The sequence below is a fragment of the Balaenoptera physalus genome (genome assembly GCF_965194825.1).
Source record: "Balaenoptera physalus genome assembly, chromosome: 3".
Taxonomy (NCBI): Eukaryota; Metazoa; Chordata; class Mammalia; order Artiodactyla; family Balaenopteridae; genus Balaenoptera; species Balaenoptera physalus.
Window position 1 is genome coordinate 111,239,812 of NC_138890.1, and position 121,896 is coordinate 111,361,707.

At 37.8% G+C, this 121,896-nt stretch overlaps 1 protein-coding gene across 2 annotated transcripts; it reads right to left on the reverse strand.

The window, feature by feature from the left end:
- Positions 1-5,322: 5,322 nt before the first annotated feature.
- On the reverse strand, positions 5,323-121,076 carry VCAN (versican). Of its 2 annotated transcripts, XM_082457979.1 has the most exons (15): positions 120,525-121,076; positions 108,564-108,639; positions 93,021-93,398; positions 89,687-89,861; positions 89,475-89,602; positions 74,944-75,237; positions 65,090-68,074; positions 41,534-46,765; positions 38,073-38,186; positions 35,720-35,833; positions 30,672-30,830; positions 29,326-29,408; positions 11,885-12,029; positions 6,600-6,782; positions 5,323-6,453 (listed from the first exon to the last, which is right to left on the reverse strand). In XM_082457979.1, the coding sequence occupies exons 2-15, from the start codon at positions 108,631-108,633 to the stop codon at positions 6,326-6,328; spliced, it is 10,188 nt and encodes a 3,395-aa protein (XP_082314105.1). In that variant the 5' UTR covers positions 108,634-108,639; positions 120,525-121,076; the 3' UTR covers positions 5,323-6,325. The 2 variants fall into 2 exon arrangements, with proteins under 2 accessions (XP_082314105.1, XP_082314106.1); XM_082457980.1 differs by lacking the exon at positions 65,090-68,074 and having other exon boundaries at positions 120,525-121,066.
- Between the last annotated feature and the right edge of the window lie 820 nt (positions 121,077-121,896).

A 121,896-nucleotide genomic window follows, 5' to 3' on the forward strand; every position in this document is an offset into this window, starting at 1 on the left:
TAATATGAGAAACTTTTGGAGGTGGAATTAATAGAATTTGGTTCTTGACTGAATATGGGCATAACTTAGGAGTCCAGGATGACTCTTAGACTCCTAGTTTAAAAAAAAATGTGTAGACAATTAGTAGGATGGGTGGATAATATTTCAATTTGGGACATATAGAACTTAATGTACCTCTGAAACCCAACCAGCTGGATACATACCTTTCCCACAGAAGAAAGAGATATGGAAGTTATAATGTAGGAGTGAGTTAAGGCCTATGGTTATGGTTGGAATCAGGTGAAGATGGAGAGCAGAGCAAAGAGATGGCCAAGAATGGAGACTTTAGCAACAACATTTTGAGAATTCAGATCTCTTCCTGCTTTAGTGCCATTGATAATCTTTCCTAACAGACAGTAAATTCCAGTGAGGACAGGGACTTGGCCTATCTTGTTTATAACAGTATCCCCGATATCTAGCAGAGTGCTTGGCACATGGTAAGTCTCAATATACATTATTGAATGAACGATGAGTTCAATCTGGCTAATGGGCATTGGAGAGGGTCATCTGATTTAGGAACTGGAGTTACTTATAGATCAATTCACTCTGAAGGATTCTCCCATCTAGACCTCTTTTAGGGCTCCCCACTGAATTTGAAGTTCCTTTTCTTGGCTAGCTATTGTTAGGAAGTCTTACCTTTTTTGCTTCTATTTCTCAGTTTTTAAATTTGTCTTAATTCTTTCATTTCAAGCTTTGTTTCAGGTCTGTCTTTTAAGAAATGATTATTTTTAACCATGCCTCTTTATTCAGCTTTCCCTGTAGAGAAAGCTTTTCTCACTTTTTTCTTGCATAACCAGAGGCCCATTCAATATTTGGAAAGCAATCACCAAACATGCTCACAAGTACAGATAGATAAAGTACTAAAAATCTAAAAATACTTTAAGGACTGTGTATCTTAGAGCAGTGGTCTCCAAATCAGGGTTGCTTGATCAGAACTTTGCTGATCTTAAGTGAATTTTTAATACAGGACAGTAAGTAGGAACCGGATTAGCCTTGAGATAATTGTCCAGAAGTCATGTATCATGCAAAATAAAGACTCGGGGGTGGGGTGGGGTGGGGTGGGGTGGGCGGGTGGCATACATGGGCACACAAAAGGAAGAAATTTCCAGAACTTCAACTTTTTTGATATCATCTTCTTTATACCAGTTCTCATAAACTTTAGAATTCATCAGACTCATCCCGGGTGCTTGTGAAAACCCAGGTTGCTCTCCTCATTCCCCAAAATTTCTATTTCAGTACGGCAGGGCCTGAGGATTTGCATTTCTTACAAGTTCCTAGGTGATGTTAATGTTGTTGTTTCAGGAAACAAGCTTTGAAAACCAAAGGCTTTAGACTCCGACTTCATAAAAAACAACCACCACATCGAACACACCTTTCATCCATCCTGAGTCTTAGGATGCATTGACACGGGATGCAAAAATTATGAACAGAGAAAAGGACGAATCAAAATGAATGACTCTGGTGACAGTGTACAAATCAAAACCTTTTTTAAGTCAGGTGTTTACCAAAAAAATTTAAGAAGGACTTCATTGAGATGTCAACTGAAAGGTAATTGAAAGTAATTTTTGACAGACCACTGTATGATTTTTGGCATATAATTCAGAAAGAATTTTAAAAATATTGAGTAGCTCTGCATAATAAAACTATCATTTCCATTTACTTATTTAAGTGAGAAAGTTTTCTCAATGTTTAAATCTGTAAGAATAAAATAGGAATAGAATTGATGCTAAGCCATGACACATTCCAGTTTTAGGTAATATTTACTCGTGGAAATGTGAATTGGGAAAAACAGCCCTAATCATCTCATTGAGATACATTTCTAATAAAATGTTACAATTTGTGTAATTAGCTTTCAAATTTTGTAAGAGTGTAGTATTGTTTGGATCAATTGTATATCTGTAAATTACAATGATAACTTAATCCAGGAGAGGATTTTTAACTTTTATACCTTTATGTTTATGTTCATAAGACAAAATTAATTTTCCACTTGAAAGTACAAATTTTGATGTATATATGTTGATAGCTTAATCAATAGAAGACTTTCAAGCACATAAATGTATAATATTTAGATACAATTCCATGGGGGAACTGAAATAAAAAAGCAAGTCCAAAAATAAAAACATAAAATGTCTGACTATTAAAAGAATATTTTTCTTCAAGTATTTTTTAGATGGATGATAGTGGGAATCAAACTATTATGGTATTTAGAATCCACTGACTATATTTAAGAGAGTGATGTTACATGTTTATTTTAGAACGGCAATATTTAGAATATGCCAAAACTAAAATCCTTTACAATTGTTTTGCTTTATGATGAAAAACATTTTGGTTGACAGCTTAAAATGTGATGGATACATAGTTTAAAATTTTATTTTAGAGTACACACTATCAAAAAATCACGACTTACTGCCTTAAGGCAATCAACTTTTAATCTTCAGCAGGGATCATTTGATGGACTCAGACAGAACTGTGAATTTAAATTCCAATGAAAACCCAGGCTTTGCCTATTCTGTAAACATCTCAACAAAAACCATTCTTGTTCTTGTTTGGCATTTTCTCTTTCTTGTCCAGATGGGATCCAAACACTCAGAAATGAGTAATAATGGGAAAAGATTATACACTCTTGAATGACTCATTCAAAGACCTTTATAAACTTTGTATATAGACTTGTTTTAGAAAAGAATCATTTGGGTGAATTCTGGTTTGTTTAGCAAATGGGAATTGCAGCACAGTTAAAAGAAAAAACGAAAGGATGCACAAATGGTACAAAACCATCACTGCAGGCCTTTTCCTTCAAAAACCACTTCACTGAATTTGTAATACTGGGAAACATAAAAAGAAACACATTAAAAAATGTTGAAGTCATCACTGAGTCTTTAGCTTCTTGATAATAACATCTTTTGCTTTTATCTAAGATATATTTTCTCTTGGAGATTCTTTTCTTGGGAGACAGTCTTGCACAGGCATGCACAAAATCAACTCTGAACTTTTTTGAAACCTATTATATTTTTTCTGTCCATTTTCAAACTCCACAACTTTATTTTGCATGATATATGACTCCTGCACAATTAGCTCAAGGCTAATCCAGTTCCTAATTCCTGTACTGTAATTGAAAATTCACTTAAGATCAGCAAAGTTCTACTTGCTATCACATTAAAATGATGTATTCCTCCCGATATAATCTCTCATACCTCTTTTCCATTTCAGCTACCCCAGAAGACCACCTCTTCTTCCCCTGATATGCAACCTAGCTTTTAGAGATGAATAGAAAACCACCTCTGGCTGACTTTTAGTGTTGAGTCTCCTTAAACTTCTCACTCTGTTCCAGCATTGTGGGTAATGGAACATCCCATAGACTCTATTATTTGCACCTAGATCAATAAAAATTTATCTGATGGATTTATAAACATCTAATAAGGGTGTATATGCACAAGTAATACAAATTCTTATATACTCCCTTGGATAATTTCTATTTAAAGTTCTGTATAAAGATATGACAGATTGCACATTAAAAGGACAAGCTAAGCAAGGAAAAGAATCTCTTCTGTATCTATTCATGCCTAACTTCCCATATATTTTTGACATTCCAAGAAAGAAACCTCAGAATAATTTTCCACTCACCTTTGTCCTTTATGATATCTTCTATACCACTGCAGAATATATAATGGATTTGTTCTTCCAAATTATCAATAAAGATATTGAATAGAATGGGCTGTAAAATAACTCCCATGGGATGCATCCAGTATAAAAATCTTACATTGGCACAGACCTGTCTAGCTCATTTACTGCTGAATATCCAGGGCCTAGTACAGTGCCTAATACACAGTAAGTACTTAGTAATAGTGAATGAATGAAAATAAAGGGATGGATGAGTATCTGGATGGATAGGAACTTGGTGTTTTTGACATCTTCTGATCTTTTTTTTAGATATGATCTTCTAGCCAGTAAATTACCCTCCTAAACGTATAACAATCGAGAACATAATATTTTATGTTTTTATTGAGAGTATTATGCAGGTTCTGGAGATTACCTGCATCCACTACAAACAAACTATGTAACTTGGGACAAATGACTTGAATTCTCTATGCTTGATCCCTCATCAATCAGACATTAACAGCCTCTCTCTTAGGCTTGTTGAAAGATGATGCACATAAAACACTTGGCCTGGTTGATAGGAAGAATTCTGTAAGTGTGACCTATCACTTTTCCTATTGCATGTTTCCTTCATATTTGAGATTAATGCCTAAGAATGTATATGTAAACATTATCAGAATTACTATCTCAGTTTTTGCAGGGACATTTATAATCACCTCTCTGCTAGCCATAAAATCATTTCATCCAAGCCAGCAGCTTGTACTTCATGATAGATCTAGAATGTAAAAATGTTGGTGCACATTAGGGTTTAAAGTTGTAAATAACCAGACCAGTCACAGTATAGTAAAAGAAGGATTTTAGGTTTCTTTGGTGAAACAAAAGCAGGTATAAAAAGTTACAAAGATTTTTAGATTTTCATTCACAAAAAAAAAAAAAAACAGTCATTCACATTTTACACTATACACGTTATAATATAAATACAGGAACGTATTATGTGCATTGTAATGAAAGAGGAAAAATTAAAACCTAATAGGTAGACACAGAACTGTTCTGTGCTCTAGAACACCCAAAGGTGGATCACATTTAATGCAGCAACCAAGAGAACTTGCCTAAAGACAGTGTGTATGATTGTGCCTACTGTGGTTCCTTCTAAGTCAAAAGAGGTTCTGTGAAAAAGAATCCATGTTGGGTCTGCTCTTCTTCTATTTGCATTTTATTTGTTGTCTTCTCAAGATCATTCTAACTAAAATTAGGGAAAGACTCCTAAATGCTTTCTTTCCATTACAGGGTTTTCTTTAAACATTAAATTAAGTGGATAATGATTCAAAGTCATCTTCAGCGTCATTTTATTCAAATTAAGGGGAGAAAACAGAGTGGGAAGAGATAGGGAGAAATTTTAACACATACACTCCACCTAATAGGAAGCAACGCCCACACTATTTCTATATATATGCTCCTTGCTTAGAATGGGCAAACATCATTTGCTGAAAGCTATACACTTTTCCACTCTTTTTATAATAAACACTTGATGCATTCTATCCGTCACATTATTTAATCAGGGACAGAGTACCTAGATTATATTGTTCCAAACTGTGTGAGGGAAGTATAAAGGCTAACACTGAAAAATAACTAGCATACTATGTCGATGTTCAGGTTTGGGGTAAAATAACATCCAATAAATTAAATCAGTATGGCTTACTTCATTTATTTATGTATGCTTCACAGCTGCAGCATTCATACATGAACATTCAAAACTTTATAAAAGATTAAAATGGTTATATATACAAAATTTCTTTCTTTGAATGTGTGTTGTTTTAACAAATCCCCCTCCCTCCAGAACCCTAGGTCTATATCCATTTGAAATGTTGTTGATCTGTAATCTTGCAAGTTAGTGTTATAAAAGCCATTAAAAAGGAGACCCAGTTGAGTTAATAATTAGCACTTTGACCCCTAAAAAATGCTCCTAGTCATAGAAAAGTCCTCCATTCAGGCCTTTCTTGTAAGTGAGGAAAAAGGAATGCAGCAAAAAAAGAGTTCCACATTGCAGTCTCTAGTTCCGTTGGGATCCCATTAGCCAGCCAGGCTTCAGCATCACATGGAAGCCGGCTGTACCTAGGGCGGAAATGGTGCGGTGACCTACAAAACTTTGTGTTTGTTAATTGTCCAGGAAAAGCCATCCTCCATCTTGCTGAGAAAGGGCAAGGGAAACCATTTCCAGCCTAAACAAACTACCAAAAGCAGCCCAACAAATGATTAAAGACCTGTAAGGCTCCATAATCATCATTAAATATGCCCGAACTCAGTGTGACTTTTTATTTTATATACAGGATTAAAATCAACATTAAATCATCTTATTTACATTGCCATTGGTGCTGAAATGGAGCTTTTTAAATAGTACAGTAGGCTGGTATACATTATAAAATGGTCTGCACTGGAGGCAAATAGAAAACTAAAGAAATTAGATAGTCTGGAAATGGTTACGTTCTGCCCTTATTTTCTTTCCTTTTGTTTGCTTTCTTTTTGAATGCCAATACTTTCATTTAAAATGTTTTCGAGCACAGCAACCCAAAATGACTGGATGGTGGTCCAAAAATCCAAACCAACTGATAATACTTCTCGAGGTGATAGGAAAGGCACAGGAAGTTAGGACTTTGGCTGAAATGATGAAAACACATGTTCGCCAGTTTAGGGATCAGCGCCTTGTTTCTTGCCACCTCCTGCTCCAACGGTGATCATGTTTTGATGTATTTATTGAATTGTCCTTTGCTGATGAGGAATTTTTAAAGTATTTCTTAGAATAAGTCCTTTGGTATGCAGATGCTACATGGAAGGAAAGAAAGAAAGAAAAGAAAACACAACAATATTACTTGCTCCATACCCTAAACTACCAATACCGTAGCCGTAAAATGAGGGTGTCTAGTAGTTGTTATAGCATGGTTGTCCACTCTTTCTAAAGGACCACTTACGGTTCAGGCAGGTAATTTTAGGCATAGCCCATCTTCCATTTCCTAGGCAACGGATGGTTGGAAGGTGGCGTTGAATGAAACCATCTTTGCAGTGATATCTAATCAGGGAGTTGATTTCATAACGAGGTTTCATCTTTCCAAAGGTCTTGGCATTTTCTACAACAGGGGGCTGGCCGCAAGCAACTAAAGAAAAGTAAATTGGGTTATTTCCAAATAATCTAAATATTTCTATTGGCATGAGTTTCTCTTTTTTTTTCCTCTCTTTCCTTCTTTATTATACCCAATCAAGCACCTTCAGCAGTCATTTAGATTAAGAAATTGAAAATTTTCAAGACAAAACTAAATAGTAAGGCTCTGGGCCTAGTTTGAATCTCAGATTCTGTCATCTTGAATTGTGCTTTTTTTTTTTTTTTTTTAAAGAACCATAGGGCATATGTTCATACATTCATCTGTCCATTTGGAGGTGCTACTTTTCTGAAAAAAGTTCCAAATTAAAAGGAATTTGGAATTTCCTGTCTCATGCCACCATGTGGCCTGTTGATGTTATCTTCATCACCATCCCAAAGTTTTTATTTATTACCCACCTTCACTTCAAATAATAATAGATTTGTAATAATTAACTATTATTGTCACTTCCCTGAAAAAAACTTACAATCTATAATAACATCATAGCTTCAAAATGCGGACAAAATATGTCCAAAATATGGATAAAATACGGACTCTTCACTATAAATAAAATATCTCCAGGTTCAATTATGTTTATTTGCTCTTTTCTGTCTTCTGTACAGAGACAGGGAGCAAGTCAGGACATAGTATTCATGCTTCAATTTTGTAATTACCTTATAAATATAAATTTCAACTCTTAAGCAGGGTAAGTAAAGGTAAATCTTGGAATATATAACCATCATTTTTAACCCACAATAAAAAATTCTGTATATCAACAAACTTAGTGATGGTAGAAATAGTAAAAAGGAAATAGTAGTAAAAGAAACTTCACAATTTTGAAATTCAAGAAGCTGGGAAAATTGGTTCAACTGAATTTGTATTAATTTGTAATTTTATTCAATATTAGTGTACTTGTTTTAAATGATATATTTTAAAAATTAACTTTTATTAAGTGATTGTGTTTTGCTATACATCTCTAATAAAAATATAACTTAACTTCAATATAATTTCCCTAAATGACATTTCCTATCAATAGTTTACTTTAAGAATGCCATCATGAGGCCCACCTGATAAGCATGTCATATTCTCTCATGAAATAATGTAAATCTTCAATGGGAGGATGATTACCAGAAACCTTGGTACCAAGATGTTTGGATGTCAAAAGTTCACGAATATTAAATTTATTTACATATTCAAAAGGCAGTTTATAACCATATTCTTTTGCAATGACAAATGTAGGTTTAACTTAAATATTTAGTTCCTTTAATTTACTTCTGCCTGACAAAACAGCTTAGAATGTACTGACCCATAGCAAACAAAACTGTCTTTAATGAAACACAATCCAAGCATATATTTTCGTTCACATAAGAAATTGTCACTCAGATAGACATAACCTAAAAATAGATTATAAAGTCCTACTATCTATAACTAAGAAATTAGAAACATTTGTGTATGTATTTGATTTTTACAAATTCCTAGAAGATAAACTGAGATTTCTATAATAATATGTCATTTTCACTTAATAATCTACACTATGCATATAGTTCAATGAAAACCCCCATCTGGATATCTACACTTCTTTTATTGTAATATGGAAAGTCTATACTAGGGTCCAGATACTAGCAAGTATCAGATAGAATGAGATGGAAGGTTAAAAATTATCAATTAGATAACTCATTATACTTGATTCTGACAAATTAGAAGTTGTCTTTAAATTTGAGAGGAAAGCAATATACAGATTTCTTCCAAAACTATAAATGAAGACTTATTATAAAGTTAAAATAATTCAGGGAGTGTGGTACTAGCAAGGACAGGCAAACAGACCAGAAATAGATCCACATACATATGCTTGATATTTGACAGAAGCAACATGGCAGAGCAGTGGGGAAAAGGTAGTTTTTTTCACTTGGACAATTGGGTATTCATATGGAAAAAATATGTATTTGGTTCCCTACCTCAGAGAATCCATGGGAGATCAATTCTAGATGGTTTAAATATATAAATGTAAAAGACAAACTATAAAACATTTAAAAACAACATAGGATAGCTTTCTGACTTTAGGATAGGTAAAGATTTCTTAAGACACAAAAAGGTTTAAACCATAAAGGAAAATTCAACAAAATGAAGAACTCTGTTCATTAAAAAATGCCATGGGGAAAGACGAGCTACAAACTGGGAGTAGATATTTGCAACATATAATTTTCAAGGGATTAATAACCAGGACATTTTTAAAAACTCTCACAAATCAATGTATAAAAGAGAAGCAATCAATTTTAAAGAATACACAATAGACATGAACAGAAACCTTACAAAAAGAAGAGCTATAAATAAAAGTATATGAAAAGATATCCAGGGAGAAGTATCCAAGACAACGCAAATTAAATCACAAGAGATAACATTTTATACCCACCAGATTGGCAAAAATTTCAAAATCCATTAATATCAAATGTTGGAGAAGATGTGGAGTAATGGGACCTTTCACACATTGCTGGTGGGAGTGACAATTGGTACAACCACTTTGGAAAATAATTTGGCATTTTCTAGTGAATTTGATGGTGCATTTATCCTATGACTCTGCACTTCACTCCTGGAAAAACACCCTATGGAAACTTGCAGAGATCTACCACAAACAAGTTCAAGAATATTCGTAGAAACATTGTTTATAATAGTGAAAACACTGAATGTAACCCAAATGTCCACTGGCAGGAGAACTGATAAATAAGATGTTATATAGTCATATACTGTAATACTACACAGCAGCCAAAATGAAGAAATACAGCTACATGCATCAACATGGATAAATCTCACAAACATAATGCTGAACAAAAAAAGCAATGCACAAAATACAAACAGTATGATTCTACTTAAAGTTCAAAAATGTGCAAAACTAAACAATTTGTTTACAGATACAAGCATATGTGATAATTCTAACGAGAAAAGAAAGGGTATTAAGTCATTATCTATGGCTGGATTTGGGAAGTAAATGGATGGGATTGAAAGGAACCTGCAGGATGCTGCAAAGATGTGTAGATAGTATGCAACGAGGTGGTGTTTTTTTTTTTTTTAAAAAAGTCTTTTATATATAATATAATCCTTCTTTGCAAGTATTTAATTAAAACGACCTAGGTCTGTATGTTTAAAGATGTCTAAAATATCTGAAAGGAAAAATAAGTGTCATTTATAAAAGTCTACAGACATTTATAAAATTCGTAACAGTCCCCAGAGTACTGATTAACAAAGAATTAAGCCTACACAAATAAAATTCAGACAGTAGGGAGATAAAATATATGAATCATTTTGTTTTGTTTTATTTTTCTCCTTTAATGAGGTAGACCTAATGTTTTGTAAATCTTTCCCCATTGGGAAATGTCTACCATGATGTTACTTTTGTGAATCCTTTTTAGATAAGGCAGTGGTCCTCAACCTGGGGCAGTTTTCCTCCTCTCCCTCCTTTCCCAGGGATAGTTGGCGATGGCTAGAGACATGGATGGTTGTCACAAAGCAAAGGAGGATGTGGAGTGGAGGAGAATGTTACTGGCATTCAGTGCATAGAGGGCAGAGATGACGCTAAACATTCTGCAACGCACAGGGCAGCTCCCACAAGTAAGAACTGTCTGGCCCAAAATGTTAATAGTGCTGCTGCTAATAAACCCTGGCATAGGAAAAAATAACACCGGAAATAAAAGAATGTTTGGATCACAAAATGAAAAGCATGACTCCAGGGAACATTTGGAGATCTAAGAGGGCAAACATGACATTTGGATAAAGACAAACAGTTCTTTAAAGACTTCTTACACTAGAAACAGGGAAAAGAGCAAATAACTTGATTTGCTGTTTTCACAAGTTCCATCGCATAAGTGCGGAAGTAACGTACATAGTCGGGAAAGCTGCTCACACATAAAAGATATTCAGAATGAATTCTGCTTTAGACAAGAGAATGGCAGAGTATAGTAGTCATGGATAACAGCTGAGTTTCATCTCAGCTTTGTGTATCTTACTGTTCTCTTTCTTTTGATAGAATTTCTCTAGTGGTGTTTGTCTTTCCTAAAATATCTATAGAGTGTATTATTAGTTTTATTATTTTTATATTCAAAAATAAGTCAAATGGATTTTGTATTTTGCGTTTGTACTTCGTATGTTTAATTGAGGTGGGTAAAATCTGGGTATAGAGATTAAATACTCATGTTCTAACACCATTATCAATTGCAAATAGGTTTATAAATTTTTATGGAATTCCTATTTTTTAAGGAAGAAGTCTATACAGTGTGCCTTAGAATTCAAACATATTGGTCAATGATAAACACTTTCAAAAATCAGCTTTCTTAATTTTATCTGTTTAATATCAACTAAGCAATTCTCATTATATTATTAACATAAACATATTATAAATGTTTTTATTGTATCATATTTTGAAGGTATTCAACAATAGATATAGAGATGGATTTTTGTTCTATGGTTTATGTGTATAGATGGAGCTTCTAAGGGAATGAGTGAAAAACTCAAATGTCTATAAAGACCAGGAACTTAACCAAAAAGGAGGAAAGGTCTGAATGAGGACTGCAATGAATTGGAGACCACAGTCCCACCAAGGGAGGGCGGTAGTTTTCAGCTGCAGTATTTAAACCACTGATAAACTTGAACATGGGCCAGATGGCACCAGGTGTTCTTTTTTTTTCTTAAGTAAAAACTTCACATTATTTTATGATACATACCAGTTTTTTATTGTTGCCAACTAATTAAAATTTTTTTTGTTTCTTTAACATTTTTATTTATTTATTTATTCTACAACTAATTTTTTTTTTTTTTTTTTAATGCTCTCCTCATCAAAATAAACAGGTTTATAGGCCCTCGGGCTGGCAATTGTTTTTCTTAAAAATACTGCCAGGTAGTTTTTCTACATAAATGCTACATTGTTATCTTAAGCACTTGAAATCTAAGGTGAACACATTACTGAAAACAAACTTTTCAATTATATTGAAAAAGTAAAACATTCCAGAGCAATAAGAGATGCCATATGTGACATCCAGCTTATGTCTTAAAGAATGACATTTATTCTTCCTGAATTTACTTGATAATTGAAATGCAGATTAAGTATACATTATTAATGGGGTAATCATTACCTGTTCCTTTCTTGCAGGTATAGGTGAGATGGTAATTGCAGGGAACATCATTCCACTGGCCATTCTCATGCCATATAATTACAACACAATCTTCTCCAGCAGAAAAGAAACTATCTGGCTGATTGGGCCTCCAGTTCTCATATTGCTGTAAAAATGGAGGGAGAAGATAACTATTGACAGTCAAAGAGAAGCATATTATAAAAGCGACAGTGCCATTACTGCACGATTAAATTAGAATGGACTCAACAATTTCTGTTGAACCATCTAGCTGAAATAATTCTGGTGGTAAAGAAAAAGATTTTTACACTCTGAGTGGAAAATGTATATATCTCAAAGTCTCTCTTCAACAAATACATATTTTTTTCCTTTGGCGATGAGATACATCTAAGGAATCAATGCTCAATTTAAGAATTTTAACCACGTCATTATTATTAATTGTAACAGCATTATGGAAGTGGAACAACTAGAGAAAAAAATTCATAATCTCGTCACTCTAATCTGTCATGTTTTCTTCCAAACCCTATGTGCACATATAATTTTATGTAGAGGTGATTATAGTGCAATAAAATGGTCATTCCTTCTTTTATATTTTTACCACTATAAAGTACCTTTGTCTTATTGAATGTAATTGTTTTCATCCAAATTCTTTGTTATGTCGATATACATATAAATTGATATATTTGCTATATTTATTTTTTTGTTTACCCGATATACCTATGCCCATCATTTTATATTCAACCTTTCTGAGTAATTCTGTTTTAGATATGATTCTTACGTGCATCATCCAGTTGTGTTTTGCTTTATGATCTAATCTGGAAGTTGTTTTAATAGGAACATTTATCACATTTATGCATATTAATATACAAGATAATGCTTTAAAAAATATGTCTTACTATAAATATATGTTTGCTTTTCTTTAATGTGTGTTCAGATAATTAAAAGGAATTTTATTGACCTGATGTTTTTCTACTGGTTACCTTTATATCTACATCTTCAGATGATACCTCTTGATTCCCTAGTTTGAGCAATGACATATAACCAGAAATATCTTTTGCCTTCCATCACAGTAATACATGTCTTTTATTCAGCACCAGTAATGAATGAAGCCCTCTTCTGGTACTTGGTATGCATTATCTCTTACAGTAATCCAGCAAGACTGGGAATAACTTGAAACTTAGCAATGTTAAACACCCAGGACTTCTAGGTTTACATTCAATTTTTTGTTACCTTAAAATGTGACCTCCATATCAACCAATAATTATATGAAAAACACAGTCCTTATGCCTATTCAAAAATAACAAACTTTAGTGAGATGAAAATAATATTGGACCATAAATGAGAGAGAAGCTTTCTAGCCTCCGGTCTCTTAACTCGAATGTGATATGGGATATGTTTGTTCATTGTCTCTCTGGCTCAACTTGGGTATCACTTTCCCAATATGCTTTGCCTACTGTCACATTTAAATCACATCTAATGCTGACCAGACTGGTGGAGACAAATTTCCTTCATATGAAAGAAATACGTATTCAGATTTATGTGACAATGGCAAATGTGACTGTTTCTTCTGGGCCTACAGATCTATTAGTCTTTCCTTGAATTAAATTTAAAATAAGTCTGTGTGTAGAAAACAAACTTACGGTTACCAAGGGGGAAAGGGGGAGGAGGGATAAATTGGGAGGTTGGGATGGACATATACACACTACTATATATAAAATAGATAACTAATAAGGACCTACTGTATAGCACAGGGAACCCTACTCAATACTCTGTAATGACCTATATGGGAAAAGAATCTAAAAGAGTGGATATATGTGTATGTATAACTGATTCACTTTGCTGTACACCTGAAACTAACACAACATTGTAAATCAACTATACTCCAATAAAAATTAAAAAAAAAAAAAAACCAAGGGGGGAAAAAAATAAGTCTGTGGCTGAAACAGTGAGTTAAGAGATTTTATGTGAAAAAGACAAAGTCAGAGAAGAAAGAACTGTATATGAGATAAGGTAATTGTTTCCAATTCAGAGCATGCCAAAAAACGGTCCTCCTAGTTACTCCCAAAAGCACCATGGCTATCTTTATGTCTTTTAAAAAGGTATAATAAATATATTACAGAATGGCTCTAATTTTTCTTTCTTCTCAGAAAATAATGCAGTTTTTAAAGCTTTAAAATATGGTAAAAACCTAGATCTTTGATAAAATAATTTGTGAGAAGAAGACCTAAAGTTTGAAAACCTCAGGATTAAGAGACCTTCTACTTTTCCTTCAATCTCTTTGCTTAGCTTTGCTTTGAAATACACCTCAATCATGCCAAAATTAAGAGAGGAGACAAGAGACCTCTGCTATGTAAAGAAGAGTCTCTGAAAAGTGATAAAACTTCAAAGAACCAAGGGAAGATTAATAAAGACTTTTTTTCCAAAACACAGAATTAAGGGTGTTTTTATTTCTCTGGTGGAAATCCAGAAATTATATGGATTTAAATTCAACTCTAGTAGCCTGAATGGTACCACTGAGTTACCCCCTAGGTGGCCCTGGGAAAGATGCTGAGAGGACCATACTCACCAAAGCACTCTGTCTGGCAGGTCTTCCTGCGACCGGGAAATGACATTTGATCTGACCTGGGTTTCTAATTATTTCTTTATTTTCCTTTTCTTTGCCTATTTCCCTTTTCTTATCATCTCTTACCCTCCACCCACCACGCCTTATTTTTTGCCTTTTTTTTTTTCTTTCCGGCTACCCTCCTTTAATAGATAACAGAAAAGGAAATGGAGTAACAATGCAGATATAAACGTCACATTCAGCCTGCTGCTGCTGTATAACTAAGCTGTCTTTAACAGATGAATTAAAGCAGGATAAAATTAAAAATTAAATTAATAAAAGAATAAGAATTCCTTAAAACTAACAAAGATCTACATTTAATACTTTTTATGGTGAAAGATCCCAGAGTTCCTCATATACTTAATTTGGATTTTGGAGCTCAATACTTTCTAGTTTACTTTCTAACTAACCTCTTTCAGGAAACCAGTGAATGTCCTCAAAGGTGGAAAATTTTCCAGCATCCCAATACCACGTGTAAACTGTGCAGTGCTCCCCTTTCCTTGTCCTTACCGCACTATTCATCTCCCTTCTTTGCTTTATTTTTCTTCATAACACTTATTACCTTCTAATATCCTATGCATTTTACTTACTTATTATATTTTTTCTCCTTAGTAGAGTGTAAGCTCATTGAGGACAGGGATTTTGGCTTCTTTTGTTTACTCCTGTATCCTCAGTGCCAGGAGCTATGCCTGGCACATACTGGTGTTGTTTAATAAATAATTTCATATTTAGAAATAATGAACCACAGAGTGTGCTGCGTTCCTCCCTATTCATACCTGCCCCTGATCGGAGATGTTGTTTGCTGCTGGCAAACAGCAAGCAAGACAATCGCAAAGTCAGCAGAAGTAAATAACCGGCCTGGAAAACAGTTGGCAATACATACCAAGAGCCTTAAAAAGTTCCTACCCTTGGACCTCATAATTCTACTTCTAAAATGCTATCCTAAAAAATAATCAGAGGTGTGAACAACATTTTATCTAAAATATTATACTAGCAGTAAGTGGGAAAAATCTATCGAGCAAATATATATTCAATAAATCATGGTATAGCCAGACAAATGGGACAGTATATAACCATCAAATATCTTGTCTTTGAGCACTATACAAGGAGATGGAAGATACTAAAGGAAGTGTTAAGTTAAATAAAAAGTAAAGTCCTAAAAATGTACAATAATCCAAATTTTACGCATACTCTCAAGATGCAGGTGTGTGTGTGTGTGTGTGTGTATGCAAAAGACCAAAAGAAAATGCAGTAAAATGTTATAAAGTTTATATCTAGTGATATGAGACTAAGGTAATATTTTATTCTATATATTCTTACAGATTTTCCAACTTCCCTTGAATGAGCATGAATTATTTTTCTACTCAGTAAAAATGAACAATATAACATGAGCTATGCAGTGATCAGAAAGAACTTACCGATTTCTTAGCTAACCTTTTTTAATCTAACCTCAACAAACATCACTTCAAGCCATCCAAGTCCCTCGACTGCCATGTATTTTGCAGCTGACATTTCCTCCTGATCTGAACAATAACCATCTCATTTTCACACTGAAATGAGATTCTGATTCCATGCCACCAAAGTAATTCTCAGGCCTTAAGCTTCCCAGGCTCAGACCTCTGGTAAAAGATTTAATTGTTTTGGGTGGGAATTGCATTTGGCTCGCCGCAGTGATTTAAAACCCGTGTTCTGTGTTGTTGCTTGGCAGAACTGTGGCTTAATGGTGCAGGACCAAATTTTAAGTCTGTGGTTTTTACAAGAATGTTTGATACCCACAGGCATGTCACACTATTACCTCATATCTGATTGCTCCATTGTGCAGATTTATTTTGGCTAGGATGCTTTGATTTTGCTCCATGTTACTGCCAAACTGACTTAGCAAAGGAAACTCCAGTTTTCTGAACAACTTTCTTTGTTTCCTCCTGAATTCTTATAGCCTTATTTAATATCACTTGCAGAGAAAAAGAGTAGAAAAAATAAATCATTGATTTTAGGTTCAATAATGTATTTTTTTCACTAAAGCTAAATGTTAGGAAGAGATCTCTCCTCAGGAAATCAATTCTGAGCTATAAGAATGTAATCGAGCCTCTCTCACATAGACGGTGTCTCATACATACAGAAATGTAGACTATTGGAATGAGCAGAGAAAAATTCTCTGCTCCCATCTGGATTTTTTTCTCCTCGCTGGGATTATAAGCAAACATCCTGGGTGATCTAGCCCAGGTCGACCCTCTTCTAGGGCTGGATGGGCAAACTAAAATTATTCCAAAAAGCCAGCATGGCTTGGGGAGAATTCATTTTAACACTGTTGACAAAAATAAATGCTGATCAGACCTCAGCCTGTTTTTGTCTCAGAGACTCATGTTCTCCATTCCAAACCTTGAACTCTCGTTGTTTCCCCCAGAGACCAGAATTAGATCAATCCCATGTCTGAAAAGAAACCCCTAAATTACTGTGCATTTTTGTTCTCTTCTGATGGCAGAGAAAATTATGACATAAAAGTCACATAGTTGATGTAAAGGAAAGCCAGCTGAGATGTAAACTTTTCTACATGTTCTATAACAAACATGCATTTTATTAAGAGCTAATTTTTTATACCTAGTATGAACTGCTTAATGCTGTACAGTATATGAAAAAGTTACTTGTAGTGTTCCAATTAAATGATTACCTCTCTGTATGTGTAAAAAATAAAAATAAAAAGTGCCCCAAAAGACAACCATTTCAACTAAACTGGATTTATTAACTTTTCAATTATTGTTTTCTCTTTCCTTTCCCCCCAATCAGATTCAAGCAAGTTAGCTGCCAAAGGCATAAAATGATTCTAAAAATCCTGGCCAAAATCTAACAGCTAAGTACCATTCTCTTGAATGACAATTGTCTCCACAAACCAGAGAATTCATTTTGAACCAATCCTAATATTGAGAGGACAAAGTCAGAGCAGACTGAAGTTATTCATTACAATCTATCAAACTTTACAAATGCTTAGATTATTTTATTCCAAATAATCTGTATATTATTGTCAAAAATTTACTTCTGTCTTATATTAACATAAAAGTGGAGAATTATCCTGTAGGTCTTCTGGAGCATACGGGACTCCCCTGCCTGCCAATATTCTCCACTCTCGGAGAGTGACCTCAATTCCACAGATCTAAGACAAACTTGACTTAGGTTTCTCAAGCAGAATGGCTGAAGAGTTATTCTCTCCTTCCCAGCTCTTTGCAAAGTCTCCAACTTAATTCAATCAACATGCGGGGAGGGAAAAGGTGTGTGTTGTGTTTGGGGATGGGGGTAGGGTCTCTGCTTTTGAGTTACCAGCAGTCTACTAAAGTCAGACAGGGTTTATATCCTTTCAAGGTGACTCTCTGATTATATAGTATCTAGGAGTCCCAACTGTCATTCAGAGATACCAGATGATCTTTTATCTTTAAAATACACACCACCATGATCAATGGACCTGAAATCTCAGCAGATAACTAGTATCACAAGCATGTACAAAATAAATGGAAGATAAAACTGTAATGTAATTGAACTAGAGATGGACCACTGTCTCTTTTTCTAAGGTTAAAAAAGTGTTATTCCATAGACTCACAGACATAGAAAAGAAACTTATGGTTACCAAAGGGGAAAGGGCGGGGAGGGATAACTTAGGAGTTTGGGATTAAGAGATATACACTACTGTATATAAAATAAACAGCAAGGACCTACTGTATAGCACAGGGTACTATGTTCACTATCTTGTAATAAACTATAATGGAAAAGAATCTGAAAAAGAATACACACACACACACACATATAACTGAGTTACTTTGCTGTACACTTGAAAGTAACACAACATTGTAAATCAACTATACTTCAGTTTTTAAAAAAGCATTATTTCAGAAATACACAAGATTTAAAAATAAATCAGGTGCTTTGCTTTGCTTTACAAAAGGAGTTTGCTTGGTTCAGCTTTGAGCACTGCTTTCAGTTCAAGAAAGGAAACAAGACCATCCAGTATTAGTCAGTTAACTGCCGTGACAGTCACGTCCCAGCTGGTCCTTTATATGATACATATATAAGCAAATCGATTTATGAGGAAATATGCAAGCAGCTGGATGGTGAAAAGAAAGGGCTGGATCAGGGAAGGCTCTTGAACCGTAGAATGACTTACCCTTCATGCAACATTCCAAAATAGTATTTGTTTTTCCACATCAAGATTTTTTTTGTCTTTAAAAGATAACGTCAATTCAAAATTCAAAACCCTGAAGATAATAAGGTCATGCTTCAACCTCTAGTAGAGAAAGAATTCCCGAAACATGAAAGAGTTTTGTTTTTAAATCCCTTTTATCAGAATTTAAAGCTAAGAAGTTTTCAAAGCAACTGGGCTTATCAAAACTTAGTTGATAGCTAGCCCTTCTCCATAATATTTGACCCATTTCAAGTTCTTTTCATTGAGATTTTACGATTTAATTTGGTCAAATAGCTATAAAGGATAATCGATGGGCACTAACTAGTTCTCCTAAACAGTTAGACACCCTGTTTAGAATCTCTTGGTTTCTTTTCCTCTCTAATAACAAGAAAATGGAATTTTCACACACTAGATAAAATTAAAGTCCATCTTTTTGTGGGACACAAATCTGAGATTTACTACCATCACACACACATACACACACCCCTGCAAATACAGTATTTCTTGGCAGCAAGGAAGGATATATCTAGGATAGACCTTTGGGAATGCCCCTGTTCACACAGACCTGTGTAGCAGAGAGGTCCCCACCATAAACACAATAGAGAAGGTCCAAAATGGTTAAATAGTTAGTAGAATAAACATCAACAGACCCCTAGAGATGGGAAAACTGAGCTGTCCATTGGACAAACTTGCTAGCTAATTGAACGATTTTTACTTACTAGCCAGCCATTGGGTACAGTTCACATTTGTGCCTGAGCAAAAAGTACGAATTATTTCATATTGTGAATCTTCAGGGTCTCTCATGTATATTTGAAACTACAAATCTTGAATCTGCATCTGCCAAGGGCCTGCTCTATCAGCGACCTTGTACCTACCCACATATTTACCTATAGTTTTTCAGCTTAGATTGAGTCACCTTTTATTCTTTAAAATTCACTGTAATTTAGATTATCTTAAATGGCCAATTAAAGGCTTTATGTTTTAGAACTATTATGAGTTTTGCCAAGTATGTTTAAACAATTAGCCACACACATTCCATTGATAAAAACCGCTCTTGACATTTGTCCAGTAAAGCCATGCTCTGACATAATATATTATGGTAATTGTTGGGAGAATTTAAGGCTTCAAGCTATAATTTGGAGTTTTTTTCCATGAACAGTCCAGTCTCTGCTTTCTACCTACTCTCTATTCCCCCAAACACTGCTGATTTAATTCACTGTAAAAAAATTTTCATAAGAAAACCAAAAATGTCCTCTAGGTTCACATGCCAAGGGAACCAGCCAAGGAAAACTTTCCACTGCTATTACTGTGTATAAAGTGAAGATATGGGAAAGATTGGTCCTAATGCTTGCCTCAGTTGCTAGGATTTTACTAAGCATGTGACTCCATGTATTAGCTTTACGCTGCATTTGAAAAATCATCTCATTTCACGTTTAACTTTCTGGTTCATGATATAATGCAATTCATACTAGAATTTTAAAACCCAAAGCTATAGGGACTTAATTCACAGAGAATATTATTCCTGCAGAGACCTAAGTGGAGTTCTGGGAATGTGAAGTTTTGAAACGCAAAATACTATATGGCCACTAGGCGGCGATATCCATCCATCATTAGATTTTGAATTACCAACTAAGTCACTGTTAACAAAGCAATGTAGATGTCCCCCCACCCCCGCCCTGCCCCAAACCATGATTATTTCCTCCATATGGAAAAAAAGATTAAAGGATTATCTGTGATACGTCCCCTCAGTTTTGTGAGGAAAAGTAAGAAGAGAACACTTTGCTAAAAGATAGACCTCAGCTAAACAGTATTTACCAATCCCATTCCATTTAGCTACAGGCCAATGTAGCTATAATCTGAATTTTCTAGTTGACTAAAACGTTCAACTACAATATTTATTTTTTTCTATTTGTCCTTTTAAAATTATCAGATGATTTACATCAACAGTGAAGCTGCATCAGAAGCAAAGCCAAATCTATAATAGACACCTAAAATCCTTAGGACAGGGCAGATCATAAATAAACACCAATGCACACAATTAATGTCTGCATGTGATTTAGTCTGTTTTTAGGTAAAACCTTATGTAGATTAGCTATAAAAACATGACACCTGTACTAAAAGCTGACTTCTCTGTGTTCAAACTCCTTTTATCACCTGGAACCGGTAGCGCCAGTGCTGTACTCACATGGCCACAAATAACATCCAAATGCAGTCGATGCCAGGGGTAAGCAGATAACCACCAAAGGATAAAAGCAAACTCCAAATAGAAAACACAGCCCCTAGAGGACGGCTTACCCTTTCGAAACATATGCTGATAAGAAACCACCTTTGCACTAAATAAAGAACTCAGAATAACCACTCTGGGTTTATCCCCTGGCCCTCACCTTTCAGAACACAGGTCAAACAGTTATCTGCCGGGAGCTTAGAAGGACTGCTTATTAGAGAAATCAAAACATGTGTTAACTTTAAAATGTCTTTTTTCCCTAGATGGCTGTGGTCACAAGAGGCATTTGTTTGCAGTCTGTGGGGGATTATATTTAATTTTTTTTCTTTAAATTGTTGGGGCAAATGACCTCACTGCAAGGTAGAAATATACCCTCCTCTGCTCCGCGTACTTGCTGCAGGTTACTCTGGGCTGGGTCCTTGTTTATTTATGTTTTAAAGGAGGTTATGGTTTGGCTGTTGTCTTTTAGTTGAACAACCAAAAGGAAAAGAGCAGCTTTGTTTTAAAGGAGAAAGAGACGTTTGTTTTGGTGTCACTGCCCAAGGCTGGCAGCCTGGAGTGGGATCCTACAAACATGAATATGTCGAAGGGAAAAAAACTAACTCGGGGTCTCCTGATAGTCGTTAAAGTGGCAATATGCCCACTATTTTCCTAGCTGGCAAATCTCTGTGCGGGAGAGACAATCTGCCAGCTCTGGAGCACAGCACTAATCTTGTGTAATAGCGTGAGCTCACTGCCCTACAAAGTAGTAATTATCCACAGCAGTTTCCAAAGGATGTGAGTTCCTCCCACTGTGAGACCCCTCGAGACGGGGTCCCAGGCACAGCCCCACTAAGCCACTTGCATTTAATCTCCACCGTGAATGGTGCCAGCGGGTTCCTTCGCCCCAAGTTTGTTTGTACAGGTCTTCAGTCAGGAAGTGCTCACGATCCAAATGCAACTTGAAACTGCCAAACCCATTCAACATTTTCTTGGCCTTTTCCATGGTTATGCGTTGCCTTAAACTAATTAGCAATTAAATTTAAATAACCGTGTGTGATTTTTAAGGTTTCACAGAACGCTGTTGGAAAAGCATCTGCGAAAAGGAACTACCACGCTGATAAATTCTTCTTTTTTTCAAGGAGAATCTTGTCAAATATGAAATGATTTTCCAGTGGTGGGTAAATACTGTTCTTCCAGCTGTTTGCCCGTCAAGAGCCATCTGCACTCAAGGAAGGGAAAGGCGGAGATGAGGGTTTTGTGTTCTAGAACTGCTCTATGGCTCGATATATTTTATGTGAAGAATCAGAAGAACCAGTTCTTGGTTTCAAATCAAACTGAACTGCAACACAAGTAAAAATTTTCACTAAGAGCTCAATGGTCTTTCAGAAAAGAAACTGAAAATTCTTCTACTGGTGAGTAATGTGTGAAAGGATGAAGAAACAGCATATGTTTTCCTTGGCTTTTAGATTAATGAAGCCTGTGAGATTTAACATAATTAAATTAATGTTGATATGCGGTGTGACTTGCTCACAGAGAAGTGGCATTTGACTTGGAGCTAAAACCACAGCACAGCCAACACACACCCATCTGCAAACATTTTACAGGAAGTCTTCTAAGATTTTCAGGTAGAAAAAGTAAAACTTAAGGTTTTGGTTTGGGGGTTTTGTTTTGCATCATTGTTTTCTGCCAAATCATTCGCAATCCTTCAAACCTACAAACCAGCTTAGAAAACACAAGGAATTAGTTAATACTCTTGATTCTCTTTTCAATGTCCAAGACATCTGGGTGAGGGAGGAGGATATGAACCTTTGTGTCTATAAAAGGGTAATAATAATACATTCCTGCAGAAAAAAGAATAATGGTTTATGGCCTGCGAGTTACTCCTTTTTAGGTGTCTCTTCCTGGGTTAAGGGCTATTTCTTTATTGTTTCTATCTTTTTAAAAGCTGTTTTTTTTCTCACCATACTTTGCTTGACAGACTGACATGTTTATTTATGAAAGAAGAGAAGGGGTCTCTGGATTTAAAGTCAATTTCACATCCAATTTGGCTATTTTCCTTCACTAACTCTGCAGCATAACCAGGAGGGCAAGTGGGTGTCCCAAATTCTAGGTGTGCCAGTTTGCCAATGCTGGACCATGTTTATCAAAATGAAAAAAAAAAAAAGCCAAATTCAGTTATCTTCCAGAAATATTTTTTTCAAGTAACATTTTTTAAGCACAAAAGGCTATCAATTAGCCTTTTGGAATCTATATCATAACTAACAAGGGGCAAGATAAGTTGGTTAGAGCTAGAAAATAAGACATTTATGGATCTGTGAGTTAGTAACTTGTTTGAGAACTTTCTGACTAGATCCAGAAAGTGCAGAGGAAAGGAGGTCTCTGTTTTCTACAAACAGGACACTGGAGAGTGAGAAGGAGGCCGTGACTACTCCCTAGGAAGCTGACAAGCCAGCAGCCTTGCATGGGTTGACACTGAGTGCTGACAAAATAGAGCTGACAGATGGAAAATGTAAAAGAGATGTAGAAAATGTTCTTCTTAATGTATAAGGATAAAGTCAGAGGTTTTTTTGGTTGTTTTTTTTTCCTTACAAATCAAACTTTCCTAAAGCTCCTCAACATTTTTAAAAGAGAACTGGATTGTCAGTTCTACTCAGTCCTTAACCTCTGGACAACACAACCTAAGGTGACATTTTCCTTTGAAGTAACTGCATCTGATCCACTGAAGCATCCGATCCCCAGTGGTGAGGGCTGAGCTTTGGGGTGCTGCAGGAGCTCGCTAAAGAGAAGACAGAAGGGAGCAATACAGACCTCGGGAGAATTGCCCCTACGAGAATCTTATTCCTGGGGCTCAGGGAGAGAGGAGGGGGCAAGACGGTAACAGCTTTAAATCTCTGAGGTCCACAGCTTGATTTTAAACCATTGGCTAGGGAGTCATGTTATAAAAAGTAGTGTGATTAAGGCATCTACTGGTTTCCAGTATCTCCCTAACTGTGCTGTCCATGGACACACTACAGTCTGTAGTTGAAAAGCAAGTTGTAAAAATGATTTTGCCAGGATGTATATAGGTGGAGAAACATAAATGATTCCATGGTGTTCCCTGATGTCTGGCTCCCTCTGTGCTTGAAAGAACAGACTCAGATAGTGGATAAATAAAGGAAGCCCTGTCCAACCTTAGGCAACCAAGTCATCCTTGGTCAAGCAACCTATAAAAAATGAAATGAGCTGATAACACTTAGGAGTGAGATTTCCTTTTGCTTGTTTCACTACATTTTGGATTTGGATAATAAGGTTTTTTAAAGTCAAAGTTTTGAATAATTGTCAGTTTCCTAAAACTTCATGGAAAATCTGCCCTGATATAACTTAATCCTTCGAAAAGTTTGCTTTCCATCTTCTCTTCCCAAAGCTTATGTATTCTTGGGACAACCATGGACAAAATTGTCATCATTTCCAGTAGGAACATCTGTTTTCCTTTGGGTTAATAACTTTTGTAAGATGCATTATGCTCAGCTACATACTTCTGTTTCTGAGAAACATTTGTTTTCTTTTCGTCATATCTGAAGTACCACCTATTATGTTTTAATGTTTTTCATACTGATACGACTTTAAATAAAATATTTAATTTAGATAAACAAGAATTGTCATATAGAGATTCAGCCAAAAGGCTTAATTGGTCCTTTCAGGATTGAAAAGATAACAAAGTGAATTGGTTGAGCAATGTATGGATATTGATTATCATTCAAATATCTATTTTTGTCAACCGCTCTGCTAGGTGCAGAAAAAATAGAGATGACAGTTAATCCCTGTCTCAGAAAGCTCAGTGTCCGGAAATTAACACCACAGAGGCCAGTGGCAGGATGGGAAGAGGGTACAAAGGGCTTCTAGAACACAGAGGAGGAGCTCTTAGTCACACCCAGCTAGAAAGGCTTCCTGGAAGAAGGTGACTCTTGGCTAAGCAATGTATTCAAACATTTATCAAATGAAATTAGGGCAAGAGGTGAGGATATTCTAAGCACGAGGGCAAGTGGACGCAAAGACCAGCAGAAGTGAGATGTCATGGCTTAGTCCTGGAACGGTGGGTATTTTGAGATGAGACAGCTTAGGAAGTAGCAGATGGAATAAGTGGGCTTGGTATGCCTTGATAATAATTACAGAATTTTCTACTGAAGTCAAGAGGAAGACATTTGCAGAATTAAAAAGGGAGTAACAAGAGTTCAGAGCAAGGGGAGAGGAAGGTCACAGGCACTGGAAAACAGATCTAGGGGAAAACACTTCAGACTAGTCATTCATTTAACAATAGGTTAAAGAAAGAACTTAAAAGTCAGCTAATAGTACAGAAGCTAGATAAGAAATGTTTGTTTAAGTTCGCCAGCTTTAATGTGTACTTAACTTGGATGGTTTAACTTAGTGTCTTTGAAGACATTACTTGGGTGACAAGTAAAGTAATTCATTATTGAAGTTATTTGTCAGGGTTTCTAATAAGCACTTGGGGCATTTTGCTGTTAGAAATCTATAGTCAAGTTAAAGAATGACCGGTGAGTAGAAAACCAAAGGACAAACTGAAATGTGACTGCTTAGTAGGAAACCAAGTGACAAAGTGAAAACTGAAATGTGTTAAGAGAAAATAACCTTAATAGAAATCACAAGGGTAAGGCTAGAACCAATTTTGTTCATGAGTACACTTTTGTGAAATTTACTGGGTAAACACCCCAAATAAATAATAAAAAAGATTTTAAAGATCCAATAAAATCAAGAATTTGGCATTTTATTAGTGATATCAACATCCTATTATAGAAACCAATAATGTGGGATGAATCCATCAGAATCTGAAGAATAAGGGCAAAGTAGATAACTTGGCCAAATAAAATTATTAATTTAGTAAAAGCATATAAATTGAATTAGTCTAGCTATAAAGGATAATCATATTAAATACGATACACTACAAGTTTATTGGAAGCAAAGTTTAATTATTTCAAGAAAAGAAATGATTGAAATTGAGACCTAATATAAACTTATTTGTTTTTACTCTAAGACTGAATAACAAAAGATAATATACGGTAAATATCAAAGGTTCTTTTTGTATTAATACTGCTCTACCTCCCAAGAAGGATAAGCTCTAATAAACCTTTCAAACAAAAACTGGGGGTGGAGGGGAGAGGGGAGAAATCACTCTAAAACATAAACAAAGTTCTTGAAATTGCACACAGTCAAGTTAACACCATTCCCAACTGTAAGCAGATACTGCTTTTCCCGATGAAGAGTTTACTATTAGGGATATTTTCAAAAGCAAGACACTTGGAGTAAACAGCGAAACAAAGGAGAACTATTTTATTCAAAGGCCTGAGCACATATGGAACCTGTTAAGGGGATGGTGGCTGTAGAGAGAACTACAAACAAGTTTAAGAGACACCTAGGCTGCCTCTGAAAGGAAGGGATGGAGGCAAGGGTGGTTAGAAAAGCAGACAGTGGGCCAGAGATCAGTCAAATGGGAGGGAGACAGGCTGTTGGGCAGATGGTCTCTTCTGTTCCAAAATATTCAAAGTTAAGGACACTCCTTAGCACACTTTTATTTTACACAAAGAGTGAATTAAGAAGAAACCAAGGCTCTGTCAGAGTTTTTCCTGGATTTACTTGTGTCCTTTCTTTGATAAACTTCGCCTTGTGTATGTAATTCATTTGCTACCCTCTTCAAATTGAGGCCCTTCCTTGGTGCTCTCTCCATAACCCTTAGGTTCCAATCAGAAAATGTGAATTAATTAAGGGTAAGTTTCTTGTTTATGTTGTAGAGTTATCTGTCTTAGGTTATGTTATCTTCCTCTGAAAATTTCATAGGAAGATCAATATTTCTCCTTCGACAAAGTGCAATGCCCACTTATTTACCAAATTTAGGACCAGTCTAGACTATGGAAATTGTAATTAAGTTATTTTTTTCTCAGTATATTTCACAGCACGGTCCATTAAAAATTAATGGACACAGACAAAAAAATGAGTTGAGTTGGCTTGCTTCAGCATAGTGGAATAATGACATCTGATTAAATCAAGCACACCTGGATGGCACCTGCCAGGCAAGATAAATTCCCTAAGATAATTTACAGACCTCACTCATCTGCCAGCTATAAGCCAATATTCAGTCCCATTAACCAAGCTCACAGGGAGCATAGGGCCTTATCCTACACACCTTCAGAAATAAAAAGCAGGCAAGAGAACCACTTCTTTAAAGAGCTGAATTGATAATGGAGAGACCAGAATAAACATCTAGTAAAACAGAAAAATGCTGAGAATGAAAATATACAAATCAATTCTATATAACCAACGACAGACTGGAAACAGTCAGGGACTTGGCCTATCAGGTCAGTATGTTGCAAATGACAGACTTTACATTCACTTCACTGCGGCAAATGCAACTATTTCAGGCTCAGGGCAGGACCATACAGGCACCCAGCCAACAGTTACACTTTGAGATAAGTCGTGGTCCAGGTCTGCAAGGCACAAGGAAGTAGCAACCGCAACTGGCCACCTGAGTCCTTGGCATTCTAGCTTCTGCACTACAGCTCACAAGAACCTGTACTTTTACTGGACCACTTATAAGGGAAAGTCTTTGGGAAGAAGACTTAATAGTGGGTATCCTAGACCTAATTTCTCCCACAGGAATGAAGCCTACGTTCAACAAGGGAAAACTTACTAAATGCCAATACTTTATAATATACATTAACAAAATTATAAAAAGTCTTAACTATCTGTAATATAAAGGAAAAAAATCCTTCTAATTTTTATGTTCACTTATAAATTAAATTAGTAAAAACAAAATAGTCTATCTTCAATTAAAATGAATACATAAGAAGTCATGCTATACCAACCACTATTAACCTGACCAAAATTATCTCCCTGAAATTATTATTCATTTCAGCAAAATGAAAACATACAGATACAACAATTGCAGATATACCATCCACCTAGGACAATTAGAAGAAAATGAGACTATTGATGTAGAAGATGTAATCCTATACCTTACGGGGAATATATTTTATGAACAATCTACTTTCCCTACTTTTTCTGCATCTTGCCAAAGAATCTACTTATGCACACAAGTGACAAACAGTGCTGATTAAACATAAGGAGTGATGACAGAGAGATGGCAAGCCAGGCTTTATTTTAGGGTTCCTAAAGGCAACATGTGATAAGGGATACCCTTTTTAAAGTCAAGGAGGTGCCAGCTAGGAGAAAGCCTATGGCTTCACCACTTAATAGCATTGTGACTGTGGGCAAATAGCTTAGCCTAACTGACCGTCCCTTGCCTTACCTATAAAACACTTAATGCCTCTCTTATAGGTTACTGTGGAGAATAAATGAGTGCAAAGCACTGAGTACAATGAGTGACACAGACATAAACTGAGGGGCATGTCCAGGAGAGCACAGAGAAGCTTTCCTGAACAGGCAGAGCAGAACTTCTGAAAACAATTATTCGTTTGGCCTCTGTTCTAGAATGAACTTTACGTTTTGCCAAACTCATTAAATCCAGATGAATGGCAGTAATGAATGAAACTTAATTTTTAAACTCTTTTTGTGTGTGCTTAATTTTCAAGTCTTCCTCTTGTTTATCTAAGTTAGAATTGAATTTACACTTAACTGTCTAGCCCAGTGGATCCCAACTCTGTCTGCATTTTAGAGTCACCCAGGGAACACTTAGAAAATATAGCTGCCAGAGGTTTTGCTTTAATGAATTTGAGCTGAGACCTAGACACCAGTTTTTTAATTATGCTCCCCAGGTGATTCTAATGAACAGCCAGAGCCCAGAACCACCACTATAGGTAACCACACTTGAACTAGTTATAAAGAATTAGACTTGTGTATTTACTAGTAGTGACTCAAAACAGCTTCACCCATCCTGACTTAAGAACCTTATTGCAGCTTACTCAAGGATGTGGGTATCAAATCACTCCTTTCTTCAAGAAGTAGAAAAAGCTAAAAAACCATATAATTAGTCAGCAGAGTGAATGGAAAGAAATTTACAAGATCATAATTCAACAATCTTTTTTAAGATGTAAAAAATGAGCATGTTTTGCTTGGATAAAAATGAGCCATGCCTTATAGCAGATTTCCAGTGCAATCATGTAAGAAGAAAAGATATTTTTTAAAGGACCTTTTCTCTTATGTGTATTATTTTCCTTTTTGCTTTGAAGCTATAAAAAACAAAGATAACCATCTGAAATACAGACCTGAGGCAATTCTGCTGAGCCTGCGGTTTACGGGTTCAATGGAAATCGGATACACTCTTCTTTTAAGAGAGCCACCTTGATTGGAGTACTAGTAGACGGATTATTTCTCAGGGAACTACCTCTATTTTTAACCCCCGTCTAGTTCACCGAGTGACCCTGAGCAAGATGTTTAACTGGTCTCCAGTCTAATGTGCCTCTGCAATCAACCCACAGTACCAAGTTCTAGAATCAGTATCATTTTCATCAGTAACTTACCAGTGTGCTGCCATCGGTCCAACGGAAGTCATGTTCAAACATCTTGTCATTGAGGCCTATCCACTGATAATCATGGCCCACACCTGAGAAGGAGAACAACACAGACATTTTATTATCTTTCCCACATATGAACGAAATGTATCAAAGCAAACTATTTTTGGCATGAATCATGCATCCTCTTTTCTGGCTGGATTTCTGTTTAGTTGCTCATAAAAATCTTTCATGGTCTAACTATCTTTTGTTCTTCTGCCCAATGTGTTTTAAACCAAAAAGCTAGTTTGCAAATATCATGAAACGTTAAAATATCAGACATGGACAATTATTTCCCTAGCAGTGCACTACAATTAAGTATTTTTTTCCATCTTTACTCATGATACAAACTTTCCACTTACTTTTTTATTAAACTGTGCAATTGGCAAAAATTCAGTGAACCAATAAAATGTGACAGATCTCACCCATGCTAGCCTCATTTTGGAAGCCACATGTTTCTTCTCAAAGCATTTTTAATAGTGAACACCTAGACTGGACAGATCTGCAAAACTTGCTCAAAAATAATTACTTTCACCATGAAATGAGTCACAGGCAAAGACACCATGAAAAAAAGTTAAATGAACCTCTACTCAGATTGCAAATTAACAAACTTCTAAGCGATAGCAGGAATCACGAGAACATATTTAATAGAGCATCAAAAAATGCTTCATGAGCAAAAAATTTCTACATATTTTCTACATAAAAGCTAGCTGTCTTCCTCTTTGCTGTAGTCTAAGGAGTTATTAAACAGCTCTGGTAATAAGTTTCATTAGCTTTCAGTCTCCGTCAATTCATGTTCTTAATATGACGTCCACTTTCTATGGTCTAAAATAATTAGAAACTTGGATGAGAACCAATTATGCACAGAGGATAAGATTAGGGTGCTATTTATAATTCAATTTTAATTAGTGGGATAAAAATAACTGAAAGCAATTTTCTCTTTTACTTTAGACAGCATATGTACATATTCAAAATAGAGACCAAAAGCCTGGGAAGAATTAGATTGGAAACATAAGAGGTGGTCATTTCTGTAAGTCAAAATATGATCAAATAGTAATTTCATATGATTTGACCTATAGCATGCTGTTTCAACTATTACTGCTGGCAAACCATGGAATGCCTTCCTATGTTACAGTTGAATGTTTTTCAAAGTAGGGGGCTCATGTAGTAGAGATGATTTTAGTTCACAGATGAAGGATTTAATAAGTTGAGTCACAACTGAGAAAGCTATTTGTTTTCAGTTAGATACAGGAAAAACTAAGAAGGTGGTAAGAATGAATGAAGCTTCAGAAAACCCATGTATATTTGGTACATACGATTCACAAACATTTGTTCTTCATGAGACAGAATGCTTGTGAGATGGGCGCCCTGCAGACGGCATTCCCGTTCAGCTGCATCCCACGTACGTCGATGGGCAAAGTACTTGTAGCACTGCCCTTGAAATTTGTGCCAGCCATAGTCACATGTCTCCGTGTCTGGGAAGAAACAAGGCAGGGGCTTATTAAACTCATCTATGTCATTCAGACTTGGTTCACCCATCCAAAAGTTCATAGAAGACCCAAGCCAATATCAACGCAATGTCCTCGAAGCAAGGGATTCACAAATTTTGGTCATGATGACAAAAAAATTATGATAAAGAGAGCCCTAACGATTCCTGCCAAGTGGGTGGCAATACATCTTAGGACTGGAAAGGCACTATCGAACTGCTCTTTCCTTGATGAAAGTCATTTTCAGCAGGAGAAAAACTGGAAAAGGGGCCATTCAAAACCTCCTTAGACTGCAGTGTCTACTGACTCACTTGTGAAGCAATTGGGGCTAATTCCTTACCAACACAACTTTTCTAAAGAGCATCATTCAAGTGATAAGATAAGAATTCTGGTTAAAAGGATTATGAATGCTCTATTTGCTTAAGGACTTCAAAGGCTCTGGAAATAGCCCTTTCCCACTTCCCGAAGAGAGAGCTGGATGGCCACAGGCTCTTGTAAGATTTACTAAGAGAAAAAAATTCTTCATCAGTCGGCAGCTTCTGGGCTATAGCTAAGGACTGTGAGACTTTTTCCCAAAATGAGAGGGAATATAGGTAACTCCCAGTGCCAAAGCATTGGGATTTGAAGTTTATCAAGAATGACTTTAACTTAGTACCCCTCATTCCATCACGCCATATACACATATGCATATGTGTATATGTATATGCATATATTTTTTTCTCTTTTGCAACAAGCACACTGTAACCAGTATCCTGGTGAGATGAAAACACTTTGCAAATATGTCTAAATTTTACACTGGCAGTAAGCTTCAGCTATACTTTCTAGATTGCCAGTTTTTAAGTATTCATAGGAAAGCAGTCTTGCTCATAAAACGGCATTCTCTCTCTCTTTTTTTTTTTTTTTTTTTTTGCCATGCCACACGGCATGCAGGATCTTAGTTCCCTGAAGCGTGGAGTCTTAACCACTGGACCGCCAGGGAAGTCCCTAGAACTGCATTCTCATTGGCAATCTTCCCTCAGACTTGCCCACTCACAGGTGAGATTAAACTGTATGTATTGATCAATCAATAGAAATAATTTTAACTTTCACAAAACATCTCACAAAGATACTGAACTAGTTACGTGTAAAAACTAACAAAACTGCAAAATTTATGAAATTGGAGACACTGTGAAAACTCCAGATTATCTAATGATCATCCTCCCCTCCCCTAATTTTACTGATTGATGAAGATAAAACTCTACTAGATGAAATGAATGCTCGTTTTATATGTCTGACTTGGTGGTCAAGTTGAAAGTCAGATTGTCTCCTGATTCTCACTGCATTTCCTCCTCGTCCTGTAATTCTGGGAAAGCTTGCATGGTGACAGAGTTAATTTTTTCCTGGCTTCAGTGACTTAGACCATAATCATACAACAGATGCAGCTTATCTCTGAGAGCAGTCTTTATTTCAGTTTAGTCTATCAGGCCTGTTGCTTAGTTAGAGCCAGCTGACTAATTGATTTAAACAATGTGCACCGGAAGTTTTGAGTTATATTACAGAGTTGTTTGGACACCACCAAATTTCACAGGAAAGGACTCAAGACACAGTTAGGTGGTTTGGTATAACAGTAGCACTTGGCACCCAAGAGTGAAGCATATTTTGGCTACTTGGATGTAGTGATTTTTGGGGGGGGAAGTTCACATGGAAGATTTCAGAAGTAAGGTAGGAAGGGTGGGGAGGAAACAGATCTTCACATATGAAGTGGTTAGTTTATAGGGGAGGAGAGTTGGAAAATTTTTTAGACTACTCTTACTGACAAAGTCAATGATATGATATTGTAATAGCATAGCTTCCCTTAACCTTGGAAATTATCATTTGTTTGAAGACACGCAGTTTAAAATTCTAGAGGAGCCATAACTTACTGAATAATATATCAGAAAAAAAATTATTCTATACACTCTTATCCTCTATTAACCCAAATGGTTTTAGTCTGGTTTTCTTTCTTTGTCTTTGATCACTAAGATAAATTAAGTATTTTTCCTCTTACACACAAAAAAACCAAAGGATCCTAAAATTTGGATGCATGACAACGACATTGTTATAATGCCTTCCTCAATTAGCAGGTGTGTATATTCCTATCAGGACATGGGTCCAAAACATAGAGGCAGTGGTTCTGCTAAAAGCAAATAGGGACAGATTATTTATCTGTACTCTCATAACTTCCCAATGATTGTAAATAATGTGCAAATCACACTTAACAGACGAGTTTTTATTTTTTAAAAAGCCAAATATCCACACTGATTCACCTAATTTTTACTACTCATGAATTCATCACATATGTAATTAAGGACTATGTGTAAAGCAGCATCTTCTAGGAGGCTATTCTGAAAGGAGAATTTCAGAAGCAGTCTGTTTTTTTCAATCTTACCTAAAAATAATGTGACATACAAATCATCTATTAAAAGGCAACTCTTTTGGATTGATGTTTTCTTAAGCGTTATCCTACACTGGGAAATATTTCTTATACTTTAAAACTCCCATAGTGCATAGGTTACATTACAAAGTCCCAGATTTAGTTTTGCCTGTGTGTTTCGGGGGAGGCGGGAAGGGTACGACAACGCTTGTTCATGACCACAGAAGCTGAAACTGTCACTCTTAAACAATCTCCCTAAAAATCTCTTCTCTTTATGCTATATAGGTAATGTTTTCAACACTTCTGACATATAGCCCTCAAGCCTTAAGAAACTGTCAACATTTCAGCACTTCTGGCTGGCAAGCTGTATCTTGACTTAGGGGGCAAACTGTGTGTACAGAACTGTCTCGCCAATGTTCTAAGACCTTCTTCTAGATTTTAAGATCTGTTATCATTCCACCAAATGTGTCCCCTATTTCAGAGGTATTGGGAGTTGTGAAGGTTCTAAAGCAGAGAACAGAATAGGTCAGCTGAAGAAACAACCACACGGTCATCTCCGAAATTTGGATAGAAAACTGTTTAGACAACAATGGTGCTGTGAATGAAGAAAACATTTGTTCTTAGGCAACCTGAAAAGAGGGAAAAAAAACCTTTCAGTGTCCTGGCAAGAAATCACAAGAGCACAGCTGCATCTGGTAAACAGACTGGGATAGCTGTTTCTCAGCAAATAATGTGGATGAAAGTTAAACTTGCTTTAAGATAAAATAGAATATACCTGACAGGTGGTACCAGAAATGGGAAAAAAATTAAAACTTTTCCTTTTTAATATTCTTTTAAAGAGAAGAAAAAGGTAATTGGTCCCAAACTCCCTTCCAAGGATGTTACTGCTGAATCTATCAGATTCACATATAAATAAAATGCTTATATTTAAAAGTTACTTTAGAAGAGTGAAGATACTGAGAAAAACCTGGGCTTTCCAAGGCCACTTAGGTTCATTTTGCCCACTGTCTAATTTACTAGCTTTGTGACCTTGAACACATCACTTTTCCTTCCTGAGCCTCAATTTCTGGCCCACTTAACCCACAGAAATACTGCTGTCAACCAAAGGAAATGGTGTACCCTGGAGGCATATGGTAAATTAAAAAGTATCCAACAAATACTATCTCTTTTTATTCCCTGCCAAGAATTATGCTGGGTTAGGAAGATCAGAGACATTGTTTTATTCAGAGCTCTATCTCCAGTGTCCAGAACAGTGCCTGGAAGACAGTAGGTTCTCAATAAACACTTGTTGAACAAATGATTTTTTGAATCACTCCTTGTACTTGGAACTAAGCGAAGCCAGAATCGTTTTTATCAATAAGATATATGAATGTCTCAAGTATCTCACCCTTTTGTTTTCTTCAACAAATAGCATCTTTCTTACTGTTTTTCTTAAAGAAGAGGATCTTGGCTGGTCAGTTATCATATTTACCTTTTAAAATTCTGAAACAGACCCATCCTATGCAATAAAGAAAAAGAAAAAAAAAACCCTATAAAACCCAAGCATCACCCATCCCCTTCCACTGGCAATTCAATGCATGCTCCTTTTAGTTTTGCTTTAATTGTGGTGCCATGCAGATTAATTCTGAAAAGCTGAATGTGAGGCCAGACCCAATGTGCCTGAGTTATCGGACACTCATTTTCATTTTGTCTGGTGGAATGGAAGTTTGGCATTAAGCGCTTTTGTCAAAGCCAAACCACCGTATGACTTTAAGTAGAGGAAATCGATGGTCCAAAACTGAGTGTGCTGAGTATGCAATCTGTTTCTGATTGATGGGTTCAGAAATGTTACCATTAACCACCCAAAATACACTCTCATGTTGGCCATAAAATGCAAATGACAGGGATCACGCCATTCAAGCCATCATGAATTTAAGCCTTTCTTTCATTCAGAAAAAGTAGATGTTTCTTCAGTAGGAAAGAAACCTGGTTCACAATATCTTTTCTGTAGTATTTGCCAAGCCAAGGCGAACGTATTCGCACAACTGTATTAACTCATTCTCCAGAGATGATTGACTATGAACAATAAGTCCATTGAGTCTCACGTGCTTAGGGGGAGAAAATAAAGGCAACTAACATTGAATTCAATACTCCTTGGTACAAGCCACACACATGGATTAAGATCAATGCCTAGTTTGTCCCCAGGAAGAATACATACAACAACATTCCTTTAGGTGGACAGATGTCCTTAAATTCAGCTCAGTGTGCCTGTCTGCAATTCCATTCTATCAGTAAAACAACAATGATCAAATCAACACTGTTGTTCATATGTTGTGAGCTACGAACACATCAGGAAACCTAATGTATTTAGGCAACCTCTGAATTTCCTCTGCAAAAAAAAATTTGCAGCATGGCCAAAATTGCTCAAAAAAAAAAAAGGGGCTGTCTAGAACTAACAGTTGAAGTATCAACCTGTTCATCATACAAATGTTGCAAGAGCTCTTACCTTGCTCGCAAAGTGCACCAACATAGCTTGGAAGGCAGAGACACCTGAAGGTATTAAACCCATCGACACACGTGGCTCCATTGCGACAAGGATTAGAGTGACATTCATCAAAATCTGAAATAAAATCGTAAAAGGCCACAAAAGTACTTTCAAAACAGGTCAAAGGATCTTATTTAGTGTAAGATTGCCAGGTGAAATACAGGATAGCCAGTTAAATTTTAATTTCAGATTAAAAAAAGGAGAAACTTTAGTATGTCACATGCTATATTTAGGGCATACTTATACTAAAAAAAACTATCTTTTTTTATCCGAAATTCAAATTTAACTGATCTTCTAATATTTTTATTTGCTAAATCTGGCAACCCAAAGAAAATTTCAAATATATTCAGAGTAGGGTCATTATCTCCACTGCTTTTAGATGAGTCACATGAGTCCTAAAACCAAAAAAGAATCCCCCTAGCCTTCCCACCCCCTATCCCAGCTCACACTCTGATGACCTCACATGTGAAACACTGAAAATACTTAACTGAGCATAGCCTCTGGGCTCTTCCCTCTCCAATATATCCTTCACTCTGCTGATTGTCATCTTCTTTAGACACAATCAAGATAATTTTACTCATTGGCTTCTAAACATTCCAAGGGCCCCAATTGTCCAGGGCAGTGGTCCTCAAAGTGTGGTCCCTGGACCAGCAGTATTGGCATCACCTGAGATTAGAAATGCATGTTCCCAGGCCCACCCCAGACCTACTGAATCCGATATTGTGGAGGATGGGAACAACAAACTGTAGTTTACCAAGCCCTATAAGGGATTCTCACGCATGCTAAAGTCTCAGAATCACTCGACTAGAGTATGAAGTAAACCTCTTCAGTACATTGGACCCAGGACCTTCTTAGACTTATCTAGATCCAACCAGTTTTCCAATATTCTTTCCCGGTGTTTCCCTCTCACAAACCCCTAAGTAGGCATCCTGAATACTCGTAGCCCCTAGGATGCATTCTGCAGTTTGTGGTCTCTGTGCTTTTGTTTGCTGTGTTGAGTCTCCCTCTCCCACTTATCAAAAGCTTCCCCAACTTTTATCTATATCAAATGCAACCTTTCTAACATAGACCTCTATGATCTCTTGTGATGAAATGAATGCCTTTATTCCATAGCATTTTGTAATTCCACTAAAAATTTAATTCATGTTTATATTAAGTATTAAAAATGAATATTCAAAGTAAATTAAATTTCTAAAAGGTATATACTGTATTCTTCCCTAAAGAAATGGCCTTAAGGAAAATATTATATAATAATGATGGCAAATACTTTTATAGTGTTCACTAAGTGCCCGCCACTGATCTAACAGCTTCACATATAATAACTCATTATTTTTAACTGATTGTAATGTGAAAAAGAATGGGGGCCACAGAAATGTTTTTATACATATATATGTAAATTTGATATTTAAAATATAATTACTTCTTAAATGTTATCTATTGCATCTCTATATCCTCACTGATTAGCACACAAATAGAGCTTACTAGCTCTGTTGACTTTTGTTTTTTTTTAAAGATAAGTATTCTTTTAACATGAATGCTGGGGGTTTTATCTCAATATTGCTGGGTAATCTAAAGTGTAATCCATGGGCCTTCCTTACTCGATCATTATGAGTAAACCATTATGGTGCTGCTAAAAGGAGCACCTAGTCAGTAGATCCCATCATTTCTCTCCTAGAGTCAACATCTATATTCAGCCAAATCAAAACTGGGGTCCTTTTTAAAAATTTTTTTAAGGAAAAGGAAACTTAAATAAGAATGGGAGTAAAAGGAACTGATTTAGTAAAGAGACAGTGATATTCTTTGGAACCCAAAAGAGAGGAGGAAGACACCAATGTCACAAGCCCTTGAGGCTGGTCTCTAGGGACAGCCAGAGAAGGAGCTTTCCCATTCCACATCAGAGCAACAAGTTATCTCAAAACATAAAAACTCCCTATTTTTTTAAAAGAGCTTTCTTTAAAAATTTGTATTGAAATTGATAATTTATTGATGTGCAGATGTGGGGACAGATTAAATTTTTTTGTCAATACTTAACGCAACTTTACATTTGTAAAGCCTCTGTGTAAAAAACACACAAAGACACAGCTGATCCCAGTAAGCTTCACTGAGTCTTGGGTATATCGACAAAATTCAGTAAATATCTATCCCTCTTTCCCACACCCTACTTAACTTACTCTATGATTTTAATTTCACTTAACATGTAATTCATCTACACATAGGTTTCTCCGAAATTCTCTGATTGATTCAAGCAATATAAATTCTCCCCCAGTACATCTTCTGGAAAAGCACTACAGTCTTTCACGTGAGAACATCTTACCAAGTTCACACTGGTCTCCACTGTATCCTGGCACACAGGTGCACACATAGGAAGTTTCAGTAGGATAACAGGTGCCCCCGTTAAGGCACGGGTTTGTTTTGCAACGATCAGGTCCTACCATGTTCAGGAAAGAAAGAAAAGCAATTAGGCTCATCTCTAAGTTTCAACATATTTTAGCATAAAATGCCACTTCTTGCTACCATAACATAAGCTTTACCATAGCAATTTAGAGATACTACACATTAAAAATTAACATTAACTTTTCTCTCTGGAGTGTTTCTTGGCATTATAACTAATTATTACAAATTGCATCTATTCATTTCTGGGATTCAATCATCATTATTTTAAACAATATTTTGTATGGTATCTGGCAACTAATACATTCTACTGCAGATTTAGTTGGCATGATAATGGCAATTGATTTTAGTCAAAATGATTACACGTATGTGCACAGTGAATGGAAAATGTATTCTTTTAAACGAGGTTAGTTCATGTGAAATGGCTGGATACACAGAACATGCATTCTTTTTAGCATTGGCTTGTTACCATCATTTGAATTATTATTGCCTTTTACCACTTAATGCTCAGAAACTTTTTCTTCGAAAGTGTGCACTGAAGTCTCTTCTGCTACATTAATATGCTTTTTCCAAAAACACGTTCCAAATGTACTCCTTTAAACTATACTTGAAGAAAAGCAACACATGGATTAAACTCTACTGTATAAAAACAAACCCAAATACAAAAACCTCACCTTAAATGAAACCCCAAATGTTTATTACAATTTTCTTATTAAAACACAAAATTGACACTCCTAGCGGATCAATATAAAGGCCAGAGATACAAATTTATGAGGAGAAAACAGTTTAATACGTATTTTCTAAATGCAAGTACTTTTACACTATGTATTATTCTGTAATATATTATTATTATTCTGTAATATATATATTATTACATATGTTATTCTGTAATATATATATTATATTATTCTGTAATATTGCATGGATAACTTTATTTACATTAATAGCTTATATATATATTATTTGAATACTTTTCCAGAATTGCTTGTTTCAAATGTTTAAGAATCCAAATGAGAGTTAAATGTTTTACAAAAGAATTGAAATAAATAGGTCATATATGGAATAAAAAACATATTGTCAAAAATTGAAGTCCTGAAAGTCTGAAATAATGTACACGAAGAAAAGATGTCTACTTATGAAACATGAATATTTGGATAAACAGGTACTGCTATAGAAGATAACTGAGCCTTTCCCACCCAGGAAAGTCAAACTCACACTTTCTGAGTGTTAAGAAAATTCTGGACTACTAGAAAGACTTGATAGATACACATTCGCATGTGTGGGTTCAACATGATAATTAGGTTAACTCAGATGGTTGCAACTATTTCTTCAAAAGCGACCCCAATTTTCCTAAGACTCTCCTATAGTTCTAAAGATATTTAAAATCACCCTAGCCATTTTAGCCTTCTGCTTTTGAAAGCACACTGCCTAGATGACAAGGCTATGGTCAACAGCACATCTACATGCTGCTCTTAGTGCAAAATCAAAATGACATTTAAGTGAAAGGGCTTGGTAAAGTGCGACGTGCCACACAAATGTGAAGTACAGCATTATTCCCACCACAGACACGAGAAACCATGCGAGAGTATGGGACAAGGACTTGACAAGGAAGGGGGCTGTGAACTTAAAGTAGTTTAGATTAGAATAGTTCTGTTTTTGTGCATTTTATTCTCCCCTAAACACTTTGTAGTCATCTCTGAAAGCTGAAACTGCAACAGATAGACCAGGCAATCCAACAGGAGCTACTGTTTACTGAATTAGCCTAAAGTGACAATGTGTTTTGCAATGAAGGTGCAAGCTCTGATTCTAGGTAAACATTGTGGACTGGATAACTGGTACACATTTCTCATTCATTTGTCAAATCCAACTCTCTCTCTATATATAGTTATTACCAGTGATTTCTATATCATATTTTCTCTAACCTGAAGTATATTTCAACTAAATTACAAAAGAATAAATATTGGCCAGATTACTAGGTTATCATTTACAGATTAAGTAAAGAGTGACAACAAAAAAATCCATCAGCCACCTTTGATCAATTTTATTCACGAAATACTTCAAGTCATTTATGAAAGTTACACTTTATGACTATTTCACTCTATCTGAAGCACAACAAACTGAAGCATTGGTAGCGCAAAAGATAAGTTTGAAACGATCAGAAGAATAATTCTAAGTACAGCCATGCTGTAAAACATATTCATGAAAATATTTTCATATATTTGATATCATATAAATATGATATCAAAATATCATATTTTCAACCAACACAATCCTAGAAGTACTGACTTCTTTTTCTTTTTCTAGGTAGCAACTAGGTGGTGATAGCTACTTGTGGTTTCCACTGACATTGTTATTTCCATTGTTCTTGGAAAACACCATTAAAGTGAACTTTTCAACATTATCAAGCTAGATTAAAAGGAAAGTAAATTCTACACAGTAAACAGTCCAAGATTTCTGACTTACATATCATTAAATATCAATTATTCATTTTTATACTATATTAATAGGAAACCACCAAAGACCAGTAGAAAAAACCACCTACTTTGCAGTGGGGCTGATTTGGGTTCAAATCCCACTTTTGCCATGATGTGTGTGGCTACAACCCCGGGCAAATTACAGAACTTCTCTGAACCTCCACGTCCTACCCTTTTAAATGGGGATAATAATGTGTGCATTGTAGCCTTTTTGTGAAGCTTAAATGACACAGTCTATATGAACCAGCATCAAATTCGTGCTTTCTGTCCATCCAGTAAAAAAACAGAAATCTTCTCTCAACAGGCAGAGCTTGAATATATACTGGATGAATTCTCCCTATGGCTAGGCACTGTGTTAAAAGCATTCTGCAGACTATCTGGAGTAAGGGAATTACACAAAAGTATGAACTGATAACCAATATTGCATGAACTATGTGAAGTGTTTATTAAAGTTATTTACTATTCTCATTTTTAAAGACCTGACAGATCTTGATATTGCCATAATTGCACCCATTCATGAGAGATATTTTAAAAATAAGATGTTTTTCCTGTTTTTAAAACTAAGATGTATAACTATGGGACATAAGACAAAGCAATACTTTAGTTGTGGGTAAAACCAAATTGAATTTTTATACCATTAACAATTTCAATTTTTCCATGTTGCAATTGTATGTTGTTTCTTACACCCAGAAAAATACAAAGCATATCTTTAAAGCCCCCAAATGGTCTATACTTACTTTCTTTGTATCTCATTATGGCATCAATACTATGGCCTGTCCTGCTGTTATATGAACAATACAAAAACCTTCACTGATTTTAACATCACAACAAAAATTACATACACATCTATGTTAGGACCAAGGGACTGTTTCCAAGCTTGGAAACAGATTTATCAGTGTTGTGCCCTTACCTGGTAAATAGATTGCTGTGCCTTCCACTGACTCTTCATTAATGCCAATCAGGAAACTGGTTTCATTAGAAGTTTCCAGAAGGGAAAATGATGGTGTTGCAAGCTCAGTATTTAACTCTGCGGTGCTTAGTGTTGCCTGATTATTAGAATCAAGAATCCTCACCGATACTTGCTGTTCTGGTGCTGCTACTGTGGCATCCTCCCCTCTGATCAAAGCTGCTTGTGTTTCAGGGTTTATTTCCAGAGGAGAAGGGACGGTGGGCCTCTCAGAAGTCTGTGGGCTGGCCTGAGGCACCACACCTGCCTCGACCCCATAAATCACAGAAGCAGAAGTAGAATGTGGCCACAGTGTAGCACCTTCTAACTTCATTTCACTTGCAGCTGTGACAACAGTCCCAGCCTCAGGTGCTTCAATACTGGGAAATACCTTGACTGTGTCTCCAGAAAGTTGAACACTGGTTTTGTTTTGAGAGTCTTGGAAAAACTCAGTTTCTTCTTGAGCAATTAGTTCTGTGGCAGAAGCCTCCATTTGTTCTAATAATTTAGGTTTACTTCCATCTTCTGAAGGCTCTGTGTCAGGAGATATGGATGGAGGCTCAGTTATGTGAAAGTCCTCTTCACTTGAGGGTTTGAAAGTCACTTCAATATTTGCAAGTTTTCCTGGGGGTATTGGGGACGTGCTGGCATCTGTACTTGGCAGAGCTCTTGGCTGGGGGTCCTCTGAGTGCTCAGAGGCCCCGCTGCCTAAGTGGACACTGAGTGGAGGAGATGATGGTGTCTGAGAGAACAGCTTTGCAACAGCTAAAACTGTTGATGTATCCGTGGAAGCTGGGGGATTGGATCCTTCCATCACATCAGGTGCCTCCGTTAAACTCTGAGCCGTAAGGTAGGTAGTACCAATACTTACGTAGGGGGTAGGATCTATCAGTGCCTCCTCGGCCCCGGAAGAGAATTCTGGTTGAAGAGAGGGACCTACATGTTTCTTTTCTTCATCCTCATTCTGTGTCCTTTCCAAATGGCCCAATGTTGATATTATTTCACTTTGGTCTGCAATAGCTTGACTGTCAGACAAGGTGCTTGATTCAAAGATGTCATCCAGGGTTTTTGCTTCAATTTTTGGTTCTTCAATCTCTGGATTAACTGTGGCAGACTTACTAGGAATGGGCAGGGATGTTGCTGTGGGAAGCAAAACATCTAATTCTGTTTCTGGGCTAGGGATGGGTATCCCAGGTGTGAAGATAAAGCCCGTGTGATCTAACTGACTTCTGTTTTCAGGAGGCATCGATTCGTTATGTGTTGCCTGAGTATAATTAGCCAGAAGAGTATCACCAGAGGCCTCAAAGTTTTCCTCGGTTGAAGAGAGGTTAACAGCTGCCTCATACTTCTCTAGAACTTGAGTGCTGTCTTCATTGCTGCCAGGTGGTCCTGAGGGTACCTCTGTATCTAAGTCCGTTTGCATTCCAAGGATGTCTTCATATATAGGTTTAGTGTGATCAATATCTATGATAGTATTTTTATCTGATGTCAGCTCGGGTAGAATTTCAAGGATGGTACTCTCTGTAATTGTCAATATTAAATCCTTGTCCTCTTTATCCAGATCTATAATAATATTTTCAGTGGCTTTTCTTCTGTCAGGTTTTAATGTGGAATCCTCGAATCCCCCAAAGTGGTCTTGGAAACTGTCTGCAGCACCTTCTGTGGACGTTTCATATGACACTGTACTTGACAGTGTGCTAGTTGGACGAGGGGAGCTTTCATTCTGCTCTGAATCAAGACGCAGCGCCACTGAAACTGTTGGGAATCCATCAAGAGTAACAGCTTCAGCACTTGGAGCCTCAGGATGTTTTTCCAGGGATCTGTCAGGAACAAATGTGGTGCTGCCTTGCCTAGTTGCCTGAGTAGTTCCAGAAATGTGGACTAAATCAACCACATCCAATTCCCCAGATCCTTCTCCAGAATGTTCATAAAACCAGTCAGATGGTTTTGGTGTTGATGTAACAAATCCTTTGGCCGTTTCAGGACCATAAGTTCTAGTCAGAAAATCAGTGGAAGGGGTTGCTGTTTCTTTAGTTTCTGCTGTTGAAGTGTTCTCGTTAGAGACTTGATCAGTCATAGTCTGTGGTCTCCTAGTCTGGATTTCTTCTGCCCAACTGTGTGTCTGATTTTGAGGATGTTCCGTGTCTGTAGAGAAAGTGAGAGTTGCCGTGAAGGGTCCTTCTGTTGTGGTGTCACTTAAAATTTCTAGTAAGGCTGTGCTGGGTGCTGTCTCACTGGCTTCGAAGATGCTGTCTACTTTGGAAATGAGTGGTCTGATTTCATTTGCCACATTTCCCATTCCCTCATCATCTCCAGTTGTGTCATTTAAGATGCTGGTTGCTAAACTTTGCACTTGAGAAGTCTGGGGATATAATGTGCTAATGACTTGTTCTATTTCAGTAAAGTTCACGGATCCTGTAGTGGGCGGAACTTCTCCTGATCCCAGTCCAGAGAATAAAAGATCCGTATATGACTCTTCAATTGTTGGTCTCATAACTTTGGGAAAGGGTTTTATACTTTCTTTCTCTTTGATTGTTGAACCTGTAATCACACTTTCAGCTGGTATTGATTCAGTCACTGAGGCAGTAGCTAAGAAAATATGGGATTTTTCAGTAACTTCAGGGAGAGTAGTATACGACTCTAAGCTCTCCGAATCTAGGTTTGGAGTAGACACGTCAACTGAGGAAATGCCTTCCCCCTCCATGTTCTTATTGTTACTGTAAGTTTTCTTTGTTGTTAGTGTAGAATAATCTGTGGTTCGGAGTCCAGTTTCAGGAAATGTTTGGGAATCGAAAGTTGTTTGTTCTGGTGCAACAGAGCTTTGAGGGGGTTCAGAAGATTTTTGTTCTTGAATCTTTTCCTCTGACACTATTTCACTTTCAATTCCTTGCCTTACAGGGTTGACTTCTTTCCTGGGCCATAATTTGTCCGGCTCCATAGTTGGAGGAAAGTCCATTGAAACTGTGCCATTGACCTTCACTTCCTCCTTTTCCTTTGAAGCTTTAGTACTTTCAGCTTCTGCTGTTGGCACGATGGTGGATCTTTTATCAGTTTCATTGATAGCACCTTCTTCACCCAATCTTTGGTCAATAAATGGGGAATCTGTCCCAGAGACTTTTCCCACAGCCCTGGAAAACACTTGGTCAACAGAGCTGCTTACTGAGACCAATTGCTCACCTGAGCCCTCAGCTGAGGCTGTGAACTCTTCCCAAGGGAAGGCTGAAGTGCTGACCAAGGTGCTACCAGGCTCTTCTGAGTCAGCTGTGTGATTACTGTGGTCTGAAGTAGGTATTACAGATGGTGCCATCTGGGTATCCTTAAATGCTGCATCCCCAGAGCCTTCCATCATTACCGTTTCTTCTTTTGTTATGGGATGAGATACTGTTGAGTATTCTCTGAAGTCACCACTGAAATCTTCCTCCAAAGGAAAATCTGTAGAAAAGCCTTTTATTTCTGCCCCAGGAGTTGGCTCTCCTGAGATCTCTGAAATCATGTTTTCCTTGGATGTTTGGCTTTTAATTTCAGCAACCTCTCTGTCCATTACAGTACTCAAAACTAGTCCAGTTGGCTCAAAAGGGAATACAATTTCCACGTGTGGAGACAAAGTGCCAGATGCTTCCTTTCTGGCTTGAATTTCAGGCTCTAAATTTAATGCAAATGAAGAAACAGTGGTGGTTTCTGGGTCAGCAGCAGCTTCTCCAGAACCCTGCTCCATAAAGACAGAGACAGGGCTACCTGGGACAGTGGGCGGCACTTCCCGAACCCCAGGTTGACTGCTAAGGCTGGGCTCAGCAGTCTGTGCCCCCAGATGGTCTAAAACATTAGTTTCTGTAAAGACAAGAGTAGAATTTGCTGTTTCCGTTTCAGACTCTGTGGGTGTCATCCAGGACATAAAACTCTTCCTGGTAGCAGATACTGAATCACTAGATGTAGCTTCATTTGAGCTTTCTAATTCAGAGGGTAAAGTTAATTGATCTGATCTCTGTGTGGGCGCATGTACCTCAGCTGTAGAAGCCGTACCTGTAGTTCCCTTCTCCTCATCGTTCCTTGTCTTTCCCTCAAGAGATGTACTGAAAGGCCACTCAGAAGTGTCTGTCTCCCTTGCAAATTTGGTAGGCACTACTGCAGGAGATTGTTCAGAAACCGAATATACGGTGGTTGCAGGAACATCCAAAAGGCTCTCTGTGATCATTATCTTGCTAGTGTCTAAAGTAACGAGAGAATCTGTAGTATTTTTCTGTGATAAATCAGTTACCATGGCAAACATTTGATCTTTATCTTCTTCTGCTTCCCCAGAGCCTTCTGGAATCGGAATTGAAGGACTTCCTGAGAACTCTACAATTTGTCTAGGGGTTATTTCCACCCAGCTTTCTACTGTGGACAATGGCTCATCAGGCCGTGGAGTCCCTGTTAAGGTAAATGATACATCCTCTGAAACATGCGCTGATACAGAACTTGCAACTATACTTGGAGTATATGTGGTAGAAGTACTTTTTTCTGCCTCTTCACCAAATGTTCCTTCTGTAGCCCTTGAAAAGACCATTTTTTGAGATTCTTGGTCAATGGCAGCATCTCCTGAAGACTCTTCAGGAAACAGAGGTACCGATTCAGTATGTTCATGTACCAGATTATCAAGGTCAGGACTTTTCTCTGTGATTAATTCTGGCCCCTCTGTGGCTTCTCCCTCACGGCCTGGGGCTGCGGTGAAAATATCAGGCTCACCACTTGAAAAATGCTCTGGTGCTTCAGGGTAAATCTCAGGTCTCCATGTAATTTCAAGGGATTCAGTTGTTTCTTTAGACTCATTAGGTTGCATGGCAGTAGGCATTCCAGTTTTGGTGATTACAAACTGATGACTATCACTTTCACTGCTGTCTGAAAAATTTTGAGAAGGTGCAACACTTTCGAACTGGCCACGCCTAGCTTCTGCCGCTTCTGGGTCCTTGGGCACAGTGGTAACCAGATGCTTTCCATTTATGTACTGCACAGATGGAGTGGTCGTGACGTCAGTGGCATTGGCACACTCCTCGTCTTCCCCTTCATCCTCTTCACTGTGGTATAGATCAATTTCAATTAGCTCAGGTAATATTTCAGCAATTAGATCATGCTCTGGATCTGTTTCTTCACTACAAGGCTCATCTTCTTTAGATTCTGAATCTATTGGATGACCAATTACACTCAAATCACTCATTCGACCTGAAAAAAACAAAGAGTTTTCACAATACTTAAATAGAAGATTTGGCAGTGTACGACAGAAGAAATCGATAGCAAGGCTGGCTGATCACACTCTCACACACAAAGAAGGATTCAAATCTTTTCACATTAAGAGCAATCACCCTTCTATACATGGTTCTCAGTCTTCGAATTTGCTCTTTGATATTAACAATGGGAAAAATAAATCCAATTTAAGATTGTAGCAATGGGTTATGAAAAGTCTTCAACATGTTTAACACAGCAACGTCCTTAAAATGGAACAAAGAATCACATACACACATTGTAATCATGAAATATAGGAATTGATCTTTCTGTGACCTGAAAAAAAGTTAAAAGTTAAGACCACTTCACCAGATCATACAGAAAAAGTAACTGATTGCTGTCCTTAATGTAGGAGGACGCTTAGATGCCCTGTATTCAATAAGGAAATGAGAAGCGATTCCTTCTGGCCTTTTGTCATAATTTGTCCTAAAGAAGACTGTTTTTAGAAAAGCAAAAGAGAGATTTCTTTATAGCCCTTTCACAGTGTGATGACAACCCCACCCCAATGCAACAGTGAGACAAGACTTAGCTGCGTAGGCTGCAGGCACATCCCATACACGAGGGCAGGAAGCCCTGGAGGGAGAGGGGGGTCTCCATGCAGGGATGGCTCACTGAAAGCACCAGGAAAGAAGAGCCCTCCACACCTTTACACCTTTATCCTTCATGAGGGGTGACCTGGATTCAGTCAGTTATCCTTCTTTTCATTAACCTTTTCTCCAAAGGAAGTTCAAGAGTCACAGCTAAACATTAGAACTAGCATACTTTAAATAACACTTATCCTCAGAACATTTCCTAGATTGTAGATTGCCACAGGGTACCAACCACTAAGCCCAATTGCCTTTTCTGTCTCCAGATATCCACCAGCAAAGCTCCTTGTCCAAATGCCAGGAGGGAGGCCATTCTGTACCCTCACTTTCATCAGAGAGGAATTCAGTCATCCTAGGAGAGGGTCCTGTCACTGCAGCTGTGCTAGTCTCAGTGTCATGGCAGTGCAAAAAGGTACCTGTGGGTGTGCTAACCCAGGAAGAAGACAAAGAGAAGCACAGAGGATGGCCCCGTGTCTCCTCCTCTGGCCCCAGGAACACTGTCGCAGAGTTAACTTTCAGCCTAGCCCTGATCCATGCCACACACACTTAGGCTGAACCTGAGAATTTAGAGGGGGAATAATTACGATGGAGTCACCCCTGCCCCCCATCGGTAGGGAGATGGCTCCTGTTGTAAGTAGCTGCTCCCAGGATGCTCCTGGTGGGCCAGAAGTCAAGACTTGGCGCTCCCAAGGCAGGGGCCTGGGTTCCATCCCTGGTCAGGGAACTAGAGCCCACATGCCACAACGAAAGATGGGGCATGCCGCCGCAACAAAGACTGGGGGCAGACTAATTAATTAATTAATTAATTAAAAAGCCGCACCCTTCCACGCATGAAAGGATCAGTATCTAGCATTTACCGATGTCAAAAAAGAAAAATATTCCATTGAGAAGGTAGCAATATTGTTTATATTCTTTATGTCAACATAAATACATAAGAAGTATATGAACTACCAATAAAAACTTTACGGGGCTTCCCTGGTGGCGCAGTGGTTAAGAATCCGCCTGCCAATGCAGGGGACACAGGTTCGATCCCTGGTCTGGGAAGATCCCAAATGCCGCGGAGCAACTAAGCCTGTGCACCACAGCTACTGATCCTGAGATCTAGAGCCCGTGTGCCACAACTACTGAGCCCACGTGCCTAGAACCCGTGCTCCACAACAAGAGAAGCCACTGCAATAAGAAGCCCACGCACCGCAAGGAAGAGTAGCCCCCGCTCACCACAACTAGAGAAAGCCTGCACACAGCAACGAAGACGCAACACAGCCAAAAAAAAAGGTAACTAAAAAAAAAAAAAAAAACAGAAACTTTACGGAGCTCCTTCTGTTTTTAACTATGGTTTGCTAAAAAAATCCCCAAAGACCATAAGAGTTTTATGTAACTGGAACATATACCATATTTACATTTATCCCTTTCACTCTAATAAAAACAAAAAAGAAAACTTTTTTTTTCTGTATCCATTTTCACTGTATTGTTTCCATAAAACACTATTTGTGTTGGAGTGGGATACTCTTCCCTAAATATATATATATATACATATATATGTCCATCCTATTTAACTTTCACACACTACAAATCATTCCTTATATCTCCACCCCATACGTTCAGCCTTTCAACTATGTAAACAAAGGAGTATAGGTATTCAAATGAATGAAAAATATTTCTACCATAAAGAGAAATGAGGTCAATACATAACTCCAGTATATTATAAAAATAGAAAATTAATACAGATGATTTCTGCCACAGATGTTACAACTACTCCTAACTGCCAAACTTAAGGAAATGGCTAAATGCTTTACCTTTTTTTACCAAAAAGAATAAGTTCGTTCAATATTAGATCACTGAAGTTGATACTGTGATCTTATATTGCCTCATGGTGTATATATTTTAAAAGAAAACATCTTCAGACGATAAACACCTTTTAATATGGCTTGTGTTGAAGGCTACCTTTCACTAAGAAAAAAGAATGTGAGAGACTGTACATGCATGTGCATATATAGGTATATGAGAGAATACATCTTTAAATGCCTTCTGTACAAATGAATCTCTTGAAATGTCACATTGAGAATCTTATCTAATCACCAAATCAAGTAGTCTCTCATTGTTAATACTATTTGAACATAGTAGAATTAAGCCACACTCAGTTAAACTATTCTGTTCAACTCTGTAGGGTTTAACAGGAACTTCAAAAATACGCCTATCTTATATTGCTTATAGTGTCATTTTACATACAACCCTTTTCATTAGGTTTCACTAGGTGTAAATGAGAATTCACTATTAAGAATTATCACACATACAGTTGCTAAATTCCCACAGCATCTTATATTTAAATACAGATAGAATTTCAATAAGAAGCATGGGTCTGTGTCAAGCATATAAAAAATCCCCACCACATTTTGTACCTTTTTACAAGTAGTTGAGATTAAACTAACCATTCAGCCAAGCTTCTCCAGCCAAACACAAGGATAAATAAGGAAATAACTGCTTGGTATTCTTTATTTATAAACTCCTAGGCTAGGAATAGGGTAAAAATACTCAATGTTATAGATTTGTATGGATTTCTAAATAAATTCCTTACTTTTTTAGAAAACAAAACTGATATAAACATATCCCACGATCTTCTTAGTGAATAATTATAGATAGAGGTTTCATTAAGTATCATGTTGGTAGCTCTAAAAATAAGTGGGGTGGAATAAAGCAGAAAGAGAAAAGACACAGAGGCATGTCAGTGTGTCAAATGTCAGCATGTCAAAGGAACTGACACCCTGATGCTCACTTACATGTTTCACAAAGGAATGAATAATTTAAAATAAAATGTTTTTCTAGCAAAGAAAACAAAGAAGTCATTGTAAATCAACAATTTATATAGTAATTTCATTGACTATCAACTCTTATTGTCTACTTAATTCAATTAATTAGTGTCCCTGACATTCACTTTATATTCTCTAGTTTTAGTTCAATGAACAAAGGATAATATTCTTTTAGTCCATTTTCCACTTGGGTAAGGAACTCTGACATTTCTTATTGCTCATAAATCTATGAGGACTTCTTAGTATTTCAGACCATTGTATTAGAAAATTTCACCAAAAGACTCAAATATTAGATGGAATATATTTTCTAACCTAAATAAATATCACAATATTTCAATCACAGCCATACAAACACAGCAGAGAGTGGTCTTTGCATATACTTCACAACACAGCTCGGCATCATACTGGTTTTTGCACGCAAAATTAAACGTACCACCACAAACATGCATGGCACCCAAACATGTTATCTCCCCAGGACCAACTGATTGCACAAAATTTACTGAGTACCTATTATCTATGAGACTATATGGCAGACACATGCTTACCAACTTTACAGAGACCTAAGACCTCCAAGGGTATCTTCCAAATCTCTCTCTCTCTGAAACAAATGCTCTTGCCAATAGGTTAGAGAAATGACCTTACTATAACTCTTTTCTCCCTATTTTTTTTTTAAAAAGGACACTTTTTCAGTGTACATATTGCAAATGTACCAATCATTAAATTTAAATTAGGATTCCTTTTTCCACTTGCCTTATAAGCATCTGATCTGACTTGCCTCAGAATGGTAGAAAACACAGAAATACCTTAAGCTGTTTCATCTTATACTTCTCATGGTACCTTGAAGCTGGCACTGACCAAAGAACTATCAGCACATCGTAATAAACAGTGATTTTAAAAGTGCTCATTGGAAAAAAAAAAAAAAAAGTGCTCACTGGATATGTACTGTAAAAATATTTCACTAAATGAGAATTCTTAAATAAAATGAAGATATGAAATGTGAGTTGGAAGTATTTTGTTTCCTTCTTCTTAAGGAAGATTCCCAAGGAAACTTCTCACAATTAAGTTACTAGTATTTATTATTAAAATAAGTTGTGTTCCAAATGGTTTCTTCCGTTTTCTTAGTATTGGTTTGAGGGTGACAAAAATATTCATTGCCCAGGGCTTTGAAGATAATTTTTTTCTGCCAACAGATTCTCTACAGATAAATCTACATTTCATTCTCAGCGTGGCTAGTTTGTTTCCATATTTTAAAAATTTCATGAAACCTACCTAGTATAGATAGGTGAATTCTTTCCTACTGCTGCCACCTACATCTCACCCATATTCCTATTTGCTCCACTTTGTTTATTTATTTTCTGAAATTACTTCTTCATCCCCCTTTCTTGTCACCACCATCACCCACCACGCATGCTATGAGAGAGTTGCAAGAGCTATAATTATTGCAAACCAGAAAAGTTTCTTTGTAGGGTGTGGCAGGGGGACACCTGTGCTATTGTGAAAGCAGGTATTTCATTACAAAGTTGTGATCTGCTCTACTTTGTGCCAACAGTGCAACCTCAGGGAGTAATTAATATTCCCAGCTCTTAGATGAACAAGTCCTTATAAAAGACGGCTCTATTTTAGAATTTTATTCTAAGGGTGATATAACTTTTATTTGGATTGCAAGAGTCAAACCACAAAACTCCACAAGGTGTATGTATAATCTTTTCTATGTTTACATGAATGTATTTTAACAGCTTGACTTGACTATACTGGTACCACGGTTAATAGATTTTTTTTTTAATGGCATTTCACACAAAGCTTTACTGCTAGCTGACCTCAAATTATTCACCAAGTATTTTTAAGTACTTCATGGCAGAGTTTTGTAGACATAGCACAAGTCTTCCAGTCTTAACTGTTAGCAGACACAAAACATAGTTGCTAAGATGCAGAGGCAGCTGGCTAAAGTTCATGTTCTCTATAGGGAATTTTACAATTTAAGAGCTTTTAATTAAATGTAATTATATACAAATCTACTCAGCAGAGAGATATCAGGATCACATTTCTTTATTAAAATAGATTTCATCTTAATGTGCATCAAAAAAGATTTTGGTTCTTTATTTAAAAAGTACAATAGACAGCCATACCGAAGTACTTAAGAAACACTTATAGAACTAAAATAGAGAGAACTTGACGTTCTCTAAGATGTTTAAGCTTTCTGACACATACCTATGAATCTAATAACCAGACATAAGCAAATGCTTCAATTTCATTCACCTTTGATATGTTCTTAATTAAAGTAAAATGCTAACTGGCACCTTATAAGGCAAAGAAAACCACCTAATGTGCATTTCAACTAGATTGTCTCAGACATCCTAAATTCCCCATCATTTTCAAAATCTGAGGCACTAAAAATGGTGCCAACTCAGGATGTTGAAAAAAGAATTGACATTAGTGATCAAGATATAAACATCCTCCCCAAATCTTGTCAGTTGTTTTTGCGTACTTAATTACATTAATAATTGAAAATCACGTGATATTTATATCAATACCCAATTCCTCCAGAGGTGAGAGATTACGCTAGAGGCTGGGAGATGAAGATTGGATTCTGTGACCTGCATCTCCCTATTAGCTCTGCTAGCTGAGGTTCATTTGGTGGACCACCCAAGCATGCTATCTTACTGACAGCTCCCTCTTGCTGAGCAAGGAGCTCCATATTTTTCAATTCATGAATTTTACACCCAGAAAGGGTAATAAACAAGATAAGTGTTTCTGATGGCCTCACTTTTGAGGCAGACATGATATGGGGATGATAAATGGGAATCATCTCTTTTCCCAAATTCAGATAATCCTCTAATAATGCTGTTCTTTCAAGTGGAAAGAATGTGTTTAGATACAGTCATCTGGTCTAAGTGCGCTTAAGGAGTTATCACTGAGTGTGGGCTTTTCTTGCTTATAGAAGAGGCTCAAGGGACTTCCTAACTTCCAAGTTTTAAAGAGTAAGGGCTTTCCTGGAGAGCTTAATCAAGGAATTTTGGGTCCTTCAAGCATTTTTGAACAATAAGATAAAGAGCTATATGAAAGAAAATCCAGGTTATTTTGGTTTCTAAGTGTTTCTCTGAAAGCAAAACAAATAAACAAAAACCAACCATACCGCAGTACTTTTCTTATCTTTTTCATGTTAGTTCTCTAAGATTGTCAAAGCTTTTCATAGATAAATAGATGCTAGAGAGATAGATAATAGACAAATAATTACCAGATGTCCTAACACCAGAAAAGTACTTTGGTCAAAATCAAGGATTTAAAATTTGAGTAAAAAAGCTTTGACTAAAGTAAAACAAATGCCTCTCATAAATACATACATACATACATATATACATATATATATGTGTGTGTGTGTATATATATATATATATATATATATATATATATATATATATACTTCCTTCTAAGCCTCCAAATTATAGTTACTAAACTAAACTTTCCAAACACCATTTTATTTTAATTACACCACCCCTTCTTCAAAAGTCATCTCTGCTACCTGACCTCTTCAGTAGGGTGTTCAAACAGCTCCATCACTGTACCCACATTTATCCTCTGCCTTTTATTCTCTGTTCTTATTCTCTGCATCTCTAAGTTGGATGCAGAGAATCCAAGCCCCCATCTCAAGGTCCTCCTCATTCCCAACTCACACTTCTGTTCAACAAGAACACTCCTGCCCCCAACTTGGAATCTTCATAAACCCTCCTTTGAACTTTATCCCTGCATTTATGAATGATCCAGCTGAAGCCCCTAGATACCTCTTCACTAAAACTCATCAGCCCAAATTGGCTGTATCTTTAATTTGTATGCCATAGGACTTATGTCATATTATTCTTATTTATAACTTCCCTAGTTGTTATTATATACTTGTTTCACCTTCCTTACTAACTTCTATATTCCATAATTAAAGTGAAGGGATCCTTTAAACATGTAATGCTCTCCTTACACTAGCCACTTAGCCCTTCTTTTGGGAATTTAGTTGGATGAATGCCTACACATTTATTTATCATCAAGAATGGAAAAGTTGGGGCTTCCCTGGTGGTGCAGTGGTTAAGAATCCGCCTGCCAATGCAGGGGACACAGGTTCGAGCCCTGGTCCGGGAAGATCCCACATGCTGTGGAGCAACTAAGCCCGTGCACCACAACTACTGAGCCTGCACTCTAGAGCCCATGAGCCACAACTACTGAAGCCCTCACGCCACAACTACTGAAGCCCATGCACCACAACTGCTGAAGTCTGCATGCCTAGAGCCTGTGCTCTGCAATGAGAAGCCTGCGCACCACAAGAAAGAGTGGCCCCTGCTCGCCGCAGCTAGAGAAAGCCCCTGTGCAGCAACGAAGACCCAACGCAGCCAAAAATAAATAAATTAATTTTAAAAAAAGAATGGAAAAGTTTACATTTACTACTTTGATACTTCCTTTGAAAGACTTGCCTTTTTTTTTGGACTGAAAAATTGTTGTTTTTTGGCTGCAATAATAGCTCAAATTCTGAGATACAACTAAAAGAGCATACAGATAACTCAAATACTAAAGACTTTTATGGTTATAAAAATCAGATAATGTAAATATGCAGGCACAGTCTCAATATTCTTTTTATCATTCTTTTTCTTTCCAAATCTAGAGGCTGTATAGGCTTATCACACACACTGTTTTTCTCAAATGTAAATATATAATGAACAAATTCACTTTGGCAGTATAGCCAAAAGAGTCCTTAAGCTATAAGCATATTTATTTCCTTTTAATTTCCATGTTGATAGAGAGAAGGTAATATGGGTACAGCAAAGTGAGGTATGCAGTTCCGGGTAATTCCAGATGTATTCTCCACTCTTCACTATCACTTTTGATTCAATTACAACTGTTCTGAGACTTTAAAAAACATATATTTCAATGATAGTTAATTCTACTTTCTTCCTTACTTACAGATGCCAAGGTTCATTTAACATTTGTGAGAAAAGCTACACTTCCCAAAACATGATCAAAGACCACAGTTTCACTCAGGGGAGACTAAATTAAGCATATTATTTTTCCTCCTTAAAAATGGTAAAATACAACTTAAACTTGCAGAGGCTTAAAGCAGCCCCTTCCCCAGGAATGTCTATAGTTCAGCCTCTGTCTGAGGTCAGAAAGCCTTTACTTTACCAGTAGAGTTCAACATTCTCTAGGCATCAAAATCACATGCATTTAACAATACAGACACCTAATATTAAAAAAAATTAAATAAAGCAAATTTAAGAAAAGAAACAAACAAACAAAAAAAGTACAAAGGCCTGAGCCTTATCACTAGAAATTCAGATTCAAATTATCTGGTGGAGGATGGGGTAGTGGATATTTTTATCTGGAGGCTCCCTGGTGATTCTGATATGGATCCAAGGTTGAGAAGCAGCGTGAGCAGTATTTATGCCCTGGGGGATTTCTTGGTGCTCCCCGAGCCCCTGTACAGAATGGCATCATTGTTGGTCAGCTGGCTGACACGTGGTCGGTGCTACTCTGGGTCTTCCTGAGTAAACTGGACAGCTGCTCAGTGAGGGGATAAACGCCCAGAGTTCCCTGCGAGCTCAATTCTGAGACTTTGCCTGCTAAAAGGTGCCGCTTATATTAACTTACTTCATATTACCTCTATTTTTCCTTTTATTAAAGCAACCAACTAGCCTTTATTGCATACTCTTGTTGCTTACTAATTATTTCAAGTTGCCTTCCCAACTAAGCTATGGATGACATTATTTTCTTTCCCCCAGCCGCAGAGTAGCTTGATTGAATGACTTTATTTCAACAAGCCTTTAAAATATTTCGTGGAGGTGAGTGTGAAGAGATGGGCAGAGAATGTTTTATCTGCAGAGAGTAAAATGGTTCCCCTATAGAGCAGAGCAGAGCAAGGTAAGATTGCAACACAATAAAAAATGATAATTTTAGTAGATTCCATTGTACTCTACAAAAGCATACATTAGTATATTTTCTTTTCCCTTTCTCAACTTAGAAAAACCAAAACCTACTATGCGCAGCATACGGCCAAAGAAACGAACTCACCCTGTGAGACGCCAGGAATACTGTGGTATTAAAATGAAAAGATAAAGTCACTAGAAGCCAGTCAAGGTAGTGTGTGCTGATTATATACTGGGTGCAAGAAAGTCCGGGTATAGTACTGTGACACAATACGTCAAATTTTCATAGACACGGATGCTGATATACAACTAAACTTTTCCTCTCACTCCACAGATTCTTTCTTTCCAGTTTCAGATCTCCTACTTAGACTTCAAATTATTTATGGAAAAATGCTTTATATATTATCACAATAATTCTAGCAAGTATTTAGAAGGTTCACCACAATTTATGTTCCTCCCCCAAATCAAACCACTCTTTTTAAGAATAATTGTAGCCTTCATGCCAATAGATCAATGTTTCCTTCCTGATCCATACTCAAAGTCTAAACACTGGCATATCTCTCTAAGGAGCACAGTTTCTAATGCAATAAAATAGGTTCTCAATTGTCCACATGATGCCCTAGGTTGAAAGAATAGTCTACCTTTTCTATTGCCTCAGTTGTGTTACTAAAAAAAAAAATCAAAGTACTTCCATACAAATGAAAAAAAATATACAACAGTTTTCACTAAAACACATCCCCACGCCCTCAACCAGGGCCCCATTCTTGGAATCCTTCTATCAATAAAGCCACTTATTAACCAGCTTTTCTATTTGTACGTGACAAACTGGCCTCACTGAGGTGCACTGTTATAAATTTTGTAAACTGACAAAAATAGGCAATGTCTTTTTCAAAATAAAATGTTCACTTTACCTCATTAAAATGGAACCTCACAAAGCATTTCTTTTTCCATTTCTTTTATCCCTATTGCTCCTCTCACCACACGTCTCTCCCCTTGGCTACGCCCCTCCCCCTCCCCCCCCAAAAGTTCTGAACACTGTCTGGGCCCGTGAATACATTTTTTATTCATTGCACAAATGAATGATCTAAGAGCTATTAAGAAAGAAGAATGTAATCCCTGTGTAGAGAACTGGGGGGTTTCCTTGACAACAACAAAAAGACAGCAGGGAATGCCCATGTTTTCTATGAATATGCAAGAAGAGGTCTGGCCCAGCACCTGGAAAAATTTATAAAGAATTCGTAAAAAGATCTTTTCTTTGAAACAAAATTAAATTGGTAGTTATCAAAAATCACAAGCCCAATTTTCACACATGAAAAAGAGCAGAAAGCTAATGAATTCTACATGTAGATACTATAGAATCAATACTATAACTATATTTAAATTTTAAATAAGGGCTGCAGCTGCTTCTGATTTGCACCCAAAATGGCATCACCCTAGACAAACACGATCCATAGAGGACTAAAATTTTAACAAGCTCTTGCAGTTAAGCAGATACTATAGTATAATTATATTTGGCTCCCTGGTATAAATCATCTCGAATTTTAAGATAATTCCATTTTTAACCTATTTAATACAAACCAGTCTAAATCTTCCTACATTTAGAAGTTCAGAATGAAATAAGTGCTAAAGCTGAGAGGGAATTAATTTGTACTAAGTCATTGCCATGTGCCAGGCACTGTGCTTGGTGCTTTCTAGTCACTTAAGGAGTGTTAAATGTGCGATGTGTCTGCCACCATGACTGGCAAGCCCTGGAAGAGATCCTTTCTCCTTTAAGCAATCTGGTGAGTTTGTAGTATTAGCATGTATTTTTAATGGTATAACAACTGAGGTCTATGGAGATCAAGCAATTTACTCAAGACCAAACAGATCACAAATAACAATGTTGACCATGAACCCAGGTCTGTTTCCAAAGGTTCTTTCCACTACATCAACTGCCTCTTCCATATATCCCATGGAGCAAACCAACTATTTATCCATGGTCGTTCAGAATATCAGACAGTGTGTGCTTCAAAAATCCAGTTCTAGTGTAGTACTTAGTGCATGGCAATTATTTGACTATTTGTTGAATACGTGTATATTATATATATGTTTGGATACATATATGTGTTTATATATATATATAATCATCTTTTTATTTCATAATCCCTGTGGTTTGGAAAAAAGAATATGGGTCAGAATTTAGGAAATATTATTCTTTTTATACAATAATCACCACTACATCCATTTTACTGGGAAAAAATTCTGACAGAAAATTTAAGAAATTCCTGGGCCCACATTGCCGAGAATCAAAGGAGAGACTGACTCTAGATTCCCCAGCACTTGCTTCTGTAATATTAGTGATTCAAATTTCACTTGAATTAAGATGTCATAAACCTATAGATCACCATTTAGAACATGCAGCCCACTCTTTAAAATGTAGTTTTCTGTCATTTAACTTTTCAAGTGTGTAACTCTGAACCATGATACTTCATAGGGATGTATTTTGAAAAGTTCAACGTATTTAACTTACAGAAGATACTATCTTTATCAAAAAGTATCAGTCATTAAAAAACAGAAAAATGTGAGAACAATCCCTCCTGAGGAAGTTGCCTGAATATCTCTGGTATTCATGAATCTGTATAGGTTTCTAGGTGAATCCTAAGAAGGCATTCATCTTCTGAAGGAGGGATGCCCGCTCTGTCATCCCAGCCCTATCTGGAAAAATGCCTGATTGTACTTGGGGCTCCTTAGCCCCACTGGTGAGCCTCTGTTGGGAAGCAATTGGCTAATAACTAGTTTCTGGTAATTTCTATTTGATCTACCCCTCCAACAAGGACTAACTTATATATCTTCCTCCTCATGAACTATTCTCTGAATCCCCTGCATTCACTGATCCCTTCTTTGCTGACCTCATCTGTCATTCACAATTAGTACCTCGTACCAAGTGTGTAATTATGTGTTTCTGTACTGCAATTATATTTGATTGTGTTAATATTGGCTCCCCAAAATACATTTCAAATCCTTGGGAGCAGGGCCTATGGTTTATGTTTATTTTTTGCCCCTTTTAATTCTGTTAAAGAACAAGGCATGTTGTAGCTTTACCTGAAGAGAACCCTCGATTGACTGTACTCTGTTGGAAGACAGTGTATGCCTTTCTCTAGATGTCACTGCCAATAAGAACTAAGTGGTATCTGCCTTTGGTTAACGCACCACCTCAGTAGTAGTTTTGATAATAGCAACTTGTAATTGCAAATGCCATTTTCAGAAAGAATAGGCATTGGTTCATGTTAGGAAGAAGACAACAAGTTCCTTTTAGCTATCTATGGAACATCTCTTTTATTAGTAAAACTCAACCTGTGAGAAATACAATTTCAATTTCTTAAATTTTTCCTTGAGATTAGTGGGTTAATAAAATATTTATAGAGCATTTAAAAATTTGAGAGTAGGGCTTCCCTGGTGGTTCAGTGGTTAAGAATCCGCCTGCCAATGCAGGGGACACGGGTTCGAGCCCTGGTCTGGGAAGATCCCACATGCTGCGGAGCAACTAAGCCCATGCACCACAACTACTGAGCCTGCACTCTAGAGCTCGAGAGCCACAACTACTGAGCCCACGTGCCACAACTACTGAAGCTTGCACACCTAGAGCCCGTGCTCCGCAACAAGAGAAGCCACCACAATGAGAAGCCTGCGCACTGCAACAAAGAGTAGCCCCTGCTCGCGGCAACTAGAGAAAAGCCCGGGTGCAGCAACAAAGACCCAACACAGCCAAAAATAAATTAAATAAAATAAATTAGAAAAAAAAAAAAGCTTTAAAAAATTGAGACTCTATGTATGTTTGTATGTGTGTCTCTATGGGACCGTATGTGTTATACATACAAAATATTTCACTTAGGAGGACTTTGTAAAAAGGTAACTTTTGGTCTGTAGTGCAGTGTTAAGCTCATTAATAATTTAGAAACATTAAGGTCAATTCTGTTTTTCCTACTATAGAAGCGAAAGGAAGATAGACAGTCTCTTCTTTTTCACTATTTGACTAATAGAAGAACTCAATCCTTTTCTAGACAGCCAAGAAGAAATGGGGGAAGCCATCCTAATTCCCTGCAGAAAAAAATGTGCTTCTCTGGAAGGGAGCCACAGCTGGAGCCCAGCAAAGGGAACCACTCAAATGTGCAGGCACCCGCCCCATCCACTTTCAGGGAAGTGCTCCAAAATTCTGCAGGAGAGAAACAGCCCAGAATCAGAGCTACTGATTTCAGCATGCTGTTCTCTTGCCATAGCAGGTATCTGAATAGCATACACAGTGTCCCATATTAGCAGCAAACTAAATATAAGCCATCTGCTTTTAAACCAATAGAATGCCAACGAGAAGCCAGTCTTTCCAGAGTCTATGTTCTTTCAGAAATTGATGGACAGGGGGGCACCTGAGCCAATAGAGAGTCATTATTCCTGTGAGTTCATCAGGGGAGAGAATTGCCTCACTGCAAAAATGCTCCAAGGAGCGCCAAGACATAGACCAGTGCCAAAGTGTCAGACCCAGTGTGCCTCCATTCGCCCATCTGCGATACTTTCCCTACTTGCCTCACAAATTATCTCTGAGGTTTAAACATGATAAAATATGTAAAAAGTGGTCTGAAAGTATCAGACTCTAAGTGTGTGCTTGATGACTTTGCTCTGCACATACTCTGAAATGTAATTATCTATGACTTTGATTACACATAGGTATCAATAAGACTGAAGCTAGATTTGCTTAATTTGTTTTATTCGGGATCATACAGAGTTATTCAATGGTCAAAGTTAATAAATGTGTATCATTATAGTGATAGATAGATAGATAATTAGGCCAATTTAGAAAACGTTTTTACTTACAAAAATCAATTCATTCAGGAATTAAATGTTGCTGCTTATTTTGAATTACCTACATGTTATCATTCTCTTTCTAGCTGTGTTCTGAGGTACATGTTACTTTAGAAACTGTCACTGGGGGTGAGGGAGAGGTCCCAAGAAAGCGGGCCTCCTGATACCCCCCTCAAACACTAACCAGAGCAGCCACTCTTTTTATCTACTCAAAATATAGAGGCCCTGAATAACATTTTATTTGAAGAAAGGAATCTGATCCTAGAATTAAAACTCTGAAAATAATTTTCCTATACAATAAATTCTATAAAAATGAAAAATGTGATTTTAAAAAATTATATGAGGCTATCTTGGGCTAATATTACCTTTCAAAAAATGATGACTGTGCAATCAATGGTATAAATATTGGTGTTTACCCAGATATCCCGTTCTCAGAACTAACGTCCCTTATTCTTTCCCCTCTCCTCAACAGCATCATATTCAGAAAAGAAATCTTTATCTCTATGTACATTTCTCAAATGTACAAACAAAAATGCAGATGGGATTAATCATATGGGAATTATTTCTGAATGATGTCAGCAATAAAGTACCATAATTCTCAATAAGGAAACAGAGCCAAATGAACTCTAATTTTGAGGCCAAAATTATTCTTCTCAAAACCTCATTAATCTTTAATGCCATTTCATTAATAATTTTATCAACATGTAATATATATATATAATTTTAGTTTAATATTGGCTTAGTACCTGTCTTACACTTAGATTTGGATAGATATAAATTATAAAACTAGCAAAAAGGAACACCTGGCAAGAAAATAATAACAAGCAGGCCTGACAAATAGTATGTAGTATACACGAACTTGTTTAAAAAAACTAATAAGCCACCTATTTTAAGGTTATAACCCTGAACATTTGCATAATAATGTTAAATTTAATATCTGTACACTTCCACATTATTCTCTGAGTTAAAGGTACAGTATGTCAGTTTTTAAAAACATTCAGAATCCTGTTACACTAACTTGTGACATTTCAGATGATTTCGAGGAACATTCTTTAAAAAAAAGGAAAAAAAGTCCAGAATTGATAAAACTCTTCCTATGCCTTTAAACTCTATAGACATCATACATATTCACAAAGAAAACCTTTCAATAATTTTTCAAACGCAGGTGTGCAAATTACTCCTGAAACAGACAGGAGTCATATTTTCAGTATCCCCTGAACCACTGTTAAACCCACCCTATAGCATTTTTCAGCTCATAAAAGTTTTATGAGCTGAAAAGTTCCTTCAGATTTTGTTTAACTGCTAACTACAGTTGCCCTCTAGCAATAGCACCCTAAGTTGCTATTAAGATCCATTGGAACAAATATAACATAAACATGTCCTGCATAGCATGTTTTGTTTCATAATAGTAAAACTTTTTTCTAAAAAATCAAGATTTATATGACTTGCTGAGTGCAGCAAAAAAATTATGAATGCCTTGGTTTACTGTAGCATGCATGGTATTTTTGCTTACTTGAATATACAGTATGTGTAGAGTTCAATTTTATGTTTATGAATAGATTTATATAAATTTGTACATGTACCAAGGATTTTCCAGTTTGGAAAAATGTGCCTTAATACATAAAAAGGTTGGTTTTCCAGGCACATACGTATTTTTCCTTGTTAATGTACACCTGCCCTAAAACTCATTAATTTAACATCTGCTTTAGGGTTTGCCCTTGTCAAAATGAAAAATCCTTGAAAAATTAAATTTCTCACAGGAAACAAATGAGTATAAGTAAAGCAGTTGGATCTGAGTCAACCTCATTGTCTTATCAAGACAATAAACAGTGTTTTTATTCTTAAGGAGAATGGCATATATAAAGCACACAAAAAAGCCAGATAGATGAGGGGGCCGGGGTGGTGGGAAAGAGAGAGAGATGGAGGGAGGGAACTAGATAGAGGCATGTCCTATCCTCAGCCCCAGACCCCGCCCCACTCACTGGAACCCGGTGCCGAAGGAGATAACCAAGTATTCCCTTTCCACAGAGTTTTCTGACCCATTGTTATAAATGCTGAACAAAAATTAGTTTGAAGGGAAATCATGGTCACATGTTTTAAAAGTGGAAGAAAGAGGAGGAAACACCCAGTTGTGTTTCCCAGACCCAGCTGAATTAAGTTGACAATTCAGATAAAAATACACGCTTTGTATAAATGGTTTCTGAGTTAGGTTACTCAGACCCTCCATTTCAAGTAACCATTTATAAACTTAGATTTTGTTTTTCCCTGATGACTGCCAATTCTTCCACGGAGATTGACTTTCACTTTTTCCACTTTGTAATTTGATCATCCTCACCTGAACGCACAGTTTCCCATTTAGAAGAATTTTTAAATGCAGAACATCTTTTTTACTGTTTTCTATATCATTTGATTCAATGTAGTATCTACACTAACAAGAGAGTAATCTAAATTGGGAAAAACTTCTGTATAGTTAGTCATTCAAGTATTTCTTTTTAATTCTCAAATTAAGCGTTCATAGTAATCCCTATGCTTCTCTTCAATTCTTTCTTTTTCACAGTAATATCTTCTTGTCACTTTTCCAACCCTACTAACAGGAATCCTCATTCCCACTACTTGGCAGCTCGCCTTCTCTCTCCAACTCCAGCTCCAAGAGGCAGAAGAGGAATGTAAGAGAGAAGAAATATGTTATGGTTTCCAAGAAACAGCATTATTAGCAGGAAAATAATGCTCCAATCCTGGTCTCGTTCAACGGTATTGGGAAGTGGAGATTAACGTCAATATTCTGGGAGTGTATTCTCTTCTCTACTGTTCACTGCCCCACACGAACTTTTACACTGAGAAAGTTCTGGGTGATAGAAGCCAAGTTACCATCTAACAGCACTGGAAGCCAGCTGACTTGACATTAGAGCCACCTGTGTTCCCAACAGGTGTGCCCCTGAGCGGGCTAATGAGGGTAGCATCCCTCTTAAGAAAAACGACACCTTGAGGGGTATAGCCCAACATTAAGAGAGAAAACCTGCTCAAGATCATTCTTCTAGCCTGACTTCTCAGAGCCAGGTCAAGGAAAAAATGAGTATTTATTCCTTTAATCCACATATTAAAACTAAAACACAGCAACTTAACTAAAATCAATGATCTTAACTTCTAAATTAAAAAAAGACAAACAAAGCTGAATAGATCTATTGAATTGCATATGCTATGTATTCGCAATTCAGTTTACCGAATTTAGAAGATACAGGGGACTGACCTTTAGGAAGGAATAAGTTATGTTTGACGATAAAAATTGCAAGTATTAGTCAACGTAAAGAAACAGCTTTTAAGAATTTTGCCAGAGAGATATATAAAATATTTGAACAGAACAGAAGGCCCTGTGAATATTCCTAGAGATAAAATAACTAAATCATAAAATAAATAAAATTACAGCCTGGTTTTTAGGGAACAGAGGTAATGCTGACATATCCACTTTCTGAAATTATATTTGACACAATAGATGACAGCATTTCCTCGAACTGAGCTAGACTGTATTTGTTCTAAATATGTAAAGCCTCATTAAAATACCCAAGGACAACAGCTTGAAAATATGTTGAACTTTCTTTAAAATAACATTTAAACTACAGACCCACATCACCCACCCTAAAAATTGTATAATAAACCTGCAAATCATGGAAGAGAAAACCCAAAACAAACCTTTAGATGTCTTTTTATCAGCCCTAGGGATATGCAATACGGTTTTAGCTGTCCACAGTGTAAGTACTGAAGGTTAATAGTTAAAGACCAATGGAATGTTAACACAGTCTAGTACTACACTTGAGTAGTAACACATGGAAAGACACTGAAATTAAAACATTTTGTTCTGCATGTTCTGAAGTGATGTAACAGTGATGATTTGGTTATATTAGATGACAAAGCAGGGCTTCTTATGACTTTTTAAATAAAATAATATCTAACATTCTTCCAAATTGTTTAACATATTCTTCCAATTCTTGTACAAATACATGAAGCTAAAACAGAATTTTTTCACACTCCAGTTATCTTCTAATGGCAGCATTTGGCATGTTGATATTTTTTTTCCAAAAGTAATTTTCAAGATAAAATGCTGGTTGCCTTGACTGGTATGTCTAGAAAGCAAAGACTTACCTGTCTTGTTTTCTCTGACCTCTATAATATAAACATTTATGTCAGGGTGGAATTTTGTCCCTGCTGAGGGTTCTGGAGTGGAAAGTGCCTGTGGTCTGAAGGCTTCTTTGCCTTCCACAGTGGGTGGTCTTGTTGGCTGTGTGGCGGAAGGAGTACTTGAAGTTGTGAAATATTCTCTATCAATATCTGTTTCTGTTTCCTTGGCTACAATATCCTCAAGGGTAGTGGGAGGAACACGAGATGTTGATTCTCCAATGATTACCATGTCACTGGTTGTTTCTTCATCAGGTTCTCTGTCAATGAGAGGCGGCTTCTCAGTAGATGCTGAAGATGTGTGAAGTCTGTCTACTGAACTGAAAGCAGTAGTGATATCACTTGGAACCGTGGCTTTAATTGTTGAAAATTCTGGGAGTTCTGTGGCCTTGGGCTTTTCGAATAATCCTGAGCCTAAATCAATATAATCTAGGGATGTTTTCTCTCTTTTCTCAGTAGTGGTTTCTTCTATAAGCTGGGTAACACCGGTGCTAAAAGGTGATACAAATCCCCTTGGACTGGTACCTTCTGTTTCATATTTTTGTTCAGGCCCTGGGCTTAAAGATACTTTTGGCCCCATGCTTGGTATTAGTGTTACCACTCCATCTGTTTTTGCTTTGGGCTCAGTGACAGCACCAGGTGGATAAGACATACTCTGCTCAATTTTTCCAGTTGGAGTTGTTTCTAAAACTGGGACTCTCTCAGAACCTATCACAAATCTGTCTTCAAAGACTGTGTATGCTGACCCATCGCTCTCTTGTTCATCCAAGGGCGTTGTTGTCTCCTTGGCTGTGTCAGCTGTAGAACTGGGAGGAGGAACTGGTTTCTCCGGAGTCTCTTCTTTCCATGGAAACTCTTCCTGAGTTGTTTCCTGTGTAATTTCTGTTGTTGTTCTTATAGTTTCAGGATAAATAGTAGCCTCAAAGTGAGTCTGATCAATGACATGTATGTCTTGAGAGGGTTCACCTAGAACTTCACCTTCTGACGGAATGGAAGGTACCAACACTCCCCATTCTGCCTTGGGAATTACAGAAAGAGGAATGGTATGGGAAGTGTCTACATAAGTAGTAGGTTCCTGGGTGCTACTATAATTAAAAAATGCCGATCCTTCCACATCTGAAGTGTGTGTAAACTGGGGGACAGTAAATACAGGCTTAGAGACATCCATATCTTCTCCTTCATCCAAAGCACTTCCCTCTATGGTTGCATGAACAACTCGGCCTTCCGTGCTTGTGATAGGAGAAACTCTTTCTTCAGTCGTAGAATCTCTCAAAGTTGACTTTTCTGTGATGCCAATTGATGTAGTTGGCCGAAATCTAACTGTGAATTTTTTGTGGTCTGTTTTGTCTTCCTCAGTAAACTCCTCTAATGGCTTTTGAGTACTATCTGGGATACGAGCAAATTCATCTCTTCCATCTTCAGTAAAACCTGGGATTTCTTTACCCTTTCCACTCACTCCCGTAGTGGTGAGTAAGGCAGGGGGCAATTTTGGAGAGCCTGCATGTTCTGTGGACCCTAAAGGCTTTGATGCTGTATTATCTTCATCCAATGACCATTTTGATACAGTAACCACCTCCACATTTAAAGTGCTTTGGGTCAAATGCACTCTTGTAATACCCTCATCATACTTTGTGGTATCTTGATAGCCATCTGTTTCTAATCCATTTGGAGTTGTCGTAAAGTCTTTCTCCACATCTGTTGCCTCTGCCGGTGCCACACTTAGCTTTGTTGTTGTCAGGGCTGGGGAATCAAAAGATTTGGTCATTCCCACTGAATACTCTGTATGATGAATTTGCTCTGAAGAAGCTGTAGGGAACTTCATTCCAGAGAAGCCTTCTTCCTCTATTTTTCCTATAAATGAATCTTCGGTGATCTTTTCCTGTATTTCATCATCTGTATAAGAAACTGTTCTCATCTCTGGTCTTAATGTTTCTGTTCTTTCTCTTCCTGTTTGTGGAGAGGGATAAATAACTGTGGATGTTCCCTCAACTAATCTTTTATCACCAGAATAAGGAAACAATTCTACTTCAGTATGATGCTGTGATGGGAAAGGTGTGGTGGACATATACTGGTCAAGAAAATCTTCAGTTATCCTACCATTAGTTTGTTTCTCTTCCCAGTGGTCCATGGATGACCCATCACTGTCGGGCATAGTTACAGGTGAAAAAATCGTCGGTGCTGAGACTGACTCCACCTCCTCTAGTTGAGTGCGGGTGGTGTCTTCTGAAGTCTTTGACACTGTAATGACCTCAGGTATTTGGCTAAAGACCGAGGTACTCTGACCAGATCTAACTGTAGATGTTCTGTCTTCACCATCATCTTCTCCCAAGGTGAACCCATAGTGGCTTGTGGTCACTGACTCAGAGACTGTGCTTACTGCTCTCTTTTTAGTTTTGGATTCCGGGGTCATTGTTGTAGATACAAATGGCATTTCAGGTACAGTGAATTCCTTGGAAGGAATGTGCTTTGAGATTTCCATTGATGTTACCAAGGGACCCACTTCTATTTGTTCAACTTGTGTAACTGACTCTCGTATTTGTATATCTTCCTTGACACCATCCCATGAATCAGTAGCATGATGGAAGATGACAGTTGTACTTTGGGGCATTTCCTCCTTAATTTCAGATATGTCTGGCTTTCCAAGAGGTCCTGAAGCAGAAGGTGAGTAATAGTCCATATCCCAAGGCTTCTTCGTACTCCCATCAGGCGCGGGTGATTCCGTGGCTATTCTGTGTGTGATAGTTAGAGGTTGAACTGTGGCTTTCTGTTCAAAATTGGCTATATTTCCCACAGGAGGGAACTTTGTTGTAATGACAGGTAATTCGGTGATTAAAGGGACGATTGGTGTAGTTCTGTCGGGTCCCGTTTGTAGTTCTTCCGATAAAGCGAGTGAGGCAGTTTCTGCAAGCATATTCAGTTCGATGGTTGTAGCCTCTGATATATTCTGTTTAGCTAGAAAAATAATTTCAAAGAGTTGATTAGACAAGTCACTAATAAAAAGTTGTACGTCCAGTGTGTTTGTTAAGTGCTGTTGTGTACTTTGGGGTGACCCCAAAGTGTTTTCTGATGGAGAGGAGTCTAAAAACTATACTTAAATTAATCCGAAGACAGACAATTGAACATTTAATCATCACAAATTGATCACTTGTTTTATACTGAAAGGGTTAACACTGCTTTTACCCATAGGTATGAATGACTGTTCTTGGCTAAGGGAAGTGAATACTATGTAGTTTTAAGATAAGGAGAAGTTAAACATAAATAAATAAATAAATGCAGAGTTTGGAAACAGTAGGTATGTTATTTATCAGAAACTACCGCAGCAACTTGAAGTCTAGTAGGAGGACTTAGTGCTACTATTCTGGAGGCTTCTGTCTCTAGCTACATGATGTCTCTGGGGAGAGGGAGTGCCTCAGATTGCAAAACAACAAAAAAGCCACATCAAATGTACCCGAGTTACATATCAGTGATTACATTGTCCATAATGTGGAGGCTTTCATAAAAACAGGATATTAACACCACTATTCACTTGATCCCAGGTGTTGGACATTTGTCTTCATATTCCTTTCAAGTCTGCAGAGTAGCCTTGTTTATAATAAATAATAAAATGCCTCTGGCCGAGGCTGCTTGGCATTTGTTGTAGTTCTACCTCTTGTTCTATGTTCTACCTATTATGTTTGTAACTCTTAAGGGTCTTGGTTCCAGCCTTACTTTTAGCAGGAAATGCAAACATAGAACAGGAAGTAAAGTACCCACATGATATATTTTAGCTCTGTAATTACAAATCACTGGAAACAACCCTGAGCATCAGAAAGAATGGGCTCAGGCAATAAAAAGTAACATGTCATCATAAAATGCTACATTATAATGCCTCCAGATTTACAGAGAATGGCCTGGCCTGTTTAAAGAAATTTAAGTTGTGTATAAAAGTGACAGTGTTGTAGATAAGATTCCATCTCAACATAAAGAAAATGCAGCAGCTTAGCACATAAAGATTTTGTTATTTTTTTTTAAAATTCAGATTTTCAAAAATCAAAAACTGATTGCCACTAGACTCAGAAGGAACTGATCTGAGGAAATCTGTAGTCATTGTTTTGCTACATCCTATATGATTTAAAACTAGTTGTATGGGTAATGTCTGTTCCCCTGATAAAAGTTGTAATATCTGTAGTATCTGTAATATCTTGTGGCTTACTCTTAATAATCCCCAAACCAGAGTCGTTGGAAAACAAAACTGGATACTTTTGAGCTCCAGCTACTCCATCAAAACTTAATGATATTAGGGCACTGAAACTGCTCTGTATGATACTAGAATGGCAAATACATGTCATTATATATTTGTCCGAACTCAGAATGTACAACATGAAGAGTGAACCCTAGTGTAAACTATGGACTTCGAGTGATTATGTTGTGTCCACGTGGGTTCCTCAGTTGTAACAAACATACCACTCTGATGCGGGATGTTGATAATGGGGGTGGCTGCGCGTGAATGGGGGCAGGGAATATATGGGAAATCTCTGCATCTTCTCCTCAATTTTACTGTGAACCTAAAACTGCTCTAATAAATAAAGTCTATTTTAAAAATTTAATGATAAAATGATGTGATTTTGCTGTAAATCAGACTTGAGCTGTAACAGATTCCTATTTTTTGTGTGGTATGAGCTGTTATTAGCTGTGGTCATTCCCCAGACCATTTTAAAGCCCAGATTCATCAATTTTATAACAAAAACTTGGTGGCCATTTCATTATGATGTAGTTAAAAATTCTTTAGTCTGCCACTTTTTATTCCTTTGTATTAAAACAAAACTAAACAACAGAACAAAAAAGAATCGGACTCTTCAAAAACATGTTAAATAACTTTTTTTTTCCTTTTTTTTAAGAAAGCTTTTTCTGCATTCATTTCCTGGAAGAAGCTTTTGTTATTTTGATTGACATGAACAACTTAAGGAACCTAAGTGAGGTTGACTATTTTTCTTTTCATTCAATTCTCTATCCTCTGAAATTCCATAACTGTTACCTCATTTAGCTGCCAAATACATGTTTGTTTTATAACTGCATTCTTTGGGGAAACAGTAAAATGTACATACAGAGAAAGTTCCCATGGAAACATAATATAAACACTTAGCACACTGCACATTAGAGAAAATTTAATCATATTATTATTAGCAGCAACAAAAAAGCTAATTTTGCTTTTTCCCTCTGAGTAGTTCCATAGCTGATGAAATTCACTTAAAAGGAGGTGATAACTGTGATAGGGCCAAAAGAGGGCCTGTGAATCAGGTCTTCCTATGCTCCAACCCAAGTTCTACGTTAGCAACTTTCCACAGTGCTATGAAAATACTTTTATAGCATTTTAAAGATGAAGGACTCAGATTTCAAAAACTACGTAACTGTCTGTCATTATCAATTATTACTGAACTGTTTGGTGTTGCCTTCCTCTAGGCCTGGAACACAGTAATATGACAGTAGTATGTCTCAGAGAATCTCCTTTACAAAGCTAGGATCTATGTGACTTTGTTTTCAAAAACAAGGGTTTTCAATAATTTGAGAGCCCTGTTTAAAAGTCTGCTTATAATTAAGTTGATTAATTCTACTATTTGGAATGGAAAACCTCAGACTTCCTTTTGGGGTTGGGTTGCTTTTTCATCAACTTAACAGCTGATTTCCATCACAACTCAGTATATCTGAGCATCTGCGCCATTTGCTTCAACCATTCCAAAACAAAGGAACTAACTTTAAAAAACACAAATATCTACAAAGAAACATCTTAAGAATAAATGCCAGTGTATTAATGATGACTATTACAAAGGTGAAAGCACAACTCCAGATTATTCTAAAAGTGTCTCTCCAGAAGGAGGATTCACATGGAGAAATTTTTGCCCTGGAAAACTACCAGTGTCCCTTCAACTTCATTATCGAGGAAGCCAACAGAAAGCAGCAGGATTCTTTTCCCACAAAAGCTCCCTTCCAACATTTGCAGCTGTCTGCCACACAGATGTTTCACATCACTGTACTTTATGGTATTTTATATCCTATGGACTATCTTCTCCAGTGCTTCTGTTGTGAGACATGAGGCAGATTTTCCTAATAAAAGATAAAAACCCTATTAGCAGCATGATGGTCGATTTAACTTATACCCATACTGCCCACATTATAGGGAAATCACTGGATATTCAATAAGTTGATTCCAGGTTCATGGTTGCGGAAAGAGTAAAGTTTGGAACACTGAGATTAGAATTCAAATTAATTTTTAAAGTTTTACGAGTGATTGAATGCTAACCAATTCAAATTCAATAAACAGAGACATTTAAAAAATACCAATTTGGGAAGGATAAGTTTTGACACCTATGGTCAGATTATGATCTAGGGCACAAAAAATATAACATATTGACCATAGGTTAGAAGGGCAGGTCAATTGTAAAACTGAACAGATATATAAGAAAGATAGCATAGGAAGTGGTGGGTACTTATTTAGCCTTCTCTATACCACTATCTCTAGCTCCAAGTTTAATCCAACAGAGGGATGTGAAAAACAATGAGGGTTCAAAGCAAGATGGCATAGGTGAATAGAGGCCTCGAAATTCAAATTTCAGAACAAGGAAATTGTTTCAACTGAGAGAGGCACTGAGGGACAACCGAACAGTTGTTTTCAATAGTAGAAACGCTGTTATTTAGATTTTGATCTCCAACTTAAGAAGGAAAGATGGACTCAAATTCTAATGCGAAGGATTTAGATAATTGGAAAAACTGAAACTGATAGTAATAGGATATTGGAATGGGTTTTCTAGGAAACATTCCCTATCTCCCTCTCCTGGAGATCTTTAATATTATTAAATGAGAGGTTATTATGAGTCTTCAATAGTTTTGATTCACTTAAATTTGGGAAGTATGGATGATTCTTCAAAGCCCTGTATAACTCTATTTCATAGAACTTGCTTAACTCTGAGGTCAAAGAAAAATGAAAAGTGCACCATTTAATCATCAAAGGGAAAGGTACAGGAAAACTTTATTTCACAAGGACATTAATTTACTTGTTTTTCAAATCTATTTGACAAGAACAGATTCTAATTATATTTATCATCAGCCATTGTTAATGTTCTATTCAGTGATTTTAGAAGGAAAAGGGAATTATATAGCAAAGTGAGATTTGGTATTGTTTATTCACCATGAAGTGGCCTTAAAAACACTTTCTACATTTGGTAAAAGCAAACAAGAAAAATATGGTTATATTTCTAAATTCTTCTACTTAACCAGCCAGCGGTACATCTCTGAAATCACTTTTGGAATTGTCCTTAAGGCCATAACTCTTACCAACTTAAACTCCATAAATTTAGTCACTACTCAACTATGTGGGAAACTGGACAGCAGGCAAGTCATTTTGAGAATATTTTTCAAAGTAAAAAAATGTATATTTTAAAAGAATCTTTGAAAAATAAATTGGAAATTTGGGGAGGCTGTTGGCATTGTGTGTGGTTTAAGGAAGGCTTTTATGTATGACTAAACTTTCTTAAACTTTTATATGCTGAATAAATTTTGAGTATGGTAGAGTCTTACAGAAGAACTAAATAAGAATCTAGCCTTTAGCTTAGGTGGGGAGAAAAATGAAAATTTGAATCCATTATATTTGCCAGTTATGTATTTCTAAGTTATATAGATTCAAATGAATTAGGGAGAAAAAAAATGGACCTAAACTTTCAAATTTTATTCATATTTTATATAGATTTTTAGTAGGTGGTTATTTTATTTGAATCTAACTACATTGTTATTTTGTACATTCATGTGAATTCCTTATTTAAATAAATCATTTAAAACCCATCAGGATGAATTCTTCGCGGCTACAGACAGGCTTTGGTTTAAATTTGTTCTCAAGGAGAACAAAAATGTTTAAAAGTTTTCTAGTGCCAGGTTTGTAAAGCACAAGAAAATAAAATCAAACAAGGTAGTCATGCTGGATAATTCAACTCCTTCCTTAATTTAACCTCTCTAACCCACGTGTCCCCATCCCCTCTCCAACACACACACACAGATTTGATTTTCTTCCTTAATCACATCAGTCACTTAGTGTAAAATTGATTTTAAATCTTGAACTACTTGAAAATATACCTATAACCCATTATGGGTATATGGCTTAAAGGAATGATATCTTTCTACTTCTTTCTACTTCTAGGGATAAGGTTTTGTTATTATTGTTGATGTTTGTTTGTTTTCCTAAAAATGATTAAGAATTTTTCTGTAGTTTCAGGGCCTAGGAACAAAAACTAATATCTTCAATGGCTTTTCATGGCCAGCATGTATCACACTGATACACAACACGTGGCTTTAACACTCAGAAAGTTGAGTTTACAGGAAGAGATCCAAACAGAAGTATCTTAGCTGGGAAATAGCAGTATGTGAAATCATACCTTTCTGTTGCACAAACATCTATTCTCCTGACTACTCACTCAGACATCCCAGTTCTGTGTCTTTTTGGTTGATGAAGAATGTCTGTATATTTCACTTCAGAAACCAATTACAAAATAAGTTAGTGTATTTTCTACTCATTTCAGTTACAGTTGACCCTCCATATCCATGGGTTCCACATCCGAGGATTCAACCAACTTCTGATTAAAAAAAATAAAAAGTTCCAAAAACTCCAGAAAGTTCCAAAAAGCAAGACATGAAATTGTTATGTGCCAGCAACTATTTACATAGTTGGTATTATATACTATTACACAGTATAGGTATTATAAGTAATCTAGAGATGATTTAAAGTATACAGGAGGGTGTGTGTAGGTTATATGCAATTATTACTGTATATAAGGGACTTGAGCATCTGCGGATTTTGGTATTCCCAAGGTCCTGGAACCAATCTCCCATGGATACCAAGGGATGACTGTATGTATCGCTATTACAATATATATTGGAAACTTAGTAAAAAGTTCTCACTGTATTTCAATATAACGTGGCTCTATCTTGAACATACTCAAGGTCACCAAAAATTCTAGGAGATATTTGTTTTGCTGGCACAATATAGATCCTACTAAATATCACAGTGAGACTCTGGATTACTTGCTTGTTTAATTAAGCATTCTACAAGCACTATAGCATGTGACTACTAGTGCTAAAATAATTTAAGGACATCTGAAGAATTAAAATAATTATATCATGAATGTTGAGAAATGTTACTTAAAATCCATTTTAAGTAGTAAACCTGACTGAAGATAGCCTATTTATGTTAGAGCTTGCAAAAAACATATACTGTACTTCAACGTGATACTAGAGAATTAAGCATTAGAAGGCACATATTTCCATTATTTGAAATAAAATGAGATAAAATACGATTTTTAATTATAGCATGGTTCATTTTTAGGTATTACCCACGTCAGCTCCAAGTACTCACCTGCAATTACTGAAATTTAAATCCTCCGCCATTTAAAAGAAAGGGTGACAGCAAACAAAGACGAAATAAACAGAATTCAAGGATTCAACTCGGCCACAGCTGGTCCCAGCATTATAGCGTCAACAATCTAATTGCACTGAAGGACTGCAATTAATGTAAAATAAGTACGCAGAAACATGTTCTATGGTTCTAAGTGCAATGCATCACGGTTAAGGCCTTCACCTGACATTTCCTCATCCTCTCTAAAAACACCATTTGTCAAACTTGTTTTAACCGTATCACTGCTGTTGCATTTCCTTGTTTTTGAAAGTCACTGAACTGTTTGCATTCCGTGCACACACTGCAAGACATGGAATCATTCCAATGGCTCGTTGAACATCAATTGCATGGCTTCGAAGTATTTTTTTTTAAATCTGTAATGTTTAAAAAGGTACCAAACACTTACGTTTAAAGCAGTAGGCATCAAATCTGCTATCAGGGAGAGGGAAGCCTGTCTGGTTCTCAAAACGATACAGGGTTCTCACCCCAAGCAAACCACCTCCACACTGCGCCCTGGCCACAGTCACAGGGTGGCGAACGCTGGCGTCTGACAGCCACCCGTAATCACACTGGTCGAAGCCGCTCCTCCACGCCGCTTGGATCTCCCCCACTGTCGCCAGGCGGGCATCTCGGTTTTCACACTCTTCTCCAGCTTCCTCAAAGGTGAATTTATTGGGAGCAGTGATGTGGAACACATCACCTGCAATAAGAAGAGGAAAAAGGGTCTAAATTTTACTATTCAGTCCCTTTCTGTTTATGGGAGATGGGGAAAAGCACATAATTCTTTTTTTCATGGCAAGGTAGCAGCTTCTATACTTTAAAGCAGAAAACTCAGTGTTACCTCATTTTGTTATTATTAGTGTATGATAAGAAATAACACAATAAAAAAAGAGAACACACGCCAGAAAAGTTTCATTTTATATAAATATATTCCCATAGGCCGTAGAACAGTCATTTGATAATAAAGTTACAATCAATTCTTAAAAATGAACAAACTTTTCCAACTGATTCTTTGGTTTACCAGCCAGGAAACGGGTCTCCACTTGAATGAAAAAGGCTGTGATATACTTATTAACATTGCATGCTGGAAAGAGAAAGTTGCATTGAAATGTCACTGAGGTTATTTTTCTTCGTCTACCCTAAAATCAAATAGTAATTATCTGACTCTCTCATCTATCTCTACCATCAAAATGGATTAACTCCCATCAAAGCAAACAACAAAACAAGAAGACCTCCAGGGTTTGAAGAGGGGGGAAGGGAAAGAGGCAGAATGGAATGCTGTTTCCTGCCTTCCTGTTCTAGGCACACGGCTGCCTTGATAGTTATGCAGGTCATGGCCTGCACTTGGGCAGGGCTGAGAGTGTATGGGGGCCAGTATCCCATTCAACCAGCCAAAGGTACCAAAGCCTCCCTGGAGGAAGGGGCACCCTTTTTCTGCTTGCTCTGCCCAGGGTGGATACCTTTTGCAATCTGTCTGCCCAGAAGGGGCGCCCTTTGCGGTTCTCACAAAGTTACTGTATGTGCTAGCAGGGGCTCTAACTAGGTTGGAGAGACTCTTACATTTGCTTATTGATGAACAAAGAAAGGCAGAACATTTACTTTGTTCATCGCCAGGCTCAATTAGACCCAATTAGTATGTTCATTATCACTTAACATGTCACAATAAAGTATTCTGGAAATGCCAGAGAGTTTGTTAAATTGGAATTTTACTTGGGTAACTAACATAACAACTTGCTGAAATAAATGCAATGTGAATTAAATGATGCTTTTTACACATGAGCACATAAGTGGCTAAAGGAGACAGAATTAGAGAATACCTAAGCAAATATAGCAGGCAGGAGGAGGAGTATAAAATGAGGTAGAGATGAAGCTAAAATATTGATAGCCCATTATTACAGCAGCTGTGGGTCCTGTTTCTATCTCACTGAGGCCACTGTCTGATTCTATGAGACATTAGACAGCTGGGATGCAGAGCTCTCATGATTTGTATCTTCACCTAACTAAATCCATATGTAACAAGGGATTGTTTAAAATGAGTAGAGCCATTACTCTCTGTGCGTGTGTCCTAGCTTTATAACACAAGAAAAGTCAGTCAGGGGAAAAAGGCCAAACCACCCATATCAGCTCTTCTCACTGCAAATCTAAAAATGCTACTAACGAAACTAGGCCAAATCCCAATAAGAGCTATTTGAAGAAGAGAAAGAAAAATGACTTTCACCTGACTGAAAAAAGCAAGGTAGAGGTGAGAATGGGTTTTTGTCCTTAATTATCTAGGCTGGCAAAGGACAGTAATCTCAAATCCAAAAATATACTATAAGAACAAAGATTCCCCCTCCCCATTCCTAGAATGTCTCCCTTCCCGCTAAGTTTTAAAAGCTTAAGGGTCACAGGACCAGTTGCATAGTATGCACTTAATAATTTGTTAAATGAATAGCATTTCAAGTTCTTGTTCAGAAACAAGAGGCCCTTTTTCTTCCATCCTTCCCAAGCAGCACATTAAAGAGGACTAACTCTGCTGCAGAGCTTTGGGTAGCTGCTGTCTGAGACAGGCGATTCACTCACCTATGGATTTGGCTCAAAGCAACCTGGGGAAAGGCAGACAGAGAGACTGCGTCACCCCAAGCAGCCACAGCAGCCCCGTTCACCTCAACATTACACTTGCATTTGGCCTGAAAGGAATGTAAGTGTGAAAGAGGGCAGCAGACCAGCACGCTTCCTTCCAAGGTGGAACACTTGGATTTGTTATTACAGCTGCAATATCAGTTTTGTTGCCTTCGTTTTCTGCATTGTGAGGTACTTCTACAATGAGGCAAGAGTACTGTTCCTTTTCAGTAACAAGAGTGATCAGCCAACCAGAGCAGGGCAGAGAAATAAATATAATTAACTGAGTAAAACTCTGCTTCTCCGAACAGCAATTTTAGTCCATATGATGGAAGAAATCAACTTCTCCAAACACAGCCATACCAAAGGGCTAACGAAGAAAAATGACGGCATGATTTTCTGGGTAACTGGTTTCCCTGTTTTAAATAGCAAACATGTTTGGGGTATTAAAGGAAAGAAAGGCTTCAGTAGGTGCTGGCAGGTTAAAAAGAGAGTACCCTTATTATTATTAAATCAATAAAGAACTACTTATAGAACTTTTCATATAAAAACTCTTGTTAAATCTGACTTTATATCAAAACAGTGATTTAATTCACTTGTTTGGAGGATACAATTTCCATCTATCCAATCACCAAAAAATAATGATTTTACTTGTTTAACTAAATTCTGTCATCCCCAAGGCCACCTATTTTCCTTTTCACTTATATGTAAAAATTTATCAAACATTGCAAATAAAATTGTAAAAGCTTATTGAAAGAGTTATCACCATTGGGTTTCATGTAACTCAGATGAAAAAAGGAAGATTTAACTGGCATTAATTGAGTTTACCCTAAGGTGAGAATCAAACCAATTCTTCTCTAAAGATAATGTGTGGCCTGTCATCATATATGTCATAATTGCTGTTTCATTTCAAAATAATGAGAAAAGGAAAAGAAAAACATTTACTTTAACTCTGTTCCCCCCCCAAAAAAGTCTAAGCCCTCCTAAATCATAACTGTTTAACATAAACATTACCTTGTCCACTTCAAAAATCTAATGATATAGTGAAGCATTCATACTATGGAATTCTCTTACTGAGTCTTAAAGCTTTTAGAATTGACACTCAATCTCTACCAAAAGCAATACGTTGAATGTCTAAACTTTGCCCTTCCTATGTTTCAACCTCAAATTATTAAGGCCAGACATCTCCTACTTTTCTCAAATATGCCAGAATATCTTGGCATCAGTTTCATACTAAAACCAAAACCAGAAAGAAAAAATAAAAAGTGAATTAATAGGTAATACACAGATAGCAATAACTGAACTAATTCATATTACTGTGTCCTTGATTTCTAAGACATTTATTTTTACATTTTATTGACAAAACTAAAATAACCACCTGTCAAGTATTTTTGATTCATTAGTTGCCTGGTTTTAAATAGATAATCCTTTGACATTATATATTTTTTATCTAACATAACACAAATGTAAGGAGATCTGCTGTTTAAATCAGAATTAACCTGTTAAAAGCTTATTGTTGAAGATGTGGATTGGGAAGGTTATTAACTTATGGTCCAAGTCTTAAGAATATAATTTCCAAAAATGTCTTCTACAGAAAACTGGTGATCCCTGAGACATGAGTAGGTATTCCAAAGAAAAGAGGTTTCGTGGACATTGGCATTTAGGAAACAAATACAAGTCATCTGACAGGTCTTCGTTTCTGTAAGACTTCTCAGAGTAGTTAATATTATAGTATTTATTTGGGAGTCCCCACAAAGAAGTTAGGATTTTTAAGCCATTTGACCAGAGTAATCTCCTTTTCTCATAGAAGACTAATTAACAGTCCATGGATCTGTTTCATGGGATAGTTTGGAAAACACTGCTCTAGAGACATGTATGTTTCAATCAGGAAAAGGAATCTCAATTGAGCCATAACAAAGATAACTTAGTATTAAGTTTCTGGTAGCCTATGAGTTAACCTGCTCGAGATAGAAGCAGACTGCGTAGACCAGGTAATCAGACAGAATCAAAGCAGGAGCCAAAAAACAAAGCAAAGGGCATATGAAGTCCATTGCCTCCCAGGGGTGTATCAGAGACTGCAAGGGAGCAAAGGAATCTGGCGCAGAGCAGGGACCCTGATAAAGTGTCCAAGACCATATTTAAGCTGAACACAGAAGTGTCTCATTTCTTAAAAAGAAGCTTTTGCAAAAAGTCAAGCAAGGTAGAGCAGACAAAAGTAGCAGTCTTTCTTCTTAGTCACTAACTGTAGGCGCAAGTCTTTCAATCCCATATCCCATAGAAAAATGCAGGCTTTAGGCTAAACACTGTCTACTTTTACACTGAGAAAAGCAGTCAAGATGTTAAGATTTTCAAAGATCTTATTGATCTACTCTCAGTTTAAAAATCTATAGTCAGGAATTATTTATAGGTCAAATTATATGTTCAAAACTCTAACATCAGTCATTCATAGCATTAATGACATTAGACAGAAATTAAGTTCGGGCTAGTAACAGGAATGTAAACCTAGGCTTGGTCCAAAAATGAATGACCATATGAGGATATACCAAGAGATAAGAGGCAAAAGATTAGAGATAAAATCTAAAGTCCAGAGGCAAAGCCAAACCAGGAACCAAAGGAACAGAGAAAGAGAAAGCAAACATGGGAAATCAAGCAAAGCAACTCAGTGCATTTGCTTAGCTTCTCTCTCTCTCCAACAGGACTTCACTGGTCAGGTTGTATAAGTTCCTACCCTGAGGGTATCTTAAAGGCACCTTTTGGCCTCTGATGTAAGTAATAAAAGTTCCTTCTGAATTTTATCACAGTATCACCTTAAGAGTGAGAGGAGAGAGCAAAGCCTTCCTTGAGGGAGAAAACGCCTGTTATTAGCATCAGACAAGGCTGTGTTCTAGCTCTACTCTTGAATACTGTGATGGAACAATTGAATGTATTTTAGCTTTACTGGATATATGCCTTCCTGGAAGACAAGCATCACTTTTGTAAGTTAACAAGGAGTCTACTATTCAGTTCCAGAAGTTGCCTCATCAAAGCAGGTACATCTATAGGACATTTATTATCAAATCTGTAACAAGAATACAGATTTGAAACATGTTTCTAAATGTTATCTATCTATGAGATAATTGTATCTCTCATAGATTATTATAGATAATAAATAATTATCTATGATATAATATAATTAAATAATAAAAATTATCTATCAATTTTTCTCTGATTAAGGAGAGCAAATAAAATGTCAGGAAAGAAATACACAAAATATCCTTTATACACAAAACGATGCATGACTTAAGGTAAAATGCCAAGTTAACTTAAGTTGTTGTAAGTAAGAATTTACTGACAAGTATACATATATATTTGCATTAGTACACACATAAACTATAATGCAGAACAGAGGATTTCACACACAGGATAATTTGCACGTTCATGTGGAAAACATATATAACCTCTAATTTTCCAAAATTTCAAGTTAAATGATCTGGCTTTGAATTATTCCTGTTATTCCAACTTTCCAGGGATCTCCTAGAAGAAACTGGAAGACATTGCTGGTGAGACTTTAATATGTGGTGACATTCTACAAACTAAATTCGTCTTAATCATAGGAATTAACATCATCAGAAATATTAAGAAAAAAATACTTAAATTTGACAAGTAACTGCTAAAAGACTCCCTGGAAAGTGGACCATGCATGTTATTTTTCCACACTTCTGATTGCTAAATGGAAAAGCTATTTCTTAGCAGACTTTAAAATGACACATACTAAAATGGCAAGCAATGATGAAAGCAAATCAAAACATTAAGATGACCTACACTGTTCAAAAGCTAGACTTTACACTCAGGAGTATCTCAGAAAAATTATGAAAGAGCCTGGGTCCAGAGCAAAGATAAGATAGGATATTTTTCTTCCACTGAAAATTCCCTGAGATCACCAAGGTGAAACGGGGAATTGGCATCAGCAGATCACAGATAATTATTCAATTCTTTCCTGGACTGCAGCTGATGGGCCGCTGTCTGTGATAGTCAAAGCTGATATATCACCACAATTATCTAGATGCGTCTATTTTCTGGGTAGTGTGATCAATGTTTATATTTATTCTGTTTATTTGTGCTCATAACCTTTCTATCCTGAACTGTCTGGTCTGAAAATCAATTCTTATAAACTAATCATGAGTCCCTTTGCCCATTTGAGAACAGAACTTCTTGATTTTTTGCTCACTGTAAGGAAGTTCAAGATTTGTGATTGTTACTACATTTCGTTCCTATTTGGGTCAAAATGGTATATGAGTAATAAATGTGTGCAAAAGTAGATATGGTGTGTGAACTGGAAACAGTCCCATGAAATGCCCATAGGATAAAACCACTTAGAGTATATGGCAAGTATTATGGTGATAAAGACAATTCAACATAATTATTACTAGGTTTAAAGTTTTGAACTTTTATTTTTTTTCAAAGGAAGCTTCTTTTTCTCTTTTCTTTCTGTCTTTCTCTCTCTTTTTTGCCCATGTCTATATATACAAGATCAAAGCAATAAAGACTAATACTCATTATCCTGGATCACGAAATCCATCAGCTGTACATGGCTGGTTAACAGCTAACCTACACTACTATATAATCTCTTGACAGCCAATATTTGTAGGTAATTCAACAGCATCTCAATTCCCCCTAAGATCTGATCCTTTAACCTGTACAGAAACAAACCTTCTCTTAACAGTGACAAGAAAACTTCTGGGGCTGCCAAGGTAACTTCATCCAATTCTAGTGTTAGGCTGGCAATGTTTCTCATTTGAGGGGTAATGAGACTGGAAAGCCAGGTCAGCACCTTTCAGATTTCTCACTTGTTTTAGGCTGAAGTAGACGCATAATGTGGCTTAAAGCATAGACACTGGGTTTTGAAAATTTTAACCTCTAATTAATTTTAGAGAATTGTCATCAGTCAGCTGTGATAGTCAGTTAACATTCTCTAAATCAGATCATATTCATGGGAAAGGGAATCCACATATTTGTCAATGTGTTATTACACAAGATCTTATATATGTCATTTGAAAGGTTTAAAGACACAGGAAATCCCACTAAAATTTAAACATATTTTTATGGTTTGCAGGATGTCGGATCTCATTCTTTCCCAATGACAGAGCAGTAAGATTTTAATTAGAGTGAGAAGGAGGTTCTAAAACATTTCTGGATGTCTGAGTCTTCAAAATATATGAGATTGAATGTGTTATTTGGTTTGACAGGCTCAGTACGGCTGCAGGTCAACACAGGAGAATCAGCCTAGTTTTTTTTTACTTTTCACAGCTGAGAGTTAAATGACCACTGTATTTCCAAAGAAGCTCTTCCAACTTAGAATTCCAGAAATTGATATCAAAACCTTAAAGCAAATGACTGTCACATGTTTCAAGGGTTTTATGTCAAGACATTTCTACTTTCTGCTTATTTAAGGTAACATTATAAAATAAAAGGGACTGTATATAGAAAATCCTAAGGATTCCATTAAAAAAACTATTAGAACTAATAAGCAATTTCAGCAAGGTTGTAGGATACAATATATAAGACCAATATACAAAAATCAATTGTATTTCTATACACTTCCAATGAACAATCAGAAAAAGAAATAAAGAAAATTCCATTTGCATTTGCATCAAAAAGAATAAAATATTTAGGATTAAATTTAACAAAAGTACAGCAAAACTTATACTCTGAAAGCTATAAAATCTATAAAACATTGTTGAAAGTAAAGAGAATCTAAAAAAAAGATGGAAAAAAAAATCACGTGTTTATGGATCAGAAGACTTAATATTGTTAAGATGACAATACACCTCAAATTGATCTGGAGATTCAGTTCACTCTCACCTGGCTTCTTTGTAGAAATTGACAAGCTGATCTTAAAAATCATATGGGAACTCAAGGGGCCCAGAAGAGGTAAAACAATTTTGAAAAAGAAGAACACAGTTGGAGGTCTCATATTTTCCAATTTCAAAATTTACTACAAAGCAATAGTATTCCACACAATGTGGCACTGACATAAGTATGGACATATAGATCAATGAGAGTCCAGAAATAAAACCATATATCTATGATCAACTGATTTTAAACAGGGTGCCAAGGCCCTTAAATGAGGAAAGAATAGTCTTTTTAGCAAATAGTTCTGGAATAACTGAATATCCACATACCAAAGAATGGATTTGGACTCTTACCTTATGCCATATACAAAAAATAACTCAAAATAGATAAAAATAAAAGTAAAACTTAAAACTTCTACAATTCTTAGAAGCAAACACAGAAATAAGTCTTCATGACTCGGGATTTGGTAATATGTTCTTAGATATGGCACCAAAGGCACAAACTATCAAAGAAAAAGTAGATATTGGACTTCATCAAAATTAAAAACTTTGTGTGTCAAAGGATCCCATTGAAAAAGTAAAAATGCAGATCGGTGAATGGGAGAAAATATTTACAAATCATGTATCTGAATAGATTCTCTTGAATCTAGAGTATACAAAGAACTCTTACAACCCAATAACACAAAGACAAATACCCAGTTTAAAATGGGCAAAGGTTCTGAATAGGTATTTCTCCAAGAAAATATGTAAACGGCCAATAGTCATAAAGGAAAAGTTGCTCAACATAATTAGCTATCAGGGAAATACAAATCAAAACCAGAATGAGATAGCATTGTACACACATTAGGATGGTTATAATCAAAAAGTCAGGTGAAAACAAATGTTGGCAAGAATGAAAGAATCAGGACCCTAATGTACTGCTGGTAAGAATTTTAAAACAGTTCCTCAAAAAGTGAAAAATAGAGTTATCATTTAACCCAGCAATTCCAATCACTGCAATCCAAACAGGAATGCAATCATTACTCAAATAAGAATTAGGATATTTTTATGTGAGAAATCAGAGATTTGGGGGAGCTTTAAGAGCACTTTACATCCTCTTGGTTTGTAAGACTGCCTGTTGCTCTACTGGGGAATCTTTGGTGGTCCTGAAAAGTTACTGCAGTAGAACAGGAAAAAGGATACATCCAGTCACTTAACCTCTGTGCCTTAGTTTCCTTATGTGTAAAAATAAAGGTTTTAAATAAATGCCTGTCAAGGTTTTTGTGAGAATTAAGTTAAATGGCAATGCAACCATACAATAAATAGTTTCTTTCCTTACCCTACCTATGGAGCTACCTCACAGTAAATCTATTCAAGTCACCATACTGAATGAGGATGCATTTTCCATAGGTGCTGCAGGGTGCCATGCCTGGTCACCTTCCTCAGTGGCTCTTAGCTAGACCATTCAAACACTTAAACAAAAACAACTCCAAGTTCAGTTTCAAACCCTTAGCAAGGTGCGTTAATATCTAAAGTCTATTTGGGAACCCACAGCCATAACTGTGATCTATGATTCTGTGAGTTCTACAGAGAATAACTAAAAAGTTTCAGCATCTTCTAGCACCACCCTCAACCAATGTGGAGAGGTTCTATAATCCAAAATCAATATTTGAACCCATGTGCTGAACCAGAGTGTACAGGAAGCTATTCTAGCTGACATGGGGCTTTTTAACTGAATAAACCCAGTTATCACTAATTCTTAAATAACTCCCATTGGTGAAGCGCTCTGTAGATTACATGCTGTAAATTCCATTAAAATTAAGTCAATCTGAGCATCCACAGGCAGGAAATCACACAGTTTCCAGATTTGATATATCTGATTTTGATCCTATCAAAGACTCTAAAGAAGCTGGAACTAAGCCTTGCTCTAGGACATGTTTAACGGCATTCAGGCTTTTACCTAAATTTTTAGCTTTTCATATCTAAAGGAGCTCATTAAGAGAAAAAGGAAAGGTTGTTTTTGGTTCTAGGTCAGACACAAGCATGGCATGGAGGCATTAGACAAGTCATAGAGGTGATAGAGCTATCATGGATTTGACATGAGGAAGCAGTAGAAAAATAAACCTGTAATTTGTGAATAGGGACAAAGGAACCAATGCCAGAGAGGACAATTGGCAGGGAAGGCAAGAAAAGGCAATGACTGTGAGAGGCTGGAAAGGAGAAAAGAGTGTCTCTAGGAAGGAATTATTTCTAAGAGACACCACAGAAGAGTGAGAGGAGAAATTCAAAGAGAAAAAAACTAGTATCATGGTGATCCAATTAAAAAAAAAAATCTTTAGTAAGTTTGGTGGACAAAGCTTGGCATTTTTTTCAAGTACTGTAGAAATGGTAGAATGGTGGAGACAGCCTCTGAAAGAGACAAAGTCTGGAGAAATACTGCAATTACCACCAAGTAGTTCTTGAGTAACTATTATGTGTCTATTACTGGAATAGGTTCTTCATTGTGGTTGGGAGAGTTACAGAAGATGACTATGGCCTTATCTCTATCAGGAGCTTACAGAAGTTTTTTGAAACAAAAATAACAGTAATAGTTTGTGTCTGATGAATATAAAGCAACCAGAGAAGAATTAAACACCAGATATGTGGAACTAACTCTAAGAAAAGTGGGAGTTCAGAATCAGGAAATGTCAGTGTGAGCTGGAAGAGGTAAAGATGGGCTCTTGGAGGCAGTCTGTTCATAGGCAGAGGGAAGAGTAAAATGCTGGAAAGGTGAGAGGCTTGTGTTTTCAGAGAGGATCAAAGCAGAAATGCTGGCAGGAGGTAGCAGAGGGTCTGTGGATGACTGATGCGCATATGTAGCATCATATTGAAGAGAGGGAAACACAGTTGAATAGGTTACTCCCAAGCCAGGGACGGAGGGGCTTTGCAGGTCAGGCAGAGTTTGTCTGAGGAGGAAGGCAAGAGGAAATTCACACTACACAACGCTGAGTAGGGAAATGATATGGCCATGGTGTTTACGTGCTTTGATGGTCATAAAACAGGTCCCCTGAAGAACTGTTAAAGGCTTGGGGATTATTTGTGAGATAAAACAGAAAACCAGAGATGAGACACACAAATGATTCACAGGGACGTCCCTGGTGGCGCAGTGGTTAAGAATCCTCCTGCCAATGCAGGGGACACAGGTTCGAGCCCTGGTCCGGGAAAATCCCACATGCCGCGGAGCAACTAAGCCCGTGCGCCACAACTACTGAGCCTGTGCTCTAGAGCCCCAGAGCCACAACCACTGAGCCCGCGTGCCACAACTACTGAAGTCCGTGCGCCTAGAGCCCGTGCTCCGCAACAAGAGAGGCCACTGCGATGAGAAGCCCGTGCACCGCAATGAAGAGTAGCCCCACTTGCCCCAACTAGAGAAAAGCCCTTGTGCGGCAACGAAGACCCAGTGCAGCCAAAAAATAATAATAATAATAAATAAATAAATTTATTTTAAAAAAATGATTCACAAACTAGAACTGTGGGTATGGAATTCAGAAGAGAGTTCAGGGCTAGACATGTAAAACTAAAAATTATCATTTTTCATTTTTTTTGTTTGCTTGGTGTCTCTTTGTGCCCTGTTCATCCCACAAGGCATTTGACTTATTTACATACAAAAGAGCAAAAGTGAAATTAAATGAACCAGTAAGGGCATTGGAGCAATGAAAAACTGGGAAGTAGAATTGTGATGAAGCCCGGAGATGTGTGAAGTTATCCAAAGGGCAAGTGTAAAGCGATGTGAGTAGAGTGGGCACTTAGTTTGGAGGTTAATTTATTAATTCACTCATTTTATTCAACTCAATCTATGGAGCACCTACTATGTGCCAAGGACATAGTGGGGATACACATGATTCCTTCCCTCCCAGAATCCATGGTCTAGTAGGAGAGATGGAGGAATAAGCAAACATTTGCAGGAGGGTGATTATAGTCACACATTCAAAGATTGGAGATGGTAAAGGTGAGAGAGACCAACTAGGACTTAGGAAGGGGATATGGGATCAGTGTGAGAGCCCATAGTACAGACACATCCAAGTGCTGGGAAGCTTGTGTGAAGGTCAGGGAATTGGAATAGTAGGGTGGTAGTTGTTCCAGGTGAAAGAAAAGCCAAAGGGTAGGGCTAACATGGAAAATATAGGCCAGAGAAGGAGAGGCAATAGGTTACCAAGGTTGCCCATGTCAGGGTGTCTTGTTACTCTGCTGACACAAATTTCAGCCAGTGCTTGAATTTCTATTTATACTTATTCTTTTATCTTTTTCTTCCAGCTGTTATGTGATAGACAAAAAAGTTCAAATTCTGTTGTTTTGGTATAAATAATCCAACTAAAGTTATGCTATATTACACATTACAAGTTTTCAGTTATCAAATATGTGGAACATTTATCCCAAGTAAATATACAACTGTATGAAATACAGTTGGGTTACACTGGAGGAGAGACTGGTTTGAACAATACCAGTTGCCCTAGAAGCGGCGATGTTTATGGAGGTGGAGAAGAATTCCTGTATGACTAATAAATCCTTCTCATTGTGGTGTATGCATACATCCTCAGAATGACTCTTCTGACAGAGTTCAATTTTCCCTGAACACTAGTTATGATCCTCTGAAGAGATTTTGGGAAGCCAGCTCTCAATGGGTACAATGTGGCTAGGAATCCTTGGTAGGGCTTTTACCACCAAGACCTGTCAAAAGTATCTCACACAGAATTTGTACAGGGCGTGGAATTTCTGGAACTTCTGCAGAAGCAGAAAGTCCTCTGGCCTTCAAAGAAGTTAGGGATTCTGCAGCCTTAGAGACTGGGGTTTCAGTAGCTCCATCAGGATAAGACTGAAGAAGAGACATGCAGAGGGGCCCCTCGGTGCTCCTTCCAGTAGCATTGTAAATACTTAAGCCTGTCTTTCCATCAAGGAGTCTGGCTTGTGATGCTTATTCATACTGGGATCAAATTGGCCACGGATTTATACTTGAAAACCACATTTCAATTATATTTGGTAAAGATCTTTTAGGTAATTAGAAGTTATGTATACTTTTTCAAAAACTATCTCTAGTTTAGTTCCAGCATTACCAGTGTTCCAGAAATTTTTAAAACTATCACTCTAATAGATATTATTCCAAAGGAGAACCACAGTGATAAAACATATTCCATCTTAGTGAATTTGAATACAAATTTCCATCTTACTGAGATAGCAATAACCAAATTTATTTCCTAGAACCAGAATCCCCTACCGACCAGCTCCTATTCTATGAAAAAAGTTAACTAAATTTAAAATAAAATTAAGTTTAAAGGAAGGAGCTAAGCTATATCTATCTATATCTCATAGCATGGATTTTACATATCTTTTCCCTTTGTCCTTGTAAAAAATGGAAATTGTTAGAATCAAAGTTATGGTTTAGAGAACACATTTATCAGTCTTAAATAATAGTTATAATAAGAATGTTAAGATGCTAGAGAACCACACTTAGCAGCTTTCTTGGAAGCAGGCCATCCTATTCAAATTTAGGGCATTAGGCAAATATAAGCTGCTTATTTTCTAGCTTTCAGGCTCTGAGGTTGTTTTTTCAATTCATAGCATCATAGAATTTTAATGTTGGAAGGGACTATGGAAATTATCTAGTCCTACTTCCTTATCTTACACATAAGAAAATTGAGATCATTCTTTTCTTGTGGAGCCAGCCAAAATTAAAAGTATAACTCAATGCAACACTTCTATTTATATATTTAGGCTTCTAAGATACCTGTTGCTACAAATGAAATTCCATTTCAAAAGTCACAGAAATTTCTATTCTTATAATAAATCTGCACTGTGTCCTTAGATAACATTGACACAAGAGAACTCAAACTTGTCTCTAAGAATCTAACTCATGCTAAGTGAGAAATGGTAGTGCCAGAATCAATCAAACTCTAAGCATCTCTAAAGCGAGGCTTATATCTTACTTGACTTCATAGTCCTAACCACGAGCAGAGTAACTATCACACAGTAGGTGTTTTCTTTTAATGTGTTCATTGGTTGAATGAATGAATGATTGCTCTAAATATTAGTGTAGCAAAGTGAACACAAGGAGAAGCAAACCATGAAAATCCTTCCTGGGCTAGTTTGCCTTACTCAGCTGCACTTCGGGGTGTTTATCAGCACTTGGATTCACAGTGGTTTGTCATCACAGGATTTTACCTGAAGTTCTTACAAGAATAGGTACCACCCTTACAGGTTTCTATTCTTAATGCTCTAAAAGTGTATTGGAAACAGGCCAATGGCAGCATGACTGAAAGCAAACCTGCCATTAACTAAAGACATTTCAAACCTACATAACCATTTACACAGCCCTCGTTCTCTTTCCACTTTAATTTAAGCTTATTTCACCACAGAATCATACGGTTATTTAAACTAAATGTTGCTGTTTGGAATCCAAACAAGCATGAAGACTTGCTCTATCCCCACGTGCTCCCAGTCTTTCCTCAATTTTCTTAGGTCAAATGAAGCTATAGAAATTTGAACATCTTACCATCCAGATGGTCCACGTAACAATACACATCATAAGTTTCATAAGTAGCACGGAGTCCGTAGGTCCTGACTCCTTCCTTCCCCATCATATCTCCATAACAGCCTTCTCGGGGAGTCCGGATGGGATACCTGGGGAAATAAAGGACTAGTAGGTAGCACTTTATTCTCGCTCCAAATAGATGAATTAAAGCTGGTGGCCCCCAGATCGCTCACCTAACACTCTGATCAGACAGCCAGCCTGCGTCACATTGCTCAAATCCATCTTCATAGGCGGCATATAGCTGCTCTGGGGTTGCTATGACAGCCCCAACATCCAAACAAGCCTTCCGTGCCATCTCAAAATTCAGACTGTACCTGCTGGTCGCTGCCCTGTAGTGAAACACAACCCCTGCAAAGAGAGCAGCAAACAATTATGCAAGTTCAAGTCTCCCACCATACTGTGCAGTTTCTCATTGGAGTAATACGTCAAATTACTTGCTAACTCGGTAATAACATCATGATACTTCTTTATTTTTACTTTATTTTATGTAGCATTATGCAAAATTATGGTGATCTGAGGAGCCCCAGAAATGTTGTTCCCTTAGGTGTCCTATTCTGCTCCATTAGAGTTTCAAGAATTTTCTGTTCCCATGTAAACAATCTAAAAAAAAAAAAGATTTAAGCCACTAAATCCCAAATGGTGACTAGTTGTTCTAATTGCAGGTAGTATTCAGGCTATTATGGGAACCTTGGACAATTAAATGGAGTAGGTGCTGCAAGAGATACAGAGTTAAGGGGGCCACAAGATCAACTTCTCCTACTTCATGTTTTTACTCAGGGCCAACTCAATAGAAGCACATGGAGCCTTCACCAGCACCACTTCCTACAAACATGAAACATTGTAATATTTACTTCCAGAGACAATATACTAAAATGGAAAATACACTGGACTAGGTATGAGTGAGAAGGCCTGTTCCAATCCCTAATTTGCCCCTTAATCATATATAAGTCTTAATTTCCCCCTTCATAAAGTATAACTAGTATTGCTTAGGTTATTTGATTGATAGGAAGGTCAAATTAGATAAAGAATTTAAAAATGTCAGATAGGCTGCTATGATAAATGTTTATCATATTTATAATTTAGGGTCTCCACTTTGACAGGTAAGATGTATGATTTTTATCCCAAAGGAGGCCTGAAATAAAATTCTCCAGACTCCCATGGGCAGAAGCCAGGCATCCAGATATGTGCCTCAAATTCCACTTTGTTGTATTTTAGGAGTTACATAAACTAGTGGTTCTTGAACTGTGTTTCAGGGCTCAAAGAACTGTCAAAGCCCTGAGGAAAGAGCAGCTGAAGGGGTGGAGTTTTGGTCCTCTTCTCCTACTTTAGCAAGAGCATCTCCATTTTTAACTGGAGTAAATATGGTGACTCATTTTCATAAAAGAGCAAAGTGAGTCAAGCTAATGTGCCTAGGAAGTCACTGTAAAATAGAAATTGGGGTAACTGGGTCTTATGGATGAGATTTTATTAAGTCATATCATTTAAAACCACTTTTTTGTTAGGCGGAATTTATTTTGGTTTCCAAGGTATCTTCCACTCTCCTTTTATTCCTAGTAATTTCCTGGAGTAGACAACAAGTCTCTTTCTCTCTCTCTCTCTTTCTCTCTCTCTTACAGCCTGACTTCTAGCTATAAGACTGTCTCCCACATGCCTATCCTTAGATTGTCTCTCTCTTCCAAAACAGGTATGTGCCAATAAAGTATCTACGGGGAACAGACTAGCCATGTCATAGATAAGCACCTTTGATCAGTGTCAATACAGAAAGACCTGCAGAGGCACCAAGTAGATGCACTGACAACTAACATTCATTTTCCCATTTCTGATATTGCTAAGAAAAAACTGATCAAATGCCTTTCATAAAATCTGTAGCTTTGTAGAATGACTCTAAAATTGCCAGGAAGTATATATGGTACTATCTAGTAAGTATGAAAGATAGTTTATAATGATCTCTAAGGTTTAAGCCAGACTTTGAATGGTTTTAAATTAGTCTTATGTTGATCAAAGCTTCAAATAGCCTTCTTGGTAATTAAAAATCTTCCATGTGCACTGAAGATTGGCAGTAAGGGGGCACAAAGGGGCCTCCATGACCAAGGCAGGGAATACCAGGCTGTATAAGTATCTGCAATTGCTGGGATAATTTGAAGACCTCATGGGGCTAAGGAGATTAAGTGGAGGATTTTCATTGTTTCAAAGGGGGCAAGGGGCAAATCCACTGCTAATTCTTTAATGATGAAAAATGTAAGAAGCTGTAAACTTCTTGTGGGATTTTAAAAACATATATGTATATATAAATTTATATGCAATGTGTATCTAACACCATATATATATATATATATATATATATATATATATATATATATATATATAGTATGTTACATTATACAAAAAGAGGAAGAGAGAGATCAGTAGAAAAAACAATACTAGACAAACCAAAGTAAATGATAAAAAGGTTAAAAGAGCAAAGAGCCCAGGGTGTTTAGTGGATGCCTGGAAAACATAAAAATAGATTTATAGAAGGGAGCGATAGAATCTGAATGGAAAAGGATGTTCAGAAAATTAATCTGTCACATCTGAAATTCAAAATATTTCCTTTTGGCTACACAAGAAAGAGTTTTAATAAAACCCTTTGTATATATTTCTGAAAGGTAAATATTTTATAGGGAAGTGGAGGGTTGGAAGAAAAATCTGTTCCATCATGTCTGGGTATTAGAATTTTGCTTAATAACTTGCCAAAATATTTTTCTTCCAAGAGCTATGGCATTATGTGTGTACCCAATTAAAGCAATTTTTCTTTGCTTTGTCTCCTAACTTAAATTCAAATGACATACAAACCACCACTGAACATGGGCTAAAACTAAAATGTCTCATTGCAAGACAGTGGATAACAACCAGTGCATTGACCTTAAAAAAAATTCACTGAGTTCTTGTTTTGATCCAATTCAACTGTTTATTGAGTCCTAGCCTTTTCAAAGCACTATGATATAGACCATGGTACTTATTAGGTGCCTTATTTCTTCAATGTAAGTTAAGATATTATTTATATTTCTTAAAAGCAAATTCAAAGATTTTACTAATCATCCTAGGAGAGTGAGAAAAAGGAGGAAAGGGGTTTTTTCCTGTGTGTGTGTATGTATATATCTGTATGTGTGTATATGTATGTGTATGCATGTATATGCACATATACACATATGTAAAAATTAAAACAAAATGTAGAACAGTCTTTACAGTCTTAAAAAATAACCACTGATAGGTCTCAATAATGAAGTAATGATTCTTGAGCTATAAACCATGTCTTGAGGTATTCATTATATCTAGTATAAAGTCACCTTCCTTGATTCCTGAACGAATAACAGTTCATTTTTGGTGAAAGACATGGACTTTTGGGTTGATTGATGTTTTTCCCCTTGTCCAAACCCTGAGCAATGGCTACTTTTGAATATTGTTTCACCACACTTCTGAACCAGGTATCATATTATACTACCTTCTTCTAGATTCCCAAAGCCTTACCCTCCACAGCCAATGACACCGTGTCCTGTGTGTCTTCAATCCCATACATGACGTCGCAGCGGTAGAGGCCTGCATCACTGGCCAGCAGTTTGACCATGGTGAGTGAGGCATCGCCCACGTCCTCGGGATGTGTAGGCACCGACACTTTCCCTTTGTAGCCCTGACCAATCTTGATATTCCCATTTTGGGCCACTAGAACAGTAGTCTCCTTTAAATCTTTTCCACTCTTGTCCAATTCAATCTTAGACCATTTGATTCGGAGAAATTCGCTGGTGGTGTTGTAACTGGGTGGTAAGGTAGGCATGGTTGAAAAATGACAAGGTAGGTTGACTTTTCCAGAGAGAGAGCCCTTAACAGGTGGGCTTTTTTCCACTTTGACTAGAGGAAAGAGAAAATACTAAATTAACAAACTGAGTCTATTAAATATGTGAATGGATAAGAACCATTACAGGGGGTTGGTTACATCCTCAATATGTGAAATAATTAGAATGATTTTATATACAGAGAATAGTACACAATTTCAGTAATGTTTTATAACAAAGACAGGAATTAATAATGCTTATTTTTTTATGTGCTAAAAATATGGTATTCATTTTAAAGTATTTGTAACTTATTGTTTAACATGAACAAAATAAGTGATAAAATAAGGCAAGTGTAGGAAGACAAGGAATCAAGGGCAAGAGAAGACCAGACTTAAGCAATGCAGATTTAAAAGACTGGACCAATGTTAGGAAGAACAGTTAAAAAACAAATTTAAGTCTACAGGTCAGAAGAAGAAAAATGATTAAGTTAACTGCCACATTACCTTAGAGGAAATGAAAACAACTCAAAGGGGAAGTGAAAATTTTAAAACATACTTCAGTAGACTTTAAAATTTTAAAACATACTTCAGTAAAACAGGGGGAAGTCCAGCACTTGAAGAACGCTCTTTGGTTCAGTGTTTGAACCAAAGACTTTCATTGTAATGAGAAATCCAGCTGCAATCACTTTGCAGTGAAACATTACCTCTAGATTATATCCTGGCCTAGGCGGGGTGGGGGGGGGGGGAAGTTAGTGTCTGTTCACCTAACCATCTAAAGTATCCATCTACAGAATGCCTTTCTGTTTAAGCCCTTAAACTTTTAATGAGAAAGAACACATTGACTACAATTTAATACCATTACATGCAAAAAACTCACATTCTTTCACTCTTATAGGAATCTATACCTCTCCTCTCCCTGTTTCCCCCATCTTCCAGTCTCTACTAGTTGGGTAGACAATGTGTTGGTAATAAGAATAGAAATTATCATTAGTGCACAAGGAACTCCCAGTTCATGCAAATATGATGAATAGTAATAGTAGCCTCTAGGTGGAGTGAAATAATGTTAATCAACAAAATGATATGTATCTAACACTTGGTGTATTAGTGCTTAAAGGCATTAGTAACACACATCTCAAAATGGACATGCAGGGCTTCCCTGGTGGCGCAGCGGTTGAGGGTCTGCCTGCCAGTGCAGGGGACACGGGTTCGAGCCCTGGTCCGGGAAGATCCCACATGCCGCGGAGCGGCTGGGCCCGTGAGCCACAATTACTGAGCCTGCGTGTCTGGAGCCTGTGCTCCGCAACAAGAGAGGCCACGATAGTGAGAGGCCCGTGCACCGCGATGAAGAGTGGCCCCCGCTTGCCGCAACTAGAGAAGGCCCTTGCACAGAAACGAAGACCCAACACAGCCATAAGTAAATAAATAAATAAATAAAATTTAAAAAAAAAAAAAAAAAAATGGACATGCAGTAGAAATGATACAGATGCTAAGGAATGAAATTTAACTTCAAAAAGATTAGATTCCATTAGGGAGATGAAGACAACAAAAAGATATTTTGTACTTTTTTGCCAAGAAAAGGGGTCCTGAGAAATGAAGGGGTGAAAATTTTATGAACTAAAAATCTCCTAATTTATATTCATCATATGTTCTAGGAAATCCCATCTTCCTTCCTGAAGAATTATAGAATATTAACTTCACAAATAAAAGATTGCTTTTTAAATGGAGAATAAACATCTTTACCATCAACATCAATTATGATATAAATTATAAGACCCTTTATGATTTCTTTTAAAATGAGTTTAAGATAAGTGACTTTCAATTCCTTAATATTTATTACTAAATTACAGTTCTTTTCACAATTTTAGAGGTATAGGGGCAGATATGAGATCCACCTCTATCTATCTGATTGGGAGGTTTCTGACACTTAGAGCATTACTCAATAACTGTGCTGTAAGGAAAAAATATATTAGCACAAACTTACATCAGCAGGCAATTTCCCAAGGGTTATTTATTGTTCTGGATGTTTACAGATACAAGAAAATTAAAAGCTTCAGTTGGATGTAAATAAATGTTCATGTAGAATCCCATCTTAACAACAGGATTAACAAAAAGCTGTGTGGCCAAGACTTTTGTGTATGAAATCTTGGCTCATAATGCACTGGGTAACAAGAACTAAGTTTACCAAATCTAAATATTTTAAGAGAGAAATTTAGTAGAAATTTAGAAATTTAGTTCACAGGATAATGTTTACCAACTATGCAAGCTAAAAAAAAAAAAAAAAAAAACTGCTACCTGCAAGAACTTGTCTGAAACTCTGACAATGCAAGAAATAAAAATGAATGCTAACAAAAATTCACTATTCCCGGAAAGATTGGTTGAAGATGGCGGAGTAGAAGGACGTGCTCTCACTCCCTCTTACAAGAACACCAGAATCACAACTAACTGCTGAACAATCATCAACAGGAAGACACTGGAACTCACCAAAAAATATACCCCACTCCAAAGACAAAGGAGAAGACACAATGAGATGGTAGGAGGGGAGCAATCACGATAAAATCAAATCCCATAACTGCTGGGTGGGTGACTCACAAACTGGAGAATACTTATACCACAGAAGTCCACCCACTGGAGTGAAGGTTCTGAGCCCCACGTCAGGCTTCCCAATCTGGGGATCCGGCAACAGGAGGAGGAATTCCTAGAGAATCTGACTTTGAAAGCTAGTGGGATTTGATTGCAGGACTTTGACAGGACTGGGGGAAACAGAGACTCCACTCTTGGAGGGCACACACAAAGTAGTGTGCTCATCGGGACCCAGGGGAAGGAGCAGTGACCCCATAGGAGACTGAACCAGACCTACCTGCTAGTGTTGGAGGGTCTTCTGCAGAGGCGGGGGGTGGCTGTGTCTTACCGTGAGGACAAGGACACTGGCAGCAGAAGTTCTGGGAAATACTCCTTGGCGTGAGCCCTCCCAGAGTCTGCCATTAGCCCCACCAAAGAGCCTGGGTAGGATACAGTGTTGGGTTGCCGTAGGCCAAACAACCAACAGGCAGGGAACCCAGCCCTACCCATCAGCAGATGAGTGGATTAAAGTTTTACTGAGCTCTGCCCACCAAAGCAACAGCCAGCTCTACCCACCACCAGTCCCTCCCATCAGGAAACTTGCACAAGCCTCTTAGATAGCTTCATCAACCAGAGGGCAGACAGCAGAAGCAAGAAGAACTACAATCCTGCAGCCTGTGGAACAAAAACCACATTCACAGAAAGATAGACAAGATGCAAAGGCAGAGGGCTATGTACCGGATGAAGGAAAAAGATAAAACTCAAGAAAAACAACTAAATGAAGTGGAGATAGGCAACCTTCCAGAAAAGGAATTCAGAATAATGATAGTGAGGATGATCCAGGACCTCGGAAAAAGAATGGAGGCAAAGATCGAGAAGATGCAAGAAATGTTTAACAAAGATCTGAAGAATTAAAGAAGAAATGAACAGAGATGAACAACACAACTGAAATGAAAAATACACTACAAGGAATCAATAGCAGAATAACTGAGGCAGAAGAACGGATAAGTGACCTGGAAGACAGAATGGTGGAATTCACTGCTGCGGAACAGATTAAAGAATAAAGAATGAAAAGAAATGAAGACAGCCTAAGAGACCTCTGGGACAACATTAAACGCAACAACATTCTCATTATAGGGGTCCCAGAAAGAGAAGAGAGAAATGACCTGAGAAAATATCTGAAGAGATTATAGTCGAAAGCTTCCCTAACATGGAAAAGGAAATAGCCACCCAAGTCCAGGAAGTGCAGAGTCCCATACAGGATAAACCCAAGGAGAAACACGGCAAGACACATAGTAATCAAAGTGGCAAAAATTAAAGACAAAGAAAAATTATTGAAAGCAGCAAGGGAAAAATGACAACATACAAGGGAACTCCCATAAGGTTAACAGTCGATTTCTCAGCAGAAACTCTACAAGCCAGGAGGGAGTGGCATGATATACTTAAAGTAATGAAAGGGAAGCACCTACAACCAAGATTACTCTACCCAGCAAGGATCTCATTCAGATTCAATGGAGAAATCAAAAGTTTTAAAGACAAGCAAAAGCTAAGAGAATTCAGCACCACCAAACCAGCTCTACAACAAATGCTAAAGGAACTTCTCTAAGTGGGAAACACAAGAGAAGAAAAGGACCTACAAAAACAAACCCAAAACAATTAAGAAAATGGTAATAAGAACATACATATCGATAATTACCTTAAACGTGAATGGATTAAATGCTCCAACCAAAAGACACAGGCTTGCCGAATGGATACAAAAACAAGACCCATATATATGCTGTCTACAAGAGACCCACTACAGACCTAGGGACACATTCAGACTGAAAGTGAGGGAATGGAAAAAGATATTCCATGCAAATGGAAATCCAAAGAAAGCTAGAGTAGCAATACTCATATCAGATAAAATAGACTTTAAAATAAAGAATGTTACAAGAGACAAGGAAGGACACTACATAATGATCAAGGGATCAATCCAAGAAGAAGATATAACAATGATAAATATATATGCACCCAACATAGGAGCACCTCAATACATATGGCAACTGCTAACAGCTCTAAAAGAGGAAATCTTAGAGAAAGAAGAACAAAAAAACCCCAAAGTTAGCAGAAGGAAAGAAATCATAAAGATCAGATTAGAAATAAATGAAAAAGAAATGAAGGAAACAATAGCAAAGATCAATAAAACTAAAAGCTGATTCTTTGAGAAGACAAACAAAATTGACAAACCATTAGCCAGACTCATCAAGAAAAAAAGGGAGAAGATTCAAATCAATAGAATTAGAAATGAAAAAGGAGAAGTAACAACTGACATTGCAGAAATACAAAAGATCATGAGAGATTACTACAAGCAACTCTATGCCAATAAAATGGACAACCTGGAAGAAATGGACAAATTCTTAGAAATGCACAACCTGCCGAGACTGAACCAGGAAGAAATAGAAAATATGAACAGACCAATCACAAGCACTGAAATTGAAACTGTGATTAAAAATCTTCCAAAAAACAAAAGCCCAGGACCAGATGGCTTCACAGGCAAATTCTATCAAACATTTAGAGAAGAGCTAACATCTATCCTTCTCAAACTCTTCCAAAATATTGCAGAGGGAGGAACACTCCACAACTCATTCTATGAGGCCACCATCACCCTGATACCAAAACCAGACAAAGACATCACAAAGAAAGAAAACTACAGGCCAATATCACTGATGAACATAGATGCAAAAATCCTCAACAAAATACTAGCAAACAGAATCCAACAGCACATTAAAAGGATCATACACCATGATCAAGTGGGGTTTATTCCAGGAATGCAAGGATTCTTCAATATACGCAAATCAATCAACGTGATACACCATATTAACAAATTGAAGGAGAAAAACCATATGATCATCTCAATACAGGCAGAAAAAGCTTTCGACAAAATTCAACACCCATTTATGATAAAAGCCCTGAAGAAAGTAGGCATAGAGGGAACTTTCCTCAACATAATAAAGGCCATATATGACAAACCCACAGCCAACATCGTCCTCAATGGTGAAAAACTGAAACCATCTCCACTAAGATCAGGAAGAAGACAAGGTTGCCTATTCTCACCACTATTATTCAACATAGTTTTGGAAGTTTTAGCCACAGCAATCAGAGAAGAAATAGAAATAAAAGGAATCCAAATCGGAAAAGAAGAAGTAAAGCTGTCACTGTTTTCAGATGACATGATACTATACATAGAGAATCCTAAAGATGCTACCAGAAAACTACTAGAGCTAATCAATGAATTTGGTAAAGTAGCAGGATACAAAATTATGCACAGAAATCTCTTGCATTCCTATACACGAATCATGAAAAATCTGAAAGAGAAATTAAGAAAACACTCCCATTTACCATTGCAACAAAAAGAATAAAATATCTAGGAATAAACCTACCTAAGGAGACAAAAGATCTATATGAAGAAAATTATAAGACACTAATGAAAGAAATTAAAGATGATACAAACAGATGGAGAGGTATACCATGTTCTTGGATTGGAAGGATCAACATTGTGAAAATGACTCTACTACCCAAAGCAATCTACAGATTCAATGCAATCCCTATCAAACTACCACTAGCATTTTTCACAGAACTAGAACAAAAAATTTCACAATTTGCATGGAAACACAAAAGACCCTGAATAGCCAAAGCAATCTTGAGAAAGAAAAATGGAGCTGGAGGAATCAGGATCCCTGGCTTCCGACTATACTACAAAGCTACAGTAATCAAGACAGTATGATACTGGCACAAAAACAGAAATATAGATCAATGGAACAGGATAGAAAGCCCAGAGATAAACACACACACATATGGTCACCTTATCTTTGATAAAGGAGGCAAGCATATACAGTGGAGAAAAGACAGCCTCTTCAATAAGTGGTGCTGGGAAAACTGGACAGGTACATGTAAAAGTATGAAATTAGAACACTCCCTAACACCATACACAAAAATAAACTCAAAATGGATTAAGGACCTTAATGTAAGGGCAGACACTATCAAACTCTTAGAAGAAAACATAGGCAGAACACTCTATGACATAAATCACAGCAAGATCCTTTTTGACCCAGCTACTAGAGAAATGGAAATAAAAACGAAAATAAACAAGTGGGACCTAATGAAACTTCAAAGCTTTTGCACAGCAAAGGAAACCATAAACAAGACAAAAAGACAACCCTCAGAATGGGAGAAAATATTTGCAAATGAAGCAACTGACAAAGGATTAATCTCCAAGATTTACAAGCAGCTCATGCAGCTCAATAACAAAAAAACAAACAACCCAATCCAAAAATGGGCAGAAGACCTAAACAGACATTTCTCCAAAGAAGATATACAGATTGCCAACAGACACATGAAAGAATGCTCAACATCATTAATCATTAGAGAAATGCAAATCAAAACTACAATGAGATATCATCTCACACAGGTCAGAATGGCCATCATCAAAAAATCTAGAAACAATAAATGCTGGAGAGGGTGTGGAGGAAAGGGAACCCTCTTGCACTGTTGGTGGGAATGTAAATTGATACAGCCACTATGGAGAACAGTATGGAGGTTCCTTAAAAAACTAAAAATAGAACTACCATATGACCCAGCAATCCCACTACTGGGCATATACCCTGAGAAAACCAGAATTCAAAAAGAGTCATGTACCAAAATGTTCATTGCAGCTCTATTTACAATAGCCAAGACATGGAAGCAATCTAAGTGTCCATCATCGGATGAATGGATAAAGAAGATGTGGCACATATATACAATGGAATATTACTCAGCCATAAAAAGAAATGAAATTGAGTTATTATAATGAGGTGGATGGAGTTAGAGTCTGTCATACAGAGTGAAGTAAGTCAGAAAGAGGAAAACAAAAACAGTATGCGAACACATATATATGGAATCTAAGGGGGAAAAAAAAAAAAAAGGTCATGAAGAACCTAGTGGCAAGACGGGAATAAAGACACAGACCCACTAGAGAATGGACTTGAGGATATGGGGAGGGGGAAGGGTAAGCTGTGACAAAGTCAGAGAGTGGCATGGACATATATACACTACAAAACGTAAAATAGATAGCTAGTGGGAAGCAACCGCATAGCACAGGGTGATCAGCTCGGTGCTTTGTGACCACCTAGAGGGGTGGGATAGGGAGGGTGGGAGGGAGGGAGATGTGAGAGGGAAGAGATATGGGAACATATGTATATGTATAACTGATTCACTTTGTTATAAAGCAGAAACTAACACACCATTGTAAAGCAATTATACTCCAATAAAGATGTTAAAAAAAAAGAAAAAGAAAGAGGAAATCGACAGTAACACAATAATAGTGGGGGACTTTAACACCTCACTTACACCAATGGACATATCATCCAAGCAGAAAATTAATCAGGAAACACAAGCTTTAAATGGCACAATAGGCCAGATAGATTTAACTGATATTTATAGGACATTCTATCCAAAAACAGCAGTTTACACTTTCTTCTCCAGTGCGCATGGAACATTCTCCAGGATAGATCACATCTGGGGTAACAAATCAAGCCTCAGTAAATTTACGAAAATTGAAATCATATCAAGCATCTTTTCTGACAACAACACTATGAGGTTAGAAATCAATTACAGGGGGAAAAAAACCGTAAAAAACACAAACACATGGAGGCCAAACAATACGTTACTAAATAACCAAGAGATCACTGAAGAAATCAAAGAGGAAATCAAAAAATACCTAGAGACAAATGACAATGAAAACACGATGATCCAAAACCTATGGGATGCAGCAAAAGCAGTTCTAAGAGGGAAGTTTACAGCAATACAAGCCTACCTCAAGAAACAAGAAAAATCTCAAATAAACAATCTAACCTTACACCTAAAGGAACTAGAGAAAGAAGAACAAAAAAACCCAAAGTTAGCAGAAGGAAAGAAATCTTAAAGATTGTGCCAGAAATAATAGAAACAAAGAAAACAATAGCAAAGATCAATAAAACTAAAAGCTGGGTTCTTTGAGAAGATAAACAACATTGATAAACCATTAGCCAGACTCATCAAGAAAAAGAGGAAGAGGGCTCAAATCAATAAAATTAGAAATAAAAAAGGAGAAATCACAACTGACACTGCAGAAATACAAAGGATTATAAGAGATTACTACAAGCAACTCTATGCCAATAAAATAGAAAACCTGGAAGAAAGGCACAAATTCTTAGAAAGGTATAACCTTCCAAGACTGAACCAGGAAGAAATAGAAAATATGAACAGACCAATCACAAGTAATGAAATTGAAACTGTGATTAAAAATCTTTCAACAAACAGAAGTCCAGGACCAGATGGCTTCACAGGTGAACACTATCGAACATTTAGAGAAGAGCTAACACCCATCCTTCTCAAACTCTTCCAAAAAATTGCAGAGGGAGGAACACTCCCAAACTCATTCTATGAGGCCACCATCACCCTGATACCAAAAGCAGACAAAGATACTACAAAAAAAGAAAATTACAGACCAATATCACTGATGAATATAGATGCAAAAATCCTCAACAAAATACTAGCAAACAGAATCCAACAACACATTAAAAGGATCATACAGCATGATCAAGTGGGATTTATCCCAGGGATGCAAGGATTGTTCAGTATACCAAATCAATCAATGTGATACACCATATTAACAAATTGCAGAAGAAAAACCATATGATCATCTCAATACAGGCAGAAAAAGCTTCTGACAAAATTCAACACCCATTTATGATAAAAACTCTCCAGAAAGTGGGCATAGAGGGAACCTACCTCAACATAATAGAGGCCATATATGACACACCCACAGCAAACATCATTCTCAATGGTGAAAAATTGAAACCATTTCCTCTAAGATCAGGAACAAGACAAGTATGTCCACTCTCGCCACTATTATTCAACATAGTTTTGGAAGTCCTAGCCACGGCAATCAGAGAAGAAATAGAAATAAATGGAATACAAATTGGAAAAGAAGAAGTAAAATTGTCATTGTTTGCAGATGACATGATATTATACATAGAGAATCCTAAGGATGCCACCAGAAAACTACTAGAGCTAATCAATGAATTTGGTAAAGTTGCAGGATATAAAATTAATGCACAGAAATCTCTTGCATTCCTACACACTAATGATGAAAAATCTGAAAGAGAAATTAAGGAAACACTCCCATTTATCACTGCAACAAAAAGAATAAAATACCTAGGAATAAACCTACCTAGGGAGAAAAAGACCTGTATGCAGAAAACTATAAGACACTGTTGAAAGAAATTAAAGATGATACCAACAGATGGAGAGATATTCCATGTTCTTGGATAGGAAGAATCAATATTGTGAAAATGACTATACTACCCAAAGCAAACTACAGATTCAATGCAATCCCTATCAAAGTACCAATGGCATTTTTTACAGAACTAGAACAAAAATATCTTAAAATGTGTATGGAGACACAAAAGACCCCAAATAGCCAAAGCAGTCTTGAGGGAAAAAAACGGAGCTGGAGGAATCAGGCTCCCTGACTTCAGACTATACCGCAAAGCTACAGTAATCAAGACAATATGGTACTGGCACAAAAACAGAAATATAGATCAATGGAACAGGATAGAAAGCCCAGAGAGAAACCCATGCACCTATGGTCAACTAATCTATGAAAAAGGAGGCAGGGATATACAATGGAGAAAAGACAGTCTCTTCAATAAGTGGTGCGGGGAAAACTGGACAGCAACATGTAAAAGAATGAAATTAGAACACTCCCTAACACCATACACAAAAATAAACACAAAATGGATTAAGGTCCTTAATGTAAGACCGGACACTTTAAAACTCTTAGAGGAAAACATAGGAAGAACACTCTTTGACATAAATCTCAGCAAGATCTTTTTTGATCCACCTCCTAGAGTAATGGAAATAAAAACAAAAATAAACAAATGGGACCTAATGAAACTTCAAAGCTTTTGCAAAGCAAAGGAAACTACAAACAAGACAAAAAGACAACCCTCAGAATGGGAGAAAATATTTGCAAATGAATCAACAGACAAAGGATTAATCTCCAAAATATATAAACAGCTCAATATTAAAAAGACAAACAACCCAATCAAAAAATGGGCAGAAGACCTAAATAGACATTTCTCCAAATAGGACATACAGATAGCCAAGAGGCACACAAAAAGCTGCTCAACATCACTAATTATTAGAGAAATGCAAATCAAAACTACAATGAGGTATCACCTCACACCGGTTAGAATGGGCATCATCAGAATATCTGCAACCAACAAATGCTGGAGAGGGTGTGGAGAAAAGGGAACACTGTTGCACCGTTGGTGGGAATGTAAATTGATAGAGCCACTATGGAGAACAGTATGAAGGTTCCTTAAAAAACTAAAAATAGAATTACCATATGACCCAGCAATCCCACTACTGGGCATATACCGAGAGAAAACCATAATTCAAAAAGACACATGCACCCCAATGTTCATTGCTGCTCTATTTACAATAGCCAGGTCATGGAAGCAACCTAAATGCCCATCGATGGACGAATGGATAAAGAAAATGTGGTACATATATGCAATGGAATATTACTCAGCCATAAAAAGGAACGAAATTCGGTCATTTGTGGAGACATGGATGAATCTAGAGACTGTCATACAGAGTGAAGTAAGTCAGAAAGAGAAAAACAAATACCGTACATTAATGCATATATGTGGAACCTAGAAAAATGGTACAGATAAACCGGTTTGCAGGGCAGAAATAGAGACACAGATGTAGAGAACAAACGTATGGACACCAAGGGGGGAAAGCAGCAGTGGGTGGGGGTGGTGGTGTGATTAATTGGGAGATTGGGATTGACATGTATACACTGATGTGTATAAAATTGATGACTAATAAGAACCTGCTGTATAAAAAAATAAATAAAATAAAATTCAAAAAAAAATATAATAATTGCTTTAAAAGAAAAATTTCACTATTCCCACCAGATAGTTTGTGGTCTAAATGAATACAGTAAGGGAGAAATCTCTGAACAATGAATGATCAGTTATGTTTCATTCTCTGCCAATAAATTCTGCAGAGCAAGGATGATGCAAATTCTATCTACACAATTTGATCAAACACACACACAGACCTTGGCCAAATAAATGTCAGAGTGAGTATAGGGGAATTTATCACCCTCTCACGTATTAATGTCACTCTCTTGTTCATTCACTAATAACTGTGCATGGCTCCATTTATTAATATTAGAGGAATATCCAAATAACTGGGTCAATGCTAGATAATCAATATAAAGGGTATTTTTAAAGCAAAAAGCTCTTCATGCATTAAAATAAATCCAGAAACCAATAGACAGAGTGTTCATTAGTTATTGACCTTTTGCGTGCCTAGACATAAACAGAGAAAACCTTAAGATAAGAGTACTTGTGTTGACTCAACTAGTTACTGCTCTGTGATTCACTATGAACTTGGCAAATCTGTTTCATATGGATCTTACATTTTCAATTTTTACCCCTCACATGAAAAAGTAAAAATTCTTCTGAAATTAGCCCCAAACTAATGACATCTCTTAACAGTGATTACAGATTTGCAAAGAACTTGATGCTTGGGGTAAAGTACAATACAGTGGTTGAGAGCATGGACTGTGGAGCCAGACTGCCTGGGTTCACCTCCAGGCTCAATCACTAAATTGATGTATGATCTTCTACATTAGCTATGTCTCTAAATCTTTTGGTATTGCAGTTTCCTCATTTGCCAAATGGGGAGAATAAAAGCATCTGTCTCATCGGAGAGCTAAGATTAAAAAAGCTTAACAAAGTAAAATACTTAGAACGAGGCCTAACGTAGAAATCACTCAATACTGTTAGCTATTATTACTATTTTAAAATACCATCAAGGAGCTATACCATAAGTGTTTGTTTGTTTCCCTACTGTTTGTATGAGTTCTTTCTTTGTTTTAAGGGGAGGGGTAGTTGCCCTGTTCCTCAAGGTTCTCCCACTACTTTCTCTATAATTCCCTCCTATTACTTCCCACCCAAACCAACTCCTTTTCTCTATCTCCTTTCTGTCTTCCCTCTTCACTGGATGCCCTTGTCCTTTCCTCTCTGTGACCTTCAACGTTTACTTCCTGAAGAGGACAGCTCCTGGGCTCTTGGAGTGGTGGAGCCTAGACTCCGATGGCCAGCCAGGTCATTCACTGTGGTATTCACACATTGTTTATTTATTCATTCACTTATTCACTCAACACATAAATTGATTAAGTGCTAGCAGTGTGTCAGGAGCTCTGCTAGAAAATAAAAAACAGCTCTCTTGAAACTACACTCCCCTTGGGAAGAAAAATGAAGAATAACTTATCATAGCTATTATAGCCCATCTATTATGGGCTATAATAGATGTCACAGCACAGGGGACAATGGGAACATAGAGAAAGGGCTTTTAAATTGGCTGGAAAGGGGAATGAGAGGTGGGAACCATCTCAGAAGTCAGCTCATCCTTGATTCCTCTGTCGCCCTCACCACACCACATCCAATCCATTTGTTGGTCTGAATCCTCCATCTCCATGTATCAAATTCACTTCTCTCCAGCTCTTCTGCCACGCCCCATTTCACACACAGGTGACCACAATAACCTCCTAAATGATCTCCCTGCTGCCACTCTTGCTCTCCTACAATCAAATCTACATAGAATAGCAAACATGGAACTTTGAAAACATTCATCAACTCATGTCTTTCACTTGCTGAAACCCTTCAGCGCTTCCTTCAGTGCTTCCTGGAAATAAAATCTAGTCATTTCTAAAGCTACAATGCCCTATATAGATGAGAAATGTAACAGAGGTAAAGCTCACACACTCCTGGGACAGCCTTGGTTTATCTCCCAGTTCTGCTACTTACTGGTTGTGTGGCTTTGAGCAAGTCTCTTAGGTTCTCAGTTTCCTCTATAGATAATGAATGTTTCAATAAGTTAATGTTAAGCATTAAAACTGTTCTTGGCTCATAGGAAGCTCTTTTCTAAGTATTAGATATTGTTACTACTTATATGAACTGACCTCTGACTATCTCTCTGTCTGTATCTCCTACTTTCTTCTTGATCACTGCTCTCCAACTACAGTGAACTTTCTGTTGTTCAAACACACTACCTAACTTGGGCCAGATCTTAGCTGGCTGGCTTTTCCTCATCATTCCCACATCAGTTTAAGTATGACTTTCTCAAAGACGCTTTATCACCCCCCTGCCCCCCACCCTATGCCATTTCCTATGATGTCATTCTGCTTTATATTCATCTATTCGGAAGTACTTGGATTGTTTGTTTACTTGTTTATCGCTTACCTCATGTAACTAAGGAGATTAGGTTTAAAGAAATCCAAGACAATGTATGACTCATCCACTGATATATCCCTGGAGACCCAGACTAACATGTAGCACATAGAATGTATTCAAACAATACTGTCAATGGATGGAAAAATGAACGGATAGGTGGAAGGATGGATGGATGAATAGATGGAATGATACTTAAATTCTGAGTCTTCAGAATGAACTGAAGTGGAACTGTAGAGAACAAGAGAAGGGACTGTCAAGCAGAAGGAACTGCATGTAAAAAAAAGGGAATAAGAAGGTCTATGAATGGAATTGTAAATTCTTGCAGAGACTCAGAAGCATAGAGTGAGTATGAGAAAGAAGTGGAAGCTGAGTCTGGAGAGACCCTTGATGGGAGCAGATCACTGAAACTCAGCACAGTATCTTTTTTCATAGACCAGAGTCCACAAATTTGGAATCACAGAACCCTCATTAGATGGATATATAATTTACAGCTAACAAAAACAGTGGATGTGTACTTATCCAGTTACTAGAAAGGGGGTGGGGAGAAGAGAAGGGAAGGGAAGGGAAGGGAAGGGAAGGGAAGGGAAGGGGAAGGGAGGGAAGGAAAAAAGAAATGGAGGTGGGGGAAAAACTTGGCTATCAGCCCTCTCTCTATCTTCTTTACTTTTTTCAAACTCTATCCTCCTGAATGTTTAATAGTCTTTTTTTTTAATATAGAAAATTTTTGAGCAGTGTTGAAGAAAGCAGAACTTAAAAATATGCCCAGGCCCACATGTGAGCCTTTTTGCACAGTCTGAAAGTAACCTGGGAAGTTACTGAAAGCCCACTTGCTTCTTTAGCACCTGGTTCATTATTTTGTTATGATTGATTTATTTAAAACCACTGTTTTCAACCTAATAATATTTTAGCTAAAAGTGTTCAGCAATGAATAGATCAAAAATTCATCCTTGGGGCTTCCCTGGTGGCGCAGTGGCTGAGAATCTGCCTGCTAATGCAGGGGACACGGGTTCGAGCCCTGGTCTGGGAAGATCCCATATGCCACAGAGCAATTAGGCCCGTGAGCCACAACTACTGAGCCTGCGCGTCTGGAGCCTGTGCTCCGCAACGAAAGAGGTCACGATACTGAGAGGCCCGCGCACCGCGATGAAGAGTGGCCCCCGCTTGCCGCAACTAGAGAAAGCCCTCGCACAGAAACAAAGACCCAACATAGCAACCAATCAATCAATCAATAAAAATAAAAAAGTACATCAACTTTAAAAAAAAAAAAAAAAAAATTCATCCTTTATTTTAATGATTCCATAATCCCATTCCATGCCCCAGTACTTCAATTTTTATTTCAATTAGTCCTAAACAAATTGTTACCACACTCACCTTTCTGTAGTGCATGGGCTGCTATTAAGGTAGAGCACATCCATAAGATGCTCTTTATATTTATCAACATCTTGTCCTAGAAATGAAGAAAAACACAAAGTAAATCATAAGCATTCAGGTTTGTGGGAGGCCATACATCACATTCTATTTGTGCATTATAGGGAATAAGAGTACAAGAAGCAGCTCCTCTTGGATTGTAAAAACAGGAGGAGACTTGCAATAGGAGAAGTTGTCCCAACACTTAAATTATTAGTTTGACTCTCACCCAATGTGGTAGTTACCAAAATAATCCCAGAACCCAAACTGGGGACACATAACAATGTGGATGTGTGGGGCAACCACAACAGGGTAGGCTGTTGGAAGAACAATATAGACCACAGCCCAAGTAACTAGTGGCTAGGAGCTGGCACAAGGAGGGAGGGGCGACCACAAGATCTATTTAGAAACAGGAAGTTGGTCATAGATGGAGCAAGAGAAGATGGGGAAGCAATTGAGAGAGATGTTGAAAGAAAGGGATTCACATCAAATGTGAGATAGGAGGAAACCCGTTGGTGGTTCATGCATATGGTATCAGAACAGAGAACAAGGATCTCAGCAGGCTTTTTAAAGCACAAACTCAATTTAGTTTCTAGGAGGCTGAACAAACAAAATAAATATATTATAAGAAGCTGTTAATTACAGAAAAAGCCAGTGCTTGCCATGAGTTTTACAGCAGTTCCAACTGTCTGAAGGGTAAAGAATGAAAGAAAGCACCCTGTACTGAGAGTCAAGAAACCCTGCCCTGGCTTTGCCATTAATTTATTGTGTGAAGACATTTAACAAATCTGGGTCTCAGCATGGTTCCCTTGCAGCTCAAGTATCTATGAAGCTATCATTATGAGGAGGATAAGTACCATTGTTGGGGACCATCTAGAAATCAAAGAGCTAAGCTCAGAAGAACTGCAGAAGGCTATTTGATCTCCACAGTTATTCCCTTCTCAGTTACATTTAGGACTGTTCTATAACAGCCATTGTTGGTTGGCTATCCTGTAGCCATTCCTCTTTCTCTTTTCTAACAAAACTCTAATTCCATTCTAGTATCTACCCTCCTTCACACAGCCATATACTTTAGTGGAACCTGGGTCAAACCCCAGCCCAAGGGGATGATCCTGATTATTCTATGTCAATTACATTGGTCCCATTTCTTTTGCCAATGACTGGTTTTGGAATGAGTATATGATGCAATTTTGGCCAATGAGATGTGAGAGGATCTTGCGTGGAGGGGTTGCTCCTGGGAAAGGTATATTCATTTTAAGAAGAGAAAAAAGGAAGCGATGGTTGCTTTTCTTCACTGGACATTATCAGGATAGGATATACCTCGTGAAACTGTTGTATCTATCTTGCACCCATGGGTATATAAGATACCCTCTCGGATGAAGCTGAGAAAGAATCAGGAGAGGCAGGGCTGAAGTGCTCAGGCATTAGACCTATAGCCAACCATAACCTTGAACTTTCTTTATAGTAGATAATAAATTCCTTTATTATTTAAACCAATAAAATCAAGGATTTTTGTTGCTTGTTGCTGAAGGCATCCTAACCGACACATATTTGAGTTGGTGCCCTGCATAACTGCCTTAGAAAATATCTAAATTGTGTATGATTTAGAAAACCTAGATTAAAAAGAAGTAAGTGCTATAAGAATGAATCCAAGTCCAATTTGGGCTCAAATTCAATTTCATAATTTATGACAGCTATACCTTTACTCTTGATATTCTTCTCTACCTGATTGCTTTATTTTATATATATTGAAATAAGTGTTAGAACCTTTCTAAAAAAAATTATAAAATTCTAGATATGTCCTGAAGACCATTTTTTTACCTAATACATTATATGTCTCATATTTTCCATCGATAGGCCATTTGACAACTTACAATGAAAAGTATACAGTTGATAATCCTAAAGTAACCTTGATAATTAAGTTTATTTATCATATAATTACTGAGATATGCTAATAGATGTTGTTACACACTAACTGGGAAATTAGGTTTCTACATTTCTTTTTTTTTAATAAGATACCACAGCAAGCAGGAAGTATATACCTGTATCTCAATACTATAACAATATTTCAGGGAAAAATTAAGATATCAATTTCACATACCCTACAGTTTTCAACAAAATGAAATTTTAGATTGTATCATACAATGCTATTAAAGACAGTGTATTCCATGAGTACTACCTGAATCCAAATAAGAAACTTTTCTTTAATTGTGCTTACAAACAATAATCTCCTATTGTCCTTCAAGAAAATTTTTTCTTAATTTTTTTCTTTTTTTTTTTTTCAGGAAACTTTTATAAGCTTAATGTTAAAAGTCTATTTCCATTGTCAAATAGCCCTGAATTCAAGTTCCAAATCTTCTGCTTATACTCTGTGGTTTTGGGTAAGTTACTAACTCTCTCATTTCCAGTAGCTATTTAATAGTGAAAAGCAGTACAATGAGAATTGATAAAAGAATGCATATAAAATATAGCTCAGTGATACACAGCATATTCAGTACTCAATATTTATTATTAAAATTTCTAATTCAAGCTTTCTACCAGTGTTCTCTTCCTGGTTTCATATCACTAGTAGTAAAAAGAAAAGTATTTAAAGCTCTTAGATTTGAAAATTATAACCTGGGTTACTACTATAGCTGTGTACAACTTCATGCTCACAGTAAATTGTCCTATAACTTATTTCTATGTGTTCTGAATCATTATTTAGAAACATGTTTTATCTCCTATGTAGAACAGTAGGCTTCTGGAAGGCAGAGCCGGTATCACATTCAGCTTACTAATTTCCACAATATTTCACCCACAGTGCCAGCTTCAGAGTAGACCCTTGAGGTAGGTTTGTTGACCAAATGTGTGACCAATGCCCCTATTTCCTATTCAGAAATACACTTTGAAGAGAAGTATCAGCACTCTCTTTAAACATGGGTGAGTGGGCCAATTAACACCCGAAATACATTTAATATTTACTGTGACTCAGTAATATCTGATGTTTGTCAATATCTAGAGTGTTGGACCTTATAACAAAACCAGAGGGGAAGATGTAATCCTGACCAGGAATGGGTCTTCTCCATCCTGATCTCCTGTCCAAGGCAGATACTCAAAAGTCTAACTCTTTGTGCCATACTTCATCCTTATAAAAGTGGCTTTTTTTTGAGGGAGGGGAGGAAACAGTTCTTCATCTATATAACAAGTATACTCATCATTTGGTCAAGTAAGACTGTCACTAAGACAAGGCTAGGGAAGGAGCCAGTGCATTAAAAGCGCAAGGGAGAGATCAGTCATGTTTTTAACTCTTTTTTTTTTTTTTTAATGTGATGGAACTGCACTTTTATTTTTTTTTAATTTAATTTTTTTTAATTTTTTTGGCTGTGTTGGGTCTTCGTTTCTGTGCAAGGGCTTCCTCTAGTTGCGGCGAGCGGGGGCCACTCTTCATCACGGTGCGCGGGCCTCTCACAGTTGCGGCCTCTCTTGTTGCGGAGCACAGGCTCCAGACACACAGGCTCAGTAGTTGTGGCTCACGGGCCCAGTTGCTCCACAGCATGTGGGATCTTCCCAGACCAGGGCTCGAACCCGTGTCCCCTGCATTGGCAGGCAGATTCTCAACCACTGCGTCACCAGGGAAGCCCAGTCATGTTTTAAATACATTTGCAAAACTATGTTTAAATAAGTTGCCAACATTTAAAAATTGGAGAGTTCACACTAAGTCCCAGATCTCTGCCTTCTTTTGGAAAATCAGACCTAGCAGCTCAAGGTCCATATTCTAGCTGGCCAATCATTAGCACTAAGCAAGCAGCAGCCTCTGGCCTTGGCTCCATGCATCCAAGCTTATCACTGGCCCCACTTGGCCTCTCATCCATTTCCACTCCATGCCTGTTCCCTGTAGTCACCAGAGTTTGCAACTCAAATGCCCACAGTTCTGACCTCAGAACTATATTTCCATTGCCTCTTCCTTAGAGTCCAGGGATGTCATTCCATTTCTCTAATTTTTATAAGACTGTGTTCATGGTCATGGTTGTTAAAGCACACCGTTTGCCTTCTTTGATTTTACTAAATGAGAAACTTTCTGGAGCTCCTTTGTTTTTAGCACCACTCCGACCCCCATCTCTATTCTTCTGCTCTTCTGTGCGGGTCTTGTAAGCATTATTTGTTAGTGATAACGAGTCTGTCTGCACAGAAAGACCTGGGAGATATGACAGCCAGTGCCTATATTTAGTCTTCTATTCCAGTGAAGTCAATGAGAAGAGGAAAAAGTCATTGAACAATCAAGTCACAGCTGACTGAAGCTGTTTAATTGCCTGGGAGACACAAGAGACAAGGTCAACAGGATTCCTATCCATAAGAGATGTCTGCAGAGGGGATAACGGTCAGGCCGGTGATGGGCTGCCTCAGAGAAAGAGAGATCCAAGGTTCTAGTAAACAGATATTTAGTATTCTCCCTTGATCTTGGGGAAGCTCCACTGAGTAAAGGGTGACTTAAGGATGCAGACACAGTGGTTTGTCTTCTAGTTTTTGAATTAGTTACCCTAGACAACCAATTGTCCAGGATACCTCAGCCACAAAGTAAATGTAAAGAGCATTGTCTATCATGTTGCTACGGAGTGCTTTCTCAAAGGAGGAAACGCTGTAATGCAGAGAGAGATATCATGGTTTAAACATGAAGTGTCATGAATCTGCTTCACAGGAATAATGGCACCATGTGAATATACCACTAACATGTGACTGGATTCCTGCACCTGGACTTGGCTAAGCTTTTTCATGTCATTGCTCCTTAGTATTGCTCTGTTCTCTGCCTGGTGAACCTGTTCCTCCTCGATCTAAAACACACTGCACTCTCCATTCCCATTCTCATGCTCTATTTACATCATAGCACATCTCCCCATTGTATATGAATATTTGGGAATTGCTTTTCTCTACCCTCCATAATATAAGCTCCAGGAACGTAGCCTTTGATGTTTTGTTCACTGCTGTATCCACAATGCCTAGGACACGCAGTAAATATTTGTTGAATGAATGAATATGCCCATTTTGTACATAATTGGGTGCATATTTTACACTATTTGGTACATTACTTTCTTCACTTAAAACACAGTTTATCTCAGAGAATATTCTGAATCAGCTAATACAGTGTGTCTGTGTCATTTTTAACAGCTGCATAGTTTTCCCCTAGATAAATGTAGCATCTTTTATTTTACCAGTTCCTGTGATGAGCCTTTAAGGTGTTTCCAAATTTTTGCTGTGAAATAATGCTGCAAAGGGCATACTTGGCCATTTGTTTTGGGTGACATTCATACCAATGTCTATATGACAATATCTAGAAGAGGAATTGCTGGGTCAAAAGGTATATGCATTTAAAAATTTTTTTGATAGCTATTACCAAATCACTTTCTAAAAAAGATGAACCTATTTACATATATGAGAGATCCAGTTTCCCCACAACTTGACCAACACAAACTTTCATTGAACCTTTTTTATCTTTACGGCTCTTATTGATGAAAAAATGGTGCAGAATATCATTGTTGTTTTAATTACTATTTCTTTAACTATGAATGAAACTGAGCAATTTTTCAGATGATTTTAAAACATTTATTTTTCTCTTTCTGCCAGCAGCCTGCATAAAACATTTGCCAATTTTTCTTTTGGATAGATTGTGGTTTAGTTTTTGTAAAAGGTCTTGGCATATCAAAATAGTTGTTAGCTCTTTGTCTCTCATATTTTGCTAATATTTTCCAGATGTGTTATTTGTTTTCATGTAAATAATTTAATTGTTATTAGTCAGATTTATTAATCTTTTCTAGTATGGCTTCTGGGTTTTACATTTTCCTTAGCACGGGTTTCACCTTTACCTTAGCACGGGTTTCACCTTTTCCTTAGCCCGGGTTTCCTTACTCCTAGATTATTATTTTAAAAATCTTATAATTTCCTCTAGTTATTTTTTTAAATGTCATTCCCTACATTTCATATTAGATCCATCTTAACTTTATTTTGGGATAAGAAATGAGGTAAAGATTGACTTGTATTTTGAGTGAACCAATCCACTGTGCCCAATCCATTTATTGAATAATTCTTCATTTCCACTGAATTTCCGTGTTCGTTTGAGCCTATTTCTGGACTCTGTCTTCTGTTCAATGAAACTAGACAATTCTTTTTCTATTTAAATTGAAGTATAGTGGATTTAAAACGTTGTGTTAGTTTCAGGTGCACAGCAGTGATTCAGATATATAGATATAGATATACACATATATATATTCTTCTTTCAGATTCTTTTCAATTACAGGTTATTACAAGATATTGAATATAGTTCCCTGTGCTATACAGTAGGTCCTTGTTGTTCATCTATTTTATATACTGTTGTGTGTATCTGTTAATCCCAAACTCTTAATTTATCCCTTTCCCCTTTTCCCCTCTGGTGACCCTAAATTTGTTTTCTATGTCTGTGAGTCTATTTCTGTTTTGTAAATAAGTTCATTTGTATTGTTTTTTTTAGATTCCACATACAAGTGTGAAACTAGACAATTCTTAAAACAGTATGTCCCTCTCTAATACATTTTGTAGGTTTACTAGGAAATACATGATTTGGGCAATGCTGTTATTATTAAGATCATAGAATTAGATCAATATGAGCCCCAGGGATATATCTTAACACCATTTATTTGTGGAGTTCTCATTTATCAAAGCCCTTTCACAGGTATTCACCCTTTTGATGTTTATAACTGCATATCCATTTAATAGATTTTTGACACCAAATGTCTAAAAGTTGTGTCTGACCTGGTTTTCTCAACTAGGAAATGCAACGCAAACTTTCTGATTCTAAGCCTAATGCTCCTTCCACTACACCACAGGTAATACCAACTCAGTAATTTAATAATAAAAACATTATAACTTACATATTATATATGTGTTTATCATAAACTATGTAATCTCATGTTTATAGACATAAACACCTCTTAAAATTCTTAAGAAGAATGAAGTAGGATGTACACAGAAAAAAGAAGGATGTATACAGAGAAAAAGGTAAATTTAAATGTAGATCTGCATTTACACCCTTTTAAAGATGATAGATCTATCCAGAGGCATTTCAGGGAAACACAACAAACAAACACATTACATAAGGATGCTTTGCACTGACCACTGAAATAGAACCACCCCTGGCACATTCAGTGATAAGAACACGGCAGTCAAATACCCTGGAGAACATATACATAATATAAACATATAAATGTATATATATGTAATTAACCACATTTAGGCTACCAGAGGAAACTGGCAAACGTTCACTAACTGAAGTGGAGCTTGGCCAGGACATTTATCTCTACTTCTCCTTGTTCTGATTCCAAATCAGAGAGAGTACGGGCCTTGTGTTTTCTGGTAAAGTACAGACCTATGCAACAATCAGCATGTTTTCTCATACCAGAGCCAGTAACCCCCAACAATGAGTATTTGTGAGTCCTAACTGGTTTCTCTAGGTGGGTGGTGGAATAATAGCCTACTACAGTCATTCATTCTCTTCCTCAAAAGAACTATGGGTCTGGAGAAGTTCTGTTCAGTCACAGGGCAATATCTCATTTTAAATACAGTATCTAGTGATGTTTGTCCATGAATAAAGTTAACAAAAATGTTTGAATCCCACTAGGTAAAAAGAGCTTATTTATATGGCTGTTGGGTGACAGTGTTGGTTGATCTTTGTGCTCTCAAAGGCTCTGATGTTCAATTACTGACCAATCATTAACCACAAAGTATTTAAGAGTAATAATGTGAGGAAAGAAAGAACAATGACCATATCATTAACATTAATCATATTCAGCCTTAAATTAACTTTTTAGGGCCTTTCCAAACAATTCACAAGGGTGCAGACATAGGTATCTTAGGATAGCACAGGTATTTCCTTCCAGTTTGTAGGCACAGAGAAAAAGAAGAAACCTATGTCTGTAAACATATATAAATCTAGGGGGATTCTTTTCAAACTTTAAATTTGAATTAAAGTTAAAATTAAATTTAAATTCTTTTTAAACTTTAAATTAAAAGCAGGAAATACAATTTAGGGCTAACTTTATATTTCTTTTTTTTTTTTATCTACTAAGGAAAACAAAGCGAAACTTTGAATTCTTACACAAATCTTTAGCGACTGTCTTGAATCTCCTCCTTCTTCCCACCACCCACAAGACGAAGGACCGTGGACTTCCTGCTGGAGCAAGTAATTGTTCAGCCACTTTGGAATCCATGCCTTTTGCAGTTTAATTGGGACAGGCACATACAATTGTAAAATCTTCCTTTTTTTACATAGAACTCAGAACCAGAAGTCAGCCTCCGAGACCTTCTGCTTGATATGCCCTCACATCCCAAGTTACATGTTCCCCAAACTGGAACAGATTTTATCTCAGAAAGCTAGTTGTTGCTTCCATTGACGCCTTCCTATTTTTATATTAGATTCAAAACATCCCATTTTAGGTCTTTAGAGGAATATTTTCACTCTAGGGTTGGCACAATTGCCAAGCAGTGTTTAAAAGAATTTAGGTCACAGCTTTTAGGAGTCAAAAAGGAAGGGAAAGGGGATCAATTAGATGTCAGAATTGGAGATGGAATAGATCATTAAAGCTCTGTTCTTCCAAGATAAAGCGAAGAAGTAGGAGAGTCTAAAATGTAGCACTAAGTGGCAGCATCAACTCTGAGCCGCATTCCCCCTAGTCACTCGCTCAGTGATTTCATAAATATGAGCTGAGCTCCCACTATGGGCCGGGCCCGAGCTAAAGCTCCTGATGCGAAGGGACCAGGGTTACACTCACAGCCCCTAAGGTTTGCGCTCATGGAATCTATCAGTCCTGTCAATGGCAATTGTTTGCCACGCTAGACGAACTCTTTAGGACGTATGGAATGTGATTATCCTGTAATTGACTAAAAGTGATCTTTAAAGTCAATATATGGATCACAGAATAAACTCGTCTCATATTTCTGCCAAAAATGTTTGTTCGGAGTAAATCTTTACTTCTTTTCTGTCGCAAGGGGAAAACTCCTCCTACCACTCCCAAGAAGCAAGGCAAAAAAAAATTCAAATGGTTTTTTATTTAATAAGAGTGTTTAGCGCCGTCAGGATAGAAGTCTGGTCGGCCCCAGCACCCTCCCGGAGCCTAAGCGCTGGGTGCGCCGCCGCTGCGCTCTCCCCGCCCAGCGGCTCAGCTCTCCCCGCCCCGCCCCTGTCCCGCGGAAGGACTAAAGCCACGCCCCCACTGGCCTCTGGGCGGGGACCCAGGCGGCGGCCCGCCAGCCTCTGCGCTGAGCGACTGCCGGTCCCGCAGTGCAGCTGTCTCCGAGCCCAAGAAGTCACACCCGTCTCGGGCCGGGAGCTGAAGCCCCAGCCCACGTGGCGGCGGCTGGTGAGCCCCGGCGCTGCGGGAAGCGCCCGGTGCGGTTCTTCCCTTCGCGCGGGCTGGGGAGTGGAGAGATGCCCCCAGCCCCAGCCTCTCTAAGGGGCTAGTTCCTCCGCCATCCCTCCCAGCACGCCGCTTCAGTAGGGTTTGTTATCGCTTTGGGGATTTAAACAATGGCTTAAAAGGAGACGCGAAATTTAGTCCAAAACCTTGAAAGGAACCCGGCCGGTCCGCTCCCGGCTGTTTGCGTGCATGTGCCCCGTCTCTGTTCCTTTCTTCTTCCCTTTCTCCCCACCGTCCCTTTCCTTCCCTTCTCTCCTTTTTCCTCCCGGCGCCCTCCTCCCAAATTTCCACGTTCGGCGAGTGTTGTGAAATTGAGAAAATTTAAACGTTGGATTAGGGTCCCTTATTAGGCAATGGTCTGGGGCGGGGCCCTAGCTTTGGGTTCGAGTGGTCGTGGGCCATAATAAAATTTCCAAAAGTACGGCATTCTGTATGATCTTTCTTAAAGTGACGCCCAAGAAAGATTGAGCGCCAAGCCCCCCGAAACCTGGATCCTCCCTTGGCCACGTGCGTTAGTCCACCAAACTGCAGGCTTGGCCCGGAGTGCCGCGCAGGTCTCAGCTGACTGGGGAGAAGGCGCTTCGGCCCTTAAAGACAAGTCTCCTTCCTGGGCCCTCCAAACCCCTAGATTTACGTCGCGGATTCCGAAGTAGAAAACTAACAACTAAAGGGGAAGCTAGGGTGCTCCATCCTTGAATACATGGCTGTGAAAGCGGCTCATTTGGTTTGGGGTGGCGGGGGGCTCGTTGTCCTCCACATGCGCTGCATTTCTCCATCAGGGGGCGCCCACACCCACCAAGAAACTCCCTATTCCTAGACATCTGGGTTCTGCAAGCTCGAAGCACTGCAAGTGGGGGTAGATCCGAAGGAGCGCACCGCCTCCCTCGCTCCTCCCTCCTTGCCAGCCTCCGCGGACAGGGGAGGCAGGGATTTCACACTAGCCATTCATTTGTCAGCCGTGGGGGGAGGGGACGCAGGAGCGAAAGAGACCGAGCAGAGGCTGGAAGAGGGGAAGAGAGGCAGAGAAGATGGAGACAGAGAGGGAGAGACAAAGATGAGAAACGCGACACAGATAGCGAGACTGTCTTTCCGCCTGTGGGTGTGCGCGCCGCGGGACAGCTCTCCAGGCGCCGCGTAGATTTCTCCTCCCTCCCGTAGCATCTCCCGGGGACTTGCAGGACTTGCTACGGCGCGGCTGGATCCGAGAGCAAATAGTTTAAGCTGTGACACTAGTTTTCTACCTCGCTCTCCGCTGCCTATCCCACTGACTGCTCCACGCCCAGTGACACAGACAGTGAGCCTGGACAACCCTGATGCCCCCCAGCCCTCACGCACCAGGGATGTAGACCGGCGGCGCCCACGCCTCCGCAGGGCGGTGGGGCGCTCCAGCCGAGGGCGTCCCCCGGAGCTGCCGCCACTCGCTCTCCGCCGCCGCACGACCCGCCAGTAAAGTTGCTCAACTAGGGCCGCGGGCTGGGAGGGGGTGGGGAAATGGAAGGAAAAGGAGGACTGCAGTAGTCCGGGCGAGACGGCTGGTCCTAGAGGCCCCAGATTCGGGTCCCCGCGCCACCTTTGTCTGAAGAGCGATCTGAGCGCTGGTTTGCTCGTTGAGAGCAAAAGCCTCCACTTCGCTCCGCAGGGCGAGATAAAATTCTTGCACATCCCTACTGGTTCGGGGCAAGCTTTTCCCGCCCTGGCGCCTCGCAGACCTCCGCGGCGCTCCAAGCACCCCACCCCCATCCCCTGCCCCCTCCCGGCCGGCTCCGGCGCACCGCGCGTAGGACAAAAGAACCCAGGGGCACCGGAGAGAGCCTTGACAGCCCCCGCGTCGCCGAAGAGACGCGGACCGGGGACCCCGCACCTCCCCGACCGGACCTCCTCCCAGAGCGCCCGCGGGCTGAGGGGGTCACGTCCGCGCAGGTCCCGGATCGCCCTGTCAGAAGCTGCTTGGGAGCAGCTTTCCAGGAACGCCGGGCACTGACCACACATCAGGGGCCGGGAACCAGGTGGCCTGCACCAGGGCGGCTTCGGGGACTTGTATGTGGGCAAGTCTCGGTGGTCCCCATTCAAACTTTTGCCTCGAGCAGGTTAAAAAAAAAAAAAAAAAAAAAAAAAAAAAAGGATCAAGGTGCCACGGGTCCCTCCTCTCCAGCTCAAGACCCCACGACGTTTCTAGGGGTTCTCTGCATTCCCTTCCCTCCCTTCCCCCAATTCCATTTGTCCTTCTACTCCCACCCCACCCCGGGCTTCTTTTGTCTGGATCTTTTTCAGCACCAAGGTCCCTCTGTATTCTTCTCTCCAAACATCCTTCTGAAAGTTACCTGCATTTTTTACAGTGCACATATTTTCTTAATTTCTCAGAGCTAGTTCTCTTAGCCTTAATTAAAGCCTTCTACCAATTACAACGTACTTCTTTTTTTTCTAAACTCGATTTTTTTTTTCCTATAAGTTTTTCTTTTTCTTTTCTTTTCTTTTTTTTAAGGGGGAACAAAAGAAACGTGATTACCTTGAAAGGCGGCTTTACTGCAGTTGAGGGGGGAAATTGACCTCAGCGCTGCGCGAATGGGCTCGGCGTTGCCGGGGCGGGTCACATAGGAAGCGCGGTGGCCTGGGGAAGGGTGCGGGATGGTGCTGGAGGATGCGGGAGGATGCGGGGCTGACCGCAGAGCCCGGTCCCAGCGCCTGTCCACAGCACCTAATGTTCGCGGCTGTTGCGCCCGCCCGCCTGGAGTTCCTCCCCAGAAAGGCTCGGGGCAGCTCGCCTGCAAGTTCAAACGCGGGTTGTGACACCCATCATCATTATATCACAGTACCGTCAGCACCGAGGAGGAGACTCAGCGAGGAGGAGGAGGAGGAAGAGGAGGAGGGTTCCTTCACAGGCTCCTCGAGCGCTCCGCAGCTGCAGCCACTCCTAACAGCCCAGGCTTGGAAAGCAGGCAAAGGAGCGGAAAGGCAGCTCCCCGCGCTTGCGGTAGGGACCGCCTGCCTCCCTCCCCAGGCACTCCCACCTCTCGGCGTTTCTTCCTGACAAGAAGTACCAATCGGCTTGGGGACAGCAGCGCTCCCCATTCAGCGACTCACTAAGAAACATCGCGCTGTGCGCAAGGAAACCACTGCCTTCCCACCCCTCCCCACCCCCGCTTCCCCGCCCCCCGTGCTGCTAGTTCTGGGTTAGGGGAAAGGAGCCCCCAGGCTCCTGTGGGGCAGGCCAGCACTAGACAATTGAGTACCGTCAGTTCTTCTTGGGAGCAAATGAAACTCTGTAAAATCAGCAAAGAACTTGGTTACAGCGTGTTTACGCGGCCAGCGAGCCTGCCTGTCCCATCTGAGGGAAGTGTCAGGCTCCTGGCTTCTGCCAACCTGAAAGAGACACTGAGAAAACGAGATCCTTCTGAGACCTAGAGGGAGAGTGTAAGAATTCCCCACTGCTTTCCCCGGGAGCTGCCCAATGGGGAACCCAACGTCATTGCGCAATCTACAAAGACCCCGGTAATAATGGGCTGGACAGGAAATTCCCCGAAGCAAATCCCTTGTCGGATTCAAACAGATCCTCTTCCCCTGCCACAAACCTACAGAAGTCTAGATTCAGCTTTCTTCTTTCTTTCTTTCCCTCAGTGTTTCAAAGTGCCCCTCATGGTAGAACATTTAACAATTTTTCTGAGTAACAGAGGTTCCTTGGATATATCAATCACCATCCTTGTGGTCAGGAAACGGGACCATAATCTTTCATGAGTTTATGTGATTTTTATATCTAGCCAGGTCCACCCGACTATGTAAACAACATCAACACATGGAAGAGTCCCCTGCATTGTGTTACAAAAGACTTCCAATGGGACCTGACAGAGCAAGGGTCAACCAGTTGACACAAAGGATTTCTG

Bases quoted from the DNA above. Each gene is read 5' to 3' on its own strand.
- VCAN (XM_082457979.1), bottom strand. From the start codon at position 108,633: ATGTTGATAAATATAAAGAGCATCTTATGGATGTGCTCTACCTTAATA. The intron at 68,075-74,943 runs GTAAGTGTTTGG...TTATTTTTCTAG, and splicing joins TGATGCCTACTGCTTTAAAC to CTAAACAGAATATATCAGAG. The intron at 12,030-29,325 runs GTAAGTTACTGA...CCATTTTTACAG, and splicing joins GGACCGATGGCAGCACACTG to CAATATGAGAACTGGAGGCC.